This window comes from Centruroides vittatus, unplaced genomic scaffold (genome assembly GCF_030686945.1).
Source record: "Centruroides vittatus isolate TY-2023 unplaced genomic scaffold, ASM3068694v2 contig_790, whole genome shotgun sequence".
Classification (NCBI taxonomy): Eukaryota; Metazoa; Arthropoda; class Arachnida; order Scorpiones; family Buthidae; genus Centruroides; species Centruroides vittatus.
Genome location: NW_027122510.1, coordinates 723,575 through 835,161, shown reverse-complemented (window position 1 = coordinate 835,161; position 111,587 = coordinate 723,575). Strand labels below are relative to the sequence as shown.

Here is a 111,587-nt window from a genome sequence, read left to right as displayed (position 1 = left end):
TAGTTAAGAGTGTACACTACATAGAGTAAAACCTGTGAAAAACGGAGCCTGCTTAAACAGCAAAAATTCTTTTGAACGGGCGATTTTTTGTTAAAAAAACACCTGTTTAAAATGGAAACCTGCCAAAACCGAACAATATTACATGATCAATTCCGGTTTAAACAGGTTTTACTGTATTTACAGGGGGAAAAAAATAGATTGTAATTAAATTTAACACACAAAAATTATTAAGATTATTTATTCATACTCCTTTGAAGGTAACAAAAATGTAAAATCAAGTAAATTAATAATGTATTATTTAAATAATAGAAACAAACACCCAAACAAAGGCAACTTTTTTTGTACGAGTTTCAGAACGAAACGTTTTTGGAAAAAAATGGCCGCCTTTTAGAGGTGGGCGTTATTGAAGGTTTGAATGTAATTAATTATAACTTAAATAAATGTAATTAAAATATTAAAATTAAAACTAATCTCACTTTAAAAAGTGTTTTTGTAAACAAATTTATTTGAAATTTCTTATACATTATATAATACAAAATACATTCTATTAACATGCAAACCGCATACAAATGAATGAGGAAATTAGAATTTAAATTTATAAAATACGATTAAATTTATCAAAAATTATAATTAAACAGAAACCTTATTAAATTATTTTTTGAACTCATTTTAAGTGTGATAATTTCATATAAAAAACTTAAACATTCATAAATTAATTAATCTACATTATTGATATGATAATAAATTAATTATATTTAAATATTTTGTGCTACTTAAAGTAATAAATTATATTATAAATAATAATAATAAAAAAATGCAAATAAATGTGCAAAATTTACTTAATGTTAATTTGTTATATGCAACTAGCATACATTAATGCATAAATACTTCTTAAAAAAAATTGTTGTTTTACAAAATGTGTGCAATTTTTATTTCATTCTTTTTGTATAAATTACTAAGCTGCAAATTCATTTTCAGTTTCCTCTAAAACTGGGGCTATTCCTTCCGGTGGGACTGTTTCGACCGTTGCAGTTTTGAATGGAATTCCTCTGTGATTGTTCAAATTTCAAAGATAGGCAGTTGATCTTTTGTTGCAGTTCGTGAAGTTGATTTTCTACGCTGGTGAACTTGTGTTTCATTTCTCTGACTTCTTCGCAAGTATCGAAAAGTTTGTGATAAATCTGGCCCATTTTTTCTGAAAGCTAAAACATTTTTTAATGTTAATTACATTATTTAGAAGGAAGAAAACTTTTTAAATCTAAAATTTATTCAAGAGTGATTGAGTTGAAAAATTAATTGTGTATGTAATGCATTTACATTGAGAAAATACTAAGTTTTCTCATAGTGTAGATGCATTAATGAATAAAATTTGATTCAGTAAACTAATGGAATACTGTTTTTATTAATCTTGTATATAAAGCAATATTTTTTAAGGATAACAAAGAGCAGGAAAACTGACTGTATTATACTTTTGTGTGTCTTGGTACAGAGAGAGAGAAGTATAAACAATAATTTCTGTTTGATTAATAGATCTTGGTATATATACAGTATCTTCCAAAAAGAATGTTACCATTTTAAATTATTATATTAATAATTATGTTAATTATTATGTGAGAACATTGTAATATACATTAAAACATTGCAAAACAGTCCAAGTTTAACATTTTCCCTTTATAATTTCTCAATGTGTGCACCTAATGTCACAAGGCACACATCCAACTGATGCTCGAATTCTTCCTACACTCACTACAGCATATCCATTGTCACTCCTCCCATAGCAGGCACAATTCTACACCTTCTATTCATGTTGCACAATAATGACCGATTCTAACTTTGTAAACCGAAGAACACAGAACATCTTTGTTGTAGAGTCGCCATTTTCATTTATAGCCCTTACTAGGGACAGTAGACAAGATATTTGAATGCAGATGGGAGATAATTATTCTATCAATTGGTTATTACCATAGAAGTGTGTGATACATCAACATAATTACAGTAATTTAAAATGGTAGCATTCTTTCTGGAAGACTGCATTTATATACATAATAAATTATTAAATCATGCACTTTAAACAAAATTAAATTATAGATCAATTATAAAGACGATTATTAATTTGTGAACATTCAGAAACATTTAATTTTTCTAGAGCTACTGCAAACACATTAATAATTCAAAAAGTGATTGAGAAAGCTCAACCAATTCTTTATAAAATAAACTGTGTCCAGTTCCTCTCTCACCTGATTATATTCGTAATCTTGTATTAAAATATCTTCAGAACTGGAACTGGTATCAACCATGTCAGAAGGAAAACTTGCAATTTCTAAAATAAATAAATTTATAGATATTGCAATATAATTATTTTCTTAATCCACATCTTTAATACAGAATTTAAGTAATTCACTACATAAATTATCATTACGTTACAATGCTAGATGCACTGTCAGAAAGCATTAAAATTACAGTCTGACAGTGTAAACATCTAGCATTATATCTAATTTGGCATGGACTTTGAAATACTATAATTACATTACATCTACTGGTAACACCACAGTGACCCAACTGCAAATCGTAAGCTATAAATTAATGTTCCAACATTGTGTCAGAAACACATGAGAGCTGCATCCTTAGTATATGACTCCTATTGTGACAAGAGTTGGCCAACCCTGCTATATAACTAGAAAAATTTTAATTCTAAATGGTAATATATGCACTGATGGTAATTCTGCTTCATCTGTAAATTACTCGAGTGTATTGTCACATCTAATGTTTAGTGATTAATAGAAATCAAATGTACGGTATGTTTATTTTAACTATAACATTAAGTTTCTTTCTGTATAAGAGACTGTTATTAGACATAACTCCTCTATTACAGTGTTAATTTTGAAAGACATGCACTGTTATCAAACCCATAAGTGCAAGAGGCAGGATAATAATGCATAGTTTTGGCAATATATCGGTTGCTTAAATGTCAGTGGAATCTTCCCAGCTAACATTGTCCTCAACACCTTGAGCACGAATGTTTTAGTCTAGGACAGAATTGTCTGGTGCTCTTACATTGAAAGGTTTTAAAACAGTACATCACATTAGTCAATAGATTTTTTTCCTATCTTTTTGTTTTGTTTCTTTATTTGCTTTATGGACAAATAAATAAAATAATGATGATAATGAAGCATACTTATTACTAAGATTCAGATGTTAATTTGAAGAATCGGATAGTAAGTATATATTTGTTTTTTTTTTTTCTTTTGACTATATACATTAGCAAATACAAACATTGTACTTGTACATTGTACACAATATTATAGTAAGGAGTAAGAATTATTATCGTCAAAGTATTATGTCTTATGAAATCAATTCTACAAATTGTTTTCTTGCTTATTTTATGACATCGTTTCAGCATAATAACTAAAAACGTGCATTTTACAGATTTGCCATCCATAGGGAAATGACACACAGATACTCAGAGGCTCACAGTTTCATGCCACCAGTGATTTTCATCTATAGGAGATAAAAATTTGTCAGAGTGATTTATGAGTGAACAACTTTGGATACAAATTATGATTTTACTTCAATATGAAATGACTTCTTGATGAAATTAAATGAAGAAAAGTAAAAGAAAGTTTCATAATCATTCTCTAATTTTAAAAGATGACTATGATACAATTCTAATAGTCATATTTATCTTAGACAAGTCAAATTTTATAAAATTAAATATAATTAAAATCGTTCATACTTTTCAATAGAAAATTGGTGCAACAACACTAACAAATTTTCTATATTCTTTTCACTTCCTTATTATCAGATTCTGTTACAAAGATGTCAGGATATGAGAATACAAATGACGACAATTACACAAACAGTGATTTTTTTTTAACTATCTTGTAGGCACTAAGATGGCTTTTTTTAAGCAAGCCATTATGGGTTTGGCTACGTCCACAATGGAATAGCCAGGTGGTGAAACAACACATCAAATGGACCACTCCTGAATTCTTGGAATTTTTAAGATCCTGGGTCCCATATAGTTTTAAGACTAAAAATTAATTAATTTCTTGCCTTAAAATACATAAGAAAACTTGGACATTATTTGGATATTTGAATTATATGATTTAATCAAACAATAATGTGTTAAAGATGGATTGATTATACAATAAATATCAATAAAAATATTGCATTTCAATAGGGTGCCAATTTAAATTCACTTTCAACATGTAAAATTCATTATTATTTGTATTCTCTTTTATTAAAAACCTTAAATTTTTTCATTCGTTCATCGATATACAAAAATTATTTTCTAAAATTAATTCTGTGTAATTTTAATACAAACAATATAAATATAAGTAAATAAAATTTATACACAAAGAATATCTTTTCATTATAGTAAATATTCAAAATATATACATTTTTCCTTTCAACTCTTTCTGCCCTGTGAACATAGAGTCTTTTTTCCATACTCATCAAGAATTTGGACAGGTTACAATGGAGGTGGGTGGATGGTAAAGGATAGAGACTGACATATCTGGAACAGAGTGCCTATGAAAAATTACCATAGAATTGCTTGTCTGGATTTGATTCCATTTTTTAAAGCAGAAAGCCAATTCCTTTATCACCTTGACTACCTAATCATCATCAAAAATAAATCTTACAAAATTGATGAAAATATAAATAGCAAAGAATAAATTTTATTCATTTAAATACAGAACTGCAATATCAGTTTTTATCAGATTTCCTTTAAAGAAAATGTAATTGTATAAGTCGCAAAGTGTCTAACAAACTTGTTTCATGTTTATTTCTGATGTTAATTGTTTGAAAAAATTAAACAGAATCAACTTATTCTAGTCATGGATACTGTTGTCACTAATTTATGTTATAAGAATTAATATATCATGTATCCGAATACATATACAAGGATACCTTGCTAATATGGGTTCGGTTCTAGACACTGTCATGAGGCAAAACAGCCTTTTTTATCACCTGTTAGGGCATACAAAAGTCTAAAAAACATATTTACACTATTAAACGCACAATAGTACTAAGCCAAAAAATAGATATAAAAGTAAAAATAATAAACTACATTGACAAAACTAAAATTGAGATGAACTTACAAATCAAAACCATTCACACTTCTAGCATAAATTTATTCAGGAAACAAATGTTTTCGGCTTATTTTATAACGTCTGCCTCAGGCTTGGCTTTGAAATACAAATTTAAAAGTGCTGTAAAGTGCCTTAAAGTGAGATACGCCGGTTCGTTAAATGCACTTCTAAAACTTTATTGTAGTCAGTGTTTTAGTTACATTTATTTTCTTCGTGTAAAAGCTTTTTAAAGCTGTTGTTTGAATTATCAGTCTCAAAATGTGATTGATAATGTAAACCAATATCAGTTATCACTGCCTTAATCAGTGCTTTAAATGTTATATTTTTACCATTTTAATCTTTATTTGCTCAGTTAAAGATTATTCGCTCCATTTGACATCGACAGACACACCCACCCCCACAAACACGATTTTGTAAGGGGCATTTTTTTTAGATTTTTGGACTACTGGAGTGAAAAGTGCAAAAGACCAGATGGTCAAAATTTGACTGATCATCATACTTTTCCTATGTTATATTCTAAAATAGCTGGGGAAATAAAAATTATTACAGTTAGGTCGCAAACTGCCACAAAGAGAACATAGCATTCTACTTTCAACATGTTGCTTGCAGTGTGTTGAAGGTAGAATGTGTAACAACATTGAATATTGAATTAAAAACCCACGACTCTGCATCTTTTAAGTCAATGCAAAGCAATCGAAAATAATAAAATATCAAGTCATGTGTAATTTAGCTAGGAACTAATTAATTAAAAGTTAAAAAATAATAAACTGTCGAAATTAGTAAAAGCTTTCTCACCTTTTTTAATTATTAATCCTTCTTTTGAAGTATTATTATTAGCATTTTTGAAGATCATTCTTATTCCACTATGAGTAACTAACTAAATATTAAAAAATTTAGTATTTAATATAATTAAAACACATTTAAATATCAATGTTTTTTTTCAAATTTATTAATTATAAGATAAAATAACTTCAAAATTATTCTTATAAAATAGAATTGAATGTTACATATTCCTTGTAAATATTCTCGCTTCTTGTCTGGGTTAATGCTTCCTGATGTAGCCCAAAGTTGGCTAATTGCACAGACTTATCACACCTCATAGGTTATGGAGTCAGAGATCAAGTTCAAAAATATACACTTTATTAATATTGGCGATGCATTTCAGACTCGGTTCCTCATCGGACCAAATAGCGAGTGTAGATTATTTCATTGAATATTACAGTTATGGAGTAATTTATAATAGTAACAAACATGTTATGCGTAAACTCTAGAGCCACTGTTCTTAATCTATGAGTTGAGATGCTAAGGAGATACAGAAGATATGGGAAATTTTTTGCAATTGTTCACATTGCAAAAAATCTAATTTGGGATAGGATGGAAAGTGCAAACATTAAGTTCACTTTCAGTGGAAGTTAAAAAGATTAAGAATCTCAAATCACAACAGTTCTTCAGACTGGAGTGTAATTATACAGTATTAAAACACCTTACAGAAGCAAAAAATAATAATAATAAATACACAGTTTTTGAAATTAACTGCATTTTTAAATGTAACCTAATTATAAGGACACCATATTTTTATGAAATGTATATAACAGACGTGGGCAAATGCGGCTCTTTTTGAGTTACTTGCGGCTCTTGCTGAAAGTGTTAATTTCTGCTTTTTAATATTATTTTTACAATTTTATTTTCACAAAATTGTGAAAATATTGTGGGGTTCGGGGCCGTTATGATTTATATTATGCATGTTTTGGGTAGAGTCCTGCCACCAGATGTGTTTTACCGGATACACCACTGATTGAGACGAAGTAAATGACTAAGGCGTGAGGGTAAGAGTAACTCTGAAGTCCAGGAATGAGCCTCTCAGGAAAAAGAATACAGAGTCAGATATAATCAATTAAAGGGAATTTATTAGCAAAAAAAAACTGAAAGTTCAGAACAAAGTTATCAAATCCGATTTTTGGAAATTTGCCTATCTTTATCTATACGAGGGGGTACCTAACGGGGGGTATTCAAACTATGCGACTCACAACATACCAGGTAAGCAAGATGTCTTCTCTCGTCTGTTTAGACAGTCGGTCAGCCTCTTGATCCTGTTTCACTCTCTCTCTTTCTTGCTCGTACTGCTCTGGTACTGTCTGGACTGGACTGCACTCTGGCTGCTTAGGTCCTGTGTCTATCTGACCGCCTCTGATCTACTCTCTTGTCTGTTGTCCTGAGTCTGCTCTCACTTACTGCCTGTCTTGAGTATTCTCTGTTTCTCTGAGTATGAGAATGATACTGACTTTTGTCGGGCTGGAGCAATCCTTTTAAATACTTCCAGCATGAAAAGGTTCGTCATCCAGTGATGATTTATGGATGGTGTCATCATCAGATGATGATTTATTAGTTTTTGTTGTTTGTTTATTTGGTAATGACATCTAGCTTTTGCAGAGTCATCATTGATGTTGATGTGACTCATCTTGTTTTTGGGGCAGCTCTCATCATTACTCATTGCTTTGTCCTCTTTCCCTTGGCATGTTGTGAGATTTGGATAATAAACCGTTTTATTCTAATTCGTTTGTTTAAATCATTTTAAGTTGGTATTAGAATTTGGAAAAGGGGGAGTCCCTAGATCGGTAAAATAGGCGAATTTCCTCTTACAACTTCAGTTGTTGTTTAAGATATAATTAAAGTTCACGCAAATACATAATTAGCAAAAAAAGTAAAAATAAATAATTAAGCAAAAATTATTATATTACAAATGTTGTAAACAGTAGTTCACAAATGCTAACATCGAGGTATTTTTGGAGGGGGAGAAATGGTGGTCCTCACAATATGTAATTATATATATGTAATATTTAGTAATTTATTTCCAAATTGGTGCAATAAATTAAATTGAAATTTCAAATCTATTCTTTTAAAACAAGTTCTCAACCTGGATGTGGGACACCCTATCCTTCCCTGCCTTACCATACTATCCGCCACCATAGTACAGAGCTGCGGCTCCCATGCATTTTGCAAAACCTTCATTTCGGCTTCCACTGAACTCTTGCTTGCCCACCTCTAGTATATAATTTAATATTTAGTTGGACTTCCTTTCATTTGAATAACATCAAACATTATCAAGCATAGTTTGAACCAATTTTTGAAATTATTTCACTTCAGTATTTTCTCAGGTATCCATAATTGCTAATTTAACTGGTTTACATAAGAACAGTACTTGTTTTGACCATAAATTATTTTTGTCATTATACTCCATCAATTCTCTATTGGACTATTTTATCTAGAGTTCTAGAAGGCCAGTGTAACATTTTTGTTTTCATTAATAAATCAGTTCTTAGTTGATTTTGATACACTGACTGGAGCACTGTCTTGTTGAAATATCCAATTATTTCCACCAATTAAAGGTCCAAATGTAATTAAATTACTTTTTAATGTATATCCTGATATTTTGAAGAAGGTTTTCCATCAAAAATGACAATACCAGTTTTCCTATTGAACACAAAAGCATCCCAAACCATTACACTGCCACCTCTTAACTGATAACTCATTCTAACTTTAACTTCTCTTTTCACATCATGCCAATAAAATCCATAACCATCTGGTCCATCTAAGTTCCACTTTTTTCGTCAAAAAACACATTCATATATTTTTAGAATTTTAGCCTCTGAAAGTTCACTATTCCTTGGTATTGTCATTAGTGTTTAAAACCATTAAACAATTGAGATTTCAAAAAATTTTAAATGATTGGAAGTTATAATACGATGCAATAACCATCCATTCAATTGTTTATTAAAAATATATTTACATTTGTAGAGTATTATAATTCTAAACTATTAAAAACAGTCTTTATAATTTTGTTACACTTAAAAATACAGTCAATTTGGAAAACCATGCATAAAAAACTTAATCACCATCAAATATTAATAAAAATTTTGTGTTTATTATTATGTATATAACATAGTTTTGTGTTTATTATTATGTATATAAAATTTCAAAAGAATATTACAAATTGAAGTTGAGAAATTAAAACTTCATTATTGTCCTTACAATTCTATTACGCAATGCGATCTTGGACAGAAGGACTAACATTTTTGATCCTTTCCACAGATTCAAAGGTTTTGAATCAGGATACTTTTTGAATGTGTTCGATTTTTCAGAACACATTCAAAAAACAGTACATATTTGAAATAAATTCAGATTCAAAACCTTTGACCAGAAGATGATCCATGGAAAGGATCGAAAACATTAGTCTTTCTGTCTGAGATTATTTACTGGAGTTACTTTTGGTTCTGCAAGGTGTTTTAGTACTGATTAAGAATCTCTGCTCTAGAAATAATTAAACTAAAACTGGAATCTGTTACAATAAATTTGTAATTGAACATCTTCACTTTCCAGCAGTAATTGTTACAGCAAATGTTTTTGGCCTTATTGATGAGCCATCATCAGACTCACAATGGAAATTGGAATGTTCTAATAATGTGTGGCTAGATGCCATTTGTGTAATGATAGTTATATTTTATTTTATCTTAGAATATATTTTTCCTTCTCTTTCCTATTACTATTATCTTTACTTCCTGGAACCCTTCCCCAACCGGTGCTTAACGGCTTAACAATAGGCGACCCCATTATGGACAATCGGACTGTACGCAGCCCTCAGGGGTAGAACTAAGACGAAGGAGTCATTTTTGAGCAAGAGCTGAAGGAGGAAAGACGAGAAAAGGAGAGCTCCCGTATGCGTCTTTGAGACCACGTGGGTGAAGACAAAGAGGACTTTATGTTTAGTGAATATATTGACTGTTTTTTCGTCATTAAGAAGAAATCCGTCATATACGCCGTTATATGTACCGTTATATGCACCTCATCGTATTAGCGCCGAAATAGTTGGGTACCCATTTCTTTTTTTTCTTCTCCTATCCGTTATTTTATTGTCCTAAGATTCTTCTATCATTCTGCATTAGTTATAATTAATTATAAGTTTAGAAGTAAGGTCTATATATATTTGTAATCACCCTTTGTAAGATAGTTATTTATGTATCGGAATAGTCGTCACGAGACCTGAAGCTTATGTTATTAATTTTTTTGTCGGGTTCCGTACTAATATATACCTGTGTCGGGGATAGAGATATTATAGCTGGCATCCCACAATCCTTCCTGTATCTATATACGCGAATAAAAGATCCTGTTGTAAAAAATTATTCCAGTTTCTTTGTGTACTACATTCGCGAAATTCACAAATGGCTGTTCAAACTAAGAGTGTTTCGATTTTGAACTCAGATTTAAAACTAATTTCATTTCAATATAGACCCTAAGCAGTTAGAAAAAATGAACAGAACCATAAACCTAGAAGAGGAAAGATCAACTGCATTACACAGTACATACATTAAAAAATTGTGATGGATATTCCAGCATAAGTTTTGTCAGCCATGCTTCTCGTGTGCTGGAATGATACCCCCCTCCTCAGCTGCCTACAGATAGCTATTAAAAAACGGTCCCATGTTCATACCTCAAGCTCCCAATAAGAAGTCTGAACAGACCTTACTAGGTATTGAAGCACTATTAACATGAATCAAAGAAGTCCAGAAAGACTACTACTGATAACCATTTCCAACTGAATGTATGTTATAGCATAACATACCAGTCAGTAGAAAATGGTTACAAGAAAATGATGTAATCTTAACAAAAGCAGTCAAAAACAAATTCCTTGTTTTGACAAAAAAGCAAAGTACCATGTAGAACTTGACAATCTACTCAATGGAATGCATGCAAATAAGTGATGATTTTTGTTGACAGCATAAAGCAGGGTTGTTAGATTCACACACATAAAACTGACAAGAACCACAGACACCCTCAGGACACAGCTAATACCCATTGTATATAATTGCCCATATGACTATTAGATATGATGATGCATTTATATATATCATCCTTTAAAGATTACGGGTTTAATGTGACTAACCTTAGTGCAGGGAAAAGGTAAAATCCACACCCATTATCACCAACAAATCCAAGAGCTCACCCATCTAATGTGGTATTCATCCTTTTTTTAAATACAAACATAAAACCTACTTACAGAGCAGGAGTATACCAATGGAAAGTCCCCATCAGTCCCAAAGGGAAGTCCCTATGTGAGCTAGTCATTCAAGCCCTAAAAAGATTCTTGACTAACTTCATTCCACACATTGTCTTATACACCAGGTATATACAGGGTGTATCAGTACAGTGGTTACAAATTTTCAGGAGCGATACAGTACACCTAGACGATGGGAAATCACATAGCAATGCATGGTTGGAAACGCTTTCCTGGCGCGGTAGTGATGACACAAAACACAAGAAAGGAAGGACATGAACAGGGTTGAGAAAACATGTTTATTATTCTCACTACAGCAAAAAATGCTGGGACATCTTTGGCTTGTGTACACAATAGATGTTGCTACACCAGCCAAAGACATCCCAGCATTTTTGCTGTAGTGAGAATAATAAACATGTTTTCTCAACCCTGTTCATGTCCTTCCTTTCTTGTGTTTTGTGTCATCACTACCGAACCAGGAAAGTGTTTTCAACCATGCATTGCTATGTGATTTCGCTTGTCTAGGTGTACTCTATCTCTACTGAAAGTTTGTAACCGCTTATGTACTGATACACCCTGTAGATGACACATTTATTATATAGTGTGTCAAAATGTGAATAATAGTTTTTTAGCAAAAGTTAACATTCCCTGCGGGATTACAGGAATTCCAAAAATGTGCTTCAGCATCAAGTGATTGACATTATTGAACATTTTCTGGACTTAAATATCACTCTCAAGGAAGGGCAGATTATCACCAAATTATACTACAAGCCGGAGACCCATTTATTTTTTATCATAACCTGCTCAAATGACCTGTACACTTATAAGTTGGTGGCTTTTAGAGCATTGATCAAAAGGAGACTTCTTTCATTGCACAAATATTCTGAACACATCGGAAGAGCTTAAATGTATTGGAGAGATAGCAGTGCGGAATAGATATCCAAGAATAACGGTCAAGTGATTAACACAATTGTATGTGGAGAGGATGCTAGAACACCACCATCAGGAACAAGATAAACAACCAGGTCCCAAATAGGTCCCAAGGTGCATCCCACCATCGAATGATAAAGACAAGATACGCTGCACATACCCAGAAGTTTATAGATTCTAATAACTGATGAGAGGACAGGGCACAAACCAGGTAAACAAAATACATGAACAGATATCTAATCATAACTTAAGTCATCCCCAATAACTAAAGGATCACAAAAATATTTATTTTGTCATTATTTTACTTGAACAGTAGTAGGAAATTTAAGTAGTCATCACTGGACCTAGTTACAAGTGTCATTTGATAAAAACACATTCTTAAAAATCAACTCAAATCATTTTAAATCTGTGAGTTCAAAATTGAAATGCTTGAGTTCAAACACCTATTATAAAAACAATCCAATTTCCAATTTGAACCTGACAAAGGCCCATCAAAAGCCAAAAATGTTCTCTCTAAAAATGACTGCTAAAAAGTAAAAGTTTTCATTTATGCTGCATGTTAATTACTTCTTACCCTTATTGTATAATTATTCTAAAAATGTTCACAAGAACCTTACTTTATTTAAGGACTTGTTACATCAAAGAAGAGGAAAAAACAAATCTCTGCACTCTCTCCTTGATGTAATAAGTCCTTGAATAAAATAAGGTTTTCATGAACATTTTTAGAATAAGAGTTTACTCTGCTCTAGAGTATAAATCATACATCCACCCTATAAAAAAGTTAATATCAAGAATGATTTATCAATGCAAAGCACCGACATACTAGTTAGTAGACTGCCACAATTTCGTTCATTATAGGTTCCTTTCTATAATCTGCAGGGTCAGCCAACATAAATGAAAAATAAATAATAATACTCAAACTTTAACTAACTGTGATAAATTATTAGATCCTACATTAATATGCTGTTATTTTCTACATAAACAAAGACTGACCCGATATTGTTTGATCCTTAATAGTAACAAAATATATGATACACAGTGATATCTCGAATCTTTAATTATGCATCAATGATGATATTTATCTTGTCTTCAGGAAGTGTATTTGTTATGCTTCCAACTCAGTTTAAGTTCCTAATTAAAATTTAACACATTGCTTAATACAAACTAAACTTTAAAATAGAAGCAGACAAAAGATTTTTAGGTTAATGTTACCTTAGGTGCCAAGATGGCGGCCCGTCTCTGATTCCAGCAAGAAAACAGTGGGACACACATTCTAACCTAACTAACCTAACCTATTCTAATAAATTACCATAATTATTAGCAACCAAATTATTAGAATAGGTTAGGTTAGGTTAGAATGTGCGTCCCACTGTTTCCTTGCTGGAATCAGAGACGAGCCGCCATCTTGGCACCTAAGGTAACATTAACCAATTTTTATTTTAGAAGCTATTCTTATATATTACTTATGAGCTTGCAAAGTCATCAATTTATTAACTTTATTGCTACCTTCCTTTCCGGTGTTTTTGCTTCCAATTCTGCATGTTTCTCCCTCACTCTTCTAGCTGTTTCAGAACACATCATAACCTATAGTATATACAAAATATTTTATTACTTTTATAAAAGACTTATTAAAAGTAATATAATTTTAAATTTGAACAATCCTAACCTTATGCTCTATGAATCCATTTGAAAAAAACTGTGTAATCGATAGAACTGGTTTCCAATTGAAAATTTCACGTAAAATAAGGTAGAGATTTTCCATGAACTTGCTTTTATCTTGCTGATAGGATGGTAATTTATATCCTTTGTCATTTATCATGTGCATGACAGGTGGACTAAACCAGTCGAAGAGATAATCGTAAACTGGTAGATAGCTGTCTGAATCTCCAGATGCAAAACTAGAACATAAAAATTAAAAGTTGTATATTTAAACTTATAGAATCATAGATCAATATATAAATTTTACATCAGTTTTGTCCATTCAGCTGTCTATCAGTCAGATTTTTCAGAAATGAAGAGTTATAAAATTGAAATTTTACAGTAATTCATAAACTCTTTTCTAACCTTTGTATCCAGTAATTTCTTTACTGTCCAAAAAACAAACGTTTTCGGCCTCACTCGAGGTCTGCTTCAGGTTAATCGAACAAAAGAACAAACGAGAACTGGCTTCCAAATTATTTGAATTAATCCTTGAGGAACTTTTAGTTTTAAAATATATTCGAACCTAATTTTGAATATACGCATGCGCTATGTAGCGTTGCTATGTATGTATGCGAAGCATACAAAACAGCAACGCTACATAGCGCATGCGTATATTCAAAATTAGGTTCGAATATATTTTAAAACTAAAAGTTCCTCAAGGATTAATTCAAATAATTTGGAAGCCAGTTCTCGTTTGTTCTTTTGTTCGATTAACCTGAAGCAGACCTCGAGTGAGGCCGAAAACGTTTGTTTTTTAGACAGTAAAGAAATTACCGAATACAAAGGTTAGAAAAGAGTTTATGGATTAAATAAACCGGTAGTCAGATTAGTAGATTGGGTAGTTTACAGTAATTATGATAAATAATCTCATACAATTTCATTTTGAACTATATCATGATTCTGCTATATATATAGTATGAAAAGCATTTTTACAATGACTCTTATCTTCATTGAATGACAGTATTCCTTATCCTACAGCATCTTTGGATGCTGCACCCTCAAAATATTAGCAAGGTTGAGGGCAAAGTTTTAAATGCAAAAACATGCACGTTGAACGTTTGGCACCACTTTCCTGTAAGCCTAGAAGTTTGGCAATGGCCTTTGGAATGACGAGCATGATTCCACTGACTTTCCAAACGCCATTGCCAAATTTCTAGGCTTACAGGAAAGCGACGCTGAATGTCCAACATACACATTTTTGTGTTGAAAACTTCGGCCTCAACCTTGCTATTGTGATCGTCATGATCTTCAAGAACTGTCTGACACCTAGTGTTCACATTACACACAACTGATGACTTTGAAAAAGACTGAATCATCAAGCTGAGAGAAGTAAGATGGTCATTTTGCTGAATCCAAGATGTTCTGACCTGGCTGTGAGATGTTGGGAGCAGTGAATACATGAGGGCACACATACAGCAGGCAGATTCTGGATGCTTGACAAATCACAGAAGAGATTATAGTCTGATTACGAGACAATCACAAACAGCAAGCTGTAATGTCTTTGTTCACCATTCAGAAACAAACCTCACTACAACTCTCTTCTTATACCACAGGCAAAAGACAGAGCAAATTTATATGTACAACTGTTCTGCATTCTATCATTACCATTCCAGCATTGTCAGCTTCGTTTGTAATGATGCTGTAACAGAGAAGCATAGACCTGACAGCATATCATCTGTAGCAATAATGCCCAGTTCTGTTTGAGAACAGACAACTACTGGTGAGCACTTTAACCCCACACTTACTGTTGAGCAGTATATTGTCCCCACTGCTGAGATGCTAGTCTGAGAAGCCATCTTTGTGACAATTGGTCACTTCAAGTAGTGATATGAGAAACAACATGATGCAATGATACATCTGGAAAATGTTGCACTCTTGTATGTTTCCTTTCATGACAACATTGCAAAGAGCCATTTTCCAGCAAGACAATGCTTGGCCACACACAACTATAATTTTCTACAAATGTCTCTGTCGTGTCGTCACACTTTCTTGATCTGCGTGGTCTCTAGATTTGTCTCGCATCAAGCATTTATGGGACCATACTATCTTTGAATAAGCAGAGTAGCAGTTGCAACAACTGTGGGTACATCTGTTGCAAGAAAGCGCACAGTTCCTGTATGCTTCCATGCCCAACCGTATTGCTGCATGTACCCATGTAAGAGAAGGTCCACAACAGTACTAAAAGTTCTGTTAAATTGTACCATTATTTAACAGGAAATCATGCCTTTATAATATTGTAATCATTACATTCTGACTGAAAAGGTTGTAAATTTAACATTTTACAGCTGGATTTTCTGGTTTGCTGGATATTTTTAATAATTAATTAATTTTCATTTAATTCCAATGCCTCTTGATGAATAAATTTTGTCAATGAGTGTACATTTTTATATTCTTTTGTAATATCTTATACAACTTCAGATTAGAAATTTTGCACTTAATTTTTCTTATATATTATTAATTAGCTTGTTGAATACTAAAAAACATTATTTTCCCCCAATTTCATATTCACGGAGATCAAAAATAGCTAAACATTAGCGATAGTTTAAACATAATAACAATGTCAAATTTAATTTTTACAAAAATTTCATATAAATTAACAGATGGAGACAAAATTAATATTAATTCTTGCAACACGAATATAAACCAACTAATAAATTCGAGAAATTCCGTTGATCAATTATTCATTTACTTTTATTATATTTTATTAAATCTTTCATTTCCTTTTCTATTTGCATATAGAAAAAATTACCGCACAAATGATTTTATTACTAAAATTATAAAAAGATTTTATTAACTTTATGATTATATAAAAACAATTCTACAAATAAATCTACAAAAATTAATTTTAAAAAATTTTTGTATTTAATTTATAAAAAAAATCAATTTAAATATTTAAATTAACTTTTAAATAATTTTTATATTAAAAAATAAATGTTTAATTTGATTATTATCAAAATTTAAATCATAGAAGAATCGTCTTTAAAGAAATATCGTCATTAAAATGTAATAAAAATTATCATGTTAACGTGATTACATGCTAATTTATTAACTTAATATACAGAACAAAATCACAAAATTAATCTTAAATTCAATTATCATTAGAATAAAATTATTTTCCTTTATTAAAATATTTATAATTTGAGGATTATAACACCGGAACTTGTCCCGAAACATTTTAAAGAGTTAAATCTAATACTAACAATTGAGATAATTCAATTTAAAGTGATTAAAAATAAATATTTGTTTGCAGTTTCACTTAAATTTTAATATTTTCAAGTACAAAAGTATTAAAAACTTTATAACAAATTAATAATAAATAAAATACACAGTTTTAGATCCCTAATTGAATTAAGCATATAGAAAACTATAAATTTCACTTTCTTGTGTTGTATTGTTCATTGTGTATAGTAAGTGTGGAATGTTTACTTACCTTTCACAGTCTATAATTCATTAATTGGCTGGCAAATTAGTATGTTTCTTTATTCAGAAGGATGGAGAACTTGCAATTAGATTTTGATGAGAAAAGTAATTCTAAATTGATCACAGAACTTTGAAAATGTAGCCAGTGTGCATGGGAGAAAGAGAAAGCAAGACAAAGTAAGTGAGAGGTCATTTTATACATTTTAAATGTGTAATTTCTTTAAATCAAGTATATAATTTAGATTTTAAATTTATTATTCATTCATTGTATCTAGTTGGTACATAGGTAGTTCCAGACTTGCATCATTGGCAACAATGAGTAGCATCAATTAAAGTGTAAAATATCTTTTTCTAGAGTTCTCCTATGCATGGTTTTGGGACAACTTCTCTTTCTAGATCCATCTGTCTGCCAAAAATTTGCCTGCTGGAATAGCCTACTTACAGACATTCTTAATATGTAACCAATGTAGTTATCATCTGAAAGCCATACTACAACCACTAAGGTTAGCAGTTTGATTGGAAATAAAATCATCTCAGCAAATATGCATGATTTTTTCAGACATTAGTCACAAAGAAATTTAAGTTTTTTATTTATGGCACTTGAAGTGTTTCTGTTTTGAATCCATACAGGAGGATGAAGAAAACCCACAACGGTTAATGTTACCTTAGGTGCCAAGATGGCGGCTCGTCTCTGATTCCAGCAAGGAAACAGTGGGACGCACGTTCTAACCTAACCTAACCTATTCTAATAAATTACCATAATTATTAGCAACCATATTATTAGAATAGGTTAGGTTAGGTTAGAACGTGCGTCCCCACTGTTTCCTTGCTGGAATCAGAGACGAGCCGCCATCTTGGCACCTAAGATAACATTAACCAATACAACTGTTAAAAATTCTTGGTTTAGTATGAAGTGTGATAATTTCCAGATATTATGCAATTTGTGAAATGAATATATGCCTTGTCAATCTTTTCCATTAAGTTTGTTTTCGATATCATCATCCTACTTAGTAAGTAAATAAAATGATTTGTTTACAATAGACACATTTTCTAGTAGGATTTAGGAGTGATTTTCAAATCCAATAGATAGAATTTTCATTTTTTTTTTTTTTTTTTTCAGGCCAAGATGGTTGTATTGCTTGCTAGAGTTATCTTTTGTATATCAGGTGTACTATCGGAAAAGACAAATATCAACAAAATTGAGATCTTTACAGTATTTTCCAAACCAATCAACATCATTATCCAAATATAAAGAAAATTTTAAAAGAAAATTTATTGCTATGATGGAAAATAAAGGAGAATTACACAACCGTGTTGACCACAGTAGATACAGAAAACCAGTCATTTGTTTTTCCATCCACTATCATAGTTACATGATTCACAAATTGTAAGGTTGATAATACAGGCCAGTCGTCATCTCATAAAACAGCAAAATAAGTGAATTCAAATGTATTAGAGAATCAGTTTTGGTCGATTTACAAAATACTAAGATGTTTCAAGTGGCCAATATGTCTTAAATGTACAACAAAAGTTTATTGTGTTTATTGTACAAAATATTTATATTATTCTACTCCCATTATATAATCAAAAATTAGTACTTTATAAATGTTCATTTAGAATATCTTCTAATTTTCAACCAACCAATAGCCAAATTAACCAAGCGAGAATTACGCTACTTCTAATCTTCAAAATAGACATTAAACTTTACTTGTCTTTTTTAGAATTATAACTTAGGTTACTTTTGTTGAAGCATAATGTATCATTAACAAGAGAATATTTCTGTAATGCATTTTTATTTTTTAAATTTGCCTTATCACATAAGATATGGTTTAAAACATCAACTGAAACTTGTAAATAAAAAATACACATATATATATATGCCCCAAGCTTTGCAGTTCTGTTTGAGGGATTTGGACCCCCAAATTTTAGACCATGTCAATGGGGGTAAAATTAAAGAGCCCTCTCACTTTTTACTCCAATGGGCACAGTCTAGGGCCTCATTCGGCACTGCATTTGTACCATATTTGGGGCTGTACGGTATATTTTCTCAGTACGATGTAAGTCTTCGAAATGCCGCCCCCTTATGGTGCTGCCTCTCTGTATCATAGCACGGCACAGCCCTGACCATATTTCTTATAAAATGATAAACAGTTGTGACAGTGTAAATGTAACCATTAATTAAACACTGGCCTGCTACTGTATGTAATAGACACACAATAGCATGCCAATGGTTAAAAGTTAATAAACTTAAAATGGGATTAGAATTAAAAATATGAAGCATTTTAAGCTAAAAAATGATGGAGAAGTCTGAGCATAGTATTTCCTTCAAATTATAAAAATTTACATAAAATTTACTTTTCTTCTATTAATTTAAATCCTACCCTTCAAAGTCAAATAAATGTTGAGGTAGACGAATTTTCTTTAATTCTAAATTAAGTTTTTTAAGATTATTCTTCAGATCTCCGGTAGCCATTTTTAAAATGTCGATAACAAGAAATTCACCCGCTAAAAATTTCAAAAACTGGAAACTTTCTATTTCTTTGTGTGACGTAAGACTACGTAGTGTATTACTGCCACCTATGTAATCACACGTCACTTATTTTCGAAAATTTAAATTGCCATCTGGCGGTGACAATGCAAACTATAGTATGTCGTAGATTCTTAAGTGGTAAGCTGTTTTTTGATGTTTTTCTTTAAATTTGTTTATTTTTGTCTCATAAAAATCGTTTTCCGATATTTATTTACACTCTTTATATAATTAAACCATCAAAAATTGTTGTTAAGCATTTAAATTTTTTGTAATTGACATATTTACAAAATGCACATGTTAACCCTGATCAACAATAAGTGTTAATCTATGAGAATAATGTAAAATTTAATATTTATTAATTAAATTTTAATGGAAATTGTGTAGAATTCTAATTTAAAACTTGATAAAGTATTTTATTCATAGAAAATTACATAAATTATTTTTAAATTTTAAAAGTTACATTTAAATGTTCTGCATGACTCAATAGTTCAATAAGTGTAATCAGTCAAAAAAACACCTTATAATTTAATATATTCTAATTAAAATTGAATGATAATTTTACATTTTAAACCCAATTAAACATGTGCAAAATTTAGTGATTTTAAGTTAAATGTTATATTCAAATATTGTTTATAAATCAGTAAGACTGGATTAATGTAAATAAAAATAACCATTTATTTAATTATTGTATTCCTTAATTTATAATTTAATATATAAAAATGTATAGAATTCAATCTATGAATTGTTGCATAAAATTATTCCCTTAAAAGTGCATTTTTAGCATCATTTGAAATGTCATATTAATTAAATGTATTTAAAGTTTATTTACAAACTATATTTATGTAAATATTTAAAGTTTTGTAATTGTTGCAGATTAGAAAATGCAAAGTTAATATTTTTAAAGGAGTTTTTTTAAAATCAATGTTAAAATACGATTTAAATACTGTATATAAATTAATGTTTTATACTGTTTCATACACCATTTTATTATAAATTTATTAGAAAGATTGTTTATATTTACTTAAAGCTAGGTTTACGCTGGCATACAACTGCCAGTTTGTGTCCTTTCGGCAGTCGTTTGACCGAACTGGTCAAACGGTTCATTAGGAGATGAAAATATCTCAATTTTTACTGAACTTCAGTTCATTCGACCAATTAACTTTTCCCTTAAAACTGTATCTTGTAAACGAAACCTTTTTGACTAATCATGTTGTCACTCCGTTAGTGTCAGATAGTATGATGCTATCAGAATTTCTCCGTTAGTGTTCGGTCATATTGATTCATACAATAATGTGAACCTAACTTAAGTATTCAGTTTATTTTTTAAGATTTTTATTTAAGAAACTCGATGTTTTAATGTTTGATACTTTTAAGGTTAATGTTTCCATTTTCTATTTAGAGCTATCCTGAAGATAGTAGGCTATATCAATTAAACTGAAGAGTGTTTTTGATTTTAAATAAAACATTTCTCTTTATGATGTGATTATACCTTTGGTAGTTGAAAACCAACATCAGTATCAAATTTTTGTTTTATCATTAACATTTTTAGTGCTTTTTCATGTTGTTTGAAAAGCTTGTTGAAGAAGTTAATCATAAATCATCATTAGCGAGGTTGCGGCCGAAGTTTTCAACTCTAAAATGCGAACATCGACAAGATAGCGATGTTCGATGTTCACGTTTTAGAGATGAAAACTTCAGTCGCAACATCGCTATTACATCATAAATATTTTTTACGTCATTTGTTCTTCTAGTTAGTCATAAAATTAGTTCATTAATTGGATGCTGGATGACTTCTGACTTTTATGACTTTGTTATCATTTCTGACTTTCATATTTTGACATATTCTGTAAACTGTTACAAGTTCAGAAATGATAAATCAAAAATGATTTATCAAGTGTAATAATAATTAGATACAGATACAAAAGCACAATTGAAATTTGTAAAATTAAGTAGAAATTAAATTTATTATTATTATTAAGAAAATTAAAAACAAAAGTTTGTTGTATTAATATAGTAATACAATATTACAAACTTATATTAAGCCAAATAAGATAATTTCTTATGTATATCTATATATATAATCGAGATGGGTTGATAATAATAATAAGCGCAGAGCCCAAATGGTTAGGAATTGAAAGTTGAAATTTGGTACACAGGGTATGTTATGCGAATGTACACTACGAAGGGATTTTTCGAAATTCTCCCCCTGCGGGAAAAGGGAAAGGATTAAGGCTTATCCTAAAGAACTCAGCTGCTACTGTACTACTTTAGATGCAATTTTTTGTTTTTAACTGCGTGTTAGTAGGGTATTGCGGGGGATGAAAAAAGTGTATTCCTTAACAATAGAAGTGTTAACAACGGAAGTGTTAAGAAAAAGCAATGTGCAAGATTTAGAGGCAAGGCACAGATGCGGTTTTTTGCGGGAAATCGAACATATTTTTATACCCATCTAAAAATTCTCTAATTAGTCTGGAAACAGGGATATCTAATTCCCGCATTCTGTGAAAATAGGTAAGATTGGCTATAACGTAATAATCTTAATCTTCGCTATCGTTACTTTTTTGCCCAAGCAACGCTGGGCTTATCTGCTAGTGTATATATAATAATAATTAGAATCATATGTAATAAGACATTATTAATGAATTATAAGGCTTTTCCAGAAGCACTAAATTAGTAACAATACTTTTCTAAACATAAAATTGATTTATGTATTTAATTTTAATGTAAGAGGAGTATTGTTGAAATCTGTTATTGAGAATAATTAAATATCTTCTATATAAATAATTGTTAAAGAAATGTTATTATAAACTATTATAATTATATACTTTGCATTCATAAATTCTTCATAAACTGTAATTTACATTAAGAATTTGACAACATTCAACTGTAAGCTGGCAAACAGAGAAGACAACATTAACAATTTTATACTTTAACATTATAGAGTTATTAAGCTGTTAATAAATTTTATATACAGTATATAAAACATACTTTTATTTATAGTAAATGAAGATATCACTAATTTCTAAGCACAATATTATACCTTAGGTACATCTATTGCTAACAAGAAAATAATTATTGAAATTTATGTACCTGTATTAATAAAATTAATACGCTTGTCTACTTGTATCTAAAGTTAATTTTTAAAATACTCTATATTTTATAATATACATTTAAATTAATGTAAAAACTAAATAAATTTTTATGTTATATATATATATATTTATAAATCACAAAATAAATTTTTCTTATAATAAAATCATTTTCTTGACTCTGATTTTTGGAAGAACTCTCACTTATGGTCCATCTTGCATTTATTATTTTACTATTAATTATTTTAATGAAATGTATTTAATATCAAAATATATTCATAATTAAAAAATAAATGTTTGTTTAAAATTATAAAGGTCAATTTCAACCTAGAATTAATGAATATCAATAAGAAATTCAAACACATTTTATCTTGTTTATCTTCAGCCCAAATAAGAATATCTGAATGAGATTTTTAATTATGGAAGTATTAAATTTGTTTAAATATTAGATAAATAAATAACTTTATATGACATTAAGTCTTGAAAAATTATCGTCTTATTCTGTTAATTATTTTCTTAATTGCATTTTTTTATATTTTATTTGAATATTTACGAATTATTTATTACGATTTAACAGATTATGGAGTTATGATGAAACCAGACGAAAGATTAAAATATCTACGATATTCATCTCTACATATGTAACAACTCGATTGATTGATTAATTTTTCTATTTTTGATATGATAAAAGGTATGCTTCTTAACCTTTTAGGTTAATGTAACCCTCAGTGCCAAGATGGCGGCTTGTCTCTGATTCCAGCAAGGAAACAGTGGGACACACGTTCTAACCTAACCTAACCTATTCTAATAATTCGGTTGCTAATAATTATGGTAATTTATTAGAATAGGTTTGGTTAGTACATGCGTCCCACTGTTTCCTTGCTGGAATCAGACGAGCCGCCATCTTGGCACCAAGGGTTACAGTAATCAAGTTTTAATATGAATAAACTGAGTTTTTAAAATTATTTTTTAGAAATTTAATATGAAGAATTGTAATAATGTTTAATAAAAGTTTGTCTTATATCGGAATATATATTTATAGTTGGTTTTCTTTTCTGAGTCATTTAAGAAATACTTAAATATTTTATATTCTAGAATATTGCTGCTTTCAGCTGCTGTAGTCATACAGCAATGGGCCAAGTATTGAAAAAATTAAATGAAAAAGAAAGCAAAGACTTGAACTCTGTGGCAGAAGGTAAGTTTTTAAAATGATACATCCATATGTATAATTTATTCGTGTATATGTCTGTATATACAGGACCAACAGAAATATTTTTCACAAATATTGATTTAAGTTAAAATGGGCAAAAATATATACAGGACTGTGGCCAAGGATAACAATATTTTGTAGCAATAAACAGACTCGTTAAAATTTATAAAAATGAACATTTGGAGATGTTTTAGCCTTTTATGAAAGCTTAAAAGCTCTCGTAAAAGATCAAACTATATCTAAGAGTGCATAAACTTTGAATTATGAATGAAGTATTTGTATTTAGATGAAATGTGTTAAAAATTGTTTTTAATTAATATTAAAATAGAAAGAAATCGGTTTAAATAAGTAACATTCTAAAAGTATATCTTTCAATTAATTCAAGCCACCTGTATTAGAAGGTAACTCCATGTTTTTTTTTTTTTTTTATAAGTAATGAATTATGTATGAAATTATTATTTATTCCAGCATATATTTATTCAGGTTTTCTATTCCTAAAGAGCAGTGGTGTGCTGTCCATGGAAGCTGTCGGAAGCACCACTTCCCTTGTATTTTCTAAAATATAAATACATATTGCGCGATTATTTTAATATTTTAACGTACTTTGAATTACTTAAAATTAATATTTTATTATAACCGAATTATGTATTTTATTACAAATTTATATATTATACATGTGAAAAACAATGATAAGATTGCTATTGTATATTCAAATATAAATTTGTAAATGCATATTTCTAATGGAAGCACTGTATTGTCGAATACGGGACAGCTTCCACAGTGAAAATATCTGAATCATGTAAAGCAGTGGTGTGCGACCCCTCTGGGGATCACAATAAAATTTTTCAGGATCGTCAAATTCAAAGAAATTTATTTGACAATAAAAAATATAAGACTTCAACAAGTATCGGGTACAAGTAAAATTATCTGTTTTATTCAGACCTGTAATAAAGCAGAAACATAAACGCAAATCCCAGAAAGAATTTCACTTTAAATATGTTGATGATTAACAAAAACGTCAACTAGGTGTCGCAATAAAATTTTACGCAAAACAGAGAGTTGGAAATGAAAATAGTTTGTTCATCACTGGTGTAAAGCAGCCAGATGCTACCTCTGGCGGTTTAGCTCGTGGATGCTACACACCAAAATATTTTATAACGCTTCCAATGATTCCATCCATTAGCCACTGTAGGGAGTGCTATTTGAATAAGTGCATTGTTTTAAGATTTAAAAAGTAAAGAAGATTTTATGTTATTTTCATGTACGTTTCTGTACAAAGCTATATTTAATTATAATTTCCTTTTAATTATAGTTATATTGACAGATTTTCAAATATAAAATCTGTAGAATTTTTATCATTTTTTTAGATGTTAATAATTTTAAATATTGTGAAAAACAATTTTCGAAGCTAGTTTTAATTCTTTGAATTAAGTACATTTTATGGAAAAATTTTTTGATTTATCTAAATTACGTAGTCAATATAGACATAAAAAATATAATTAATGACGATCCAAACAAAGACGTACTAAAAGAATTATATGATTTAATATCATTAATTTTCACGGTACTATCTATGAGTGCATCTGTTGAATGCAGTTTTTCAACCATGAAGCAAATTGATACATTCTCAAGGAACACTCATATCATCATTAGCGTTGCTTTCCATAAAAAAGAGTTTTTAAATACTTCGATGGAATCAACGACAAGCGATTTTTATGATAAAGTAATTAACGACTTTGCGAAAAAAATTGCCAACAGAGTTAGTTTATAAAAAATAATAAAAACGAGTTCTTATATCTTTGTTTTGTGTTAATTATCTATTTTAGAATTGAAATAAATAAACTGTTTATTTTTGTCATTTCCAGTATTTGTTTAAAATTTTTACGGAAACAGCTTCCCCGTCATCAAATGTCACAGCATTCCACTGCTAAAGAGTATTTTACACATTTGTAACCTGGACTACAGAAAGGTGGATAATGTGTCAAGATATCAATATTGTTTTCAGTGAATTTTAGGTTAATGTTACCCTAGGTATACAAAATGGCGGCTCGTCTCCGATTCCAACAATCAGAAGACAGGGAACAGTGGGGACACACGTTCTAACCTAACCTAACCTATTCTAATAATTTGGTTGCTAATAATTATGGTAATTTATTTTAGAATAGGTTAGGTTAGGTTAGAACGTGCGTCCCCACTGTTCCCTGTCTTCTGATTGCTGGAATGGGAGACAAGCCACCATTTTGTATACCTAGGGTAACATTAACCGAATTTTATAATCAACAGTTCCAGGTTTCTAGCTCTAATTGCTGTATCTCAATTTGTATTTATAATGGAAATAAGAAATGAACATTAACAAATTGATAGGAAAACAAGAAAAAATATATGTTCTTTAAGAAATTAATTATGATAAAACTAGAAGAGTACAGTAGGTCAGTTTAATTTGACTAATGCCATTACATTAAACTTAAAGACTTCTTTACGAACTTAACTGCCTTTTTGTTGTACAGATCACATATTTAATTAAATAAAACCAGAGGATGAGGTTGGAAGCAATAACAATTGAAATGAATTTGTTTATTTAAATATGTTTGATTAGAATATATTTTATTCTGTTGTCTGAATTTATATTTTTTGCTAATTAAATTGTCAGATGTTATCAATTGCATGCTACTATTGACATTTAACATATCAATTTGTTTAATTTATTTAAATTATTTCATTCAGAAATTGCATGCATTGGATAAAGTCTCTTTCCGGGGTAGAATTCAGCGATTACACGTTATTAAATCACATAAAATAAAATGATATGCTTGCTTATGAAACCATTTACATAGATTTTGGATGTACAGAATATGACTATGATATAAAGATTTTATTTTGTGTGATTTAGTAATAACACATTCTTATAATATGAATAATAATAATATAATATCCTATATTTTTTACTTTGATACTGCTTCTTGTCCTTAGTTACTTACATATTATGTCTTTGTCCACTTGACTTTCTTGTTAACTAGAACTTGTTATACCAAGGGAAGAGAATCACACAATTTTAAACTAAAGCACCTTTAATGTAACATAATTCTGAAGAAAACATTCCTGTGACTATAATGTTTACTCTGTACGAGGGTCGTTCAATAAGTCCTTAGAAAAAGATAGAAAAACAAATTATTTTATGTAGATTTTTTCAACATAATCTTCTTTAAGCTCTATACACTTTTCCTAGCATTTCTCCAACTTTTTTAAGCCATCTAAAAAGTAAGATTTCGGAAGGTTCTCAAAATAGGCATCTGTTTGGGCGATGACCTCCTTGTTTGATGTGAATCGTCCGCCGAGCCAATTTTTTAAGTTTGGAAATAAGAAAACGTCGCTAGGGGCCAAATCCGGTGAATACAGTGGATGTTGTAATAATTCAAACTTTAATTCTGTGATTTTGGCCATTAAAACTGCATAGGTGTGCACCTGTGCATTGTCTTGATGGAAGAAGATCTTTTTCTTTTTCAAATGAGGACGTTTTTCCTTGATTTCTTCACTCAACCAGTGCAATAATGCCACATAATATTCTCTGGTTATTGTTTTTCCTTTTTCGAAGTAATCAGTGTAGATGATTCCACGTGTATCCCAAAAAACTGTGGCCATCACCTTCCCAGCCAATTTTGCTGTCTTTGCCGCCTTCAGAGCCCTTTTGCCTTCAAAAACCCACTATTTTGACTGTTCTTTTGTCCCTGAAGTATAGTAGTGTATCCATGTTTTGTCCACAGTTATGTATCGAGGCAGAAACTTGTCAGGATTGCGACGAAAAAGGGCCAGAATAGCCTCAGAGTCAACCACACGATTACGTTTATTCTCCACTGAGAGCAAACGCAGCATCCATCTTGCTGAGATTTTTTCACACCCAATTTTTCGTGCAAAATTGAAAACACTGTACCTTGTGATATGCCTGTGGCCTCAACTATTTCACGCACTTTGATTCGTCGATCACTCAAAATCATGGATTTTGTCAATCATTTCAGGAGTAGTCACTTCCACTGGACGTCCCGAATGATGTTCATGTTTTGTGGATGTACAGCCACGTTTGAACTCATTTACCCAATTGTAAAAGGTTGCAAACACAAGAGCAGATGTGCCATGAACTTCATCCAACTCAGCTTTGATCTCTTTTGGTGTTAAGTCTTTTAAATATGTATTTAATCACTGCTCGAAACTCACTTTTTTCCATTTTTCTAAATAAACAAAAGTTTCTTGCTTCAATCGACAATAAAAATTAAACCATGCAATGAATATGACTGAGATTTTCACAACTGTCTAGTGAGCCACGATGCTTACTAAAGATGCACCAATTTTGATGCTACAAGCGCCAGCTATTGGATTTTCTAAGGACTTAGTTAATTTTTTTTAATACGTGGGTCGTTCAATATCTTACCAGACCAGATGCATTAACTTTACTGGCTCTGATCCAAGGGAGCTAACTCATTTTTTTGGCCTGAACTTCACAGATTTTACTGGGGAGTTTATAAAAATGCATACGAGTTACATAGATGCTAAATGAAAACTGCTTTATGTAGGCGCACAATATTTGAGAATATTTTTTGCAATAGACAAACCTATAATCTAGTATCAATTTCATAACATCTCAGCAATTGCAATCAATCTAGATCCTTGTCTTTTCTCATTAGACTTGATCAGTTATAGAGGGATGTGTTTAATCATAAGAAATTAGGAAATGTCTTCTCAAACACAACAAAATTGAAAGTAACAGGTTACCATTTGCAAAATTATATTAATACTGCACTCACAATGTTTATTTACTATGACTGGCTGATTTATTTTTAGTTTGATGTCATTTAAAAGTGGGGATTTCCTATTCTTGCTACATCAAAAATTCAACTGAGAGACTAGTCAGTTCTTGATAATCTGAGAATATGGTCTGACCAGGTTAAGAGGCTATCCAGGAATTACATAAGGTATTTTGGGATGGATGGGGGGTCAAGGATTTCTTACAGTTTCTTACTCGCGGGTAGGGGGTAATAGATCTCGTCTTACGTAATATTCTTATTTTTATTTTTTGATCTCGTTGAGTGGTGTAGTTTTGAATTTGGCTTCAATTTGGCGGTTTCTATAAAGAACACTCGTTGTACTAACGCCATCTCGTGTGACGTGATAGAATAATAACACTAGCAGACTCACTCTCTACACATATTTTATCACGGAGAAAGTGTGGTGGTTTCTCTCGTTTTTTTTATTCGAATAAGTGCACCACTCCTGTGGGTGTATAACACTAAGAATACATAAACCAAAATACATGATACAAAGTAAACAAAAAATTAATATTTGGCTTTTAGTGAAAACTAAAATGTAAAACTACAAATTATAAATAGTCTTTTTTTTCCATGTTTTTTGAACATAATTGTAAAAAGCATCAAGCTTATTGAGTGGACATGGTCACCTGAAAAAAAGCGTAAAGATTTCTAATTTCAGAATAAGTCTATCTTGATCATAAATTGAACAATGATGGATCGTATGGTCGACGGTGTCTAGGTGATCTCTGATATGCTCCCCCCATGTACGGATGTTTTTAACATGGAGGCTTGTTGAAATAGCAGGATGGTTTCTTCTTCTGATGCATATATTGAGAGGGCTGTGGCCTATCAATATATGCATATTCATTCAAGGTTGAAGGTTGACTGGAGAAGAGGAGAATAGAAATGTGTAATTGTTTAGACATTATTAATACCAAAGAATTCCTCATTCTCAATTGGTTAAAATGGAAAATTTAGCACATGCTGATTTTATAATGTTCTGATCTGTATCACTAAATCTGTTCTTCATTCAGTTATTATAACAAGACTGAATATAAACACAACATGACAGATGGACATGTGTAAAAATTGTTCCCTATTAATATATCATTTAATCAGTCAAAATTGATCGACTGAATGGACTACTATGGACTAATTTGTTTCAATTTTTGTCAAATTCAGGCAAATCTGATAGTTATGCATTAAAGCTAAATCGTAGCCAAATTATATTGGGCTATATTACTACTACTATTATTAATTAAATGCTAAGTAATTTTGCATTAGATACAGGTGTTAAGTACCATCTCTTGGTAAATTTAATAATTAAACAGGAGTTGTGGGTTTGAGTCCCACTTCTTTCACTCCAATTCTTTAATTCTAGAACCCTCTAAATTAATTATTAAAATATTAATTTAATTATAATTATTAAATTTAACAAGGGATGATGCTTAACACCTGTCACTAGTACCAAATTACTTATTATTTAATTAATAATGGTAGTAGTAATATAGCACGATATAATTTGGCAATCGTTTGGCTTTACTTTATTCTTTTTTATGCTGCAACAAGACATGCTATAACTTTTTTCCTTTATCAGTTTGTTGTAAGGAGTAACACAAAAATTTAGATTGTATTACTAAGATAAATTAATGAATTAGGAGGCCATACTTTGGGCTTAGTCTTTGAAGTGAAGGATTATGAGGATGGGGAGAGAGGAAGGGGGATAGGAAAGTGGGAAATGAGTCACCTGAGCAGGCGACCAGGGTCTATTAATGGCCAAAGAAAAATTTACATACACAGTGTGGATCGCAGCCCAGCTGAATACAGATATTAGGTTGCTCATAGAATAAGGCAGTGGTTAGATACTGCAAAAATGACAACAGCATAACAAGACAGGCGCTACCTGTGACAAAACAGGACATAAAGGCGTTATGGAAATACAGGTATAGGCCACTTAATGTTTCGAGAAATATGTCATTAAGAGGGTGTCCATAAACGATGTCCACACTGGAAGGGAGGGAAGGAATTACAACAAATCAGACAAAGTCAAACAAGGGGAGGGGTACAGCTTCAGCAGACATCTGTTTATTTCATTAAATTTTATACAGTTTATGCATTTTATTATATTTATTTCAAAATTTCTTGTACACTTTGTTTCTACTTATGGTATCTATTATTCGTAAAGTGATAAAGGTTTTAAAGGGAGTCAAGTTTAGTTGGATGTCCGAAAAGGGGAGGAAAATTTCAGGAAAAATGCAGACATAATTTATGGACATTTCCTAAGCAAATGTTATGGAGTATACTTAGACAGACCTTTATGGTTTGTCTAAGTGTACAATTGTTAGATTTCATTTATTTATTTTTACTTTCCGGGCTGTTATAACAGAGGGAAAGTATGGCAATCCGGCAAAAACTGGCACCCCAGATTTTTACATTTTTAGACTTACAACAGCTTGAAACATCAAGAAATGCAAAAAAATTTGGGGATAATTTCTGTATGTATGATTGTTAGTGTGTATGATGGACATGATTTTGTTCACCTCGTTTGAAGCTTAATAACTGCTGTGCTTTTTGTCGAAAATTTCTGAAATTTTGCAGGGAGGTTTGTTTATTAGGGGGATCGATGCTATTAAATTTTGGTGGTTAAAGGTCGAGAGGGTGGGGAGTTAATGGGGTTGTGTGTAAAACATGCAACTGTATTTTTGACTTTCATCTGTATTATTACAAACATATATTCAAAAGTTGACGTCCAGCTGTATAATCAAATTAAGTGTGAAGAAGACACACCAAAAAATATATAATTAAATATCTTCTTATTTTTCAGTTTGTTACAGTTTTATAATTGTCAAAAATTATGGCAATACACTTATTATATATTTAGTTATAGTGTTTGTGTTTTCTATTTTGTTTTCAGAAAACTTATTTTAAAGCAAGCTATCCTATTTTCCATAAATGTAGCGTCACATGTTAAGTTTATGCTCTTAGACATACAGTTTTAGCTGTATAATACTAAATAGAAATGACTGACGAAAGGTTATAATAGGAAATTTATATCAGTCATAAAATAAGTGTCTGTTGTGCTTATTTATGAAAAGTTAGAGTTAAACCTTATGGATTACAAAATTGACTTGAAAGAATATGTATTAATGATAATTTAAAATGGTATAATGACACTTCTGCTTAGAACAAACATTAAATGAGCCACTGTATGTTGAACTCTAGATTTAGTGCTATAAGTTGAGGTTTTATTCTTGGAAAGACAGTTTGAACTGCATAATATTATAATGAGATGCCTAACAAAAACTGTGGCAAAATAAACTTATGGAATTTTGATGCTTTGCCTTATCTTTTAATTATCGAGAAAACACAAGCTGACTAAGTATAGAAGTAGCAATGTCCAACTATGTACTGTACTGTATGTAGAAGATAAAGTTGTAACAACCAGTGATCAGTAGAAAGAATAATGATCAATTGTAGTGTATGGTGATACTAAGAGAAGACTATATTTGATAATAGGTCAGGCATTCTGCCTACAGACAGAAGGAAATATTCTCAGGACAATTGAGACAGAATTAAGACTCTAGAAAAGAGAAATTATAATATATAGATAATTTATATTGAAGATACTCAATAAAGATATGCTGAAGACATTCTGAATGAATCTTGATCTTTAAAATGAGAAAATTCAATAAAAATATAGAGTGAATAGATTTTTGAAAGACCTTTAAACTACATAAATTTAAGACTTTTTAAAAAATAATTCATAAAAATCTTTAAATTGATGCTTTTTTTATGTACAATAGAGCCTTAATTATCCAAGACATTGTGGAACAATGGTACATCAGATAACCGAAAACCTGGATAATACAGATCCGTTTTGGATTAAAATTTATACGGTGTATCGCCTTTTTTTTTTTGCCTGTACTATTGTGAATTTAATCATATATAAGAACACTAATTTTCACATTATTATACATCTAATATACATATAGTAAGTTTTAAGAATAAAAATGTATATTATTGTAGTTACACTTTAATATGAATATGATTTTAAACTTCCTTTTATGAATTGTAGTATAAGAAAAGTTGCATGTTCACTTGCAGATTTGCCTTGAATAATGCAAAACCTAGGATAATCAGGGTTCTACTGTATTAATTTAATATTGTATTTATCACATTGCTGCGATAATGATACTGTTTATTATTATTTCTTGCTCTTAGATGATTGTAGAAACAATCTTAACTAGCAGAAAATTGTGGAAAGTTAACAATTAATTTGTTTAACACACTTATAAGTATGTCTGTATTTTATTAACTTTTACAATATAGAAAAGATAGTAGTATATTTTTTAATTTATATTCGAGAACGAAACTTTCGACAAAAATTAAGTATGAATTTTAGGAATTTATGTATTATTTGTGTTAATTTTTTTTTTAGGATTTCCAGATTTAGCAACGTGGCCACCAGAACTAAGTTTAACTGTATTATCTCATCTTAATGCAACTGATTTATGTCTGGCATCATGTGTATGGAGAGAATTGGCACAGGATGAAGTTCTTTGGCAAAGGTATCCTTTTTTTTCCTTAACTCTTTCTGCACTGTGGGCATTAAGGTGTCTTTTTTTTTTTAGGAAACTTTTTTTATGAGTTCAGTCAGGTCCACAGTAGGGTGACCAAATGGTGAGGGATGGGGCCAAACATATCTGAATAGACTATACTCCAAAAATTCCTGGGATTTTTCAAGCTGTTCCGATTCAGTTCCAGGTTCCCCAGAGGAATAGGTCACTACCCTAACTGCTTGGCCATCTGGTTATCAAAGATAGCTGTTTGTGTAAATCAAGAATGTGATCAGTAGCACATTATAAGTTCTTGGGGCATAGGCAAATTTGAATTGAGGCCCCATGTACAGTGTTGACTTCAGACATTTTTTGGGAGGGGAGTTTTATGGGGGAAATATTTTTTTATTAAAGATTGGTTTGGACCCCAGACAATTGTCCACTTTTTCCATAGGATAATGGCCAGAGGGTGATTGTTGTCACTCAACAGGATTATGGAAGAAGTTTAAAAAGGTGTTGAGCATTAATTAAGGAATTGAAGTTTGAGAAATTGAATTTGATTGACAAAAACTTTAAGGGTTATGAGTAGGAAAAGTTTTCACGCTCCCAATCTGGACACATTTTAAGCAATTTGAACATGGCCAAGAAGCCTCTAAAGACAGATCAAGACTGCTTCAGTCATCTTTAAAATATTTCTAATGTTCTGATTTGTAAGGACATGAAATGTAATTTTTACTTTTAAAATACAGTATGGTCTTTTTTATTTATTTAACCTGGTTATTATGTCAGCAAATTTATAATCCACCTCGAGTAGTCCCAAATGATTGCCTAGATGTATACAACCATTTATAATTAACAGAAAAATATTTTATTTATGTTTTATCTATAATGAATAACATTTTAGTCTGTTGTTTCTAAATATACAGAGCAAAAGTTTGTTATACTTCATCAATAACCGAGAAACATGATTTACTGACTGAAGTGATACCAGAAGTGGGTTAAATATTTGCCACTCGTGAATATATGAATCTATATAAAATAAGATCTTGCTATTTGTAATCTTTTAAAATAAAGATTGCATTAAGTAATAAAGATTATAATAAATGTATGTAGGAGATGAATAGATTCTATGCATTTGTCGTTATAACATGCTCTACGAATCTATTTTGTTAGTACAGTGACATTATTAATACACATGATCCTCACTAGTGAGGATCAAGAGAAAATATCTAGTAAATATAAATTTCTTTATTAATAAAATAACTAGAAATTGGTTGACAAAAATCAAAATAATACAGTAATAAATTTAAATGGGAACAAAACAATATGCATCTTTTTCTAGAGGTCAAAACCCCTTAATAAACTAAAGATTTTTGAGATTTCAGGACATTAAAATATAAATTTTACAAAGTATTTCAAATCAGGCTGCATTATTTGGTAAAGCTGCTTCGAGCAACTTTTTTTAAAAGTAGAATTTATATTAAATTTTCTTTAGTAGCTGTATTTTATGTTGATCTAGTGATAGTCTCTTTAATCCGAAAATATTTACGGTAGACTGTCTCACAGCTAAACAGGTTCAAAACTCCTTTATTGCCTTTTTACATATGCATTTCGGATCAGTGTTATCATTTCTGATCCCTCTTCATTGCTATAAAAACAAAGGTTTTATATTAACAAAGCTAACGCGAGTAGGAAACAATAAAACACTTAAAAAACCCCTTTCCAATACCTTTAAGTTCTTCACATACTATTGGTTACTTTGGTTACTTTGCACATTAAAGTGTTTTTAAATTTGTTAGACTGGGAAATATAGACATGATTGGCTGCATCTGATGTCACGCTACACATGATACACACTGATGCACATGATGTCTACAACATCAGATGCATTTTGTATCGTTGCTAACTAAGCATTTTGATATATGATTTGATACATGAAAATAGCATTTATAATAGCATTTATGATAGCATTTGATATATGAAAATAGCATTTATAAACAGCAAAGCAGCACTAGAATTGTGTTAAAAGCAAAAATTGCTTAAAACCACTTGTAGCAGCTCAATTAATACACTTTTATCAGACGTTATGTTATCAGAACTGAAATTTGAACAGTTTGTGTTCAATTTTGTATTGTGTTCTGTTTGCCAAACTATAATGAATCAATGCAAATTTCAATAGCAGAACGATACAGATATTTTGAAGGTTTTACTGAATTTGACTGGACACACCTAAAAATGGATCTCCTCATTATCTCTTCTATTATAAATTAATATTCTTTTAATTTATTTGTAGTAGATTTTAATTAAATCTAATCTTGCATTATATTTCTTATTAAAAGTTAAAATGGACTTTTATAGTGTACAATTTAAAATATTTATTTAAATATAAAACATTTTGAACGTTAAAACAATTTTAAAAGTTCATAAAATCTATTCAAACATCTTATTTAATAATTGAGAAGAATTTATGTATTTATTTTATAATTCTAGATTGTATTTTCTGCTAATTTTCTCTTGGCATTTTACTATAAATATTTAAAATTAGTTGAATATCATTCAAACAAAATTATTGCAGACTTAATACGTGAATTATTAATATTGAATTTGATATAAATCAATATAAAATTGTAGTTTTATTATTAAGATAAATTAAATTTTTATTCTTTTAGTCTTTGTCACAATCAATGGGGATACATAACTCTTTATAATCAGTCAAAACCACCTGGATTTTCATATCACAAATTATATTTAATCTTAGATGAAGGAACAGTTACATTTAATGCAGATGCTTTTATGGTAAGTGTAATTATTAATCATACAAGTATGATTAAATTACCGTATTTTTTGGCTTATAAGACGACTTTTCAACCCAGGAAAATCTCAAAAGTTGGGGGTTGTCTTATAAGGCAAGTATATCCCAAACTATATTTTAACTGAAAAAGTCAGGGGTAGTCTTATATGCCGGAAAATACAGTAGTAAAAAGCTCAACTTAACTGTTTTCATATAGTTTTGCTTAGAATATTCATTAATAATTAATTAAAGTTACAAATTTATTAAGAAATTGCTTATTTAAATAATACTAATGTTAATTAAAATGATATATTTATTTCTACACCATCCATTTCTGCCTAGTGCAGCATCAGTTCCTCTCCATTCTTTCTAATTGTTCTTAGTAAACCTTTTCTCTTTACTCTTCCTTATGGTATCAGTATTAATAATTCTCCCCTTCATGATCCTTTCATTATGTATCCAGATAAAGTTATCATCCATTTCATGATTTGTGTGAACTCGACTGTTTATGGTCCCGATTTTTTAAAAAATTGTAAACAGTTAAAATTAGTTTCGAGAGTTAATATAAACATCCCCGATAGAAAAACTCTCCACGCAGAGAATCGGGTCAGATGTCACTGCTGAAGTCAACAATCCGGTGTGAAAGTTAGCAAGTCGTTATGAAACAACATGACAAAAATGCAAGTCATCGCGTACCTGCAACTTAGAATGAAAACACCAGACGATCAGGTAACTCATTTCTCGCGCTAAGTGTATAAAAGAGTTTGTCACCGGAAGCTTGGCACGCTATCATCCCAGTAAGTTATTCCATCTCGATCTCCTGAATCAAGACATCCAGGACTTATGCCACTTCCCTCAAAGGATCGATTGGCCCATACAGCTCTCCGAGATACTTGAGAGGTATTTTAAAGCTTAAAACTGTGAACTCTCTCTCCTCTTTATGCAAGCCTTTTGGCCCACGACCTAAGAGATTAGCCTAGGCCCACGACCTAGATTAGCCACCTTCTTTGAAAATACCACATATTATCTGCTTGTAAGCGCATGTTAGCTGAACAGCTATTTTTGTATTCTTATGTGTTAGTCTTATATACTAGGTTTAGCAATATAATAAATTTTTGTTTCTTTATATGTTAAAGCCTGTCAACCTGTCTTATTCCAAACAGAACCTGTCGACTTACCGACGCGCTTCCCACTCGTTTTTGCCCTCCTAACCATTCGAAACGATAACGTGAGCAGTCTTTGAAGGCTGTTGTCGAGTACATTGTTCCTAGGTACACCCCTGGATCCCACAGTTTCTCACATTTGACTTATTAATTTTCTCTTGTTACTCACTCTTCTTAATACCATTTATTATCCCATCTACATCCTTATTCTTTCTGTCCTATACATGTCTCAAATGCTTCAATTATCATTATTTTCTTTTGATTCAATGTCAATATATGTTATATAAAACTTTTAATTGTAAACTTTTACAAATTATTACAGGGCATGAATTACTTTGTAAAAAATGGATTAGTGTATGATGGTGCTTTAGAAATAGCAAAGTTTCTTCATAACACAAGATCTTTAAATCCTAGACAAATGAGACTATACTTAGATGTCAGGTAAATATTATATCTTTTTATATTATGTGATATCAAATGGTTATGAGGAATAATTTAGCTTCTGAGTCTACTATTTCAATTGGAATGTGGTCATAAAATCTGTTTAGTTTGACTTAAATTGGATGTTTTCTATTCATTTGGTTATTACATAAACTATTAACAGTGATATAACTATTACAAATGATTTATTATATTGTTATTTTATCTTTACTCCTGTATTTTATTTAGCAGCAAAGACATTATTATGATACCTTCATGTTCATGACTAATTGGGACTAAGTAACTCTTCATGAATGTCAAATTCTTGAACTTTTAGTTTTATTTTTAATGTGAAAATTCTAATTTGTTTCAAGATATTATGTATTATTTCTATTTTAAAAAATTTTCATAATGAATAGTTTTATTAAATAAACATACTGTACAATGGTTTATAATGCTGCAAAAGTCATTTTACTTAAACTAAAAGAAAAACTTTCACCACATTATATATATAGAAATGAAATTAATTCGTTTAATTTTTTCATATTACATTCTGCATGATTATGTTGATAATGTACCCTGAGAACCTATATCTGCTGTGTGACAAAAAGAGCAAAAGAAAAAGTTCACCACAAATGTTTTCGAACTGCTCTGAGTTCTTCTTTGGGTGTTAAACAGAATTTCTGATGGAACATAGAACATACAGATTACAAAACTTTGAAAATGCATTCAAATCCGTTATGCAAGCCTCGTATTCGTAAGTCTGACAGATTTTGACATTTAAAGATTGGTTTCCATCAATGCCTGCCAGACTACCGACAAAATCACCTTGTCTTTATATGTTAATTGATGCATGTGTAGTTGAGGCTCGATTTATATATGTGAATGGCCTCTAGCCATTTTAGGTGTTCCATGCAGGACAAAGTTCGGACGAGCTTCACCTTGTTAAAGACCACCATGATGTCAGGATCGACAATGTAAATGGTGAGAGCGGTAATATTTCTCGCATGATGTAGTCCACCTGTAACCTGCCTCCCAAGGAGCATTTTGTCAATCTGATGTAAATGACATCCCTCAAATCTGTTGTCCCTAATGGGGATACTATTCATGCCAAGGAGTCTGTTCTGGTTGGGGGTCTTTCCCATTGCAGAGGAAGTCAAAGATGGTTGGACATCTGAACGTGATCTGAGCATGGTGTTTCTTGGCGATCTCAGTACATGGCATTTTTATGTACGGATTATACATGATAGGGACCCATTCTACAATGTCAGGATGGTTGTCACTCTGCATGTCAGCCATGTCAGTGCGTTGGAGCATGTGCGGTGATAGCATTCAATCAATTTATGGGTAAGCTTCAGGTACCCATGTGCGGAGGCAACACACTGTATAAGCTATAGTTCAGCGGCAAGAGCTTGTGCAGTAGATGAATGAGTAAATCCTCCTAATTAAAGTGTTGAATGCCGCATTCTTATATGGGAAAGGGTTGTACGACCTGACAGGTATGTAGGTGGATGTGGAACCTGGTTTGCGGAAAACAGATGTGAGGATGCCCGTCCCCTCCATTCTAATATTTATGTCCAGGAAGTGGACTTCCTTGTGGCTGACTTGTTCGAGTTCTAAGGTCAAGCCATAAGGGTTGTCATTAACAGTGTCGACAAAGGAAAGGCCGTCATATCTGGTACTGTCCTGCAGAAAATTATGATATCGTCGATGTACCTCCTATATAAAAGGATGTTGGGGAGAAACCATGGAAGGACTTTGCTCTCCAGCTGTCTTATTACTTGATTATGTTAATGTTGAAAGTTGCTTGTCTTTGAAATTTGGAAAAAACTGAAGATTTTAATGGAACATGAATGTCAGTGGAAGAAGATTAAAGTGGCAGTGGTTTAAAAAATTTCTCTAGTTTCATTTGTTTTTTTTTTTCAAGATCTTCAAGTTCTGTTATGTATGGATGGCAGGCTGTAAGGTATTACAAAATTTAGAAGTTCTTTCTTGCTCAGGGTCCTTGTTACAGATTACTTTAATTTGACATAGCATGAAGTAGATCAGACAATAACAAAATGACATAACAATTATGGTAAACAAAACAGTAATATAACTTACGACAGGTGTACTGTATGAATGTCAGTGCAGTGACCTTTTAGCATTTTGCCTGCGTGAACATCCAGGTTGCACTGCACCAGCTCTGGTTTACAGTAGTACATATTCTCCCATTTCCCAAAAAATGGAAACTTTTTATGAATGTTGACATTTTGGTGCGTAAATTTCTGATCACAAAATATTAAGTTCCCAAACACTGATGTCCACAAACATCGAGGTGTAGTGTAGTAATGCTGAGACATTTATAAAAGTAGTTTAGATTTAAGCTTTGAGTTAGATTTTATTTTGTTATTGTGTAGCTGAAATCAGTTATTTTATTATTGTTTAATAAAGATCCTCTACTTCCAAATTGCTTTCTGGAGATTGTCTAAACTATGCTTAGCCAGCAAGATGGTTGCAATCTATCAATTGATTACAGTATCAATTTTGGTTTGTTGCAGCTATTATAGCCTGTTAAAACATTAAAAATAATTACACTTTTTTATGAGAATATTAGTTCTTTATTTTTCATGCAGGATTTTTTTAAAATACCTTTTGGGTTTTGCAGCACTATTATATAACATCTGGTTATCCTTTTTTTTCTGATGTATGTTGAGGAGCTTAGATATAGATATTAAATAAGGAACATCAGAAAATGGAATTTGCTCTTTGAACAGATGGTCATAGTTAAGTTATATATTTATTTTAGAAATGGCATTATGTACCTTTATCAATTTCAGTTTTATGCAAAAATGAGTATATCAAAGAAGAGTAAAATTTATCATTTCCACAATGAAAGACAAAAAGATAAATGTGGCTATTCAATTTACAATAGAATGCTTTAGTATTTTTACAAAAAGAGAAAAGATAAGATAAAGGAGTGCTGTCATAATGCAATATGTAAATACAGGGTGGGGCATAACTGAGTCCCACATTTACGAGGTGAATTTTAAAAAAATGGTACAATAATACGGAAAAAACTTTTTATTTATTCAAAGTACACGTAAGAAAGTTATTTTTGGTTAGATTTTAAAAATTATATTGTTAAATCTTTACAGCTGTGCCTCCTAGAGGTATTGTGTGGAGTAGTGACAAAGCACATTTTCATCTGTCGGGCACAGTGAACAAGCAAAATTGGACTGTTGGGAACCCCAAGAACTCCATCAACAACCTCTTCACAGCCCAAAAGTTACTGTTTTGTGTGCTTTGTCCTCTGTAGGCATTGTGGGGCCTTTTTTTTCTTTTTTCTTTTTTTGAAGAGGATGACGTCACTGTTATTGTGACTTCCAACTGATACTACGACATGCTGGAGAATTTTTTGTGCCCTAAAATGAAAGAATACAATACAAGTGGCTTTTGAGTTCAACAAGATGGAGCCACAGCCCATATGAACTGTTGTTTTCACACCATTTTGACAGAGATGTTCCCTGGTTGACTAATCTCTTTATGAGAAGCTGTTGAATGGCCCTTAACTCCAGATTTGACTCCCTGTGACTTTTTCTTATGGGGGTATCTCAAGGCAGAGGACTCTACAAGAACTCAAGGAGGCCATTCTTTTCTTCCAGTTAGGCCTAAATTTATTTAAATTATTTAATTAAAATTCTAATTATTAAATTTAGCAAGAGATGGCGCCTAACGCCTAACTCTAGTTCCAAATTATCTTAAATTATTAATACTGCTATAGCCGTTTTCTAGCCCGATAATTCGGCATTGGTTGGAGTCTTTATGTTTAACGGGTTAGTTGTTGTTTATTTATAAAAACAGACCTAGCCCCATTATGTGTTGGCCTTTGTCTAAACCAAGGGGTGGCCAACATACAGCCCACGTAATGGGTTTATCCGACCCGCGATTAATTTTTCAAAATTAGCTACTTAACTTCCAAAAATTGGTGGAATGGATTTGCAATACTTCTTCATGTTTTAAAAAAATTCCATTGTAGAGATTTATAACTTTTGCATTCATTTGTTATAAATTTACATTATTTGAAGAACGAAAGACCCCACACTCACTGAAACTCATCTGCCATTCTGCCATGCCACTCTGTTTATGCTGACGTGTGATGCACAGCTACATACAGCTTTTTGTGGCTTCTATTATAGCCTGACAACAATATACGAAGGCAGTTTTTTTTCAACCTCTAATGGTCTATAAAACAAAGACAAGTGTAAATAACAAAATGAATTTATTACCAAAAGTTAGGTACAAACATGCTTACTTTTTGACATAATCACCGTGAAGATTGAAGCATTTGTCATATCTGTGAACGGGCTTTGCAATCTCCTCTTCATAGAAGGTTGCCCTCCTAGCCATGTTTCAATTCAGGAAAGAGGTGGAAGTCTTCACACATTAAAGGTGCAAAGACTTCCACCCAGCTTGCAACTTTTTAACACCCAGCATATAGCCCCAATTTAGCGCCGAGTGATTTCCACCTCTTTCCTGAATTGAAAACGTGGCTAGTAGGGCATGGTTTCAGACTAATGACGATCTTCAACACAATGTTAAGGCCCATCTCAAGTCACTGGCGGCAACATTTTACAAAGAAGGAATTGCAAAGCCCGTTCACAGATATGACAAATGCCTCAATCTTCACAGTGATTATGTCAAAAATTAAGCATGTTTGTACCTAACTTTTGGTAATTAATTTATTTTGTTATTTACACTTCTCTTTGTTTTATGGACCATAGGCTTTTTTTTTTTTTTTTTTCAACTTTCAATGTAAAATGAAGAAGGTTAATTTTGTTGTCACGAATTTTGAATTACAAAAGTATGTTGTTATGTTTTTTTTTTTCAATAAAGCCTGTGTACGATTTACAATTTTTGATGCATGAATACTTGATGTATGTATTTTGGAAACTGCTACTGTATACATGTGGTTTCTATATAATGAGATGTGATTTTTCAATTACGTAAAGTTTCCCATCTTGCTATCTCTCAGTCTATATCTCATTTCTGTTATCTGTTTAAAATACAATAAAACTTCAATTTACCAGACTAATTCAAGTGAGTGGGTGTTCATTAAAGCTAAAGTCCATTATATAATAAAGTAGGTTTTCTGAATGCATATGTTGAACTAACTACGCAATTTGTCAATTTTTTTTTATCTGTTTTTACTTCTGCAGATACATTTGTATAATTAAAATTAAGTTCATATGAGAAAATTTTGCATGATCCCCATTATGTAGGTGTATAAAATAGTTATACAAATAAAATAATTTACTAATAACAAATCATAAAACAATTTATTCAAAAAACAATTCTTTGATATAAATATTATTTTAACATTTATTACTATTTATTAAAGACAAAAGCAAATTTGCATACTAATGAGATGGATGTGCTTGTTTATTTTTACATAAAGAATTAAATCTTGACTGAATATTTGATATTGTAGGACATAGGGTACCTTCAATGTTTTTACAGAGTTTAGCAACATTTTGATTTTATAATCACCAATGCTGGAACTGTCCCTTTGCATAAATAAGTAGTACAAAATTTTAGTGTTGTCAAATTTTTCACAATTCCCATATTCAGTTATGCTATCCCAAAAGGGGGTCATAACACACAGTTTAAGAAGCTCTGTCCTAGATGATAATGGTATAATGCAAACATTTTTCTCAACCATCATTAGCACTATCTATCCACATAGTAATTAACTTAGTTTGGTACATTTTGGCCTATCAAAACTCGTAGCAGAATCCATCAAACTAACCAATCAATTGTTTAAATATTTGTCAAGAAATTTGATTTATTTACCATTATTTCCTGTATATTTTATAGCTATAATATTATTTTTTTGACACACTATTTAATAAAAGTGGAAAAACTTATTATAGAGAGAGAGATATATACTTCATAAATAAATAAATTGTGTTACATTATACAGTTAAATTCCAGTTTTACATTTCTCAGTTGTATATTTTTGGCAATTGTACATTAAAAATTTTCTGCAGTACTTTCTCCATTATAACACTTGAGTTATATCTTTTCCATTTATATGATTTTGCACTTATACATTGTATTTTCCAAGGTGCTACAGCTCTTTTTTCTCAATTAAGCATTATTTTCATTGAAATGGAAACATTTTAAGTGCTTTGTTTCATTTGAGTAAAATTAAAGAAAGTAAAGAAAAAAAAGCAAATCATTTCATTTCACTATATATTCACTTAAGTTTAGTTCACACTGACAGTGAATTGCTAGCAAATACAAAACAGAGTGAATAATATGTACAGCCAATGGTGTAGCAAGGGGGGTGTATCATGCTCCAGGTGCCACTTGCAGAGGGGTGCTCAAATGGTCTCCAAGACAAACTACATGTGTTTCTGGAAGGGGGAGGGGGGCGCCAATAAAGTGTCGTGCTCCAGGCACCAGTTATGTTCGCTATGCCACTGTGTACAGCTTGTTTCAGGAATCTTGATCAGGCTTTAAAAATGTGCAGTAGCAGGGAACAGTCTATTTATTTAGTAAAGGAAGCAGATTGCTTATCAAATAAGGCCACTGTTTGTTACCAAAAAGGTGTCTTGAATTTACCAAACTTCCAGAGCCATAACTGAATAACATATTGCCCAGCCAAGACGTAAAATAATCTGTACCGTGTGACACCATTCGTGACAAATTTTCATATTTTGCAAATTGCTCCACCAGTCTAAAAGTTTCATTATCAAAGGTCATTGAATTTGGCTTCAAAATATATATTTTAATCTGATTTCAACTTTATTTTTGGGAGCAAGAATGCAGGCATTAGTTTCATACACCTGCATGCAGAATAAATTTTATTGATTTGAAAATTAATTAGTTAATTGAATTTTTTATATAGTTTCCTCTAATGCACATTTAATTAATAGAATTGCATAATAAGTTTACGAAGAAAGCAATTAGTTTCCTAATGTACGAATTTATTTATAAAGAGAATCACCGAGTTCTTAAGAGAGTAAGTGCTTCTAAACAGAATTCTAACCACTTACGAGTTAACAGCATTGAAATATTCAATAAATAATATAATTATAATACATTTTAAAGCAATTTTATCTATACAATTATAAACTTTTAATAAATTAAATATTCTTTGATTCATAAATTAAATTTTAAAATAGTTATCATCATAATGTAAATATGTTATTTCCTTATTATTATTAAATATGTGGATATTTCTTTCATAATGAATTTTATTTATTAACAAAATATGAATATTAGATAATGTATTTTGTTAAAATAATTATCATTATTCACTAGTGATATTAGTCTGTTCTTTCTCTAATGAAACATATGAATGAATTATATGATTTTTATGAATATTAACTTACTTATATTAATTATTTAATATGAATTCAATTCCGTAGAATTTATTATATATAAATATAAAACTTTCATCGGAATTACACAATAACTAAGAAGATAATTTAATTTCGTTTTGATTTTTAACTGCTATATTAATAATTTAATATGAATATTTTCATAATTATTTCAGGAGGGACGTTCTAGATCATCTTATAGCTCTACACAATTACCAGAATTTGTTTTTACCTCATGCATTACGTAAATTCTTCCAAATATTGCAAGCTCCAAACCAGCATGATAACTATCTCCATACGCTTCTCGAAAAGTTTTCTGCGAGATTTTGTCAGTGCAATCCACATTTGGGATTAAGTACAGGTAATATTTGTATTTTTTAAAATTATATTAATATATACAAATTTCTTTGTTAATTATTGTTATATACAATGAATATTGGTACTGTAAGATACGCATATTTTTTATATATATACACAACATATATTGAAATTTTCCCATCGTTGTAAACTAATTAATTTGAAATAAATAAAAATCTGATAGAGCTGCTATACAGCTTTCTTTTAATAATGCAATGGTATAGCATATCTCATTGTAAATTTGATGGCTACCTGATATTTACAACAAAAATATACTTATCATGTGAAATTACACAGTTCTTCCAATGTACGGATGAGTCAAGAGGAGAGAGTAACTTAGGAGATGATACTAAAGGTCAATGTAAGAAAAAGTTTATATCAATATGAGTTTTGGAGATAAAGCTGTTTGAAGTTATTTACATACAACAATAATAATGAATGGCAGGTTATTATGTTCACAACAAATGCTCAAAAATTTAACCCTGAACCTCGGTCACTTTACAGTTAACTGGGGTTAAATGAACTTAAAATTGCTTTGGCTTACATCAATATATGCTGCAATGAGATCCAAATTTCGTCAGTGGATACATTCATTGCCGAGTAACTCGGAAATGACAAGTCATTTTTAGATAAAAGTTGTAAAGTGTATTGAGATTCAGCATTAAATTTTTGAGCATTTGTTGTCAATCCAATATTTATCATTCAGTATTATTGTTGCATGTGACCACTTTCAAACAGCAGTATCTCTGAAACTACTTAGAAAAATATCCATGTTCATATAAAGTTTTTTTGCTTACAACGACCCATACTGTCATCTCCCAATGTATACTTCCCTCTCCTACTGACTCATCCTGTATATTGTTTTAAGCCAGGGTTGTCCAACCTTTGTTCCTAATGGACCAAATTAGAAATTTACATATATTCAGCTGGCCACAAAGGTATTTTATATAAATATATGCTTTTAAAAAGTTCAAAATGTGAACATCAAATTTTAATAACAAATATACAGGGTGTTTTTTTTATCTTGAGACAATGAAATAACTTACTTGGATCTCATTATTTTGAGAAAAAGGTATCTAAAAAAGTTGTAGGGTTTTGAAGGCCCAATCAATTGGTAACCTTGGATGTGATCTTGACCTTGACCTTCAAGGTCATTTGCAGGTCAAGTCTGTTTTTTTTCAGTGGGAACACACATTTTTTACCCCATCAATGGAAAGAGCAAAAAATTTCACAACCAGATATACTTTTGACATTATGGTTCAGGTCAAAGGTCACGATTATTTTAAGGTTTAAATTATAAGCTTTTTCTAATGGGAAACCATACTTTTTATTACTGGAATGAGAAAATGAGGTAAAAGTTACATTTACATGGAAAGAGTGGGAAATTTCACAATCAGCCATGTTCTTGACTACGCTAAATTTGATCTCTGAAGGAAATCTCAAGCGTGATAATTTTAAGCGCAGCTCAACAAATGCATCGAAGTGGAAGAGCATTATTTTGAACATTTGTTATAAAATTTTTCTCGAAACCAACATCTCAAGCAATGGCAAGAATTAAGGTGACTCACAAAAAACAAGCAGCACAATAGTGAGAGGCAAAGGGACTCACTGAAAATAAGCACCCCCCAAAAGAAAACAACTATTTCCACATTGTTACTCCTGAGTAGTGCTAAAAGTAGTAAATGCTTTATAGGTCAAAGTAATAAGGTCGTGACAAAATGTAACTTTTATCTCCCTGCCCATTCCAGTAATAAAAAGTATGGTTTCCCATTAGAAAAAGCTTATAATTTAAACCTTAAAATAATCGTGACCTTTGACCTAGACCATAAGGTCAAAGGTATGTCTGGTTGTGAAATTTCTTGCTCTTTCCGTTGACGGGTAAAAAATGTGTGTTCCCATTGAAAAAAAACAGACTTGACCCTCAAATGACCTTAAAGGTCAAGGTCACATCCAAGGTCACCAATTGATTGGGCCTTCGAAACCCTACAACTTTTCTAGATACTTTTTTCTCAAAATAATGAGATCCAAGTAAGTTATTTCATTGTCTCAAGATAAAAAAAAAACACCCTGTATATAATTACATAAAATACTGTATTATTGACAGTAAAAAAATTATACTCACACAAAATAAAAATAAATTCAATGTGGCCTGCCTTTTATAATGTTGCGAATATCTGCTTTTATGATACTAGTCTTAGTTCTAAGAATGTTAGTTAAATGGAAATCACTCAACCTATTTTTTCAGCAGTTTTGATGTTTTTCATGCACGAAAACAATTGTTCACAATATTATGTTATGCATGTGGGGTGGTACAGTTTTCTAGCACCAATTACATCGTTACGACACCAACGTGTATCGAGTGAAACGGGAATAATTTTTAACAACATTTTTTACGAAAATAAATAAAAATGTGCCAGTACATAAAAAATTTAGGATGCAGTGGGCCGCATAAAAATATTAAGTGGCCACGGGTTGGACATCTCTGTTTTAAGCTATACAGATTTTTAATATAAAATATATATCATCATCTCTCTAAATATATTATACCTATTTAAAAACAATATATATAATTTAACTGCATTATAAAGAAATTAATATGAATTTTTGTTTTCAGATATGGTATACATATTGTGTTTCTCTCTCATTATGTTGTCAGTCGACCTGTGTAGTCCACATGTTAAGAACAAAATGTCCAAAAGAGAGTTCATACGTAATGTTCGGCATGCCATACACAAGACTGATGACGAATTATATGGTCACTTGTACGACGATGTATATTTACGAGGACACATTGCCCCAAACTCGACAGATTAGAATGATCAAACACGGATCTCGAATGTAATATATTATAATTTGTTTAAATTATAGTCATATCTGCCACTAATAATACTCACAAAAGATTAATTTATGAATCTAAATACATTTGAAGATTACATAGAATTTATCACCATAAATATATAAGACTATAGCTAACATATTGAGAAAATAACTTAGAATTATTGACGTTTTATACTATTAGCGTTTAAGTTAATAGTTTAAAAAAGGAAATTGGAATAAGTTTTTTCTAATGTTACAAGAAAGACAAAATATATTCCAGATTTGTATGCAAGCTATATAAAATATTTCTATGTTAACATATTGGAAACAAAAGAAATTACTTAACTTTAAATTTAATAATTTATTAAATAACGAATTATTTTAATTTTATAAATTAAATATTTAAAATATAAATATATATATATATATATAATATAAATATATTCTTGTAGAATATTGTACAGATTTTGTATATTGTTTTAGATTATAATTATCATATCGCTATGAGTTCCAGTGCAATGCCATTTAATAATTTTATGAGGAACTTAACGATAAGTGCTCATTGATTCCAAATTTTGTCATTTAATTTTAAAAAAGAGAAAATATATATATAAATATATAAAAGAGAGAAATCTTACATTTTCACACAGTTTTTATACAATTTTTACATAATTTCTTATCACTAGCAAAGTCTTTAGTAAGAGTATAGGATTTTTAGACACTATTCCAGTCATGTAGATTGTATAATTAAGCAGATATAAATCAAGTTAAAAGAAAAGTCCATCTTGTGCAGTCTAAAATACAAATTATCTGACCTAAGATAACTTTTTAGGTAAACATTCCTGGCCGTTAGTTGCCAAAAGCAAATGTAAAAATGCAAAATGCTTATATCTCACTTAAATGAATGTGTGTGCAAGTAACGAACATTTAATTATGCTTTGATGCTAGATCGAGTGATTTTTATGTAAATTAATTGCAATAACGTTACATTTGTATTGTCAAATGTTTGTAAAGTGGCAAGAAAATCAACGCATTGTTTAAATTGCATTCATAAGTGTGTTGCAGCAGGCATTGAAAAAGTATCGAGTTGATAGTACAAATCTAATTGCAAAATAAACTCATACTTTTATAATTTTGTGATAGCTTTTTAAATTGAATGCTGCATTTTTTAATTTAAGAAGAAGAAAACATCAACAACAAAACTTTTTTTGTAAAACAAAAGAAAAGAAGAATAATTACAATAATGTAATTAGTGATAGTGTATGTGATCAAAATGTTTAACATGTTTATGTTGTCCTAATCATTGTAAAATGTGAATTTATTTGATTATGTGGCTTCATTTCACTCTTGAGAATCAACTTAGTCAGTTTTTCAATGTGAAAAATGCATGAAAATTCATATGTAGAAATACTTATCATTATCAATAAATAAATTTTGATTTATTCATGAAATATTTATTTATTTAGTGTCATAATAGAAAGAAAAATAATGTCACAATTATAATCATGACTGTAGAGTTAATACACAAAATTACTGGCTATAACTCCTGCTCCTCAACTTTTAAATCCCAGACTCTAGTTCAAACTCTTCTATAAAAGCTTCATATCTATTAATAATAGTAAGTCTACTAAAATAGTAAATGGTAACCATTTAAGATATTGACGCACTTGAAACCGTGTTGATAATTGTTGTCTCCAATTGCCAATTGTCCGCGTGTCTGCGCTTTATAGTGTTCAGGAGACAACATTTAAGATATTTTATTTCCATTTTGTGAATCACGGTTACTTTTTAGACAATTTACATAAGATGTCAGAAAAGTTTTTGTGCAGTTTGTAAAAGGTATAAATATAATTGTAATAAAATGAAGTTTTATATATAATATTGCAGTTTCTCCTACAGCAAATGCTAGAAATGTCTCCCAGAGGCCCAAAAAATCTGGGGGAGAAGACCTAGAATGCCAGATTCCATGGGAGATTATGTGATTTGCAAAGAAGTCTTCCAAAAACCAAAATGCCTGAGCAAGCAGTACATTGTCTACCACAAAGTAGAAACACAGGACATACAACTTGCAGGTCTCTTACGAATGCCGTACATGTAACTTTAATGTCATTACAAATTTATCACTGCACAGTAACTTTTCGTACACCCTGTATTTAAGTGTAAGTTTAAGTTTATAGTGAGGTTGGAATTGAAAGTGGTAAATTATTAACAACTTTAACAACACTGTCCAAAAATTGACTCCACAGCCACAGTTACAATAAGTAATTTACTGTTCTACATATGTTAAACTCTAATTTTCAAAAGTTCAAGTTTGTTGAAAAGATGACAGATTCAAAGCTTTGAAAGCCACTCTTATGTGTTCCAAAACCCCAAGAGATCCATTAATTTCGGGATGTTTAAAATTGTCTAAAAAGTAACAAGTTCCATCTTCTGTAAATCCTTTCGGCAAACATTCTTTAGGTCTTTCTGTGAATGTAAATCCTTCGGCTGCATTTAAAATCCTGAAAAAATATTTATTTTAAAAGTAATCTGGATAAAATTAGTGTGTATTCATAAATTTCATAGAATAGAGAACAATATTTTTAAAAAGTTTACTTTAATACTATACTCATGCTGTCATATGAACACCAACAAAGGGGAAATGCTGTTTGCATCATTCTCTGTGACACTAACTTTTGTTGAACATTTTAATAAGTTAATTGGTTGAACAAACCAAAGTTTGGTAAAAGTTGAGATGCTTTCAACTCTTAATGAACTGCTCAAACAGTCGTCAAAATGGCACAAACTTAGCGGTTCATATGCCAATGTGAGCCTAGCTCGAGTTGTAAATCAAATGAATTATTTGTTTTTTTTAATTCTCTGCTCTGATAATAGTGAAAGCTGCTTTGTTTTTGTGTTCATCACAGATTCAGCCCAGGTCCCCACAGTGGAATGGTTGAATCTGAAATGGATAGGGCTTGGCATATTTAGGCAGATCACCTATAAAAGTTGGAATTCTGACTTAGACTTGAACCTGAATCCCTCGGAATGCAGTCGTTTAGGGCATGTGCCGACCACTATTCTGATCCACTTAATCATATTGATCTTATATCCAAATGAACTATTTAACTATAGTTTGAAAAACTGTCAAGTTTATTGACATATAACACTATTATAAAACAGGAATATGTGTGATAAGTAAATATTTTCTAGATGATCAAGCAAATAATTTACTTACCAGCAATAGACTTGGCAATATTGTGAGCCATTTATGTTTATTAGTCCTATTATATGTCCAAGAAACATTTAAATCTTGAACATTTATTTACTATGGTCAGCAAGTTAACTTAATGGAGTTACAACACCAAATGGTAGACTGGAATATTAAAGCATAAACATCTATCATAAAGCCTTAATTATCTCGTTGGAATTCAATTAAGGCTCTTTGATAGACGTGTTTATTGCTATGGTCTCGGGCAATAGCATCTGAGTGTCTTTGCTGATGTTACTGAATCTGTTTCTTCTGTATAAACTTTATTACATTATCAATATGTAAACTATACAAAATTCTAATTTTGAAACTGATGTTTTTCATGACCTTGCTGCTCCACTTCATTATAGGCCTGTGCATTGTATGGGTTTATTTGAGTTATAAAATTACAGTTGATATCTTTCAAACGACATTTGCACATCTGTATGGATGTAGTACCACTTACAATTGCAACTTACAAAACCCTACTTGCTGCCATACGTTGTATTTGAGACTAACCGAAAAGATAGTGAGCTTGAAGGCACATCATACGTTGATGAAGATCATTGTCAGCAGTTGTAACTTCATTACGTAATAGAGCCGCTGAAGTTGGTCTTCTTGTTTCCCAATTGATAAAGCCAGATGTGTTCGCTGGTGTGATGTCAGATGAAAACTGATGAATGATTTGACTTTGAATTGGCTCTCCTCTCCTTCACCCATGAGGTTAAGATGGCAGATTTTTGTACGCTTATGTGATAAAAATGCCATAAGTTTCTGCAACAATGCATTGTGTTGATAATACTGGAATATATTAAATTACGGCTATTTTTTTTAACGGTCCTGACACAAATTTCACATTATGGCACTTTTTAAAAAATACCATAATGTGTCATGACTATAACCAGTAAGGACATAAAATTTTTTGTTGTGGCTGTTTCTGTAAATCATAACGTGCTCTGAGTGTCTAGTCTTGAGAACACAAACGTGCTGAGAACATCACGTGGTACCAACTCGTTCGAATAGTCTGTGAACGAATTGGTACCATGTCATGATGTCCATTTGTGGTGTTGCTACTCATATAATTCAAGACTAAGCACCCTGGTAGTTTTTCTGATCATTGAGCGTTTTTAATCTTTGAGACTAACATATACACACACCATATAAAGCGTGCAATAGGTATTTTTTCCTATAGAAAAATTGACTTTCTTCAGTAAAAATTTTGCAATTCAAACTATAATTTTTCTTGAACTCCATGTAACCCACTTTATAATGTTGGGCACCATTTCAGGTGTTCCATTTTATTTACATTTCGTTCTATGTAACAGTCTATGGCCTGATGACTGCTGATAAAAACAGTTGAAAACTTTTTTCTCCTATAATAAATTGGTTCCTTTTAAATGGATTACAAGTATTAGTGTTTGCTTTTATTGTAATGTCATCCAGTTTTCTAGTATCTTTTAATCTACATAATTATAGCTCTATAACTTTAGAATAATTAACTATTAGGCCTATATTGATTCTTTCAATAAGTATCTAGATTTTGCAACATGCAAATTTGAAATCATCAGTAAAGACGTGGTAATGCTTGTATCATAATTCATTTCATTCAAGTTCTTGTTTTAAATTTAAATTAAGTTCAGAAAGCATTTAAAATGTGCTTCCTGAACTTGAACAAATTATTTTCATAACTTAAAATTATTACCATTTGCCCTCTCATTGCTGGTTCCAAATTGAGAGATCGAATGCACTTATGGCGTATAACAATCGCTCAATATATTGACCCATATAGTTTTTTAATGTATAAAGTCATAGAACGTGCTGAAAATTTATAAATTTCAACGTTACCTGTGAGTAGTAGGACTTATATTAATTCTAAGAGCTTCACTTTCAGATTCAAATTTGTTTGCCATAGTAACATTATGGCCGAACAAGCAATATCTTGGCATCTTCACTCCAACAACTCCTGCAAGAACTGTACCCGTATGTAAACCTATCCTCATCTATCAAAGAAAAATAAAATAAATTTAAAATACGTCTTCTATAGGAAACAAAATCAAAATTTTGTGAGAATATTAACCTGAATCGGTTTTCCATCATGAGATTTGGATTTCTGAGCAGTTTCCATCATCATCAAAGCCATCCATGCTGTTTGAATTGCATGGGTTTCACTAGTTCTATGCAATCCTCCAACCACACAATACGCATCTCCGATGGTTTCGGTCTATAAAAAGTATTGTTATTAAACTGTATCAAATAGAAACTACAACATAGGTATATATGTTACAGTCAAAACCCGTTTTTAGTTAGAACGCGTTTTAACTAGTTAAAACTAGTTTTAACTCAAATTCATTTTTGACTAGCAGTAAATTCTAGTTTTAACTAGACAAAACCGGGTTTTAACAAAGACATCCAGTATAAACTAGTTAAAACGCATCCTAACTAAAAACTGGTTTTGACTGCAACATATAGAGTGATTCGGGGTAAGATGGTAAGCGGGGGAAGATGCCTACTTTTTGATATTTTCAAACGGTGACGTCAGATATTGTCATGTGTTTGTATTATGAATCGTTGGGCCAATATTGAGTGCGGAAAGCTATAGTTGGCTACCGTTACCTCATTTTCTACATCTGAGAAGAATAAAAGCAAGATAAGAACGAAGTTTTTGTTGCGAAATGCTTCTAGAATCATTTTAAAACTAAAAGTTAAAATAGAATTTATTAAAAATTGCGGAAATTAATGTGTGATGTAGTTAAGGTTTTAAAGTTTCCATTGTGAGCTACCGCCGATCCCGATCAGACATGCTAGAACACGTACAACGTAGGCATCTTACCCCGACAAATGGAAAAGATGCGACTTTTTTCATGGGGTAACATGCCTATTTTTTGTTAATTAAATTCCAATATGCCTATTTTTAATAAATTTTTGTTTTCTCGTTTTATTGCAGGATATGCATAGAAATTGTATAAGGACTTCTCAAAAAGGTTTTTGGACTGAAAAAAGCTTTCAGCTAGCTATAGAGCACGTTCGAACGGGCGGAAACTTAACAATACTTATACTGCGCTGTTATACTTACTATGAAGTACTTTGTACTACATATGCAATAAATTAAATTTGGTTAAGATATTCAAAAATTAATTTTATGCAATTATATTTGTTATCTTACCCTAATGGCATTTGGCATCTCACCCGGATACTTTTTTTTTTTTTAACTCTTTCCGCCCTGTGGGCACTAAGAGGGCCTCTTTTAGTAGGCCCATTATGGGTTCGGCCAGGCCCACAATGGGGCGACCGGGTGGTGAGGGACGGGGCCCGACATATCCGAACGGACCACCCCCCGAAAAATTCCTGGGGATTATTCGACCCGTTCGGATTCGATCCCGGGTCCCCCAGAGCGGTAGGCTGCCACCTTTACCGCTCGGCCATCCGGCCCACCCGGATACTTAGGGTGAGATGCCTAAAATGCCAGACAGTAAAAAAGTCGTCATTGCAAACACAATATACAATTATTTTTCATATACTCGAAAGTTTTATTTGAAAAACATGCTCAAGAATATATTTTCGTTAGAGGGCCTCCAAAACCCAAATTATCGCTATAATTTCCTTCATAAGCATAATGTTAGGCATCTTCCCCCGAATCACTATACATAACTTTATTTATTTCCCCCAAACATATTTATGTAGCTAAAATTAGTTTTAACTAATGTTAAAAGTTAAAACTAGTTTTATCTAAAATCAAAACATGTACAGCAACCCGTTTTGTCTAGTTAAAACTAGAATTTACTGTTAGTCAAAAATGAATTTGAGTTAAAACTAGTTTTAACTAGACAAAACGGGTTTCGACTGTAACGTATACATCATATTTAACGATATCAAGAAATTTAATAGCAAAATACAGTACAGTCTCTGTAATCCGGCATAGATGGGATCGGAACTGTGTTGGTGTTAGCACTGTTAGGAGATTGCTGGAATATTGGAAGTAAAATGAATTCAGTGGCGCAAAAATTAATTTGACACATCAAAACCTGACAAGACAATAAATCAAATCAACGCCGTCATTGGTAACTGATATTGCAGAGTTAACGGAGTTCGCTAAATTTAGTAGTGAATTGAAGCACCCTGGAAAATTTAATGGGAGATACATTACATTTTGACGGACGGGACTCATTTTTATATTTTTACTGTATATATTATAAGATATTGTACCTTTTTTGAACAGCCCAAGATGACGAACCTAATAATCTTTAATATTGAGTGTTCAAGCTCGGGTTTTGTCTGGAGAACTGGTGTTTGAACTAGCGGTCTAGCCTGAGAGTTTACTAGTGTCGGATTACTGGACGTGTCGAACTAGCAAACAGTTGGATTACCGAAATTGTACTGTATTTAAATATTACATGCTATATTATACTGTAAAGTAAGAGTGCGGCTGCTGTAGTTAAGGCTTCTGACTACTGCTCTGGGATCCAGGATTGAGTCTGAGCGGTCGAAAAACACAGAAATGTTTTGGTATGGTCTGTTCTGGATTTGTCGGGTTCCATCTCTCACCACCTGGCCGCCGCTATTGCGGATCTGACCGAATCCATCATGGGTTCAGCCATATTAAAACCCCAGGAACTTTTTGGAAACGGTCCGTCCGGTTATGTTGGGCCCAGTCCTTCACTACCCGGTCGTCCCTTTGTTGACTTTGCCGAACCCGAAATGGGTTTGTAAAAAGGGATCTCTTAGCGCCTACAAGACGGAAAGAGTTTTAAAAAAATAGAATCTAGAGTATCAATATTAAAGAAGAAATGTGTGCAGACTTTCGTTTCTAACTTGCAAAACTTTCTACATGCAAGGTAAGAAAGTATATATTTTCATATATATTTACTTACCTAGCAAGTAGGAACATTTTGGTAATATTTTATAATTCATTGTAAAGAATGATCTGCAAGATAGTATGTTGAAAAACATTTATGTAGAGGTTATTTGTTTCGCTATCAGATGACATTGCGCACGAAAGACTTAACAGGGCAAGAAGCAATTGAGACACTTGATAACATTGTAAATGACGATGAAGCTGTCGATATAATGATGGTCGAGCAGTTAAGGTAGCAGCCTGCCGCTCTTGGGGACCTGGGATCGAATCTGGGCGTGTCAAAAAGTCTCCAGGAATTTTTAGGGGTTAGTCCATCTAGATATGTCGGCCTCCGTCTCTCACTATCCATAGTGGGCTTGGTAAAAACAGGCCCTCTTAGTGCCCACAGGGCGAAAAGAATTTAAAAAAAAAAATGATATCACTATATGTTGACGAGTTAATATTGTCTGACGTATTATGTATATACTGTATTGTATATGGGCATCAGCCAACGGTTCATATAAGAACTATTTTTACCTATACTATTTTACTTGGTCACAACCAAAAGAAATAAAGTTTTTAACAATATACACTTTATGTAACATTATAAAACAGTACTCCAAAAACTTTATGCGTATTAAAAATAAACGCCCTTTGCCGTAAATAGGTTAATTCATCTGTTGTCAAATTTTAGTAGGAACTAGGAAGAAATTAATAAAATAAAAAACTTTAATAGGAAAAAACTGTCTGACTTCGAAATAGCGAAAGGAAATGCATGTGTAAAATTCAAATACAATTTTAATGTGTTTTTTTAAGAACGCATTGAATTTACCTTATAAACATCCAATTCTTCACAAAATACATCAAATTGAGTGTACAATTCATTCAGCATTGTAATCACATCCATGGGTGTAGCTGAGGAACAAATGGATGTAAATCCAACAATGTCCGAAAATAGCAAGGTAACTTCATCAAACTGTTGAGAAGCTACTGCTTCACCTATAAAGTGGATTTAGTAAGGATCAAAATCAATTACTTTCATCAATGCTAAGAATAATCACACAAAATATTTACCTAACCATAATTTTTTAGCAATTTGGGCTGGAAAAATTAAATATAGAAGATCCACATTTTTCTTTCTTTCTTCAGCAACAGCTTCACTGGCTTCCTGGATTGAAGTTTTCAATTTATCCATTCTTTTCTTAAGACCATCCTGAGCTCTGGACTGTTCTTCCACTAACAATATATCTCTAGTAGCATCGTGTATAGGGATATCTGACATGTGTAAACCTCTTCCTGTCATTGTTTTCAGACTTTTTACAACAGGAGAGCCGAGAAACAAAATGGTGTTCGATTCCACACAGTAAATCATCTGTCCTTTGATGCTTAATCTCTGAAAAAATGATTTTTTAAAATATTTTAAATCTAGAAAGAAATATGTCTGAAGATTTACCTTATTTTTATCATATTGTATTTTGTCCTTCAAGGCAATGATGAACGTAGTGTTAATTTTATTAATAATATTTTTAAAACTTGGAGTTATTTTTGGTGAAACGATCTCCAGAATCGAAGAAAATTTAATCTTTTCTTTTACATCTTGAAGGCTTAATAGTTTAACGAGACCCCTACCTATCTGAATTACATCAAGTGAGTTATCGATAATAAAATAAAATGGAAAAGTTCGATAGAAAGTAGCCACTGGAACTCTTAAGTCAGTTGGATTTTTTGAAAGAATTTCTTGATAAGAACTCTGTGCATTATTATATTTTAAGTCGAAAATATAATAATCTTTATTCTTTTTTATTACATTAATAACTGTAATGAGATTGTATAATTCCAAAGCTATTTTCTTTAAAATGCCCACAATAATTGGACCCATGTAACTTCTGGTACTTTGATAATGTACATAATGACCTTGAGCGTGTGTTTTAACTGAAAATTGAATTATGCTTTCCATGTTATGGCTTAAATCTTTCTTTTTTAATACTTCTTGAAGACTTTCTACGTTAACTAGAAAGTCATTCAGGTTAACTCCTAAAAATTTAAGTGATTTTAGATAAATATTCGAACAGAAATGGAAAATATTATAACCAACGTCTTCCAATAAATTCATTTCTTCAATTCCTAAAATTAAAAATTTTTATGTATTTTTGTTAAAATCCAAAGCTGTAAAGGAGATAGAATATTAAAAATACCAGTTAACTGCACTCCAACATTAATTATTTCAATAATAGTCTTTTCTACAATTTCCAAAACAGTTCCTTCGAAATTCATGTTCATATTTTTAGTCCAGTTATCCATTGTTTTAACTATTAGATCCATTGGAGGCTGAATATCTACTTTGTTTCTTTAAAAAAAATCTTTTAAATTTTTTTAAAAAATCTTTAATTGTTTAAACTAAATAAATAACTTACAAAATAATTCCCCATGCATCTTTATTTTTCGCCATTTTATTCTTCTTAACGCTCTTTTGCAGAGCAGCTAATAATGCCGGATGCTTTAAGGATAAAATATTAAATTAATGTTAATGTGCATTGTCTATGCTTATGAGAACTTTTTAATGTATAAACATGATACTTACAGGTGGACAGAAGAGCATACAAATGGCCGAATTGATGGAATGAAGAGTAAGATCTTCATTTTTTTTGGTGGTTTGTACAGAATCTCTACATGTGATGCGTCTTTCGAAACGTGGATTAGATAATACTGTTATAGTATCAAAACGTTTATCAATACAGGCAAACGGACATCCGACACCCATTTCGAACAGGTTACTAAAATCTCAATATGGTTAAGTAAATCATTGTAATAATAAAGCACAGTAACGTTAGCTTTTTATTGGTTTTCGTGAAATTACGTCATGATGTGAACTTCATTGATTATGATAAGGTTTCCATAGAAACATGGAAAAAAAATCAATTTTTTTTTATTAAACACAATAGACAAATAAATTTCAAGTAGAGTAAGAGTAGGCTATATAATTTATATCTTATATGGCGCCAAGATTATTATGGCATCTTAATTATCATTTCAAAAATATTTCTTCAGTGGTTATAGTTCCAACATAGATTACTACATATTTTGTGGTGTAAAACTCTATAATAACTTTGAAATACAGGCTCTTCAATAAAGGGATTTATGTTTATTCCAAATAATAAACTTTATGGTAATTAGATAGCATTAAAAATATATTTACTAAGTTATTTTGAGATATTTAGTGTTATCACTATAGAGTAGAATATGGATAGGATGCAGTGGCGTGCCGTGACATTTGATGATAGGGAAGCTGTGTTTCTATAAAAAGCCGACTTACAGGGGCAATCAATTAATTGCGCGTCAGGGCCCGTTCGTATTCGTTTGTTCGATAAGCCAGTAAAAACCGTATACTTCTTTAAATGTATTTTTAATAGATTATCTGACGTAATTAATAAATAACAGAGGTAATTATATTGAACTTTCTTATTAGATTCAATAAATTCCCTACGCCCTCTAAATGCCAATTCTTGCTTTGAGAAAAAACATATAACATCTATTAATCGTAATTATCTTGTTATAATTTTCAATATTTATTTTATAATGTTTACCAATGTTAAATTCTACTCCGCTTTGATTTCCAAATCGCTTCAATTTTACGAAAGAATCGTCATTCGTCATAAATTTTATCGTCAAAATGTCGAAATTTTTTTGTCGACGTATTTATATTTAATTTAGGCATTGGTCTTTCTCTTTTAATAACGTTTTCTTTTTCATTATATGGTCTCGAGCCAAAACTTTTTAAAATAAATTTTTGAATCACTAGCCACGATATAAAGGCTAAAATTAAAATTATAAAAAAACTTGGTAAAACAAAATGTGTGACGAATATACATGCCTAATACAAAAAATTCTTCAATTGTATGAATATACTTTTAAAGAAACTTATAATTAAATATAACTTTGTGAAGAAACTTACATAAAAATAACAAAATATTCTTTACTTTTTAAATCTTAAAACAATCCACTTAGTGAAATAGCTCCCTACGAGTGGCTCATAAATGGAATCAGAGACGGTTCAGGTAGGTGTGTGCGTGCCAAATCCCGAGGGTGCCGATACCGGTCAATGTCAAATGCCTCTTTTGACGCGTCACTAGTATATATTAAAGGACGCGACAAGGTTGTTGTAGATTTTAGACGTTTCTCACCATAGCTGTAAAAATCTAAATACGTTAAACTTAACAGATTGTCCGTCGTTCGTTTTCTAACTAATTCGTTTTAGGACCGAGTGTTCACAGAAATTTCCAAACTTTACAACTTTTCGGTCACTCTCATTGAACTGGAAAAATTTCTGTCTTTATTACATCTAATATTACGAAGAGATCAGACCCCACTGTACTCGGCAAGAGATTGGTTCGGTTAAGCTTCTGTTTAAGTAAAATTTCGGCTCTTTCATCGGGGTTTTATTTATGTTTCTAATTCCCTAATCGCTTAATTATTTAACTACTTCTTAAGTAGAAATAAGTTGAAACCGGTTACTTTGTACTCGAATATCTGTAGTCTTGGGAAAGAAGTAGAAAGACAATTTTTATGACAACCAATACATAAATCGTAAATTTAAGGAAAATAAATTCTAGAGCTTTTTTTTTGTACCATTGTACGTCTCATTCATTAAATTTGGTTGTAAATGATGCTGCCAAAGTAACAGTTACTTTTTTAACATTATACAAGAATTGTACACGTTTTTTCTGCATCCCCTTACAGATGGGACATACTAAATCGTAATATCACCGGTTTAACATTGAAATCCGTAATTAATATAAGATGGGAGAGCGGAATAAACTCAGAATAAATATATCAAATATTTTAATGGATTTTTTAAAACTCTTGTCAACTATACAGAACTATCATAAAAACATGCCAGTAAACTCCTATCGGATGGGTTAAGTTATAAATCTAGTCTAGGGTGGGCAACCTTTTTTATAACATGGGCCAGAATAAATTTTACGTTTTTTCCGCGGGCCGTAGTAGTTAATTGACGCCTTCTTGTAACTTGTAATTTTTTTAGTCTGCAAATATGAAATAAATAAATAAAAAGTTTATTACTACATTTATTTCTCTTATCGTTTTCGAAAATTACAAAGAATTGGAAAAATAACTATTAATTAGTTATTTTTCCAATTTAATAATCTATTAAAGATCTCGCGGGCCGGATAGAAACTTTTCGCGAGCCGTAGCTGGCCCGCGGGCCGAGGGTTGCCCGCCGTTGATCTAGTCTGCTCGTGATTCACATAATCGGGCGAGGGCGGCCGAATATCTAGCAGGCAGATGGCTAACAGCCCACGACCGGTCCGGGATATAAAATTAGAAGCTTTATGTGTGAAGCATTCACCAGCTAAACCGAGTGAGGTTGGTGCTCTGTAAACCGCATGTGTCAATGCCTATATAATTTGGCTGATTGGAAACTGACCCGGTTTGGACATTCCTTCTGCCACTGAATTATTCGAATATACAATAGCAATCTTATCGTTTTTTTCACACGTAGTATAGAAATTTGTAAAAGATACATAATGCAGTTATAATAAAATATTAATTTTAATTAATGCAAAGTACGTTAAAATATGAAAATTTATATTTTATAAAATACAAGGGAAGGTCATTGGAAGGTGGAATCGGCGCTTCCATCGCTTTCAATGACGGCACGCCACTGATAGGAAGATAAATTAATGGTTTCTTAACTATCGAACTTATTGCACTAATGAGTCCATTGAAGAATTCCATATTAGTTCTAAAGGACTAATCTATTAATATTGTTTACTAAATTATCTTGATATGTTTAATGCTAATGCTTTAGCATATCGATAATTTAACATTAACATTGATGCATTTTTTAAAATTCATTCCGCCTAGTGGGATGCCAATAGGACCTTTTTTCCATGCCCATTATGGATTTAACCAGGCCCACAATTGGGCGGCTCAGGAACTGGCCTGACATATCCGGAATTGATCGCCCATGAAAAATTCTTGGGGATTGTCTTACCCAGATTCATCCAGGGTATCCCAGAACGATAGGATGATGTCTTCACTTTCTCGGCCATCCTGTACTCATTGCTCCATGATACTTTTTAGTGCATGCCTTCTTCGTTCTCTTTGCAGGCTCTTTGCCCTTTCTGGATGCATTGCTCCTTCATACTTTTTGAATTGAGCATTAAATTAATTTGATAACTTCTCAGATTAGAAGCAAATACAGGAGATTGATAACATTAAATTGAGCATTAAAATCAAATTAATAGTGAAAATTGTTTTTTGTGATTTCCTAATTAACATGTCACTAAATATTATATATATATATATAATTTAATTATATTTTAAAATTGATGAATTATAGTTTAATTCATCCAAAATAAACAAAAAATTACCATAAAATAATTCTTATAAGAAGCATTTAAAAGCTTTGTTCTAAGATAATTATGGATTAAATTAATGGATATTTTTTATGAACACAATATTTTATGAAGAAGTTATCTGCTTACTCCAATTACTCCAATTCACATATAACATGCAATATCATTTCATTCTCTTTACATCAAAACGCAATAACCATTTTAAAAAAAATATGATGGATGACTCCATTAAAAATAAGTAAATAAAATGATAGAGTTTCTATTAAGTTTCATATTGCTCAATAAATTTCTCCTCCTCAGCATTTTATATAAAATTAGAATTACAAAATAACATTATACATTCAAAAAAGATACAATTCCATTTGCTTTTTTAGTAAAAACCGTAATTTTAAAAAAACAAGTAGGAGCTAAACAATGCTAATAATTTACACCTCTCACTGTTAATCATCTTGCAATATACAGTGTGTATTTATGGATGCTCCAGTGTGAAAGATGTTATTAATGCTGTAACCTTTAGATACTTTTTTACTTATAAATTTCACTGAAATTAAATTTTCTACGCGAGATATTTTGTTAACAATTCATCTCTTCCTGTTCTAATGTTAGTTAATGGAAAATAATGTGAAATTTCGCCAGTAGAGATCAGCACGAACTGCAAGTATACACTTCAATGACGTCACAGATCGATAAGTGGTACAGCACCAATTCATACGTTAAGGTATATTTAAAATATAGTTCTGTATATGTCGACATTTTAACAGGAATTTGTTTATATATCTTAATCTAATCATGGTAAGTATGTAATTCATTTTATAAATTCGTTCTTCAATGATTGTTTTAGAAGAAATTTTTTATTATGAAGATAATCCTTTAGCTTGACATAAGTACTAATGAGGAAACCTTTACAGTTTATTTACATTTATTTATTTATTTAGTGTTTTAATAATTAATGTCCTAAGCTAAACGACTGCTTTTCAGTAATAATAGGTGATGAATAATTAATTTTTTATTGATAATTTTTTTATTGGTTAGTATTTTAAATATATATATTTTTTAAAAAATTTATTAATAGTACGGATTCGTAAATCACGCTCTGGAGTTGTTAGTTTTAAGAAATTTTGGATTAGAGACTTGGGAAAAAATTAAGTAAGTGAGAAAATTAATTAATTTTTAGAATATAGAATATTTTACACGTTAATTACCATATAAATTTTAAATTTTGAATTTAAAAACGTTAACAATTGATGAAATCAATTAATTTAAATATATATGTATATTTCAAATTTTAAATTTTGAAAAAACTGTCACTTGTAAAAAACGGATATTTTTTTTCTTTTTCCAGATTAAAGTCATCAGAATGCCATTAATTTTTTTAAAAATATAGATTTTACTGATATCTTTTTCATAAAAGTACATTTATTTGCCAAATTTTGTAGTAATTAAAAATGTTTTTAACTTTAAAACTGAATTAGAATTTACTTTCATGGCATATTTTTAAATTAATTATTTTTTAATTTTATTTAATTTTATTTCATTTTTAGAAAAGAAGCAGAAATCGAGATGGAAGGACAGTTTTTAGTAAGATTAATTTACGAAGACGAAATGACCTACAATATTGTTGCTGCGGCAGAGAAAGTGTTACGTATGTTTCTAATAAATAATAAAATTTAGTGTTTAGATTTCTAAAGCAGTTACTATATATATATATATATATATATTTTTAAAATTTATTATTTTAGAAATTCCTGCAGCAGATATTTTAGAATTATTTGGAAAGATGTTTTTTGATTTTTGTCAAGAGTCTGGTTACGATAAGATTCTACAAGTACTAGGAGCTACTCCTCATGATTTTCTACAAAATTTGGATGCTTTACACGATCATTTAGCTACGATTTATCCAGGAATGAGAGCACCATCGTTTCGTTGTACAGAAAACCAAGAAGACGGAACATTGATTTTACATTATTATTCAGAAAGAGAAGGCTTGGAACCAATCGTTATTGGAATCGTAAAGGTAATTTATATAAAATTTAATTAAATTTCTAATTATTTAAAATGTATTTATCTTTATATAATTTAGGCTGTTGCGAGTAAATTACATAAAACTGACGTAGAAGTTGAGGTTGTAAAAAGTAAAAAAGATGATTGCGATCACGTTCAGTTTGCCATCATAGAAAAAGGTGACAAAAAATGTACAGCTGAACCTGAATTAGAAGAATTCGAAACTATGTCTTTAGAGAATAAAATAAGTCCAGCAACTTTCTGTCGTGCTTTCCCTTTTCATATAATGTTCGATCGAAATTTGGTTATTAAACAAGCTGGAACATCTGTGGCTCGTGTTGTACCAGCCTTATCACAACCAAATTGCCTCGTTACAGATGTTTTTGATATAGTTAGACCTCACATGGAATTTAATTTCGATGCCATTCTATCACACATTAACACTATCTTTGTCCTTCGCACCAAATGCATGGAAGGAATGGAAAATGAAAACGAGCATTCCAGGTAATAGTTACATTGAGTTTTAATAAATTCACAAATTTCATATTGATTCAGTAACATTTTAAATTATTTTCAGAATTCGTCTGAAAGGTCAAATGCTTTACATATCAGAAACGGAGTTGATTTTATTCCTTTGTTCACCAAGTGTATTAAATTTGGATGATTTGTACAGAAGGGGATTGTATCTGAGCGATATACCATTACATGATGCTACTAGAGATCTGGTACTGTTATCGGAACAGTTTGAAGCTGAATATAAATTGACAAAAAATTTAGAAATATTAACCGATAAGTTACAACAAACATATAGAGAATTAGAAGATGAAAAGAAGAAAACTGATAGGTATGGAGCGAGTTTATAGTGTATTATTAGAATGGGTTAATTTATTTTTCTTTATAGGCTCTTATATTCGATTTTGCCACCAAGTGTGGCAAACGAATTGCGTCATCATCGCCCTGTTCCTGCTAAAAAATACGAAGGTGTAACTATTTTATTCAGTGGCATCGTTGGATTTAGCCAGTATTGTTCTAAAAATTCAGATTCCAAAGGAGCAATGAAAATCGTCAAGCTCCTGAATGACATATACACAACTTTCGACGTTCTTACAGATCCTAAAAATAATCCTAACGTTTATAAAGTAGGTTAATTTTTTCTTAATTTTTTTAAAATTAATTTTCGGTTATATAAAAGCTATAATGTTTTTTAAAGGTTGAAACCATTGGTGATAAATACATGGCTGTTAGTGGATTGCCTGAACCTTGCAAGACACACGCGAAGTGTATTGCTCGTTTGGCATTAGATATTATGGATTTATCTAAAAAAATCAGGACTGAAGATGGAGAATCTATAGTAAGACTTTATTTTTATTTTTTTAGAATTTCATCTAAATAAACTCTAATGCGATATCTTGTATTAGAAAATCACTATTGGGATCCATACAGGAGAAGTAGTAACAGGAGTGATTGGTAAAAGAATGCCAAGATATTGCCTCTTCGGTAACACGGTAAATCTAACGAGTAGAACAGAAACAACAGGTGAACAAGGGAAGATTAATATCTCTGAAGATGCTTACAGGTAAAGAATCTTAGATTTATGGAATTGTATATAATTGATGATGTATATACGTTCTTATATTATGCAGGTGCTTGCAGCAATCCGAAAATCACGATCCAGAATTTCATTTTCAGTACAGAGGACCAGTTCAAATGAAGGGTAAAAAAGAACCAATGGAAGTTTGGTTCCTTTCTAGAAAAAATAAAAATGAATTAGAATAATATTTTAATTTTCATTGTAATCGATGTCGTCATTCATACGTTTACTTTGTTGAAGTATTCAGAAAAAAACAATTGTAACAATGTTTTAATGCCAATGGGGGAGAAAATTTAAAATAATTTATTTAAAAATGTTATATTTAATTCATATTTTTTAAGTTGTATATATATTACAAAAAAATACATTCAAATTTGTAATTTATAGTGTTAAATTTTAAAAATTTTAATGTTAAAATGTGTTGAAATCATCGTATAATATTGTTTATATTAAATAGTGTATTGTATAACATTAAATAAATTTTCATCATTAATTAATTAATTTACGTTTGATTAATATTAATTTTTCTATAGTGACATGTTATGTCATTAATCTATACCAATGCTATGTTGTGTACATAATTTCGAAAGTAAACGTAACGTTATAGTAACAGCATAAATAAATTTTATCGATTAATTCTTTTAAATGTTGTTAGTAAAAACACTATATAATGTGTTAGAATAAATAAATCGTTTTTTATTTACCTTTTTAAATGTTGAATTTATAAATAAACTAAATAAAATTATATTAATTCTAAAATAAAGCATTTAATTACGTGTACAGGATTTTTAAATGTGAATACAGTATTAATAGTTAAAACCTAGATGGCGCTACTGTACGTTTGTAAAATTCAAATTTTGCTTCACCAATAGAATTGAATGTAAATTGATTAATTAAATTTAAAAATTCAAAAACTAAAATAACGGTTTTAATTTTAAATCAACAACAGAAAAAAATAATTTAGCTAGCGTTGTTACGTAAATATCGCGAGAAGATATGCAAATTATCTTTTTTTTTTAATTCTTTCTTTTATAAAGATGTAGATTTTTTTTTAATTTAAGAAAATTTAGAACAGCAATTAATTATTTAATTAATTATTGAATACAAGACTAGGTTGGAAGATAGCATCTAATTTTTTTTTTTTTTTTTTTTTTTTTTTTTTTTTTTTGTGTGTTACCTTATCTGAACGTGGTTAACCTCAACTTTTCTAGGAAATCTAAGTTTATAATTTTCTTACGAAATCATTAATTATACTTATAAAAGAATTTAAACACTAAATTTTGCTTCTTACATTAAAATATATATATATATATTAATTAATTAATTAGTTAAATCCGTCTCATCTTTTTTTAGAAAACCATTCTTCCAGTAAAAATATTTTTAGAAATTTTTTGAATAAGAACGTGAATTCAAGTCATTTGGTGATATGAATGTCGTTTTTAATCAAAATACTCTGTCTGTTCACAAGTATTTATTGACACTTTACGCGGGATGCGCTATTTTGGAAGACGTTAGACCGAGTGAATAATTTATAATAGGTATATGAAGGTTTTTGGGCCATATGTACTCATAAGTATACAGTGAGGTAAGTATAATTATAGTCATATATAAATATTTTATACGGATCAGGCAGACTTAAAATATAAATGTTAGGGCAGGCCCGTAGCTGGCGAGGATCCAGGGGTGGTTGTGCCACCCTTAGAACATTTTCGGCGACTCCTATCCATTGTTCCAAATAACGAAATTCGATTTGATTGATTATATTTTATATAATTTTTAACGTTTAAATTTCGAATATTTTTTTATTATTATGTACTACTGTACGTAGCCTAAATTATTTAATAGTATTACTGTATATAAAATATTCTGTGGTTAGGTTCCCGGACTTTCTTTCTCTGGGGTACTCCATGATCCCCAGATCCGTGGTAAGGCCATTCCAAATATGCTACAACTACTCCTAATATCATTGGTGTAGTTCCTCCCTCGATTTAAGGTATGTACTGTACTTTCATACAGTATTTAACTGTAAGTGTATGTTATGATTTACTATACTGTACTGTACTGTACTGTACATACACCAAATATAAGAAATTCTTAAAATAATACAAGAAAATTAGATCATAATCATGTAAATTTATCTGAGAATGTAAAAGTACTGTATAAAGTAAATAAATTAATTCTTTTAGAATTTTAAGTCAGTTTTATTTTTAAATTGCTGTTAAATAACAATTATAAAGCATCAAAATTATTATATTTTATGAAATTATTCTAAGAATTTTTATTTATAATATCGATCGGTTAAATAACGGAGTCAATTTAAAAATCGATCATATATCTTGTTAATAGATAAAGATACGTAGCATAAGCATCATTATAGTTGATAAAGAAAGATTGAAAAATTTCGTCCGTAAGTAAGTTTATAAATTTAAATTTTTTTATATTCTTTGATATAATATTTGTGGTTTTAAGTAGAATTATAACGTAGTAAGCCTGGAATATACATCTTACACACTTCAGTTAGTAGCTTAAGTACTTGTAGTCCAATAAGATTATCTGCAGTACTTACTGGAGAATTTGTATAATGTATTTTTATACACTCTCAGTAACAGTAGTGCTGTTGGTAATCTGTTAGTAATCCAGTCAGTAGAAGGGCTCACCAGTGACCGGATGTATGAAACCACAGAATACAGTAGTAGCTTTAGGTTCGCTCCTAACCTATGGGCGACCATATGGAGTTTTCTGGGTTTCGTTACGTGTCTAATACCTAAATAGAGCCAGCTTTCCATAGAAAGTCCACCCAGGAGGTACCCCTTGACAGATCACCACGTTAGCATGAATGTATTTTGGTACTCTAAATAGCATTCAGAGGATTTGGCATGTTATCGAAGGGAGCGAATTTACATCTCCTTCTGATCTAAAGTTAAATGATTACCGTAATACATTAGCTATTTAATGTACAGTACACTACACACAAACATTGAGAAGTTAATGTATGCGGTATTACATTAATACCGTATACATTAACTTCTCAATTTATTTTTACATTAAATGCTAGAATTAATATAATCGTCTGTAAACAAATTAATATATTCATACGTTTAAAGAACAATTAGCCAAAACGTACTGTTGTTCATTCAATGTAAATAAAGAACAGATTTAGGCTATATACATATGAAGCTTTTAAGCTATGACGTAACGCCTTATATTCTAGCTCATACGCATATCGAGAAAGTTCCTTCTGTAATTATTCAGGTAAGTTTCTCTGTGCTTTAGATTATAGACTTCAATTTTTCCAGCCTTGTATATACTGCACATAGATCTGAACATGTCACTTTAGTATATATAAAGTCATAGATTTTTCCAAATTCTAATTTATAAATTTCTTCACCCTCATCTGTTATTACATCTGTTTGATTAAATATACATCATATGGGAAGTATGATTAAATGTGCAAAACATATATCCTGACAAATTCTGTATAAAAGAAATTTATTCCCTGAGATCGATAAACAAAATAATTTTTAAAACGCAGAGTTTTCATTAGTTGTGTCAATATTTAACAGATTTTTGTCTTTCTTTTTCCGTTATATAACTTAATTAAATATGTATTTAAACACAATAATGGTCTATTAAGTTTAATATTCGATTTTTGGATATTAATATATTATTTTTTAAATTTTTTCAGGTGTTTTTAGCAGAGAAATGATCAATAAATTAAAGAGAAATCTGTTGATTAGGAGAAATAAAGTAGCAGATGCATTTCTTATTGATAATCGCATCAATGAGAAATGCGCTCAAGAAATCTGCTGTTATTGCCATCTGTATCCATTTTTTCAAGTATTGAAGTTCTTTGGAATTGTAGTTGTATATCCCTGTTCTTCTAAGGAAACATTGATAGGTCCTTACTACAGAATGTATCAGAATATGATACTGATAGTTCCTTACTTGACGTTCGTACTAGTTACAATAATATACTTTATCGGTTTGGAAGAAACTAAAGTAATAGGGTCTAAGCTTATTTATGTTTATGGAGATAATAACATAGATGTTATCTTCTGTCTCTTATTTACATTCGCTTCATTTTATGCAACATTTCTCACCATCCTGCTTACGAGAAAATACGTAAATTTAACGCATTTCAACTTAGGCACTGTGGACGATGAACTCCGATTCAAAATGGCGAATTATGTAGATATTATGTTTATGATTTTTTTAATTTTTCACTTCATTTTATCTATAACATTTGCATGCCAGGTTGCATACAAGGGTTTTGATTACATGAGTGAAGGTATGGAACATTCATTTGTCGTTATATTCTTGTTTCTCTTAGCTGGGGGCGTTATTCATGCTTGGGGTATTTTATTATATGGTGTAGCAACTTGCATCCTAATGTGTATGTGGATCACACTAAATCTCTATTCTGTACATAATAAATTATTTAAAAAATCTAAAACTGATATCGATTACAAGTTCTTAAAAATGATCCACTTGAATCATATCAGAATTTGCGAATTTTTAGAATATATAAATAAAAATACAGTGTTTGTGAGTTTATCATCTTACGTTGCACTCATATGTCTCACTTGTTTTCATTTTTATATATTTTGTTTCTCGGAAATTAACCTTTTAATGAGATTCCATGTCTTCGCTTTGAGTATCATTTACATTTTTCAATTGGCATTGTTTTCATTTTCTGCTGGAGAAATTGCTTCTATGGTAAATATTTTAAATACATATTTATTTTAATAATATATATTAATATTTAAAGATATTTATTACTGATATTTCTTCTTCTACAGTCAAGAGGATGCTTCATAGAACTTTGGAAATTTGACATTAACTTTGAGACAATTGAAAACAAATTTAAAGTCAGTCAATTTTTTAAAATTATAAATGATTTTTTTTTAATTTTTCAAAAACACAACGTAATTTAATTTTTATCCGATTTTTTTCCTTCTAGTTTCTCATCTTAATGAAGAAGTACAGCGGTATGCCTTCAGGAGTCAAACTATGGAACTGTTCCGTAATCATCAAGAAATTCCTATTAAGAGTAAATATTAATAAATTAATTTAAATATTTATAATTTTTTATTAAAAATATTTACTTTTACAGGGATTAAGCTCTTTATATTCTTTATTTTCTACACTTATGCACCTTCACAACGTGATGCAAAATAAGCAGTCTAAATGTGATATACAAGAAAATTTTAATAAAAGTTTAATTAATATCTCAAAAAACAATTTTATTTAATTTTTTTCGAGTTTTTAAAATAATGTATTGTTTATTTTTAAAATAAACTTAAGGCCATCTTGTCAAATTTGCTAACAGATGGCGTTATGATTACTAAAGTTACTTACTCGTTAGATGGCGCTACAGATGTTAATGTTCAATTTCGTGTATTGTTATTGACTAAATTAACCAATCATATTGCTTAATTTAAACAAAGATAATTTTAAAAAATGTAAAAGATTAATAAATAAAGTAATTGATTTTTAAATCTGTCTTGTATTTTCTCTTAGTTTTTACGCATTAATTTAACACTTTTTTAATTATTTTACTGTATGATTTTTCCAATTGTTCTGTTGATGTTATACACTTATACAATGCTGTTTTATTTTTATTTTCTTTTTTTTGCTGTAAGAATATATTCTATTATGCTTTATTTAGTTTAACAGTGTCATACATTTATTGTTTAAAATATTGATTTTATAAAACTTTACTCTGTTTGCAACTTACGTGTATATAATGCTCTAGTTTTTACTGCAAAGTTTAATTGTAAATAATGCCACAATTTATACAATAAGCTAGTGTTATGTTGTCGAATTATTCTATACGCCATCTTACTTTTAAGAGGATTTTTTTTATATACTTTCCTGTTTACAGTTTATACATGTAAATGCTCTTTGTTACCGTAACCTACAAAGGTTGTACAGTACCTGTTCTATAACCTATAACCTACAAAATATTTACTTCAATAATAATAAAATCTTATTATAAAATTAGATATTTGGTTACTTTTGTGTCTGTATAACTTAAAATTAATCTTCCTCATATACAGTAAAAATGTTTTAAACAATATACTGTATTTTCATTTTTTAATTGTTAAGTATTTTTTAATTTTAATTTTGAAAATTAAATCGTAAAAAATGGCAACACGTACAGTTTTCTTTATTTATTCCTTCAATAAATACCCGAAAGAGTGACCTAGGGCCCATTATCGCTCCCTATAGCTTTGGCTATAAAAATATGATGGAATGTACTGTACATAACACATTTATAACAGAAAAATAATGAAATATACATTTGTTCTAGATAATACAACAGTGATGAAATGTACATTTGTTCTGTTTATAGATTTATATTGAAATATACATTTTTATATTTATAGAACAATGTAAATTTCATTACCAACAACTGTCGATTTCCTTTCTTTATTTTTATTATTTATTTTGTTATTTTTCTTAGCGTCAAAATAGTTTCAAAAACGAAACAAATGTAGAACTAATAATGTAAAACGATACGTCACTAATAATATTCCATAAAACTTAATTCATAGACATCGTAAATAAAGTAAATACAGTCGGGTTATTTTAACAGTATAATGGAGCAGGGAACGTTATCCTTGTCTAGGAACAATATTGACCTGATTTGTCATCTGCCAAATTTATCTACAGGACCTCTAGTCTTTCCTCACGAGACCAATCTCATTGGCCATGTATAAAAAGAGTAGGCAATTACTGTCCTCTATCTAACTGATAAGAACTTCTTTAACTCACTATCCTCTCCATAGGAGGAGTTCTTATACCAAATCGTATCGTGTTGCCAACCTAGCCACCAATTATTAACTATAAACAAATTTCGTAAAATGATTCCTATTTGGTGTGGCATCGTAAATGAATTTATATGTTTCTACTTGATTGATATATGGCTTCTTATACTATTTATAAAAGTTTTCAAGCTTAATATAAACTTTAACAGATTGATTTATGAAAGGAGGAGGAAGTTTTTTGAATTTTTTAACATTGATTAAGTTGAAAAACACGAACAAAGTCTCCTCTAACCTGCTTATAAAGTGTAAAAAAATAGCGAAACTCGTGGAAATTTTATACATAATTTACAAAAAAATATGTATTAAATGTAATTTTTATGTTTTTAACTTAATATAGTTTTTCTAAATTCTTCCAGATGTAAATTTTAAATTAAATTAAATATATAACTACAAATAGCGCCTGTAGTTCGTCTACACTCTATAACAAGCAAAGTAAACTTTTTTTTTCCGTTTATAAAGTGCAAATTTGCATATTTTAAATACAAAATTGATTCAAAAAACTCTAAAATTAATTAATTTTTTTAAAAAATAAATTATATTTTAAAAATCTAATAATTAAAGTTTTTATCTTAGGCTTTTTTAAAGAATAAGAGGCTTAATTTTATAATAATTATTATTATTATTTTAATCAACTTTTGCCTTCAAAAAACACAAAATTTAACTGTAAAACGAAAGCCACAACTGATTTAATTTATAATTATTTCAAATGTCGGCTAGAAGTTGTTATTCTTCTAAAAAATCGATTTAAACTGTACAAGAGGAGGAGGGAGAGCTGTTTTTATCAAAGGAGCAACGATAAACTAATGGGAATTTTCAACCACCCCAACTATTTTTAGATTTTCCTTTTATCAAATAACATAATTAATATGAAAAGAGGCTTGGCCTTAACGAAAAATTGAGATTTTTTTCGAAATCGCGATGAGTCATATCTTGGTAACAAAACAATTTTAAAAGACTATTTGGAAACAGTATATCCGTTAGAGTTATCCCTTCGTCTCAGAGGATTTCTTATCGTAACAAACGAAGTAGGAGCATCTCGGGTATCAAGGGAGGAGGTAGATGAGTCCATCGAAGGAGGCGTCAAGACAAAAGACGCCGCATATGTAAGACGATCCTCCCCATAGTGTTGAACTAAGTAAGAGTAGGAAACAGGTCTGGAGCCTTTACGTCGCTCACATAGATAGTAAAGTAATGGCAGACATTAAATCAACCCAGATGAGTGTTTGAGTTATTGTCTGTGTACTTGTTGTGTGACCAAGTTGTATTGAAGGTTATCGTCCCTCTGTTATTCTTAACTCCCAATACATAATGTATATACAGCTCTCGATCGTTTCGTCCACATCCCATTTTTGTGTGTCCTTATCTACTTTCTAGTCTCATAATTCTTATAAGTGCAATTAAATTTGACTGTCACGAAAATTGTTTAAGTGGTGTGATAATCCGTTATCCGGGTTCAAAATAAACTTGCCATTATGCACATTTTCTTGTCGATGATAATAGATATTGTTCTAATTTCGGGATGATGTTAAGTGCCTTCTTCGTTCTTTCCTGCTTTCTACATCGATTTTTTAGTATTGGCATGTGATTTTTTTGATATAATTTTTCACTATTTAGCTCTAAATAAGAGCATGATGACAACAACTATTCCCACTCTTATGTCAACATGAAGATAAGTTATGTCGATAGTTGAAAGGCCAACGACTTCAGTCAATTCGTAGTTTGAAACTAACATCTAAAAACTCCAACACACACGAAAAACACTTGGTAGATTATTTTAAGAAGGATTTAAAGTCCTAAGTAGTAAAATTTTTGAAAAATTGATGCAATCTGTGACTATTTACGGATCCACGTTGCCCATTTACGACAATTATACTATTTTAAATCACTATTAAATGTATTTTTAAAAGATGAATTAAGTTATCTTTGACCATAAAATTTAAATAAGTTTATTAATCCTTTGAAATATAATTAAAATTATTGTGTCATTTATCAGTATTTCATATTGAAAATCTGGAAAATTTATTTATGCCACTTTTAACGAACAAATATCAATAAATATACCTTATTTATTCCTAAAATTTAGCTAAAAAGAGACGAATCCTGAAACTAATTTCAGATGCCTTATTCTTATTCCTGTTTTAAGGTTTTAGTCCTATTCCTGTCTGTATTTTAAGTGTTCGATCCCTACTCCTTCCTTTATTTTAAGTGTTCTTTTCTACTCCTGCTTTTATTTTTAAATGTTCTACTCCTACTCCTCTCTTTATTTCAGATATCCTATTCTCACCCCCTGCTTTTATTTAAAGCATTCTATTCCTACTCCTACCCTTATTTTAAGTGTTCTATTCCTATCTCTGTACCTATTTTAAGTTCTGTAAACCCCTATTTCTAACTTATACCAACATTTTACATGATCATTCCCTATTTTTACACGCTCCACTCCCTATCCCATAAGTTCCTATCGCCCTTTCATCTAAACGCCTATTTTTAGTTGCTCTATATTAAAGAACAGGAGCAATTACCTCACCTATTTTAAACCCAATTTTATTTTTTATTTTTTCAGGAAACGAACAGAGGCAGATACATTCGAGTAATTTATTCACATTCCAGACAGCCAATAGAAACGAATTTAAGAGAATGTAACACGCGGGAGGGGAGCTTAGATTTATAAAACAATGTGACCTCTTGTACCTACAACAAGATAAATTGCTTACTAGACTTTACTTTGCCATAATTACCTAACAATTTACTAGGAAAGAAAATGACAATAGCTTCGATATAATTGGCTCTTCAGTTTGAAATTTACGTGTTTTCTTTTTTCTTTTTTCTTGTGTTTTTTTATTTATTCTTACTCCTTCCGCCTTTTCGTGAAGGCAAAAACTATTGTTTCACACATTTTCTACTTTTAAATTTTCAAAAACTGGTTTTCTCGTCACGTGAGGGGGGTCGTCTAACCTCTCATTGGCTCCTTCCATCGACCAATGGTGGACCAGTACACGGCTCAATAACATGGAAATGCCTACCCATTCATTATATTGATAATAACAAATGGTATGTCGTGCCTGGAATGCCTAACATGGTTACTTTTATTGGAAATAATTCAATGATTAGTAATATTAAATGGCCGCGAATTGAATAAATAATCGTTCGTGATTGGATAGAGTTTAATTCCGTTTAACTTTAATTGTGATTAAATAATACTAAAGTAGTGTTTTTAATCACAATTTGTGGGCGCAGCGAAGAGAGGCGAAGCTTATCTTTGTTGGGAAAATGTATCAATTTATGAGGAAATTACGAATAAATCACGCGTTAACGTGCTTAAAATGATGATTTTTGGATTCATTTAATGCTGTTTAACTTTAATTGTAATTAAATAATATAATTTTAGTCATATTTTAGTACTTAGTTATGAGGAAATAAAGCTTACTTTATAGAGATATTGAGTGAATAATATGGAAAATTATGAATAAATCGCGCATTAAAATGGTTAAAATGATGACTTTTAGGGTTAATTTAATGCTGTTTAAGTTTAATTATAATTAAATAACGTTAAATAGTACTTTTAATCACAGTTCGATGTGCTGTTATGAGGAAGGTGAGATTCAACTTTACAGGAATATTATACAAATAATAAGGAAAATTATGAATAAATCGCATATTAATATTATGTTTTTAAGATTTTCCTTAATGCTGTTTAAGTTTAAATGGGATTAAACATCATTAAAAAGTCATTTTCGCTACAATATACAATAGGACTATCTTTATCTTTGTTACAGAATTACATTAAATGTAAGAAAAATTACAAACACATTTTGTACAATCTAACTTAATACTAATTAAAATTAAATTCAATTTGCTTTAATTAAGATTAAATCGTGTTAAATAACGTTTGACGACAAAGCTTTGTATGCAAATTGATGGAGAAGATGAAATTATTTTGTGATAAATTACAAATTTTTTAAGGAAAGTTTTAAATAAATCTTACGAAAAAATAAAAATTACAATCGCTAGTTAATTACGTTTAACTGTAATTAAAATTAAACGCAATTAAACTGATTTTATCGCCATTTTTTAAACCCTTTTTAAATCGCAGCTTGAGTAGAAGAGATGAGTTAAGTGATAAGAAGGATAAAGTCCATCTTTTAATTAAGATAGAAAAATTAATTAAAAATTAATTTAAAAAAACGTTTTAATTAACATTTCTAACGTTAATTTTACATTATAAAAGTGACAAATTAATGATATTCCTTGTTAAATACAGGAGCTTGACTGTTTAAGTGATGCACTTCATCGCTCGTTCAAGTCAAATGAAGCATCAAACTTATTGGCTCTTAAAGTACTTCTAACACAAGTACACAATACTTTAACCTTATTTATATTATATTTTTACGTCATATATGTTAGGGAAAGTATAATGTAAACAAAGGTACTAATATATATTCATAAATTCCAAAAAAAACAACTCCAAATCATCTGAAAGAAAACGAGTTTGATTCTAAAAAACACCCACAACTGTGCTGTAGAACGTGGATTTTTTAGAAATTCGATGGTTTTGTAATCGCTGATTCAAAAAATACACTCAAATAAGTGTATTTTTTGAGTTGTTTGACATTTTTTGAAGGCGTTCGTTCAAAAAACACACTAAAGTATGATATAGAACGTGGTTTATTTGAGAAATTTGATGGTTTTCTAGTCACAGATTCAAAAAATACCTTTAAATAAGCTAAATAGATGGTATTTTTTGAGCTATTTAGACTTTTGGGAGGCTGTAGTTCAAAAAGCTCACTAAAGTGTGCCATAGAATATGGATTTTTTGGGAAATTTGATGGTCACAGATTCAAAAAATGCATTTAAATAAGCTAAATGGAGGGTATCTTTGTGAGCTATTTGACATTTTTAGAAGCTGTGGTTCAAAAAACACACTCTAGTGTAGCATAAAACGTGGGATTTTTTAATCACATATTTAAAAAACACACCTGCAAATACACGAGAAAATCCAAAATCAAAGAATTTTTAAGTGGACACTCAACCCCTTTTAAGGCCTCCTTGATAACAAGGGGGGAGGTGATGCTTAACCTCCATTTTCCAAAAAAATAAATAAATAAATATAAATTCCAAAAAATCGATATTATCCAAAAAATCTGATTAAATTAATTTAAAGAAAATCAAAAAAATAATAAATAAAAAATTTGATATTTTTTAGAGTCCAAAAAAAAAGGGGGATTCGGCGGCTACAAAGAAGTAAGAAGAGTTAGTGTATACAAGTGTGTATATGGGATTTTTTTGACGTGTTACGCCGACATTTTTATGTTCAATCTCGTGTTTCTTCATAATTAGATACAGCTGTTACGTCAGCAAAGAACTATAGTTACTCTGTCTAACTAAGTCGAAAATATAATATACATGGCGAATAATTCCGTGTAATAAGCGGCATCAAACGATTTCTTGATAAACAGACATACGAACGGTCAACGAACTCTTTTTACAACTTGATTTTTCCCGCACGCGATTAACTCTTTCTATAGGTGAGTCTTTTCTAATATAATATTTTTAAAAAATCTATACTATACGTAGATCCCGTATACGTACTTACATACGAACGTACACTTCAAAATTCAGATTTTTAAGTTATGTTTTATGTGAGAATTCGTTTAGCTTTTTGGAAGCTTTTATTTAAAAAGTGGGGATTTTTAGAGAAGTTTTATAGTAAAGAATAGAGAAAATTATCTAAAAACTCTAATTTTTGGGAGTTTTAGATTTATATATTTATTGTTTTTAGGAGTTTTTTAGATGTGCAGTTAAAAAAATTCGTCTAAAAAGCTCTACTTTGTGCAGGTTTTGAGCTACGTATTTGCATACGAACGTACGCTTTAAAAATAAGTTTTTGTAGAGAATTGTTGAGGGAATTTGTTCATTTATACAGAGAAGCACGTAAAAACTTTCTAATAAATTAGCAAATTTTCTTAAGAATCTCACACATAAGTGTAATTTAAAAAGATTATCTTAAGCGTACGTCCTGTATGTCAGCTCGAAGACAAATATATAAATTAAATTAAGATTTTTTTAGAATTTTATAAAACATAAACTATCAATTACCCATGGAATTAGAATTTTTAGATGATTTATTAAGAAAATTTTAATGCGAAAAATTAATCTAAAAAACTCGCAAATTTACAAATAAATCACATTCAAATTCTGGATTTCTTTAGAAACTTAAATTAAGTTAATTAAATTTTAATAAATAAATCTTTTGGATGTTGAAAGTGATTAATCTTCATAACTTTCTAGAATTTCATAATTACAATTTCGTGTTATATGTCCGATTATTATTATTATTATTATTATAAACAAGATTAGAATTTAGGTCAGACATTCCAGTTAATTGTCAGCATTTTCTTATTGTTTCCTGCAAAACACTATGGTAAAAATTCATTTTTAATGCAAATTTATCTTAGAAAATGAATTTAACTCTTTCATTTTCTAGAAATTCTCTTAAATTTTTAGAAAATTTGCGTGTTATTTTTAATTTTTAAGCAATTTCTTTATGTAAAAACTTTTTACATAAAATGAATTAAAATTATTTTAATTAATAAATTTTGTTGGGAATTTGTAAGGTGTTTGTTAAAATGAGTGTAAAAATTTCGGAAATTTTTTGCAATTTTTGAAATTTTTAAGATATAAAACATTTTAAAATACGTTTTTGGATAAGTTTTTTTGAAAATTTCTGCAATTTCTCGGAATTGTTTTACAATTTTTTGGAATATTTTTGCATTTTTGGGAAATTTTTTGCGTTTTCGGGAAATGTTTGCACATTTTGGGAAATTTTTTGCATTTTCGGGAAATGTTTGCACTTTTTGAGAGATTTTTTGCATTTTTCGTGAAATGTTTGCACTTTTTGGGAAAATTTTTGTCATTTTTTAATCTAATAAAATTTATTGAAAAACGCAGAGATTTAAAATTTTTAAAAATTCAAGAATTAGAAACTAAAATTGCACTTGAATTTTTGAAAATTTTTACTAAATTTTTGAGTATTTTTAGATTCTAAAAATTGCTTTAATAAATGGCCTAAAGATCAGTGCAGGCCTTAGATTTAGCCCTTAAATTTTGACATTTTTGAAGATTTATCATTGAATTTTAAGAGAAAATATCATCTCTGTGTTTTTTTATTAGATTTTTTTGCATTTTTAGAGTGCTTAGAGTTTTTTAGAGGACTGATTTGATTATTCGATGAGCAACACTCGCTACATCCATCTAAAATTAAACGAATGCTATTGATTTTTATAATATTTTAGCCAGTTATTTTCTAAGAATATATACAGTTAATCACTTCTAAACATAATTTTCTAGATGATTTTTTAGAAAATATTCAAAAATTTACTCTAGAATTTAAATTAGACCCTAATTTCCATGCAAAAACAGTCAATCAACAGTAATTTACGAAGGAAAACTGCTGTTCTCTACGAAGGAATCATGAAGTATTTTCAGTCGAACACGCTTGTAAGCTTAATTTTTAGATGACTTTTTTAGAAAAACCCCAAAAAAATCCCTGCAGGAATTAAACTAGAGCCTTATTTCCCTATATAGACAGTCAATCATCAGTTATTTACTAGAGAAAACTCCTATTTTCTATGAAGAGACCACAAAGTGTTTACATTTAAACACATCTCTAAACTTAACATTTTAAGCCATTTCTTAAGAAAAAAATACCTAAAAATCCCTGCAGGAATTAAACTAGAGCCACATCCCTGTACGAAAACATGGAAAACGTAGGAAGTATTTACCAAGTGTTGGTGGTGGAGAGGATACAAAAGTAACAACTGATGTCAGATTACTCAACAGTTAACAAAGAGGAGTCATTGGGTGAATTTAAGTCTGTCATTCTCAGAATTCCTGAAACCCAAGTCGGATCGACTTACAACCAAGACGACAGACATGTCATTAGATGGGCGACGTGATCATTCTGTCAACGTACTGTCAACGGTGGTCAAATTGTAGAAGATGTCCACTGCCCCTTAACTGGGTCCTACTGGCGCCAAGCATCTCACCCCATTCAAATATTCCCTCGTCCACGATCTTTAGGATTTTTCAGCGCTAATTGATGACGTTATATCGGGGGAAACGGGGGTCGAGACGAGTAAATGACATTAGAGGGGGAGGGGAGAGGCGAAGAGGGGTAAGAGTAAACCAAGCGACGAATACTTTCGAAGAAATTTAAGGTTGGAAATTGTTGTTTTCGAATGAAAGTTAATCGAAAGTTGTTATAGTTGGCTGAACGTATAAAATGCAATGGGAGAAAAGTTAAATTTTATCAGATTTTTCTTCCGTTTTCTTCGGAATTCGTGTTCTGTTTTATAAGATTTGTCTCGTAAGACCGTTTTTAAAGGCTTCTTTCTTCTTAAAATTCGACTTTTTTAACGGTTTTTTGCCTCAGAATTCGGTTTTTTCCTCTCTGTTTGCCTCAAAATTTAGTTTATTTTGCTTTTTTTCTCTTCAAAATTCCGTTTTTAGGGCATTCATAACACGAAAAAATGGGTTAAACATCTATATTTTCTCCAAACTTACCTTTAATTTGCATATCAAAATTTTATAGTTTTTTTGGATAATTTCAGGCAAAAATAAAAATAAATAAAATTTTTTAAATGTTATTTTTAGATGAAATCATTAAATTACATATTTTATGATTAAAAAGCATTCAAAAATTGCATCTTTTAATGCTTTCTTAGGGCATAAATGACACTTAAATCTGACGATAGTTTGGAAGTTCAAAGTTCAAATTTAGAAATTTAAAACCTAATCTTGGACTTCTAACTTAATTAATTCAAATTTAGACCTTCTAAACTTTAGCAAATTCATAAATTTGGCAATTTATTAACGATTAAATTAGCTTTACAAACGAATTTACTCGACTATATTCAGCATTTATATATGTGTAGAACCTCGTCACCTCTTCACTTTTATTGACGATCATTATAGAGGAATCAAAATTTAGGAAATTACGAGAAAATTGTGCACATTTTAGTAGTAAATTTGTTATTTCTTAACGCATATAACGCGCTTGAAAGTTTATTTCCCCTATATAACGTGCTTAAACCCTTACCCACTTTGACCAACTTCACGCGGAGATGTAGGACATAATTACACAACAACAACTACTGATCCACTTGAAATTATTTCCTATTTAAGTCCTAAATAGGATCAAAACTAATTTCTTAATTTAAATCCTATATATAAAAAAAAAACTAGTTTAGAAGGTTAAAACAAAGAAATAATTTCCTGGTTAAACAGGTGAAGTATCAGGAAAAAGACGAGCAAAAACTACTTTATTTATTGTTCTAGCACTGCTTTACTTAATTAAATTCTAATTATAACTGATTAATTATGAAATTTCACATAATATTCGAAAAAAAAATGAAATTTCTATTAATTTTCTATAAAAATTTCAATGAAATTCGAGGTAAAGTATCAGTAAGACAACTACAAAATCAACGCGTTTACTTAATTAAAATGAAGGAAATATTAATTATAACTTATCAGTTACGAAATTTCACGAAATATTCGATTCGAAAACGTAAAATTTTCATTATTTTCTTTAAAAATTTCATGGGAAAATATCAGGAAAACAGAGCAGAAACTACTTCATCCATTGTTCGAGTACAGATGTACAGTACTTAATTAAATATTAATTAACCGCGAAATTTCACGAAATATTTGAAGAAAAACGTGAAATTTTTATCAATTTCCTATAGAAATTTCATTTTATTTTGGCAGGAATTGTTAGAATTTCCTTCGAAAAACTTTAAAAGCCTTGTCGACGTCATAAATCACAGAAGGACCCTCCACAGATCGAGGGACAGTGTTAGTCGCCATGGTGGATGGAAATATTGCTTGTCTGGCACCGAAATTCTTCACTTTAATTAGCTAAGACGTGCGATCAGACGGATAGTGTCGTGTCGTTTCCAACATACACTCACTACCTGTAATTCCAGTTCCTTCCACTAATGATTCTTCGTCATCACGATGCGGACACGCCTGGTCGACAATTGTCCTCTATAGTCCTACTACTGCCTGCCCCACTCTACAACCTTATCAAATACTTAAATACAACCCACCCCCTAAATTTGCATACTTTTTTTGGGGTATTTTCAGTTTTAAAGTACCCTTTTCTCTGGGTTTTTATTGATATAATTTAATCAATTCAATTTATGGCCCTTTGCCTATGGGATCAATTTTTTAATAGTTTTATCCTTCTGGCGACCGATTTTACCACTTTTTTGAGCCTCTACCACTAACTTTTGTACGTAAAACTTAATAAATATAGTTTATGTTCCTTTATCTGTAGGATTTTAAGGATTGTTATTACCTTTTTTTTTAGTGTTTTTCCCTTCTAGAGACTGATTTTTTGAGCCTCTAAAACCATGTTTTTATAGGATTTTGGTGGAGAAATTTAGTAAATATAATTAATTTCTGTGCTTTATTTATAGGAATTTTGAATATTATTTTTAGATTCTTTAAAGAATTTTAGCCTTTCTGTAGGATTTGATTAACAAAATTAAATAATAATAAATTTAAAATTTTATAAAATTTATATTCCTTTGTCAAAAAATTATTATTCAATTTTTATCAGTTGTGTCCTTATAACTTTATTTTCCTACAGGTCTCATCAGTACGTGATGCTAAGTTCCCGTCTTTTTAAATTAAATAACTGTGTTAATAATAAAAAGTTGTCAGATATATCTATTAATTAGATGAATTTGGACATTATTAAATCCTTGTTAAACAATTAAATATGATCCTTTATTTTATAACTTGTAAGTATAGTTCCTTCCTCACTGTTGCCCCTTTCTGGCTCTTGTATATGTAGCTCCTTACTGTTCTAAACTTACTTGTTGCTCTTTGTAAATATAGTTCCTTTCTGTCTCTTGTAAATGTGGCTCCTTACTCACTGTTTCTTCTTTCTGGATCTTGTAAATGTGGCTTTACTCACTGTTTCTCCTTGCTTGCTCCTTGTAAATGTAGCTCCTGTCTGGCTCTTATAAATGAAACTTCTTCCTTTCCACAGCTTGAAAATGTAAATCTGTTTGCTCCTCGTAAACTTGTTTTCTCAAATTTGGAAATTGTTAACATAATCTTCACTCCAGAAACTTCTAAATCCTAATTTTTGAAGCTCTTATAAGCTCTATTCAATTCTTCTCTCATAATATAGATCCATAATTAGATCAATATAGCCACACTTCACTCCAACACAAGCATTTAACACATCTTTCTAGATTTTTAACTGCTTCTTTATAAAATTAAGAAAGGCCTAATACCATTTTTAATATATTTATCACCAATTTATCAGCTTAACTCTTTGCTAATTCCAAAAAATAAGTATAAATTTTCATACACAACCGACATACTTCTACATCTCATAAAGACATTTTGGCTTAAGAAATGAATTTTAAAAATGCTTTTAATTATTTATTTTTTAAAAAAATAACCATTAAACAAGAAGAAAATTACAAAATTAGTTTTAAAAAATCAATTTGTTTACATAGATTTAAAGATTATAGAGAAGGGAGGAGGAGGAGGAGGAGTGGAGGATGTTACGCTTGAGTCACGCTGTTGTATACACGCGCGTGTTCATCCAGCATCACGTTATCTCTTCATCTTCATTCGTCCGATCTCCAAAGCACATTGCAACAGATATAACTGATAAAAGTCATCCATATTCATTCAGTTGACTGCTGCTGGGACCAGATTTGCACTCCTACTCTTAATATGATTGTTACGACACTACTGGGGTTGACTTTAAGTGCTCTAACTTGATTCAATTAACTAGTAGGACCTATTATAGAAAGAGTGGTCGACAGATGTGTTTAAATAAAAATTTCCTGCCCACTAAAGAAGGTAGAAATCATTGTCATTTGTCATTATCCCTGTAGGGGTTGCTTCGTTCTTATCAAGATTTCTAAAGAAAGGAGCGTACACAACCGCAAAATTTGCTGTCATTATAATTCATAGATGTAGGATGATGTGTCTTTTTACTTTAAATATAATATAATTAATTAATTAATTTTAAATTAAATTTTTTTAAATTTTAATATAGAAAATGTTCGGCTTCTCCTTTCGGCTTCTTTGCATTTTTATAAGAGGAAGATGCCATTCAGGGGCTAAGATTATTTCTTCGTTTAATTCGTAAAAATCTGATATTTTTATAAATGTAAATGGCCGAAAATTATATAAAATTATATTTAACCCTTTGAAATTATTAAAATATCGTTTCTGATGAACATATTTTTTAAATTTAATGGATTAAATGTAACATAATATTTCCGAAAGGATATATTTTGTTTATCTTTAAACGTTCCTTATAAACATCTTAACCTTGCAAACTTGTCAGATGCAAAGTAACAGAAAATCATTTAAAATTATGTTAATATAATATCTACCAGATGTTTTCATAGTTTTTAATAAGATAAATTTAAAAAAAAAAAAAAACCTCTTATTAAGACTCTCTCCTATACCAAATTTAGCTAGAAAATAGTGGTCTAAAATTAGCTCCTACCCATCATTTAACTAAATTTAACTAAAAATAAATGTTACTCTAAATATTACACTATTTAATCTATATAATAAGCGGATAATTATCAAAATAAATTTTTTAGAACGTCTAAAACAAGCTTAGAAGTAAGTTGATAGGCTATAGAGTTCATCAAAATATTGTCTAATTTATCGTTTAAAACAGAGAAAAATATATAAATTTAGGTTTTTTTAAAGCTTAAAAATGTTTAGAATTTAAATTTACTGTAAATTTATATCAAAAAAGTTATATAATTAAGGAAATTTGATCATTTTTCCATCATCTATTCTAAAGATGCTAGTCCATAAGGATGTGGGATGATTAGAGGATGGCGCTTGTATGGTTTAATTAATCTTCAAAATTAAAAAAAAAATAATTTAAATAAAAACATTAAACTTTTTTAAACAGTTAAAACAGTTTATTTTATTTTAAAATAAAACTTTTCTAGCTTTAAGAACATTTTTCTGCGATTTAATGTAATAAGTATACTTTATGAAGAGAGAAACTTGATAAATTTATTTTAAATTATATTTTAAAAAATTAAAAATATTAAAAATTTAATTTTTAAAATTATTTTTAGGATATAAATTTTTAAAATTTCTGACTTAATGATACCCAAAAAACAAAAAAAAAGTAGTTAAACTATCAAAATCATCTCCGCATCTTTGACAGATCTTAAGATAAATCAGCATCCTCTTAAGAGACAAACGACTTTTTCTAGTTGATTTGCCTCTAAAATTGTCAAATTTAAACGAAATTTTAGTAAATTTAAGTAACTTTATATCTATAACAGGAGGGGAAATCTCTGTAAAAATCCCAAATATCTCTAAAATATAATGTGGATTTATTAAGACGAGAAGAAGAATGATTTTAATATCTTTAACATAAAAAGTTAGTTATAAATATTTATATAAAGAATTTTAAAATATTTATAATTTTTTAAATCTTTATAATTCTGAAGGAAAAGATACTTTTAAATTACCAAAATCCTTCTCATCACTCATAATTCTACATTTAAGGTAAATCAACATCCTCTTGAGAGAGGCATTCTCGTTAATTCTATTTCTTATAATGATAAATTTAAGGCAAATTTTAGTAAAATTAAAGTAAATTTACACTCCTAAAATTAAGGAAAACGCTGTATAAAAATAATTCATAAATTCATAAACCTTCAAAGAAAAAGATGCGGATCTAATTAAGAAGAGAGAGAAAGATGCTCGCTACATCTAACATAAAAAAAACAGCATGTATAAAGATTTTAACAGCTTCTATAAGTAATTTTATTATAGAAAATTATTGAAAACATTTTGAAAATATTAATAAAATGTCTCCATATTTTTAAAATATTTTAATTTATTAAAAATCTCTCTCTGCTTCTCTCACTCTACATCACAAAATAAATAAAGCAATCTTATAAGAGAGAGTTTCATATTAATTCCACGTGTAAAGGTAGTAAATTCAATCGAAATTTTAGTAAAAACTTACCTCTAAAATCGAGAAATCCTCTGTATAAAAAACTACTAAAAACTGATGCGGATTTATCACAAGATGAACAGGAGAGAGATTAACAATAGCGTCAATAAATAAGCATTCTTTTAAGGGAAAGTTTCTTATTAAATCCACATGTAAAAGTAGTAAATTCAATTAAAATTTTAGTAAAAATTTACCTCTAAAATCGAGAAAACCTCTGTATAAAAACCATTAAAGAAACAGATGCGGATTTATCACAAGAAGAAGAAGAAGAGGAGGAGGAGAAGGAGGAGAGAGAGATGCTAACATTAAAAAGAAGCATCAATAAAGATTTTAACAGCTTCTATAACAAATTTCAAACTTTGAGAATAAATTATAAGTTAATCCAATAGGAAATATAACTAATTATAAATCAATGAAGAGTTGTTAATACCTGTTTTGTTTTGGTAACGATGCAAATTACGTTGAGTTACGCCCTCGTAAACGGGATCTCCATTGACCGGCAAATGGCCAAGCGCATCGTAACAACCACTTACTATAGATCATACTTACTTAATTGCATTTCCTTGTTATATTCCTCTTTGCGCTGATGGCATTTCTTCCAATGGGATTTTGATAACAGGTCTCAGTCATCAACCAGATAGTATGTAGTGCAGTAAGGATATTAAATTTGGTGCGATGCGATGAGAACCAGAAGCCCTGCCTGCTTAACGTTAAAGTTGTTAAAACGATGGAATTAGTAGAACTGGCCAGATGCTAGTAAGATAAAGTTTTCCTCACCACAACCTGGAATCACTGCTATCATCGAGATATTTACTATACCCCCGACTTTTTTAACTAAAGTATGAGAAATAATCTTTGTGGAAATTTTTATGTTGATACCTTTACTCAATTAGATTTCTTGCGCTTTTTTTTATTATGGTCGTTAAATTGTGTTACGTGTAACCTGAGAAAAAATTCTGGGTGTTTCTACCTTATTAATCTATATATCTGCTGTGTATCTCTGTGTTTTTACGTATCTGTTTTATATCTGTCTTTCTGTGCGTGTTACGTGTATATCTGTTATTGGTTTCTGTTACGTACCGCTGTATATGTGCGTATTTTCTGTCTATGTATATTGTTACGGTTCCATTATGCATCCTTATATATAGCACATTATATATATATGTATCTCTTACGTACCGCTATGTATACTGTTGCGCTTCTAATATGTATTCCTATAAACCTAGCTATTATGTATACGCCTCTATGTAACTTTATATGGCTATTCTTCTATTATGCATCCCTATATATATTACATGTACTGCCTTATTAACCTATATATATTATGTACACTTATCCTTATTATGTATATATATTGTTAGGCCTAACTTATATAACCGTATGTATTTAATTTATTATGCATCCGTAACAGTTACGTGTCTGTATGTCTGATTTGTACGTCTATATATCTGTTATGTAGGCTATCTCAGTTCATTTTTTATTAACCTTTGAATTTTATGTATCTCTACTTGTGGAGTTATGCACTTTTATGTTACTAAAGTCATTGGTAGGATCGATTATACAATTCGTAAGCTATATAAAATGCCGCATATGCCTTTTATATATGTACAAACAGTAAAATATAGTTATACAAGAGTGCCAGAAGGACATTTAGCCCGAGCCTCACATTTAAAAAGCCTCGTGTAGCAGTAGCAATTAATACAAAACAAGCAAACAGGTAGTTACTGTTACAGTTACAAAATTTTATATAGAATATATACATTGCTATATATTAGGCACTATATGTTATTTGCCACGAATTACTTGCCGTAAATTAGCTGTTGACTAATTTATAATTTTAATACTTTCCACAAATTACTTATTAAAGACTATTTCCAACGATTGTTTCTATAAATTATCGGCTATGAATTAGTTATTGTAGGTTACTTGCAATGAACTAGGCCTACATGTAATTACTGCAGACTACTCGAAATGAATTGGTTACTACAGACTATATGCTACAAATTGGACCCTATAAGCTGTTTTCGATCAATTATTTACTATATCTGCTTGCCAAGAATTACAGGCTACTTACAATTAGGCCTTAATTGCTTACTATGGGCTTCAGACTACTTGCAATGAATTGGTTCCTGTAAGTTACTTGCTATGAATTGATTACTATAGGCTACTTGCAATGAATTAGTTACTACATCTGCTATGAATTAGTAACGAAATCTTACTAAAGACCATAAATTAGTTACTATTGTAACCTGCTACACATGATTAAGAGGCCTATAGTAGTCTATAAAGAAGTCTAAACAAGCCAGTTACTACAGACTTGAATACTATAAACCACGTAGGTCTACTACAAATTAATTTCTGTAGACAATATACCATTGAATCACTTACCATGAACCACTTATCGCGCTCATTTAATCATTAATTAAGAACTGTTAAATCCAATCGAACTTAAACCAGTTTAAATCAATAGAAACCGCTTATAATTTTAAAATTTAAATTTAAAAATAAATATATATATTTTTTCTTAATTTAAAAAAAAAACATATTTCATGATTAATTAAAATGAATTACAAAATTAGACCGTTAACTCTTTGAATTACAGGATTGTTTTTATCGTGTCTTTGATTTCTAAGATGACAGATTGATTAGGAAAAAGAAGAAAATATGAAATTTTATCTACAGGAAGAGAGTTTCATCATCACTTCTAGTTAAGAAAGTGAAGAGGAAGTTACTCTCAATGCTACACTGATAATCGTGTAGAGGGGTGTATGAGAGAGTGATTTAGACACGAGGCCCTAAAGTACTACTCGGTAGAGGAGGGCCTCAAGAGGGCCTTTTCCACTAACAAATAATTATAAATTTAAAAGCGCAAGGCCCTCGGTTGTAGGCCTACAGCGTGAGGCGCTACAGTTATAAGTGCAGTTCTGGGGTTTACTTATAAAAATTTAAAAATTTCAAATATAAAATCGTCTTATTTATTAATTATACAATATAAATTAATAATAATAATAATAATAATAAAACTCAGGAAGTAGCGAGAACAGTACTTAACTTCACCCTTAATTTACTCAGTAAAAATGCATTTTATAATAAAATGTATAAATTAAACTTATAAAATACAATACGAATTTTTAAAATTTCAATAAATAAAAATTCTAAATCTGTAAATTTATTTTTAAAAAAGGGAAAGAAAATGGAACGTAGTAAGGCGTCAATCAAAAAATACATGACGCGTGATTTTTCCACCTCCTTACCTGTTTCCCGACTGACGTCACAGGTTATAGAAGTAGTAAAGAGCAAGTAGCGGTAGAGCCCCGCCTCTTCTATCAACAGTCTCCGCCCAAACGCTGGTATACTCTGTCTATTATTGATGAGTGTTGGTGGGCCGCTAAGGCGGTTCTTTACCAATGTCACCGTCTCCATAAATGTTATACTGTAAAAGTGCTTTACGACTGACAACACATAACGTTATTTAGATATAATATTACATTGTTCGCTCGGCATTTTTTTTTCTTCCTTCTTTCTTACATGAACAATATCTTAATTACTTCTTCTTCCGAATAATGTTCGTATTGTTTTGTGTGTGTGTGTGTGTGGGTTTTTTTAATTATTCTTTGCAGGTTTATTGTGCTCTTTATGCGATTTCTTTATCCGTTTATGTCTTAATTAAAGAATGGTGTTTCCTTCCTTGAGTTTGTGTGTTTTTGGATGATTTTTTAGATGAATTTTCCTACTAAATTTGATGAGAATTTGGTATTTTCTTTGTTTATTTACGGTTTTAAAAGGATTTTTAAATGTTAATTAGCTTCTGTACGTGATAAAAACGGCTATTTCTTTGATAATTTGTGTTTTTTGGATGATTTTTTTTAGATTAACTGCTATTTATCTGTTTTTTCTAGATGTATTTTTAGATTAACTTAACTTCTAAATCTGATTGTTTTTAAATTAAAATTTCCTTTATTCAGTTGTGTTTTTTTTTTTAAAAAAAGATTTTAAATTAATTTCAGCTTATAAATTTGATTTATAATCTAACAAAGACTAATATTTTATACTTGTTTATTTTTTTGTGTGTTTTTAGAAAGGCAGATTTTGTAGGTTAATTGTACTTTCACATCTAGGTTTACGTGTTATTTTTAGAAGTATTTTTTAAACTTTGTTTATTATATAATTTTAATGAGTTTTAAAAGGGTTTAACTTACTAAAAACGATCGTCTACGATAAAGATTTGCATCAACAGTAATGCATCTTATCATCAGTTAAATCAAAATAATGCATCTTATAATACACCATGACAAAATGTATGGATCTCTATCATAATTTGTATCAAAAAATATGGAATCTAAATATCAATTGCAACAGAAAAATTGAGTTAAGTATCTTAACTCACAATTACATTAAAATATGCACCCATTAATCAGTTACAATTTTAAAAAATTGGATTTTAATCATTAATTACGTCAGAAAACTTGGATCTTAATTACATTAAAAGTGAATTCTAAGCATTATCTTCATCAGAAAATATGTATCCTAAATATTAGAGCTCACAATTTTGGATGCAAATGATCGTTATTTGCAGTAAAAATCAATCCAAGTGATCCTGCATCAAAAACTAAGGCTTATAATCCTGTTCCTTGCATCAGAAACGTGCATAAATTGCATCAAAAGATAATGTTCCTTATCACCCTTCTTTGCATGCACTTTATCATTATTTGCATTGAAAATGGATCATAGTAATTTTTCACCAGAAACTAAGGATCTTAATCCTCGAAGATTCTTCAGATTTCAAGGATCTTAATCTTTGTTGCATCAGAAACACGCATAAACTGCTCCAAAAAGAGTAATGCACCTTATCACCACTTGCATCAAAAAAAAAAAAAAATACACTTTGCTAGTTTTTTTTATTCAATTCTTACCATCCGACTGCCCTACTCTTAAAAGAAACACAATAAAAAATAATATATATCTATATATAAACTTTAGTGCAACTAATAAAACGTTTAAGAGTGCAGGGAACCAAATAGGCAATATGTTCTAAAAAATCCCATAGCGAGAGAGACATATATTTGTATTTAGACCTACTTAAAAGTGCTACGGATAGGAAAGTGTAGCGTGTGATAACATTACACACGAAATAGAGGGAATTGTTTACATAGTAAAAGCCTCGGAATTTCTAGGTATAGAATTACACAAATCGACTCCCTTTACGCTTCTAGCCACCAACCAACCACCTCAGTTCTGGAATACTAAAAATTCTCCAGCTATAGAATCATGTTACAACAGTCATAGCATGGCAATGCCCGGGAATTTTTGTTTTTACTTTCTTTCTCTCGTTCTTACCCTTATTGTTGTCGGTTCTTTTTGGGGGGAGGATTTAGAAAGATTTTGACCGGACACCGCGACTTGATCCTCTTTCACACAAGCTTCTTTGTTCTGTTTCCACTAATTGAGAATGTAATTAACTTTGTGTAAGTTAAATGACAAATAAGTTTGTGTGCGTATGTGTTTCCCCCCCCCTCTTCTGTTCATTCGATCCTTGTCGCTGATAAAATTTATTGCATTTTAATAATAATATTTTTAAATATTAGTTTATAAAATTAAATTAAATTTTATTTTTTTATAACATTTTTATTTGTATTGTGAAGTCTTTAAAATATTTTATTATGATTAAATTTTATATCTTAAAGTTATTTTTTGGTTTAAAATTTAATTTATAAACTTGTTTTTATTCTAAAATTTAATTCGATGTTTTAATTACTTTAATGCTTTGTTTTTAACTTTAATTACGGTTTAATTTTGTTCAGTTTCATTTTTAATTCATTTACATTTTTAAATTTGTTCAATTACAAGTTTAATTAAGTTCGGTTTCATCGCTTTAATCTTAATTTCGTTCAATTTCGATCAATTTCATTTAAGTATCTTAATTATATTCAATTTCACTTTAATTTCATTCAGTTTCACTTTAATTAAGTTCGATTTTAATTTAGTAAAGTACATTAAACAATAAAGCGATATTTTTAATGAATTTTTTTTAGAGAAATAATTCTTTAAATTTATTTTTTTAAGTTAAAAAAATTAAAATAAAAAAAAATACATATCAATGCGTAAAGATTTATCGAAGGAAATAGATCGATGTCACGAAAACGTTTTTTAAATGTTCAAATATCATCACAGATGTTTTGCAATGTTGCCTTTTTTTTCTAATATATACTTTAGAGCAATGATTGATGTTAACTGTCTAAATGCTTTGATGGCGGAACTTTGTCAAATGACGTCAGTCTCTTAGTTAACGAGGACTTCTCACACACACGCACACACAGACACACATACACACCGCACAATTTTCCACCTACGCACATAATGTGTAACCTTACACTGAAATTTTGAAGCTAGAAATCATCTTAGACTTCATATAATATGGATGACAATCCTTGCTAAGGACTGATCTTTCGTCCTTCTGAAAAAAAATCGTGTGTTTTTTTTATTGTTTATCGGTGATAAGAATCACGTTTATCAACAACTTCTTACCACGTATAAAACCAAAATTTAACAATATTTACAAACATTTTCGCTTAAAGTAATTTTTTAAAAAAACCTCCGAGTTTTTTTAAGAATAAATTTTAAAAAATAAAAAAATTAATTACCTCCAAAGAAAAGTATTATTAATTACTTTAACATTATCTGATTAATTTAATTACTTAATTTATTTTTCAAGCTTAATGATAAAGTGTTTTTTGATAATTTATTACGGTTATTATTGTAATTTATTGAAGTGTTTTTATATGTAAAAAAAAAACATGATAAAATATCCTCAGCTGAAGGTTACTTGATAAAATATTCGTTAAATAAGGTAAAAAATAAATAATTAATTTTTTATGGCTTGAATATGTTCAATTAAAACTTTAATTTAGTTCAGTTTCATTCATTTCTGCCTTAATTTAGTTCAGTTTCAGTTTAATTCATTATTGTCTTAATTGTGTTCGATTTCATTTTTAATTTCGTTCAGTTTCAGCTTAAGCTGAAACTGAACGAAATTAAAAATGAAATCGAACACAATTAAGTTAACAACGATAAAACTGAAACTGAATGAAATTAAATCTATTGTCATCTTAATTTTGTTCAATTTCATTTTAATTCTTTGTTTTTTTATAGAGGCCTTGTTAAATTGGCCTTGTTAAATTGGCCTATTGCCTTGTTAAATGGCGTGATAATCTCTCATCTAGTCGAGGCTTTATTTATGTAAATATAAAATAAAAATAAAATAAATAATTTTTATGACTTTATAAAAATGATAAACATCAAAAACTCTTCAAATAAAAATTAAAGTTTATTGTAAAAGGATATTTTCGACAATAATACTGTATAGAGAAGAAATCACTAAACGTGATTATGTATTTTAATATAGATCTAATTAAAAACAGACAGATGAAATGTGCCTTGTTGTTGTTGTTGTTGTTTGAAATTTTTTTCATAGGAACCACATAAGTTTCCTTCATCACAGCGCCAAGTATAAGAATTACAAACGAATTATTCATATATCTGCTGTATATACACACACATTATATATATATGTATAGCTTATGTAAGACAAACCGCATTTATACAATATTTTTTGTTGTTTTTATCGCAATTTCCTTTCTCCTCACATCTTTATACACTTTTTGGAAATCAACCCGAGGCATTACAATAATAATTTAATTGAACACGAAAGAAAATGATGTGTATAAACGTTACAGATGTGGTATGCAATACGGGAGCACTTCAGAGCACTTTCTGTTCATGGATCGTGTTTCAGTTCCAATGCCCAGACGTGTTGTGGCCATCCAGTTCTTCCTTTCGATTTCTTTTCTGTTCCGTTACCTGTTATGAGGTTTGCCTAAATTAAAAAATAAAATAAAATAAATTTTTAAAAATTTTTGTATCTAATCTATACAATTTAGCATCTATAGAAAGGTTAGATTAATGTAAGAAAAATTGAATTAAACTGCCTTTAGATCTAAGCTAGATAGGATCAGATCTAATTTCATTCTGTTTGATCATAATAGGTGGAGTCAGTGGAGAGAGGGGGGATGAAGCATGCAGCTGTTTCTATCTAGGAAAAAGAAAAAGCCCTACTTTGTAAAACGTGTGTCTACTAGAATTATAAGTTATTGTAGAATGGTTACGAAAATTCTTTAAGAGTGAAAGATTAAACATTTCATGAGATGATTTATTGTTATTTTTAAAAGTAGAAAATAGTTTTATTTGGATTATCCCACAGTATATCATACAATCGATCCACCTCTTGTTTTCTTTTTATATAAAATGGTAAAGGAGAAAGAAAAAAAGTGATTTTTTGATGGCGGAAGACATCCAGACACATGGAAGTCCATCCTCATCTCGAGCATCAATAAGTCAGGAGGCAACATCCCGGTTGTCATAGCAACGGTTGGCATTGGTCCAATCTTGTGCTGTTTTTCTCTCAATAGGCAGTCAATTTGTCGGGCATTAGAGCACAGTACATTTTGCTAACAGCCTTCACTCTGGTTACCAAAGTTTATTTGTTTGGGTAGTTCTGTACTAGTTTGCTTATGCATCATTTCCGAATTTGCACCCATTTTTATAAATATTATTCTTAAAGAATCAATCATTTTACCTAACCAAAAATAGATATTATCCCTCACAAACGGAGTTTCCATCATTAAAATTTTGGTTCCATACAAGAAAATTACGTTATAGAGTAAATAAATGACGAATAAATCAATAGAAGGGAGGCAGCAAGCTTAGACAAACAGTAATGTTTTGTATTGTCATTCTATCCAAAGATTGGTATGGGATGTATGCGGCAGGTGCATAATATCTGTAGTACATTGGTGACTTTAACACTAAGGAATTTAATAAGGATTTTAATGAGGATTACCAAGAACAAGGCATGTGTTGCCTTGTTCTTTTGGTAATCCTCCATAACACAGAAAACCAAAATTTTTACATTATTAAATTGAAAAATGTAATATTTTAAGTTACAATTTTGATGAACCATATTATACAAGAAAGCATTTTAAACTTTCGTAACATTTGAACAAATGAATTTGTATAGAGGCAGGAGAACTACAAGAACAAAAGATAGCTTATAATTTGACAAATAATCTAAAAAATATTTTAAAAATTTAATTTTTAAGTACTAAAAGTCACATTCAATAAGCATACTGATCTGACTCTAAGGCCTGTTGTTATAGCCTTAAGTTAAGGCCTTTATACACCGTAAAAAAGAAATTCCCCAACAAAATTAAATAATAAAATTAACTTCTTTCAACAGTAATATCTATCAAAATAATTCAAAAATAATTTTAACTTCCATTACAAGCAATGGACGTGGGTAGAGGAAGAAGAGGAACTCATTGAAGATTATAGGCAATAAATAAAAATTAAGCATAGTTTTAAACTGTCCAGCATAATTTTTACAAGACAGAAAAATTACAGAATAATATTACAAGATCATAAACATCAATTGTCAGAAAAAAGTACAGGGAGCAGTAATTTCAGTTAACAAAACTTATAATGTCTTTGTAGGTTCGTTTGTAGATATATCTTTGATATAATTGACGTGAAACGAAGCAGATGTATCCCAATGGGATGAACTGTTTTTACTTGTTAGCGGTCAGGCAGTTTTGATAAATTGTCAAGTGCAAGAAATCTTCTAATTCGTTTCGGGAAATCCTTTATACTTAACTGTTTTTCTTCCCCTTCCTTCGTATTCTCCCTATCTATTAATATTGATCAATTTTTTTGAATGTATCTTTTGATAGATGTGTTTATTCTCATCTCAAAAACCGTAAGAATTTCTAGATAAAAATTCGAGTCGAATGAATAAAGATCTAAAATGAAACCAAAATTTATATCGCGTAAGGTTCTAGAATAAATTTAAAATTAGTTTAATGTAAAATTAAAGGTTCTAGAATAATAATCGAGTCATATCTTTGTAATTGTTTCTAGAATAAAATGTCCCAAAAACTATAGTTTGAGTTAAAATCTATTTCGAATCTGTAAATATTGCAGATAAATTTTATTTTAAAATCTATAACAGTTTTAGATAAAATTCATTCCACTTCTATAACTTCTAACTTAAATTTATTTTAACTCTTTAATACTTCTAGATAAAGTTATTTTATATGTAAAACAGAACTATGAAAATATCTTAAATTTATAACAGTTCTAGAATTAAATCTACAAGAAATTATTCTAACGGTTCCTATTTCAGTTTTATAAATGGTTCCGATTGAAATCTGTAGCGGTTGCACAAATCTATAAGACACAAGATCAAATGAATTTAAAATTTGAAATAGTTCTAGAATAAACTCTTCAATAAATAAGTAAAAATAACGGATTTAATAACTTTTCTAGTTAAAAATCCATTTCAAATTTTTAACGGTTCTAGAATGAAATGTAGAGTAAAAAATTCTATAAATAGTTTTGATTAAAAATCCATTTCAAATTTAAAATACTTCTAGAATGAAATCTACAATAAAAACTTAAAAATAACGGATTTTATAACGGTTTTGATAAAAAAAATCTATTTCAAATTTCAAATAATTGTAGAGTTAAATCTAGAATAAACGATTATTAATAACGGATTTTATAACGGTTCTACTTTAAAATACAGTTGAAAAATTTATCAGTTTTAGAATAAAACACGAAATTTAAACGATAATATAATAAAATTCAAATCAAATCAAAGCTAAACAAATTCTATAAGATTTTTAATATGTAAAAAAAATCTTAGATTAAAAAAAAATTAGAAGAAAATTCGAAAAAAGAAGAAATCACTGTCATAAATAGTGACTATCCCTATCACAATGTCCATTAATGATTATCTAGCAGAAGCTAGATGATTTGCAGAACCTTTTCCAAACGATGACTGCAAGCCTGATAAGAAGAAATGACGAATATATCCATTCACCTTTAACTTAATTTACACAAAAAATATATATATAGATACATGTGATAGCAACTCAAAATAATTTACGTTTGTTTAAAATGTATAGATAGAATTTATTATTTTTTGAATAAAATTGGGGGGAAATTGAGATGTTTTTACAGGCAAGAATTTATTTACAACAATAAAAAAAAATTTCCCTATCTGCCATCTTGATACTTTGTTCTCGTCTTTATATGGAAACTCGGTAATAGATTTCTATCAATGGTGGCGGTTTAAAAATCGTTTAAATTATAAAATTGTAGGAAAAATAATGTAAAATATTTTATTGTTTTGTAATTATTTTAATTTCCCCCCTCCCTGTATTATAGAATAATTTGTTGTGTGTGTTTCTTTAGACGAGTTATAGAGAAACTTCTTAAAAAGATGCTTCTTTTAAGAAATTTATTATAAAATAGTAAATTATTATGGATATTTTTAGATGAAAGGAATTAAATTGTTTATATTTTTATTATTTTTACGACACAAGAATGATCCTAATAACTTATTACACTCATTTTTATACCGTAACTTCTATAGAAAGTCGGCCATTTTGTTTAGATTTCAAAATTTAATGAAGATAAACGAATTCTAAAAAATTTAAAGTTTATTTTTAATTTGTTTTACATGAAATTCTTTGCATTTTAGATTTTTTTTTTTTTTTTTTTTTTTTTTTATGGCTTTGCACCTAAAAATCCACTCTGTTGCATCTCCTTACTTCAAATAATGGCATCTAACTTGGACTTTTATAACCATACAATTTAATTTTTTGCAAATTTTAAACAGAAAGTATACTGTCAAACGTTGCAATTCGATGAATATTAACACTTTAAAAATCGATAGTGTAATTATAATTTAGGGGGAAAGGATAAATACCTCGCCAACAGCTATCCATTACAATGTTTACCGCATCCTCATCAGGAGACAAATGGACTAATTATGAAGTTTTTAGTGGTTTACGCGGAACAGGCCATCAATCAGCCATTAATTTGAGTGGAAGAGAGAGGAGAAAGACATTGGACCAAACAGTCCCTACAGGCGACAATACAGACAGTAAATTCGTTACTTAATTCAATTTGGCCAACGTTTGGCCATCGTGCACCAGACCACGGCCTCAACTGATTCTCCCTAATTCAATTACCTAGCATATCATTTCTGTTATCGCATTGGAGGGAAAAGCTATTTTCTCTCTTCCAATAGGCTCTCATTTCTCTAAGCTTTGTAGTGTTATTCTTTTACTTTCTGAAGCACCTCTGCAACGATTCGCAGATGCAATATCTGGATATGGTAAAGATTTGTTGACTTTTAAGTAATTCGGATGTTTTTTCTTATCGTTATACTCTTACTATTTTCCATTTTTTCTATAAAAAAACACACAATAAAAAAAAAACATATATAAATCTACCGAGCGTGGTTCTCACTTAGTTTCAATCAGTAAAAATTCAGGAGTAACTATAAAAACTTCACGGGAGCCGAATTTATACATTTCTTTCTCCATTAGAAACGATGGTAATTGCATATTCTGTTGACTGCAATATCAAATTAAACATATTTAATATGCAAAAATCGTTCGTTGCCTAATTTTCCTAAACGTTAACGGCTTCGAATATTGGCTGTTTAAAAGAACTTACGATAATGTTTATGTTATAATTCTGTTACGATAAAAATATATCTATATACATTTATATATTAATTCTAGTGATAATATTCTACTGTTAAATATCACGAATTTTTATTTTATTTACTCAATTTTCCGCATTCCGCTACTTTATTTTACTCTCAATTTATCTTATCCTAAAACTTCACTTCATCCTGCATTATTCCAAATTTGTTTGTCCTGATAATTTATTCCAAATTTGATTATTCGGACATATTTTCTAATCAAAAACACAGTTTCTGTCCATTATAAACAAGCAATTTATCAATATATAGGCCTAAATTTAAAAAAAAATCGATTTTAAACTAATAAAAATCGAGTAAATCTACATCAAACATATTTTTTTAACTAAAAAAAAATACTAATTTCCAACTTCTAAAGGCCTATTTTAGGTTAAATCATTAAGAAAAAATGGGTTTAAAAAATGATATTTAATTATATAAATAATTAAAAAATAAAATAAGCTATCAAAGTGTTTGAAAGAGAATTTTTGTATCTAAAAAAGAAGAAAAGACCTACTTTTTTCATTGAGAAGTCGCCAGAATTATGTAGGCCTAAATAATTAGATGTGCTTGAAGAGTAATATTCGGACCGCCAAGTTCCGTCTCTCAGAGCATTCTGTAAAAATACAAGCCAACGCCAAAATATCAGAACAATTTAAAAATTCCTTTTTTTTTTAATTTGTTTTTTCTTTTTTTTTTTAAATTTTAATTTATAGAAAATTAAAATATGTTTAAATCTCAGCGCCAAGTATCGGAATTTCGAGCCATTATTAGCAGCTAAAATTTATATAAAAGTTATGCGCCAAGTAAGGAATCTTGAAAAAACCATTCTGATTTTAATTTTATATAAACATACGCCAAGTAGTAAATTAATCTGTAGCATTTAAAATATGTTTCAGATAAGCGCCAAGTATTAAATTTGAATTAAAACCATTCGATTTTTAATTCGGGACATTTAAAATAGGCTTTAAAACTCGGCGCCAAGTATAGAATTTCCAATAAAATCTTCTAACTTTAATTTACGACAGTTAAAATTTATTTAAAATTCAACGCCAAGTGTAAAAAAAAAAAAAAATTGAAAATTCTTACATTTTAACGGTTTTTCATTTTTAAAATTGGAATAATTGTTAATTTCCAACACAAGGAAAACACCGAAATGCACTCACTTTAATCATTTAGGCCTTAATTTTAACACTGGCTACGGACAAAATTATGCTAATTTTACTTAAATTATAGGGAAAAAACATTATATGATAAAGAAAATAGAAGGCCTATCATATATATTTAATAGATTATTATTAAAAATAATCATCTACTGCTTAAATATCTACGTACTAGTTAATTTTAAGCATTTTTAAACTTCTAAACAGTAATTTTCTTTCTAAAAAGTTAATTATTACATGTTTCTTGGTCTCTTATATAACCTTACAAGATCATACGACCTAAGTAAGAATTTTAAAAAATACATAACAAAATTTATTTGATATCCAAAACCATAATATAGATATCACGTTTCATAACACACACACATTGTATTAATTCTTTACTGATGAAGTATCTGCTATTTTTTTTTAAAGAAATAAAATACAAGATGAATGTGGAATGCTAAACACGCTTACAAACTTGAAAATTACTTCCAGATAATGCTACAAATCGATTAAGTTTAAGGAAGATCAAGATGCAAATGATCGATAAGTTGTATCAAAAATAGAAATTTATTCTAAATATTGATAATGATATTGATTTTTTAGGTTATTTTTTGAAATAAGAGGATATATATTAAGTTTTAAGTGGATAAAAGATTAATTTAAATGGACTAGAATTAATTTTTTAAATAGTTATAGGCTAGATACATAAGCTTAGTTCGTAAACCGGAGCTGTTATGTTACTGAAAGCAAACATAAATCATTAAAAAGAATCTTTTTTAACGTATCACTATCAAAATCGGGTAAGATTAACAGTTACAGAAGCAATATATTTATTGCTAATCATTTATGTAGTTTTAGAGCATATTTCTAAAACGGATAGGCTCTTTGCCAATGCTAAGATTCGTTTTAAAGGAAGAAATTTTAAAGTATTTTACTTAATAAACAATTATAATCACCTCCAGGCTTCGGGAAATTTTGTTTAGAATTGTATCTTTAGTTTAAACCGAAATTAATACTGAATTTAAACTCTAAAGTCACTAAAATTGTTCTTAGCAAGTTTTTCTATTATATGTAAATTATTTTAATTCAATAATTGAGTTAGTAAATCTTTGGCATATAAATAAAGTAGTCTATAAACTATCAAACAGTTCCAAGAAGAGAATAAAAATAAGATAATTTATTAAAAGTAAAATGATTTTTTTGAAAAGGTTAACTGATAAATTTCTTTTTATAGATTTAATTTATAGTAGGCCTTTAAAAAATACATATTCTAAGTATTTTCTGTTCTAGAATAAGCTCTTTTTTTAAGTATTTAAATCAATATTTTTATAATAATAGAATTTTTTTAAATTGAAGATTAAAAATATAAATTGTTTCCTTTCATTTATAGATAAAACACAACAATGAAATTTTCTAGAATAAATGAAATTGATTTGCTTTAAAATGAATCCCTTTCATTAATGAAACTTATTGATCTATTTCATTTGTTCTAGAAGTTTCATTGTTGATATAGATTAGTTTTAAAATGAATTCATTTCAAACAATGAAACGGATTAGTTTTAAAACTGATTTATTTCGACAATGAAACTTCTAGAATAAATGAAATAGATTGATTATTGAAAGGGATTTATTTTAAAACAAATCCATTTCATTTATTCTAGAAAATTTCGTCATTAGTTTAGGTTCTAGAATTTCAATTTTTCTAGAATTTATGACACTCGAAAAAAAAGTCAAAACAAACTCTTTCACACGTTAAAAAAGAAGCAGTTACACGACTATTTATACCTTTATCTTATACAATTTATATATAAATTTAAAATAAACAAAGTCTGGACTTGATACATTTACGAATCAAACAATAGATAAAAATCAGTCAAGCTTAAATATCGCCAAAAAACCCCTAAAAAAATAGATTATTTTAAGCTAGTGCCTCCATCTATTGAGTAAAATTCAAGATTTAATACCCAAAAAAACAAAATAGAGGTTTTTTAAGTGAAAAAAATAGGTTCAATTCCAATTTCTAACTTTGAATTTTAAAAAGTCTTCTATAAAAATAAACATATACAATGCAATTAACACGGCTTTCGCTTATTTTATGAATATATAAAAGTGTATAAATATACTAATTTTTTTGATTTTATGGCTGAAATTCTTGTATATACATAATAAATTGAAATTCGAAACCATAATGGATATATAAACATAAAATGTGTGATATATACCGAGATGAATCATCAATGCAGTTGCTTAAAATAATAATTCTGAAAGAAGAATTAAGTAAAATGTAAACAATAATTTAAAAAGAAATAAAAAATAAAAAAATATTCTATTTTCTGTACTCTTAACCAATGTTTTTATTCTTTGATTTTTTATAATTTTTTTAAGGGAAAACTTATATTTACAACGCTAAATTTATAGATTTTTTTCATGTTTATTTTAAATTTTATCGCTTCTAAAAATTCTAAATCGGTTCCTACGAGGTTTAAAATATATTTTTTAAGCTTTTATATTAAAAATAATATATATAAATCTAATTTTTTCTGTTTTATTTAAGATAAATGCACCATATTTAATATAATTTAGAATAAAATGCGTAAATTAGTTTTTAGAATTTTCATTTTTTTTTTATATGTTCGAATGGGAGATTTGCATTTATAAAGCCTTTTTTTTTAAATTTTATCGCTTCTAAAAATTTTAAATCGATTCCTAAATACGTTTTAAGAATTATATATAAACCAAAAACTATAAATATACATTTAAAAAAAGTCCATCTGTCTGATTCATATAAGACGAATGCATACACATTTCTTAATATGATTTACTTAAGATCTGGGATAAAATCCTAGGATTAGCCTTTACGAATAGATCCTATTGCCTAAGAAATATGATACGTCTTGTAAAAAATAAAGAAATAAAATAGAAAAATATAAGAAATTTCTGTCAGGAAAGATTGAATAGGCTTTCCATCATATCTTGAGTGGATGCGATACTACAGTAATTGCTGGGTTCGATTTCGAAAAAAAACAAAAAAAAATCACTAAAAAAAACCAATGTTATTGCCTTGATAAAATACTTTATAAAGATTATTATATCATACTTTATAGTAAATTAAATAAAATTTAACAATATAAATATATATGTTAAATTCTATAAATTTGAAAGATTAGATAGACGATATTTCCCCCCTTATTTTTCTAAAAGATTTCAAAAATTAAATAATCAAATATCTGTTATTGCTTTTAGAATAAAGAATTTATAGATATTGGCTCAGTAAACTTACATTTTTGCATATAAAATATATTAAAAATGCTCTTAAAATATAATAAAAAAATTGTAGATAAATTCCTTCTGTAAATAATTCTTATTGTTTTTTTTTTATAAATATATATTTAAAGAGTATTAAAAAAAGAAAGTTCTAGATTTATTTTAAAATTTGTAGAAAAATTCATATTTAAAATTGTATCAATTTCGTAATAATTAATGAAAATGATTACATTGTTACGTAACACATAAAAGATTCAATTACAATTGAAACTGATTAAATAGTAACAATAAATGCTGATAAATTCTAGAAAATATAAATAGAAATTGATAAAATTCTCTATAATTTATCTAGAATTTTTAATTTTTTTAAACATATATTTTCGTACATAGACAACGCTTTACGGCTTAGCTTACGGCAAATAAATAGTGTTAATGTTCTAGAAAGCTTCAAAATATTCAAATTAATTATTGAAAAAACATAGTTAAGAGGATAAAACACCAGAATTTCAATTATTAATTATTCTAGCACAATCGATCTAGAAATTTCGTTCTTATCGAAATTATTCTGTGTAGAATTTATCGTCACGTATTAACGAATTCTAGAAATTCTAGACTTTGATTAAAATTAAATTATTTTCGATTTGAAATAATTAAAATCTTCGAATAAAAAATTATAAATGTATAAGGCCGAAAATAGCATGAAAATTCCGGCCACATGCTGCATATTTCTATTTGTATAAACTAAGCGAATGATTTAGACTAAAGATATTATTTATTATTCGATAAACATCTATTAAAAATAATCTTTTCAATAATATTTATTTAAGAATTTTTATAATCTGTACTTATCCGTACTTAGTTCTAGAGAAATCGAAAAATAAAAGAAGAAAAAAATAGTTGCAATAAATGAAGTAGATCAAGGAATGTCGTCTAGAGTAAAATATATAAACATTAAACTAGATTTTTAAAAAAGGGGTCAAAGGATTATCGCTTATTGAATAACAAACCTCATCATTAGTTTCCTGTCAAAATTTTGGATAAAGTACACTTCCAAAGATAGAATTAGTACTAGGGTGTTGCTTGCTTACGTCACTTATTGTTTACAGTATTGCTTGGCCTATTGTTTTATACACTGTATAATACTACTACTACTATAGGGTAGTGTGTTGTCTATGGTTTGATTTAAGTAATAATACTAAAATACTTTAGTATTATTATATGTAATAATACTAAAGTATTTTAGTATTTAGTATTAGTATTATATACTAATATGTAATGTCTAATGAACTAATGTATAGAGTATAACAACCAATAAGACAAGAGATTACTTAGTAATTTTTTCGTATTACTGTAGAAGTGTATACTACTACTACTACTACTACTACTACTTATAATAATAATAATACTTGTAATTTAGTATTATTACCATGTTTTATAGTAGTAGTATCTATAGTAATACTGAAGAATTACCATAGACAGTAATCTCTTATCCTATTGGATATACATGCTTTAATATAAGCAGTATCATTATGTTATTGCTTTTACTATTGTTTATAAAAGTGCTTATACGGTATATAATATTACTTCTACAGTAATAAAACGTTTTATTAAATTATTACTATAGCAGTAGATAAACAGAAAATGGATATTGCCATTGAAGGAGGTCAAAAGAAGTTTTGTTATTGGAGAAGCTGTTAGTGTGGAGCGTAGCAATATGATTCCAATTAGGGTTCCGGACGGTTGAGGTCAATTTGACGGTTCCATCACCCCCTGAGTTTATAACAGGACAGCTATTGTTGAAGACTCAACAAGTGTCACACTATTTTTAGCTGTCCAAAATCAGTCAGTTGTGCAACAGGCTTGTGTAGAATGTGCTAATTCCTGTCTCCGTCAGCTTTCATTACTTGACACTTAGTCTCGGTGACAGATATGTTTAGGAGAAGGAAAAAAACCAAATCACAAGAAGCCGACTTCAAACTTCCGCCATCAAAATATTTTTTTTTAATTTTTTTTCTTTCTATGCTTTCTCTAGTTGCTCTTGTCTGTCACTTTTTGAAGACTCTTTTACAAAAAAAAAAAAAAAAAAAAAAAATTCATAAAAATACTGGGCTAATATGCTCGATTATGGACACATTTTTAAATTTTGGCTCCCTGATTCTGTAATTGTATTGCTTACAACGTTGCAAAAATGCTTAAATCATTTATTGTTTACAATATTGCCACTAGCACTGCTTATTGCTTAGAGAATTGTACTGAAATATTGCTTTATAACACTGCCTATTGGTTACAATATTTGTTATAGTATAGCTTACAATATTGCTTATTGCTTGGGATATTAGTTATACTAGTGTTTGTATCATTAAAACTACAATTGTATTTTTTTTTAAAACTAAATATTCAAGCCAAAAATATATATATTTCACACAGTTTTTTTAAATTAACAAGCATAAGTACTTGTATGTTGATAAGTTAATAAAGCTATCATCAATTTTCTTAAGAAAAGCCCCTCAGAAAAAACCTTAATTCCAACTCAAAATAAACTTTAATGATTCATAATTTAAAAAAATAGAATTAAATATGAAATTCAAGACTTAAAAAAGTCTTATGTAGGCCTTCATTTTCTTATTCTATCGGATCGAGCCTATATAAAGAGTAGCAAAGATAATAATAAATAAATCTGCTAAACACTCTTACACTCTTAAATATTTTTATTTTCAAGTTTTAAGAAGTCGTATCGTATTTCTACTTAGTAATTAATTTTAAAAGATTTTTCTTCTTTTATCGACCTAGTCAAAAATAGAATTCGGTTTCATTCAATGGACCTTTCTATAGCACTAAAGGATCATATGATATCGAAAGAAAAACAACAACAACGAAAAAATATATATTTTATTACGTTGCCGTTACTCCAAATTTAGATTTAATACTCCATAAGACTTAATAATCTTAACTAAAACTTAATAATTTATAGTTCTGCACGATAATACTAAAACAGTAGGCTACTGAACAAGACTAAGCGCTTTATAGTCCTGCACAGGACTTAATATATGAAGGGTCGACAATCCTGAGGAATTTCTGCTGTTCACAGCAAGCTAAAATGCTTTCAACTAAGACACTACTTCATACTCTTGTATAGGACTTGATACTCTCAACTAAGACCTTTAGTCCTTCATAAGAGAATACTCTCAAGTAAGATGGTACTTTTATAGTGTTAATATTTAGCCAATATTTAATGCTCTTAAAAATACTCCAAAAAAAAGCAAAAAAAGTAAACAAAACTCGACATTTGGACTTACAATTTCTTTTCTCCTCCTCTCTTCTCTAGACTCTAATTTTTTGGTGAGTTCCGCTTTGAAACCACCTTCCGGTGCTCTTCCCGGATCATCTTGAGCTAACAAGTCCATAAGATAAGCAATGTAACTAGTAGCGAGTCTCAATGTTTTAATTTTTGATAATTTCGTATCAGCTGGTACGTTTGGAATGCAATCTCTTAACTCTGCGAATGCATTGTTGATACTTAGTGTCCTCCTTCTTTCCTTCCTGTTTGCCGTCACTCTTCTCTTTACCACGCGCACTCCTTGATGCAACTGAGTCTCTTCCTGTACAATCATGCCATTCTGTGCCACGGTTAACTGATTGGGGCTCGAAACGTAACCGGGTGGCGGGCTGTAATCGGTGCTCGCCGGTGACATATTTGGGCTCGTGTTGTAACTCCAGGCTGACGGATAGTACGATTGCTCCGGTACGTTGGCTGATGATTCGTAACGAGTTTGATAGTATGGTGTATACACAGTGTCGGCAGAGGCGTAAGCCGGTTGACTATAACCGCCAACCAGACTCATGGCGCGCACAATAATGCTAACCAGAATCTGTCTGGTTTCTGTCGCGTTATAAGGTCTCTCACTGAACTATCAGCAAAATTAATGTCTCTTTTAAAGGGAGCCACCAACTGATGTTGCCAGCTGGTGATGGTTTTTTGCTCGATTCCAGTTCGCTGATTCAACTGTATCGCACGTCACTTATGCCATTTGGCTCCACCCTCTTGTCTCCAAACTCCTCCCCATCCGTCCCATGTTCGTCATTGTTCACAAGTCGGGTGTTTTTCAAAAAGACATCATCTCGATTGCTCTTAGTATCGGATTTTGACTCTTTTTTTTATTTTATTTGATTTTATTTTTTTATTATTTAAATATGTTGTACGAGTACATAAACACTTCTCATCCGACTACGAATTTATTCCGTATTTTCGTGTGTAAGATAAGTAAAATATTTTAATTTTACACCAGCTTACATAATAGTAGATAATGTAGGAATTAAGTATAAAATTAAGGTGTTTTTTTTACTTATAAATACTAAAATATTTGTAAATTTTTCGGGTTTTATCTTAAATTTATTTATTTTTTTCAGAACATTTTTTTGAATTTTATTGTGAGTTTTTACGGAGATTTTAGGGATTTTTTAAATAATTAATTAGACTTATTATTAGCTAGAAATTTCCAAAAAATCAATTTTTAATTAGAAATTATGTCTAAAATTCTATTTAAATTTCTCTTTAAATTTCCCAAAAATTTGTTTCTAGAAATTTTATGAAAATCCTAAAAATCCTGAATAGAATTTCTTAAAAATTCCTAATTTTAAATATAATTTACAGGAAATTTTTATCTATAAAATTTACAAAAATTCTAGTAATAAATTCTAAAAAAAATTCCCTAAAATTTGAAATTTTTTACATGAATTATTACTTGCAAATAGGCCTATTAGCGCGAAAAAAAATATATTTTGAAGTCGCAATTTATTTATTTAATTATAAAAATCTAACAGTAAAATAAAACATTTATTTTGTAGAAGTGAAGAAGAAGAAATTGTAGAAAAATCGATAAAAAATCCATATTTGTAAAACCTTTTCTTTACTCAAAGTACGTAACTGATCGTGTTAGAACTAAATTGATAAATTGTAAACTTGATAGGCAATAACAGCTTCAGAATAAATAAAAAAATTTTAAAAAAATTAAGGAATTTTGAAGGATTTTTAAACTTAATCAATTTCAAAAGAAAAATTCTAAAAGACTATATTTAAAATTAGAAAATTATATAAATTTTTACGAGTTTTTTACAATCAGGATGAATTGTTGGGAACAATAATAATCTTTGGTAATTTTGAAGAAAAATTTGGAGTTTGTAAATACCTATTTTGAGTATTTAGAAAGAATATATGAGTTAATAATAAATTTATATTTTCTATTTCAATTCCATCAGTTGATTCAGTTGATTTTACCGAATAATAAATTTATATTAATTTTTTAAATATTTTTATTTGTATATAACTATATAAAATTAATACATAAAAATGTAATTCACTCTAAAAAAGTAATTACAATAAAACCTGTCCAAAACAGAAACCTGCTTAATGCGGAAAGATATTTGGAACCGTCCGGTTTACACAGGTTTTACTGTATTATAGGCTATATTTAAAATATTAATAAATCCTGATTTTTTTAAGATAGAAATAATTTCCTGCAATTTTTAGTTTTCCTAAATGTTTTTTTAGAATTAAACATATTTTTATAATGTAATTAAATTTACAATATTTACAATTATACTAAAACGTTCTGTTAGATTACATTTACAAAAATTACAATTAAAAAAAATTTTCAAACTAAAAATGATGTCTATTTCAATTTTAAGATTTTTGATACACTTTATATATTTTATTACAATTATAATTTTTTTACATTAATTTTTTACAATTTTTACAATTTTTACATTTAATTTTTTACAATTTTTACAATTTTTACATTTAATTTTTTACAATTTTTACAATTTTTTACATTTAATTTTTTACAATTTTTACAATTTTTATAATTAATTTTTTACAATTTTTACAATTTTTTACATTTAATTTTTTACAATTTTTACAATTTTTTACATTTAATTTTTTACAATTTTTACAATTTTTATAATTAATTTTTTACAATTTTTACAATTTTTTACATTTAATTTTTTTACAATTTTTACAATTTTTATAATTAATTTTTTACAATTTTTACAATTTTTTACATTTAATTTTTTACAATTTTTACAATTTTTATAATTAATTTTTTACAATTTTTACAATTTTTTACATTTAATTTTTTTACAATTTTTACAATTTTTATAATTAATTTTTTACAATTTTTACAATTTTTTACATTTAATTTTTTACAATTTTTACAATTTTTATAATTAATTTTTTACAATTTTTACAATTTTTTACATTTAATTTTTTACAATTTTTACAATTTTTTACAATTTTTACAATTTTTTACAATTAATACTGCTCCAGGTTTTAAGGTTAAACTTTATATAACTTTAAAAAGCATCCAGTGCAATAAATAACAACATATTTAACTTTATATATATATATAGTTTTTAAAGTAATAAATAAATAAAACACAAATATAATTATATATATTTTTTTATATAATTAACAATGATATAATTTAATTTTATTTAAAAACAAACAAACAGAAAAAAAATTTATTGTTTTCAAAAAGTATCTAAATTATAATTAATTTGAATGAAATTTACTTACTTAATTAACTAAATTAAATATTTTAAGAATTAATTAATATAATTAAATTTTCTTTAGAGTTTTGTATATTAAGAATTTAATTAATTAAAATTTATTATTTGAATTTAAAGTTGAATTGTTATTAAAACTTGAAAATCTCTTTTATTTATTTCTATCTTAAAAATTTTTAATGGATAAAATAATTTAATTATAAAGATGAAAATTATATAAATAAATTCTTATTTTCTCTATTTAATCACCTTATGAGTTTAGACATTAAATCAATGTTTTTAGTTTTATTAAGACACTTTATTGGCATTTAAATAATGTTTATTGTCATATTTTGCTTATGATAATAATTATAATTTGATTCTTAAATTTTAAAATAAGTTTTTTGTTTTATATAATTTATTAAAAATGTAATTTTATAGATTTAATAGTTTTATGAAGTGATCAAAGGTGACTTATAACATTAAAAATGAAGTTGTTCATTGATAGTTTGTGTGTTACTGGGTGATAGCTTGTTCTTTCATTTATTAATATATATATTAAAAAATTATTTTATGGTACTTTTAACAGTACTATGAAGTATTTTGTAAAAAAAATAAATAAAATTTTTGAAAAAAATGCGTAAAATGTGGTCAATTTTTCCACATTTTTGGGTAAATTTTGCCCATTTTTTCATATTACTCTATAGTATCTTAGCATTCTTATGATTCATTCTACTTTATTAAGAAAATGAATAAAATGTAAATTTTTGCTCTATTCATAAAGTAGTTCATGAGATATTACAGTATAATATGAAAAAAAATGAAGAAAATTGTAAAATGAAAGT

At 29.4% G+C, this 111,587-nt stretch overlaps 5 protein-coding genes across 9 annotated transcripts; 2 read left to right on the top strand and 3 right to left on the bottom strand.

The window, feature by feature from the left end:
• Positions 1 to 894: 894 nt before the first annotated feature.
• On the bottom strand, positions 895 to 19,782 carry LOC136981724 (centrosomal protein of 44 kDa-like). The gene is made up of 6 exons (XM_067278073.1): positions 19,575 to 19,782; positions 13,739 to 13,970; positions 13,579 to 13,656; positions 5,889 to 5,970; positions 2,238 to 2,320; positions 895 to 1,202 (listed from the first exon to the last, which is right to left on the bottom strand). Exons 1-6 carry the CDS (start codon positions 19,664 to 19,666, stop codon positions 975 to 977), a joined length of 795 nt encoding a protein of 264 aa, XP_067134174.1. The 5' UTR covers positions 19,667 to 19,782; the 3' UTR covers positions 895 to 974.
• Positions 19,783 to 19,812: 30 nt separating this feature from the next.
• Positions 19,813 to 63,480, top strand: LOC136981740 (F-box only protein 8-like). Of its 4 annotated transcripts, none has more exons than XM_067278093.1 (9): positions 19,813 to 19,861; positions 23,390 to 23,503; positions 23,908 to 24,007; positions 33,260 to 33,389; positions 36,047 to 36,173; positions 37,654 to 37,772; positions 45,295 to 45,479; positions 48,090 to 48,313; positions 63,369 to 63,480. In XM_067278093.1, exons 3-8 carry the CDS (start codon positions 23,944 to 23,946, stop codon positions 48,287 to 48,289), a joined length of 825 nt encoding a protein of 274 aa, XP_067134194.1. In that variant the 5' UTR covers positions 19,813 to 19,861; positions 23,390 to 23,503; positions 23,908 to 23,943; the 3' UTR covers positions 48,290 to 48,313; positions 63,369 to 63,480. The 4 variants fall into 4 exon arrangements, with proteins under 4 accessions (XP_067134194.1, XP_067134192.1, XP_067134193.1 ...); XM_067278091.1 differs by lacking the exon at positions 63,369 to 63,480 and adding an exon at positions 63,336 to 63,353; XM_067278092.1 differs by lacking the exon at positions 63,369 to 63,480 and adding an exon at positions 48,776 to 49,734.
• LOC136981759 (guanylate cyclase soluble subunit alpha-2-like) lies at positions 50,598 to 59,113 on the bottom strand. Its single transcript, XM_067278132.1, has 9 exons — positions 58,934 to 59,113; positions 58,767 to 58,849; positions 58,548 to 58,699; positions 57,806 to 58,476; positions 57,427 to 57,745; positions 57,185 to 57,351; positions 53,599 to 53,742; positions 53,367 to 53,521; positions 50,598 to 50,793 (listed from the first exon to the last, which is right to left on the bottom strand). Exons 1-9 carry the CDS (start codon positions 59,111 to 59,113, stop codon positions 50,598 to 50,600), a joined length of 2,067 nt encoding a protein of 688 aa, XP_067134233.1.
• Gycbeta100B (guanylate cyclase soluble subunit beta-1-like) lies at positions 63,407 to 66,578 on the top strand. Its single transcript, XM_067278090.1, has 10 exons — positions 63,407 to 63,521; positions 63,802 to 63,875; positions 64,271 to 64,371; positions 64,469 to 64,743; positions 64,810 to 65,234; positions 65,308 to 65,574; positions 65,632 to 65,869; positions 65,941 to 66,081; positions 66,149 to 66,306; positions 66,374 to 66,578. Exons 1-10 carry the CDS (start codon positions 63,519 to 63,521, stop codon positions 66,504 to 66,506), a joined length of 1,815 nt encoding a protein of 604 aa, XP_067134191.1. The 5' UTR covers positions 63,407 to 63,518; the 3' UTR covers positions 66,507 to 66,578.
• Positions 66,579 to 94,798: 28,220 nt separating this feature from the next.
• On the bottom strand, positions 94,799 to 108,092 carry LOC136981723 (heart- and neural crest derivatives-expressed protein 2-like). 2 transcript variants are annotated; one of them, XM_067278071.1, is made up of 3 exons: positions 107,499 to 108,092; positions 100,308 to 100,406; positions 94,799 to 95,056 (listed from the first exon to the last, which is right to left on the bottom strand). In XM_067278071.1, exons 1-3 carry the CDS (start codon positions 108,042 to 108,044, stop codon positions 94,958 to 94,960), a joined length of 744 nt encoding a protein of 247 aa, XP_067134172.1. In that variant the 5' UTR covers positions 108,045 to 108,092; the 3' UTR covers positions 94,799 to 94,957. The 2 variants fall into 2 exon arrangements, with proteins under 2 accessions (XP_067134172.1, XP_067134173.1); XM_067278072.1 differs by lacking the exon at positions 100,308 to 100,406.
• Positions 108,093 to 111,587: the final 3,495 nt, after the last annotated feature.

Excerpts from the sequence above, each read along its gene's own strand:
- LOC136981724 (XM_067278073.1), bottom strand. The coding sequence starts at position 19,666 with ATGGCTACCGGAGATCTGAAGAATAATCTTAAAAAACTTAATTTAGAA. Across the intron at positions 13,971-19,574 it reads CATTTATTTGACTTTGAAGG|TTTTGCATCTGGAGATTCAG; the intron begins GTAGGATTTAAA and ends TTTATGTTCTAG. Across the intron at positions 2,321-5,888 it reads AGGATTAATAATTAAAAAAG|AAATTGCAAGTTTTCCTTCT; the intron begins GTGAGAAAGCTT and ends TATTTATTTTAG.
- LOC136981740 (XM_067278093.1), top strand. The coding sequence starts at position 23,944 with ATGGGCCAAGTATTGAAAAAATTAAATGAAAAAGAAAGCAAAGACTTG. Across the intron at positions 36,174-37,653 it reads TTAATGCAGATGCTTTTATG|GGCATGAATTACTTTGTAAA; the intron begins GTAAGTGTAATT and ends AAATTATTACAG. Across the intron at positions 37,773-45,294 it reads AGACTATACTTAGATGTCAG|GAGGGACGTTCTAGATCATC; the intron begins GTAAATATTATA and ends TAATTATTTCAG.
- LOC136981759 (XM_067278132.1), bottom strand. The coding sequence starts at position 59,113 with ATGGGTGTCGGATGTCCGTTTGCCTGTATTGATAAACGTTTTGATACT. Across the intron at positions 58,850-58,933 it reads GTATGCTCTTCTGTCCACCT|CATCCGGCATTATTAGCTGC; the intron begins GTAAGTATCATG and ends TTATCCTTAAAG. Across the intron at positions 57,352-57,426 it reads TGCTAAAAAATTATGGTTAG|GTGAAGCAGTAGCTTCTCAA; the intron begins GTAAATATTTTG and ends TCCACTTTATAG.
- Gycbeta100B (XM_067278090.1), top strand. Across the intron at positions 63,876-64,270 it reads GAGACTTGGGAAAAAATTAA|AAAAGAAGCAGAAATCGAGA; the intron begins GTAAGTGAGAAA and ends TTTCATTTTTAG. Across the intron at positions 64,744-64,809 it reads TCGTTATTGGAATCGTAAAG|GCTGTTGCGAGTAAATTACA; the intron begins GTAATTTATATA and ends TATATAATTTAG.
- LOC136981723 (XM_067278071.1), bottom strand. The coding sequence starts at position 108,044 with ATGAGTCTGGTTGGCGGTTATAGTCAACCGGCTTACGCCTCTGCCGAC. Across the intron at positions 100,407-107,498 it reads AGAGGAGGAGAAAAGAAATT|AATGCTCTGAGAGACGGAAC; the intron begins GTAAGTCCAAAT and ends GTATTTTTACAG. Across the intron at positions 95,057-100,307 it reads GCGACTTCTCAATGAAAAAA|GCAAACCTCATAACAGGTAA; the intron begins GTAGGTCTTTTC and ends TTTTTAATTTAG.